Source organism: Camarhynchus parvulus, chromosome 1A (assembly GCF_901933205.1).
Source record: "Camarhynchus parvulus chromosome 1A, STF_HiC, whole genome shotgun sequence".
In the NCBI taxonomy this organism is placed as follows: Eukaryota; Metazoa; Chordata; class Aves; order Passeriformes; family Thraupidae; genus Camarhynchus; species Camarhynchus parvulus.
Window position 1 is genome coordinate 46,209,261 of NC_044586.1, and position 125,442 is coordinate 46,334,702.

General features: G+C 40.0%; 1 protein-coding gene across 1 annotated transcript; it reads left to right on the plus strand.

Annotated features, from left to right (window-relative positions):
- Positions 1 to 18,459: 18,459 nt before the first annotated feature.
- On the plus strand, positions 18,460 to 108,485 carry MET (MET proto-oncogene, receptor tyrosine kinase). Its single transcript, XM_030960651.1, has 22 exons — positions 18,460 to 18,483; positions 19,113 to 19,218; positions 38,184 to 39,398; positions 51,596 to 51,787; positions 63,639 to 63,773; positions 65,138 to 65,311; positions 70,574 to 70,734; positions 71,873 to 71,975; positions 72,183 to 72,319; positions 74,697 to 74,870; positions 75,769 to 75,868; positions 83,999 to 84,217; positions 89,988 to 90,134; positions 92,132 to 92,288; positions 93,091 to 93,231; positions 95,603 to 95,833; positions 98,235 to 98,315; positions 98,932 to 99,113; positions 100,675 to 100,784; positions 103,114 to 103,279; positions 104,171 to 104,307; positions 104,451 to 108,485. The coding sequence occupies exons 3-22, from the start codon at positions 38,199 to 38,201 to the stop codon at positions 104,659 to 104,661; spliced, it is 4,158 nt and encodes a 1,385-aa protein (XP_030816511.1). The 5' UTR covers positions 18,460 to 18,483; positions 19,113 to 19,218; positions 38,184 to 38,198; the 3' UTR covers positions 104,662 to 108,485.
- Positions 108,486 to 125,442: the final 16,957 nt, after the last annotated feature.

The following is a 125,442-nucleotide window of genomic DNA, read 5'->3' on the forward strand; positions in this document are numbered from 1 at the left end:
AGTTTGGTGTTTGTTTTTTTTTAACTCTGATCACTGATCTTTTACTGTGAAAAAAGCCATAATTTTTAATTATGCTGGGTTTTGTTATTCATGCTGGTATTTTCAAACTCTGAAAGTTAGCTTAATTGGATTAGGCTTCCTAAGGGAGGATTTGAATAATTTAACAGCAGAGTTGCAATCATGAGTCCAGTAAAGGCTCTACCATGTTAGATAGATAGGTCCCTCAGCCCAGTGCTATATCTGAGAACAAGCTAACTTCAGAGGCCTGTGAAAGGATGCTGGAACAGGCTAAGTACCTTGTAATACCCCTTCAGCCTCCAACATTTTGCAGATGCTGAGCTTCAGTTTGCATATAATAAATAAACTTTGGCAGGTCTTTTTCCTTGGGCTTTTTAGAAGAGAAAATTCATGCTAAGACTGGAAAATACGCTGAGGAAACAAGATAAATATCAAAGCTCTGCTAAAGTCAACAGATTTACATTTGAATAAAACCAGTAATAGAGAAAAAAATAAAGGTACATTTTAAAGTAGGCTACAGATAAGCAGAGGAAATCATCTTAACTGATTAAAGAAACAACAGGAATATGTCCTGGTATTGTTTTATTCATCTTCAGGTTGACTCCCAGCTTCAAAATGTAAACCCCGAGTACTCTATAATTTTTCTTCACACTGCTGAACATCTATACCCTTCCTTCATTTCAGCACATGTGGCATTGTTCTAATCATATAAATGGTAAGATCCACATCAGTACAATTTGCAGTTATATTCAGTTTGAAATCAAGCAACTACCTCTTGGATATGATGCACATCCTATTAAAAATGCTGTCATATATATATATATATATATATATATAGTATATATAGTAGGTAGAAATTATAGTAGAATAAACCAGAACATCTCAATGTATGTAATCAACTGACTTTTGCCTCCCATCTGCAGGGCTGCACCAGCAGTGTGTAACACCCCTTGCAAAGTGTTCTGGCCACTTCTGAAAAGGGGGTGTGATGGTGCTGCCATGTCCACCCTCCATTCCCTGCTCCCAGCAAGCAGGGAAGCAGTGAGTGTGCGTGGTTTGTAACTCAGTCTTGGGTGCATTGTAGGAGTTTGGAGGAGAAAGCAAGAAGCCTGGCAGCCAGGATGGGACAATCTGTGAAATGCCCTCAGAGTACTGGCAAGGTCTTTGTCAAATACTGTGCCACGGGTCTGGAGGATTCTCTGCAGTCTGTCTCCTCTTGATGATAAAATTGATTCTTTTCTTACCTTTTTTCTTGATAATTATATGAAGCAGAGCTGTAACCAGAAAAAAACAAAGGATCACATTATGATGGATATGATCCCACCAAAGTGATGGAGCCACCATTCCTGGGTCTATTTAAAAGTGTAGCAGTGGTACTTAGGCATGTGGCTCAGTCGTGTACTTGGTAGTGCCTGGTTAATGGTTGAACTCAATGATCTTAAAGATCTTTTCCAACATAAATGATTCTATGACACAGAAATGAATGTTTTAACTTTCACAATACAAGACTGAACTTTATTGTCCTCCTAAAACTCTTTGTAAATGTATTTGATCAAGCTAAAAAAGCATCCTCAGAACGAAGAATATTTGAATTCTGAATGTCTTGGGAATGCTATAATCCTAGGATTTGCCTCCACTATATTTCCTGTTTCCAGTCCTGAGAGGTGTTTCCAAGCTAGATTTGGCTTAGTTATACTGAGTACTGACAACAGAGCTAAGGAGGCGTGGACATGGACAGGTCAAAATACTTAATGTTCCTGGCAATCTTAAATTCATAATGAAGCTTGTTACAAGGGCAGTTCCTTACTGCCAAGAACACTGGTAATTAACTTGTTTGGTGGAAAACATGAAGATGTGAAGTCCTGGAACAATTCATCAACTGCTGTGTTCTGAAACCATTTCAAGAGTCTTAGCCCAGTTTCCATTGAACATGTTCAGACCAGAAACACTGTCACACCTTGTACCTTCTCATATCTCCCTTGACCGGTTCCAAGAGTCATCCTTCTGCTACAAGAAATTTCTGTCAGAGCACCTCAGTTTATTGGTGCAACAGTGTTAGGGAGAATGTAATTCTTCATTAAGATAAGTTCATACTTAGTGACATAGCTTCAGGGAGAAAAATTTAAAACAACCCCTCCCTGAATGAAGATAACAAATAACTAAAATTTCTAAACTTCTTATGCTATGACTGTCTGAAATAATTCATGTTCACATCCCATCTTTCTTGAAGTAAAAAGAAAAATGCTTCTGTAAAAAGCAAGACAGAATAGGGAATCAGAAAAAATCTTATCCACAAACTTATATTCATCATTACAGCTGAAACTTAATCAGAATTTTAGCTGTACAAAAAGCCAAGAAATAATAATGGCAGGGGTAGATTATGTACCTATATAACATAAGAGGTTTTCATGTTTAAGCCAAACTACTTAAGCAGCCATATAGCAAAATCCCTTCCCCTCATCAGGGAAAAATGTACATATATACATGTATGTGAGTGTTTGGAGAACTAAGCATAACAGTAACATCAAATAATGAAGTATTGTCTTGTTAATGTGCTGATGATAACACCCCTTGTCCCACGCTGTGCTTTCTAACACTCTCTGTGAAACAATGTTTTGTGGTAGTTTCTTCAGTTTATTTGAGTGCTGCATTAACCAGTGTATTTCTGTTTTGCAGTGCTGGCAGCAGCTAACCTTGAGATGCAAGGCCACTGTCCAAAGGAGAAGTCAGCCTCACACAGACTGTTCCCCATGCTGTGCCACCTCGCCTTCCAGCCCAGCCACGCAGCCTCTGAGTGCCCTGGACCAAACCTGCTCCTTGACAGGTAAGGTGTGCTCCTGGGGGAAGGTATTGGAAATGGTGGAACCTCTGAGGGTGCTGTTATTGGCACCTCACTCCATCCTGCCTGCCTCCCTGGGAAGTCAGCCTCACCAGAGCACAGGTCCCTGCATCCACCCACAGAGCTGCTGGGAAGCAAACACATGCCAGTTCTGAGAAATGCCAAGGGAAAGCTGAAGCTGCAAGACAACAGTGCTGTGAGCAATGTTTGATATCTGCTCTCAGAGGATTTCTGCTGAATTAATCTCTTCAATTAACACCTATGTGGGAGGTACCTTTTTTAGGACTTTGAGTAATGACTCAAAGTCATTACATCCTTCCACTCCTAGACTTAGTGCTTCGAGCAAGAAGTGCAGCCACAAGCTGATTCCAGCTGCCGTGAGAAAAATAATGGGACCAGTCAGGTTATCTGGCAGGTTTCCCCTTGGGCTCCTTATTTGCTGTTCCTTTTATATGTAAGTTTGTTTTCCATTTGAGTATCAGTCCATGTGGCTCTCAGGATGGGATTCACCTAGCAAGAATGCTAAATTTCTGCTGAGAACATGCTAAAAAGGGGAGTCTGAAGGAGGCAAAATAGTTGCTCTCCAAAAGGCCCCATCTCTCTTCATTGACTACAGAGAGGATTTGGCTAGTTTATATTACACACCAGGCTTTTGCACTCTCAGAATTAGGTGAGGTAAATTTCATTTTCATCAATTACAGGAGCTTGAGCTATATGTTTTGAATTCTGAGGTGATGAGCTCTATGAGAAGCAGCTTATCAATGAAATTTGGGAGCTTATGTCAGCTTAAAAACTCTGGTGGGTATCAACAGGAGGCAGATCCAAGTCCTTGGTTTCCTCTGAGCCCTCTGCTCTGTTCAGAGGCATTGACCAGCAGCTTCTGTCATTATTCCAGGTTTTTATCTGAGCATGTACTGGGCAATCTTCTCACTAATAACTGTTTCAGCAAATACTAAGCACATAAAGGGTCATAATAGCAGAATTTTCAGAAGGTTAATAAAATGTTTACCAGAATATCCTGTGAAACCACAGTGGTATAAACCAAAGCTCTTATTCAAATTTTAACCCTCAAGTCCACCTACACAAACCAACAAAAAAAAATTACCCTCTTTTGGAAGTACTTTGAGAGCAAGTAAATAATCCAACTGAATACTGCAGTTAGACCTGTTTTGTTTTTCTTAACCCAGTATTTTTCAGTGAGGATGCTGACTAACTCAGTCAAAATCTGATCGTCTGCTACTATTTTCCCATCATTTCCCTTGAGGGATAAACAGATTTTTTCCCAAATTGACTGGGAAAGCACAAGAGTTAGGAACTTCACAGTCAAATACCTGCAATAAATTTTAAAAACAATGAAGAAACCACTGTGCACATGTGGGTGTGCAGTTCACAACCAGCTTGAATTAATTTGTCTTCTGAGACCTGAGTGACCAACTCTCAGGCTAGCTTTGAACAAAAACAAACTCAAAAAGAAATTAGTACATTCTCAAAACATGAAATATTTTATTAGTTTTAAGAAAAATTAATTGTTTTTTAAAATATTTGTTCTTATGGACTTCTGGGACTGACATTAATATATGGTGGAACCACACAAATGTTTTGAATACACAAACAAGTATGATGTTCAAAAAAAAGACTAAACAGATTAGGATTTGCCAACTTGAAAAAGTGACAACCAGAGGAAAATGTAAGGCTTACAAAGAAATCAAGTATTACAGGGGAAAAAATGTAGGGAAAAGAATATTCATTATTTCTTAAAATACAGGAGAAGAAACCAAACTAAATGACAAGGCAGAGAGGTTAAATGTACAGGAGGAAGTGCTGAAGGGTTTTTTTCCACACAGATTTTAGTTAAATAGTGGAACTCATTGGCAGAGGACACTGGAGGCCATATGTGTGCACAAGTACAAAAGAGGACAGGAGAAGCAGATGGAAGAAATGTCCATCAAGAGCAATGAAACGAAAATCTGAGGAATCAGAAACTAGTTCAGGAAGACTTCTGGGTGCAGACAGTTGGAAATTGATTAGGAAAAGAGGGAAATTTGTCTTTGTATGTTTGCCTCATTCTTGTGCTTTTCCCCAAAACATATGTTTTGCGTGTCTCAGAAGTTTGACAGGTTTCTTGGACTTCTCTCCTGTTCCAGTGTAGCAATTTTTATACACTTATGTTGTCAGTGTCTCTCCCTCAATCTCCTTCATTCTTATGACTACAAACACTTTCTAAAATTTCCCAGTGAAACCATAGCTTGCAAGTACCTTTTGTCAAAGCTGGTGAATTTTATAATACATCCCAGGTTCATTCTTCTCAAGTTATCTATCAGGCCTTTGTCTCCACCAATTCTCCAATTTGGTCACATTGAGAACTCTGATCTATGTTTCTTGATACAAGCTTTGGATGTAAGGAGACTTTCCCTTCACAGGTGTTTTTTCTTAAACACTATCAAAACAAAATCTTTTTTTAACAAATACAGAAAATGTGTCCAGTGACATTCTTCCAATATCAAACAATCAAACTGCAGTAATGAGCATGCATTTTGTGAATAACAAGTACGGTGAAAGCAATTATTAAAATGAAACAGAAAACTCCTTTTAGCAATTTTAAAACCATATTTGATGGAATGCATTTTCTAACAAGCCAGAAGTGTGAGTATGAGAAAGGTGCAAGAGCTAAAGCCAGAACAATGAGTGAGTGTTCAGCCTTAGAGGTGAAGGAAGTATGAGTAACTTAAAAAGAAACTCAGAGCTGGTAAATAGGAAAAAATAATAAATGCAAATAAATCACAGCTGCAGAGGGAATTAAAGAAAGTTAAATGTTTGATGATGTGAAATCTAAGTAGTTTAATTCTAAGTGTTAATTATTTCAAGTACCTTTTGCAGCATGCTGAGTTTAGTGAAACAGTATGAATCACTGTCTAGCCTTAAATATGAACCATAATGGAGTTTATTTCAGTGATGGTGTCTGTTTTCTGATTTTTCTACTACAGCAATCCCCAGGCATTGTTTATTTGGGGGGTTGAAAGCCCTTTCCCTATCTTCTGTACAGCACAACAACTCATCTTTCACAAATGTTTTCATACCTGAGGTTAAATAGGCAGAAGTGCTATTTTTCATTCCCTAAGGGGAAGAGCTGCCTTGACACAAATATTGATATCACTGTTATTACAGCTGCCAACAGTTTGGTCTCAGAATGGATCCATGCTGCACATCAAGCTGCAGCAATATTTTACTGGATCTCTGTCTCAAATATTGGCTCCTACATGTATGGGATTTGAGATCCTGGTGCTGTTCTCGGTAAACTCAAAAAGCAAAGACATCTCTGAAGTTGCCATAATATGTCTGGGGGTTTTTTCTCATGCCTTGACTCATTAGAGAGTCACTGCTGATGTGCTGAAGGAATGATTCAGATCCTTCAGGAAAAAAAAGAGAGTCTTTGGCTTCTTTCACTTTTTCATTGATTCATTGGATCCAGTAGAATAGAGCACTTCAGAGCCCACATTCAGGAGAACACAAGATAAAAGATTCCACTGATGCATATACCCAGACTTTCTCAGAGGTAAATTATGAAATTCAGTTTATATCACAATGAACAATTACATATGGAGTTTTTAATTCCTTATAATAGCAGCCTTCAACAATTTAAGAAAAACTAAATTCCAGGCATAATTTGCAAGTACCGCTACATCTCAATTCAGCATTAGTTTTTGTGGATGCTATAGAGGGAAGAATTGTCAAGTTTAGACTCTGACACTGCTCATGTGAGAATGTCTCCTAACTTTCAAAGAGAAACGAAGTCTTAGGAACTTATGGAGTTGTTTACATAAATCAGAGAAAGATCATGTCTGCATCAACAGAAGTTTAAATGTTAACAAAAATTCTGTGGTAAGAAATGAGCTATTTTTTACCATGAAGTACAACACACACTTATGCCACTATGTAAATAAGGATGATAAAATATGATCTAGATATTATCTCAGAATCCACGAGGTGGCAGTGTCATAGTTTTCTTAGTATTGCATGCTAAAACATTAATATTATTGTTTAAAACATATTTTATTATATTTTAATGATATCACATATCATAATAATTATCACCTCAGATTGAAAAATTTAGAGAATTATTTGACACATCTCCTTTATTTCTAAAACCTGGCAAGGAAAAATTATTTTCCTAAGAAAGGGCAGAAACTGTTGTATGAAGACATGGAGCTGGCTTCCTGTGAGGCATCTGTCATGGCCTTGGGTGTTCACTGTTGGGGTTTCTACAGAAGCTTGTGAAGGATTCTGAACTCAGATGTGATCATATCCTACAACCAGAACATCACATCCAAAAATCAACCAGTCTTCCAAACCAACTTTCCTTTACAGTGATAAAAGTAAAGTAAAAAACAAATGGCAATTTCTCCCTATTTCAGTTTTATTAAGAAAACATTGACTTTGTTATTTAGCAAAAATATGAAACGTTAGGCTTATTTTTGCTCATATCAGATCTCTTTAACAAAAAGCTCCTTATCTGGAAAACACAAAATATGTCCCTATGTACATGTAAATATGTCTGCATTATGTTTTTTTTTTTTTAATAATAAGGCTGCAGAACTGCTAAGAATATCTAAAGGGAGAAATGTTCTTGTTCTTCTATTCTACTCTTCCCCAGGAAACACCATATCCCTATTGTAAATGAAGGAAAAGGTCATGAAGAATTTAGCAAGTGGTTTCCTTGGAATTCCCTGGCTAGCAGTGACTTTGCACCCGTAGTTTGCAGGCTGGTGTGTCAGTCCCCAGGGCTGGGGCTGTGGCCATCTCCCAGCTGCTGGCCCCGTGCCCAGTAGAGCCGGGTGGCCCGCGCGGAGCTGCCGTCGCTTTGAGGAGATTAATGTGATTGGATAGATCACATCCATCAGGATCCGTCAGATTCCCAGGAGGATGATTAATTAGTGTAATCTTATTTAAACTCAGGATGTCAATTTCAATCTTTTCTACATCCAATATGAGCTTTCCTCCCTTATTCTAGTGAGCCCTTCAATAAACACCAGGCAGTGTGGGGCCATGAATACACAGCGCTGTTATCAGCAGAGCTGGTGCTGGGATTTCCTAACTGCTGGGATTTCCTAGCTGCTGGCATTTCTAGCTGCCTCTCAGAGCAAGAGCTGCACAGTTGGCTAACTCAACCTGTCACCACTTTCCAAGACAACTGGTCAGGCTCTGTGGCAGCTATAGTGCTCTTCTTAAAAATTCATGGCTGTGACTGTACCTCTTTCTTCTCTCCTGACCACTCCTCCTTGTGATCTCCACGTCTCCTCCAACTCTCCACGTGGCTCTGACTCTTATTCCCTTTCACTGTTCTCTCTCCTGGGATAATCTTGCCCACACATAACATCTCAGCTGTGGTCCTAGCTCTTTTGCCATTCCATACTAAGCTGCATGATGAAGACAACCACCTTGAGGTACCCACTTACAGCTGTCCACATGTGAGCTGGCTACTCCGGTCACACTGTGTGGTGGTGTCATTAATACCAGCTGCCAGGTCAGGAAACAGGCAGACATCTGGAGTCCCAGCGCACATAAGACATACTTTAACTTTCTGGGTCAGTCTTTCATCTTCTCAGAACATCTTCCATCTCCAGCAGCTCAGGCCAAACCTGGTTAAGACTGGGCTTTCAGCTTTCCTCAAAGTTTTGTTGCCTGTGTCCTGCTGCAAGCCCAAGTCCTGCGGCCGCCTCAGACCTACCTGCAGATGCCCACACCTAGCCAGTCTCTAAATCACAGGTTCTGTCTGAGGGAGATGTCTGTAGCCTTTCAAACCCATCTGCAGCCATTTCAGAGCAGTGGCACTCAGCTCTAATACTGGGCAGGGGATCAGGCAGAACCAGTTCTGAATCCCCTCAAAAGGCATGGAGGCAGCTTACCATCCAGGACAAAAGCATGCAAGGTTTACACTCAAGCTGGTGAAAAATATATTATGGTTTGATTAGCCTTACCCTTAAACTTTCAGCCCCCTGCTACACACAAAGTAAATGTTTATAGGCTCTTGGAATTACCAAGATGGGAACAGTGGAAGAGAAACAAAGTGTTCAGTGATCAAAATGTCTGCAATTTCTTTGTGTCTATTTAAGAACTATCTTCAAAACTACTGTGACAGAAGTAGATCAGGGGGTCAGCTAGATCAGGTATCTCATTAGCCATATATTAAATGAAATTTTAATAAAACTGTTAATTTGCACAACTAGTAAAATTTTCCTTGTATATTTTGCTGCACTTTTAATCTTAACAAAAAGACAGAATTCTACTGTGTGGTCTAATGCTACCTTTCATAATGAGAAAAAAACCCAGAAGTCTAGAGTCAAGAAATTTAGGATAAATTTAGGAGCTTTGTAAGTGTTGGGTTTTTATGTTTCTATCTGCAGATTTTGTTTGCTTTCTTTCTCAAAAGCAAAGTGGTCTGGTCCAAAATCTCTTGGACAACACTGGAGATAACTCAGAAAGAATATTTCCATTGAGAGTTGATCTAAATTAATTAGTTTTGAAAATTCCATCTTTTGCATTTTCCTGGGTACTTCCCTCATAGCACTTCAGGCAAAAAAACAGCTGGGTTCTTCTTGTTTGACTACCTGTCTATAACTGAGACCCAGATAGGAAGATGTCCTACATTTTGAATCAAGTGTATGAACAAAAATAATCAATGCTTCATATTTTAGAAGCATTGATTTAAATTCTCAGAGGTTTTTCTCTCTGTTGCTGTTTACTATAAAAGGAGACCAGACTGAGATCCTTGGGCATCTCACAAGGCACATGAAGTGATCTGGGTCTTGCCTGGATGAGAGGATGGCTGAGAGCCCACCTCTGACACAGAGGCCACCCCACAGTGGGATGATAGGGCTGGAGATCTTCCTTTCCTTCCTAGAAAGCAGCAGCCTTTCCTTTTTATCTCCAGTCACACCTCCACCCCAGCCACTCCCCTGACATGTTTGGGTTGAGATTAAGCTTGTCTCCTGATTAATGCCAATAGGATGTGCGCAATGAGACACATCGCAGCCTTCTAAGATAATGTTAACAGTTATTACATCATAATTGTCATTAAAGAGCACTAACACATACCAGCAAAATGTTTGCAATACATTTTAGCTCTCAGAAAAGCATTAAAAGCTACTTTAAGATGTAAAAGGTCTGTCTAGCTTGCACATTCAGAGGAAATTGAAAACCCCCAACAAATGGCCATTCCCACACTGCCCTCAGTGAAACCCTTGAGAGTTTCTCAGCCCTGTTCCTGTGTTTCTCTGGGGACTGAGAGAAAAGGCTGAAGTGACCTGGATGCTTTGAGGCAGCCAGCTGACCTCACAAGCTAGCTGGACCAAGGTGACCAAGGTGACTTTCACGTGGTGACCAGGATGCTCAAGGCAGATGATCCAAATAATTCTGACTTCTTCCCTGTTTCTCATGAAATGGTTGCGGACAAAAATCACTAGATTTCACAAAAAAGCAGCTATGTGTTCAGCCAAATAAATAAGTTACTAATGTATAGATTAACAACACAACATTGGCAAAAGGAATATTTTCAGAATTAGCATCATAGCTCATGGTCCCAGTTTCAAAGCTGTGATTTTAATCTTATTTTCATATCAGGCTTATCTCTCTGACCTATTAAGGCATCAAAAAAAAACTTTCCTCTAGGATTTTTGGACATTCAGAAAGATAATTCTACATTAGACCTACTTTCATCCCTAAGCTTCTCTAGAGGTTTCCTTCCTGTCTTAACTTAGTCAAGACAGTGGTTTTCTCTGTTCCTCAGTCCCCTATCAGTAAAATGAAGCTAATAGTACTTGCTAGTAGTGACTTTTGGTGAAGACTAAGACAGCAGGAGTTTGAGATGTTCTGCAGTATGTTAGCATGGGAGACAGCAATAAGAGGGAAGAGCCTATGTAAAAATGAAGAAAAGAAGGGTAAAAATCTTTCTAGTCTCTTAGTTCAGAGTCAAACTTTAGGAGCAAACGTGGGAGTCAATCAGAGCTGGATTTGTCCTGATGGTAATTGCAGCTTTTTATACGATCATTTAAATTGTCTGTCAAATGAAAATATTTCTGTATAATGAGCATGCTATTAAAAACACCCCTGCCAAAGTGAGGGCAGACACAGTCACCACATCTATGAGGGACTGGCACAGATTCACAGCTACCATTGGGCCTGGTGAACACCAGAGCACAATGCCTGAGCCTTCTGCAGCCCTCCACAGCAGGCTGGGCAGGTATTCAGAGTGAGTACCACGATTTAATTTGAAAAAAAGCATCAACTTCCAGTCTCTCACTTCTGATGTACTCATTATCCAGCTAAATCTCCCGAACTGGACAGGTTTTGTCCTACTGGTTCCCTCTTTCCTGCTGCCCACTTCTTGGTGGGGTGCTTTTGTTCCTTCTTAGAGATAAAATTAAATCTATGAAAGTGACCAAAATCAGTAAGGTGTTCTTACAAAACCCACGTTTTAACTTTGAATTTTGCCTTTGTTAAAAATCTCTCAGCAGACAGAGGGAAGTGAAACATAAAATTACCAAGCTGAAGTAATCCTTTTTGGTTTGGCTCAGTATTTCCTCTGAATTCCTTGTTTCATTTGATTTGAAAATGTTCCCAAACTCAAAGTTAAACTTTAAGCTCACCTGAGTACTTGCTGGTATGTTTAAACATGCTTTCTCCCTGTATGTTACACAACAGTGCTATTAGCTCCCAAAGGAGTACAAACAATAAAATTGTAATAATAGTATAAGGACACTCTGATTTTTTTCCTTTTTTTTTGGGGTGAAGAAATGTACTGTTATCAGTATAGATGTTGTTAAGGACACAAATATTTCCTGGCTACATATTATGGGTGTGCTCCTGCCTAATTTAAAATTATGGGATTTTAACGTTGACTTCATTCTCCATAGTATTACATTCATAATCAGCACATGTGTCTAATTAAATAATGAAAGTTATTGAAAGTAATAATCTCCTATCAAGATCCTCATGAGCTGGGCTGTATCCTAAACCAGCCTTATGAAATAGAGCTTTTGGCAAATACCATATGCTTACATCATTAGAGAATCAACTATGTTATTCTAAAGTTAACTTTAAAATGCAGGTTCTTTAATGATAATGAACCAAATCCAAGCCTGAATTATTTGGCTCGGTAACAGAATACACCTATTTATCTTTAAAAATGTATAAGAATAGGTATTGTACATAAAATCCAACACAATCTGAACCACATCTGAGAAACATCTCATATTTAATAACATTAAGCAAAAAAAACTATGAGATTTTAGAACTGTGCTCTAATTCTTCAAGGAGATATAGAAGACAAATTTTACACACTCAAGGTAAAGTGACCAGCTTTTCCAAACTGACAAATATTTTTGTGTGTAAGCCCCTGGATGTGGGGAAAATATGATGATGAGACCTAGACACAGCTCTTCAAGACTAAGCATGTCAGGCAAATTGCCACTATAAACAACATCAGTCTGAGATTTTGCCAAAGACCTCCACTTTGATAGTTGCAGAGAGCTAGGACACAAGTTCCCAAGTCTACAAACACTTGTGTATGCAATTGATTTCATTACCAAACCATTCTGAAATGCCTCTCCTTTCTTTCCTCTTGACACATGGTTAATATTATGCCAAGAAAATATAGATCAATACAGGATCTCATTTTTTTTTCTGTATTCTCTGGCATTTTATGGAAGTTTTACAAAGATGGTTTCTGATGCTAAAATGTTTTCCTTTCTCACACCTGTTGAAAAAAATTATTGAGGAAAAAGTCTTTGAGTTAATTTGAAAACAGGCAAACTGCTATAAATACAAGTAAGAGCAGAAAGTAAAGGGGCTTTTTCTCCTCAAAATCTCTGTTCCACTCCTTGGACATAGTCCTTACAGCAGCATTACCTTAAGCAGTAGCATTCTGAGATGCTTTCAGACAAAGAAGAAATCTGAAGGTGATGGTTCTCTTTCAGTGCACAGGAGTTCACCAACAGTATTATTTGTGCAAATGGCAACTGCAGAGCTGTGTCATGACCTGCAAGGATGAGCACAACTGCAAAAGCCAGGCTACAAATGCCTGTGGCACTCAGCATCACCTAACTTAGGCAAGAGCTTAATTTTGGGCATCTGATTATCTCTACTGAAGCTTATATCCTCTAAAAGTAGTCTGAACTGTGTTTGCTCATGCATGCTCACATGCGTGTTAGCAGAGTCACACCCTTCCCCTGCTCACCAGGTGCACACATAGCTGGAGGCAGGATTTGTTCCTGTGCTTTTAAATAGGCAGATTTTCTATTTCCAATGATCTGGATGCTATGCCCTTTATAATACAAACAGCAAACTGAGGTGGGGGAAAAAAGACTGCACCTGTATTACAGGAATCAGACTTAAAAGAGATGTTAGGAAACTTTCTAGCAGCTAGTCCAAAAAATAATCCTAGAAATATAAACATCTGAGTGATTTCACTACTAAACAAAAGCAACAGTTAAAATAAAGGGGTGGTGAAATTAATTTAAAATGTACTAAAAACAACATCAAGAAACAGTGATGCATTTTAACTAAGTGTGCAATAGTGGTGAACTTATGAATATTATACATAGCGATTTCTTCACTTTGTAAATATTTTAATTCTGAGTATCATCAGATTTGTTTTCAGTTATGCAAACAAGTCTATTGTTCCAAAGTGGCACATGTATGGTACTGCGTTTAGATTTTGTCACGAAGCAGTTCATGCTGAGCTATGCTAGGAAAGTTCTCCACAGCATGTGCTGGAAAGCCTTTGCTGCTGCAGTGTGAACTCAGTGAATGCACCAAGGGCTACTGCACATCTGTCATTTTCAGGGACATGAGCATAAAGACTATTCAGCTTTCCATCCCTGAAATGATTTCTTGGGTTTGTATGTTCAGAGGTACTCATTCAGGGATTTAATGTATTTCAACACCACTAGGAAAGGAGGCAAGGTTCGGGTGGGAGCAGTGAGATCCATACCATCTCCTCCTCTGCCTTCAGGAGGCCGAGGTGCCCCCTCCAGTTAAGCTGATGTAAATCTCAGCTGCCATGAGCCCACCCTCCTCCTGAGTTTCTGACCTCGTCCTTTTGCAGCACTAGCACTCACATTACTGCATAGCAGATGGATTTGAAGAGCTAATCTATCTGTAAACTAATCTTTGTTCTTTTGAGTGATTAATTTTTGCTGGATACCTGAACTTCATGTACCAGTTTCCCATGTGATCACCAAGGCTCTGGGACTGGCACGAAAAGGACACAGAGCCATGGCAATCCAGACTTCAGATGCACTAACCCCATAAACATTTTCCTCCATTATCAAGAATTACACTTGAAGCATTCACCATTTGGATTTTAGAATGGCCCAGTTGTGGTGTTCATTTACAAGCAGAAAGACAAACAAGGAGGAAAAACTCATCAAGTTAAACAAAAGACTTCTCTTTGCTAAAAATCACCTATCATCCAGAATGCAATAGGTGGAAACACCTTCTGTTATGATCTGTGTTTCCATACAAATGGAGAACTGCCCAGAGTAGCCTAGTGGTTAGAGATTAGGACTTCTAACTGCAGACTTCTATTCCTGGCTTTGCAAGGGACTTTTGCAACCACAGGCTGAAATTTCTTCCAGTGACATTGTTGACCCTCTTACAAACAAACAGAAAGTACTTATTTAGTTTTCAGAAGCTATGGGCTTAGTTAATAAATGGCAAGATAATAAATGCCATAAAATGCAGTGATGATCAAATCTTTGAATCTAGAGATCTTAGTAGCAATTGTGATATTTAGCCTGGTTTCCAGAGAGGCAAACAACACCATGGGCATTTTTTCTCCAAAGCCCAACCCCCAGTCAGCACTGCCTCCCTGCCCACTGTGTGCTTTTTGAGCCCAGGAAAGACAGTGAAAGACAGTGAAAGTGACTTGAAGGGACAAAGTAGTCACAGGAAAATGTGCCTCAGGCACAACCCCTTCCCTGAGCTGCCCCTGGCATTTGCAGCCAGGCTGCCTTCCAGTGAATAAGGGTCTACAGGAAATACAGCTACACATTATCCCAGCAGGCTGTTGCTCTGTAATTTTCCCCTTGGATCGCTGGTCTGTCAGGCAGTTGAGCTGGGTGGGTTTACCTAAGGCTCTTTTATTTTGTTTATCAACCTCCAGAGAGACTCAGACTCAGCTATTCTGAGTCCCTGTTGCAGGGTTCTGCAACAGGAAGGTACCTGATACCCACCACAATGAAGCTCAGCTCCAGAGATCTTTGTCTTGTGTGTTCTTAAGCATTAAATTAATTCCTTTCCGCTGTCTTGCTCCTTCTGAAATCATTTACTCATGAGTAAGCTCCACTAAGTCAGAAGTCTCTGGAGCCTCACAATGACATTTGCATTTTATATTTGCTCCCAAAGGTGTGAATGACTGCAGAGGACAAAGAGTAAATCCTCTGATGGTACCATACAGCTGTGGTGCCATGAAGTAGAGTGTGGTTCTGCAGCAAGGCACAGTAGATTCGTGTTTGATTCTGCACTTTTAGAAAATGTGGTTAGATCCAGATTTGCAGAGGTATTTAAATATATATTTTCCTTATTGAAATTAAGTATAAATTGGATACATAATTCTATAAACTTCATTTTGCTACCTGTAGTTATGATAAATAATTTCTCAGGTTCTGAATGGAAGTCACAATGAAACTCATAAAACTGAAGTGGACACTTTACTGTGCTGAGATGCATTACTGCCAATGCATAGAAGTCATCCTGTGTTTTCATTCCTCATGTTTACACTTGAAACTTTAACTTCAACATAGCCTTGCAATTCATTTTTCTAACTATGTTTGTATTCTTGGAAATGTGATAGGGCTTGCTCATCAGCTTCCTATCTCAAAACACCTCAGGGCTGGAAAGCATGTGCCAATACACTCCCTGGTGTGTTCCAGTTCTCTTACTGAACAGATCACCCTCACAGACTCTCCTTCACACTTTTGAATTGTTTTTTCCAGCGCCGTCAGCTTTCTAAAATGTGTCACACCATCTTATGCCAGACTGAAGAGGATCAGCTCCTTTTGGACAGGAGAGAGATTAGGAAAACCTATAAAGAGACCAGGATGATGAGTAAGAAAGTCACAGTTTCTTTTTCACCCATAACTGCACCTTAAAGGTACTTCAAGCCTCTGAGAAGTTGTTCATGGTGCATATATATCATTGCAAGCATGATGAAAGGAGTATCAGATGATTATCAAAGCCTCAATGCAGTGTCACTGTCTCATAAAACTAACCTAAAATAACATGGCATCAGCATGGTCGAAATGGAAAGGAAACATCTGTTTCTCCTTTTTATGTTAGTGACAATCCATTTGTTAGCTTTAGAATAGCACAGGCTGTCCCACTGATAACAGCCTGGGCGCTGGCTGCTCAGCCCAGGCAGGTGCACAGCGAACTCAGGAGCAGCCTAAGAACAAATAATATGAGGGGCTGTCCTTAGGATGAACTCCGGATTTAAATCTTTTTCTTTATCACTCTCTTTCAAAACCCTTAAGGCAGATTCTCCCAAATCTGGTGTGGCTGTATGGATGCACAATGACTGACAGATCACTAACTGAAGCCCAGCAAGTAGTACAGTCTAATTGTAGCCATGCTTTTCCCTGGGAGGGGTTGGCATTGTCTTCTTTTTCTAACCATTGATGAGCATTAATTGAAATAAAGGTTATTGAAGTAAATGGACAGATTTCCAGATGCTTGAAAGAAATGAGATTACATCAGTAATGAAGTTTAAGAGACAAGTGCTGAATTCTGCACCTGGGATGGGACAACACTTATGAACAGATTGGGGAACAAGAACTTAGAGACCAGCACTGTGGAAAGGGAGCCAGGGTTCCTGGTTGATGGCAAGCTGAATTCAAGTCAGCAGTGCCCTGGCAGCCAAGAAGACCAGCCATGTCCTGGGGCCATCACTAGCTGGGCAAGGGAGGGGATTGTTCCACTCTGCTCTGCACTGGGGCAGCCTCACCTCGAGTGCTGGGGGCTGGTTTGGGCACCATAATAGAAGGAAAATCTAGAACTGCTAGAAAGCGTCCAAAGGAGGGCAATGAAGATGGTGAAGAGCCTTGAGGAGAAGCCTTATGAGGAGTGGCTGAGGTCACTTTGTCTGTTCAGCCTGGAGAAGAAGAAACTGAGGGGACACCTCATTGCAGTTACAGCTTCCTCTCAAGGGGAAGCTGGGGGCAGGCTGCTCTCAATCACACATCTGTTTTTGCACAGAATCAGCTTATAGCTAGGTTAGATGTCTTCATCACTAGTGCTGGCAAGTCCATAGAAAAGAGGAGACAGATAAATTGTGAAAGAGTAGCAGAAGACTAGCAGAAAGGTGGCTAAGTGCTTTTCTAAAATGTTTTGTTCTCTTGTACAGCTTTGTCTTTGTACATGGTGACATCCAAGGCCTAAAACAAATACATACAATATTTAATTTTCCTTACAGAATGTTTTGATGTAAGGTCTGACATTTTTCCCATGGTTAATCATGAAACTGGGCAGTGTTTCTTACAGTTCCTTGTACTTCACTCACGAAAAACATTCATCGGTTTAAATGGTATGATTAAGGGGAGCAGAGTTGGGGCCAAAAAAGGAAGCAAGCAAAGGGAAAATAGATGTCTCCAGTAACTTCTATTGGAATATGGAGCCTTTCACTTAAAATCTGGTTTAAATCAGTAGCTGCTGAAACTCGTTACCAGAAAAAAAGATGGATCCTTTGCTGCATGCCCCAGCGTTGAGACTTGCAGTCTCTCAGCAGCTCCACAAGTGTACATTGCACAGGCAGTATTGCTGAATGACTCAGTTTCTCAGCACCTCTGAAAGATGAAGTCATCATCTGCTTTGCAAACCTTGGGAGGGAGAAACCCCAACCTATGCAGTCTAGTACCCTGTCGGAAGCACATATGGGGAAAGAGAGCTACTTGATAGTCTATATAAACTGAGGTAATTTGTTTGAATTACATGTGGATAGACATTTAAAGCACAGTCAGCACTCACACCATGATAGTGCAATACGGGCTAAATTTGTTCACTATTACACAGCCTAGGGGTGTCCCGGGACAAGCTTAGGGGCGCCCACATCTTGACCTCTCAGGGTTAGGTTTTAATATTAGTCAGGCACTGACACCTGATAGTGGGTGCCCAGCGGCCGGGAGTGAGGACAGAGGGTGTGCCTGTACACCACTGGTACCCACTTGGGCTGAAAACGCCGAGGTGCAGGATAAGGTCCACCAAGGGTCCCCTCCTGTCTTTCCCCATCTGGGGAGTGACAGCCATCCCTCCTGCCCCCAGGTTGGGGGCGCATGGCCGGGAGGGACGAGGGGAAGAAAGGAGGGGAGGGGGAGCGAGAGAAGGAGGTCCCCCTCCCTCCTTCTCCCCGCCGCGCACCCGGGCTCCTGCGATGTGGTGAGTCACAGGCAGGTCAGGACCGCGCCGGAGGGGCGGAGGGAGCGCGGGGACCGGCTGATTTACCGCTGGGAGCCGCCACCAGCGCGGCGGAGGCGCCTGAGGGAAGGGCGCGGAGAGCCGCCCCGCAGCCCAGGTGCCGTGCGGGAGGGAGGGAGGGAGCCCCTGCCGCCGGGGCGCGCAGCCCCTGCCGCCCCCAGGTAGGGACAGCAGCGACAGCGGGGCTGGGCCGGGGCAGCCCGAGCCCGCGGGGCGCAGGGGAGCGGCGGAGCGGCGCGGGGCCGCAGAGGTGCGCCGGGCTGCGCCCCGCTCCGCCCCGCCCGCCCGGGCTGGGCCGGCCGCCGGGCCGGGAGCGCCGAGCCAGCCCAGCCCAGCCCGCCGGGCGCAGCGCTCGCCCCTCCGGCCGTGGTGCCGGCGCGCAGCCCGCTCCGCTCCGCTCCGGTAAGCACCGGCACCCGCGGGGGACGCGGGATGAGCCGGGAGCGGGGGAGGACGGGCAGCGGCGCGGGGCTGCCTGTGCCCCGCCCGGGAACTTCGCGGGAGCCGCCGCTGCTCCGCCGGGGCGGGCCGGGCGCCGCGGGGGCAGGTGATAGCGGTGCGGGGCAGGTGATAGCGGTGCGGAGCAGGTGATAGCGGTGGGGGCTGCGGGCCGGCCCCTGCCCCGGCCGGGCTCCGCAGGGCGCCGGGACACGGGAACGCTGCCGCGGCGGGGCAGGGCAGGGCGGGCAGCGCTCCGCGGGCAGGCGGGCAGCGCTCGCCGGGATGCTGTGGGCAGCGCCCTTGGCCGCAGCCGGAGCCGCTGCCCCTCCCGCCCCTTCCCGCTCTGCAGGAGCGCTGCGGGGCAGTGTCCGGCAGTGCAGCCTGGAACTTCCAACTCGGAGACGGTGGCTCCGCGTTTGTGGCGGCTGGTCCGACCGCCTTCCGTGAGGCGCGGGGTGAGCCTGCGGGGTTCCCCAAGTTGGGGATGTGTACTTTACGGTTGCGCGGCGTTCACAGTTTTCCTTGCGGTATGGCCTTTTTGTGTTGTTGTTGTTGGGGTTTGTTTGGGGTTTTTTCCCCCCCCATTTTTAAAAGCAGAATTTGCTTCGAACGGTAAACAAATCGCAAAGGGCTCATATAATGCATTCCACCATTGTTTCCATGTCAGCATTAAATTATGAGGTTTTAGGCTTTATGAAGCTGAATGCACTCCTTAGAAATTGGAAGTTTTGCACATACATCAATAGGGATTAGTAATCAAATAGCAGTGTTGTTTAACAAACTGTGCGTTTGTAACCTGCAGGAGGTTTATTCAAGCTGCAGTGCATGCTTTTCCCGAAGAACCTATGCCCTGTGTGATAGTTCATTTGCTTTCATCCCACAGGTGCTTTTTTCATTGTCCAGCTGCAAAATGAGGATGGTGTCTCTTTTTTGTTGTATTTTTATTTTAGATCTGAGAGGTTTGGATTCATAGTCAGGCAAAATGAAGTCTCACATGTTTCTCAGAGTGCTGGTTAAATGTTTACAGATCATACACTGTAAGAGCAAAAAGCTAGCCTTTGGCAGGAGCTGCATGTTGAAAACAAAGTAACTTGGAGAATGACTGTATCGCTTGTTCTTTGTGCCCTAATCCTTCTTCAGCACTGTATGATTCTTTTTCTGTCTTCTAATACAAACTGAATCATTTGGAAACTGGGATATTTTGTAAAACATTCATCTCGCTATTTAGAGAAGAGAGAGTCAACTTCTGTGCCTTTTTGGTGGACAGGGAATGAATTGTCTTTATTATCATGCAAGGATTTTCTCTCTTTTGCTCTTCTTTTTCCCCCTTTTTTCTTTTTTGTTCTTTTTTATTCTTTTTTTTTTTTTTTTTTCTTTTTTTTCCCCTTCTCTTCAGAGGCCAGCCACTGCATAGCAGTTCTTTATTGGTAAGCTAAAGTGCACATATTGTGGCTGGGGAGGGGTTCACAGATGTGTTATTTGCTCAAGTGTAGATGACAGTGCAGCCATAGATGGATGGGAGCTCACTGAGTCAGGGCAAGGTGGCCAGAAAGCAAAAATTTAGCAGAAGTTCAATGAAAAGCTCATGATAGCAAAACTAAGTAGCAAGTGTTGTCTTTCCAGTACTGCCTTTCCCATCCTGATTCTCCTGCATTTATGGTTTTCTGGTACCTTAGCTGATGACCTGTAACCTCGTCTTGCTTGTCCAGTGCAATCAAAGGGGGCAACCTGCCTACTCTTCTTCTTCTATGATCTGCAAATGTCTGCTCTGTATTTTTCAATTCAGAGGAGAAATTCAAAGCCTGCTGCCTCCCAAATCTGGCTTCCAGAACTCCAGAGACTAAGTGGCACAGCTGGCTGCAGTGTAAGAGCAGCAGTCTTGCCTTCACAGCCACAAAGGGAACCTGATGCCGGCAGCATGCTGTGCTGGGGTAGCCAGAGAGGCAGAGCTGCAGCAGTGGGAGTCACAGAGCACTGGGTGATCTGCTTTGTGCCACGATTGCTTCGTGGTGGGCATGTGTCTAGACTTTATTGCTTCAGGCAGAAAGCAAGGAGAGGTCCTCCATCTCCATCTGTGTTTGTGAAATATCTAGTGTAATGGAAATCCTGCTTGGGCTCCCTCAGCACTACACATAATTTCTTGACCAAGAAAGGGATAGGGTAGCTGAACAGCGTTCGCTGAAACTACAGAAACACAAAATTAAATAGGGGGTAACAAGGATCTGTTTGGTGCAAAGCAGAGGAAGGCATGCAGTGTGTGACACTTCAGACACACCTTGCTAAGATTTTGGGTGGCAACACCACTTTTGTGGTGGGCTCCTGTGGAACCCTTATATCCAGCCTTTCTACCTCCCTGTTGCTCCCTTGCTGTCTGTCCTTTGAGCTGGTGGCACAACTTCATGTTTCATTAGGCTGTTACCCTCAGATGAACCATCAACCTGTGCATCTTGTCTGCTGTGGCCACAGTTGGTGATTTTGCTTCCTATGCAGAGGTTGTATTTGGTAATTAAACCTGTGCAGTGCACCACTGGTGGTCGTGCCACACTGCCCCAAGCAGCATGCCATCACCAAGGAGGCAGGGCCGGAGCTCCATGAAGAGCTCTGAGGATGGCATCTTTCTGCTACAGCCAGGATGAGGAGGTTTCTGTTCTTCTCTTACAAAAATGATGTGTTTTTCTTGGCAGTGGCTTTAAAAATCTCTGTCTCATAATCAGCCACTGATGCAAACATGTTAGCAGAAGCCATTTTTAAATCAGTTTCCTTACCCAGGGGAAATGTAGTATAGACAGGGCCTTCAGGAAACGAATAATTAGGTGACCTTTTTCCCCCCAGAATATCAGGTCTGTTTTATGTAGAGCTGTTTGAAGTCACACAAATTCTCATTACTCTCCAAATCTCTAACCTTGCCTTGTTTAAGATACCTTTTAGGAAATCAAATCAGTGTTTCAATCTAATTTCCAAAGGCATTCAAACACATGGTATGTGTGCTAACTTGTTTCCTCTAGCATTAACAAATCTAGCAAATTGCCAAGCTATTTGCCTTGAGGAAAACTCTGATGTTGTACAAGAAGATAATGTATTTTTTTCTTTCTCCAATTTTAAACATTAGAGAAAGAAAAGAGAGGTAAAGTTATCAGACCACGTTAGTCCAGGATATAACTCCTTTGAAGCAAACAGTGTTCCCAAGTAGACTGCCATGGTTTTTGATCTGTTCTGGGACTTTTTAGTCACGCTGTGATCTTTTTCAGTCGCTTGATGTGGCTGGATGGTGGCTGAGTCCTCTTGGCTCAGATGGACTTTCATTGAATTAGTTGCAATTGAGTATACCAAATATTAGAGTGGAGATAAATAATTTGAGGGGCTTATAACCCTCAAATTTTAAGAATTTTATAATGCTTGTATTTTAAGGAGAGGCTGTGTACATAAGCCAAGCACAAGTGTGCATGTGGTGCAACAGTAGCAGTGAATGCTCTGAAACCTCCCCCTGCCACTCCTCCCAGCACACCAGTCACCAGGGAAGCAAGTGCTCCAGAACATTTAATTTTTCAAGCAGTTGTCAATAACAGAAGATTTTCTGCAGTGCTGAGGAGTTTAAAATGCTTAAAATTCTTAAATGAAATGCTGCTTTTTCTGTGCATCCTACAGCTCTGATAGTTTCTTCTGCTTGTCCCAAGAAAATTAACATTCAATTGTCCTTTTGTATGGAAGGCAGCAAAAGGTTCTTGTTTGAATTAATGATAAATTTGATTGCAAATGCATGTGGGAGGGAAATTGCCAAAGGCTTTCAGAAGATTTTCATTTTGCCCAAGTGTTCACACCATGGCCATCACCATGGTATTTGATAGCTATCCCCTTCGTTATGTATGTTGCGGTTTTAGCCTCACATTGAAGGGTCACGCTGGCATATCTTTTTTTCCTGCAGTCATACAGAAGTAACAATTTTTTATGTAAGTTGCTTTCCTTTACTGCAGTTCCTTCATTTTGATGTTTATCCAGCCAAACAGTATCAAAATCTTTTTGACATGTATGGTTATAATTTCTGTGAGGGATCAGTGACCTAGCTTGATAAATTTAAAAGTTCAGCAATAAACCTAAATATGTGACATTTATTGAAATTCATTCTTTGCCATGGAGCTACTTTCTTTCAAAAGTATTGAGAATAGTAAGGGATTGCATCTGCAATTTGATTAAATCTACAGTTGTTACCATTTGCCTTCTGAAAATTGATTCCCTCCCCTCTCTGTCCCCCAGCTTGACATACTTATTGATTAAAAATTCTGCACTGGCCTAAGCCAGCATATATTTGTTAGTGTTTGTGTGCTTCCTATGCAAGTTCAGACAGGCTTTCAACTGTGGAAGCCAACTCTATTCCTAAAGTATTGGAAATGGTAAGGTTCCTTAGTAATTGTTTTAAACTATATGATGACACATCTTTGAACCCCATTGTACGAAGGAAAAATACCTTCTGACTGGAGAGAGGTTTCCTGTTTATGTGTGTGTTTGCTGGAATTAAGCCTTCCCCTGTGTGTTGGCTGAGTATTTTTTTGTAATCCAAAATGGCAACACAGCAAGTCACCTCCAGAGTTTAGTTTTTGGACAGGATACAGGTCTTTTATTTTCAAAATAGCATGGCTCTGGAGTTGATGATGAAGCACAGGGGCCTCTCAGTTACACTTCTACAAGCAGACTCAGTTAATTGAGGAGGCACACTTATAAAGACATCTAGATTTAAGCAATGAGTAATTAATTTTTATTGACAATTTTATATTATGTAAGTTGTTCACTTCCCACACAGGAAGTTTTTTGCTTCAGCCAGATTTTCTTTCAGCATAAGGATATGAAATTTGCCAAATATATAATTTATTTTATAAAATGGCTAGAATCATAGCTTTGGTTGTGACTGAACAGTCACATAAAATGTTCTTCTTCTCTTTAGAAAGAGCAGGCCAGCAGGTGGCCTCCAGGTGGTAGCCCTGCTGCAGGAGGATGGCATGTAATACCTAGAGGGGTTTTCAGCTGTTTAGACATGGGCAGGTGACCAAAAATATAGCACATATAATACTCTTGCCTGTAGGTGTCTGGGGTGTGTAGCTCTGTGACCTTGTGGCGTGCCCTTGCCACCTACCTGCCATGGCTAAACCTCCTTCAGAGGGGAGAGGTGATGAGGCTCAGAAAGGCATTTTGCCTGCAATAGTTACAAGGCTGGACCACCATGAATTTAGGCAGTAAAGTTACAGTTATTTATGAAATACAGTGTTAAGGTTTCTGGTTTGCTTCAAATAATGCTCATTTTAAACAACTGTCTGGGACTGGGAGAAACCTGGACTAATGGACTGATTACATTGAGCATTTGTTAGGGCTGAGAGCCACACGGCCCTGGCGTGGGATGTCCACACCCAGCCCCAGCTTTGCTACCCCTGCCCACATCTGGCCAAGCTGCCCTCAGCTGAATTCCATCCCTTCATCACCCACTGCAAACGACACATGTGGGTCTTGGGAAACTGGCTTTTTTTACCTGTTTTTGTGTCTGTACCACTTTTCTGGGAAGAACCCTGAGCAAGACTGTGGCCTCGTGGCTGTCCCTGGGAGTTTTGCCACTGACTCTTCATGGACACTGGATTTAGCTCTAGTTCTGTGTGTGTCTGCACCATATTTGAAAAATGGATTTCCTCTTCTCTGACTTTAATAGAAAGCTGATGTATCTTTTTGACATAAAATTTTTCTCATTAATAGTTGCACAAGTTGTTAAGGCCTGTAGGGACTATCTATTTTCATCTAAATTTTGTGGAAACAAATCCTTTATGAGCATGTTGAATGAGATGAAAACAATTATCATCTACATTTAGAATTCCAAACTTACTTATTTAATGTTTCTTAATTAATGTTTCTTTTCTTTGTTTATTTTTAGTTTGTTTGAGCTGGATGCTGAATCTCACCTTTCTTTTACTTTGTTTTGAAACTAATCTAGCTAATGAGATTTCAAGCTTGGTAGAGGTCTATTGCCTAGAGACATACATGACTTTTTATTGTTTTGTCTTTAGCTGTATCATAAGTAAGAGTCTGTTTTGGATTGGTTGACCCAAACTAAATCACCAGAATTTTAGGATCATCAGAGATATTAATTAAGACATTGGGGTTTGCTTCTCCCCCTCTACACACCCACATCATGGATGATCCTGTGAGGATAAAAGTAGCAAGTTTCCAAGTAAGCCCAGCATTCCAAGTAGGCCCAGAGAAAAGTCCCAAATCTGTGGATTGTCCCAAAGCATGACTAGAAAAGAACAAACTGAAATAACTCCACAAGCTTTGTTTGTCTTAGATACATGCTGGGGTAACTTAGACTTGGATTGCTCTCTATCTTTGAGACTGTTCTACATTCAAAATTGTATTAGGATTTCGGTTATGGGAATTATATATCCTTTTATCTATTGCTATTATATATACTGATATCTCTTATGGGTGTTATTATATGAGTATTATTATGTATACTTTCATGCGTCTTCTCATCCAAATAGACCAGATTCTGTTCGTTCTGAGAAAGCAGGATAAAAGAGAGTGAGGCAGCTTTGCTGAAGACAATGAGAGGTGTTGGTAGTTGAATTAGTGATAAAAGTTGATTAATTGCCCTCTTCTGATGTCACTGAAAATGTTAAATAAGTTACTTTAATTATATTCAGTTTTCCTGTCTATTTCTAGACAGGGGGTACTAATTTTACATGTTATATATTGCTGTCTTTTAAAACCTTTCCTTAAACTCTTTAGGTTTATTGCTTTTGCTCTTTGGATTAGAAGCCAATATTTTTCCTTGAGGGAAAATGTTCCTTGCTAATACTCAGTATTCTATATCATTCTTAAAAATGCCCAAAGCTGAAGTAAAAAAAAATATATATAATTGCAATATTAATAATATTTTAAAAAGTAGGTAGAATGCAAACAGTAATAGGCTGCAGTAAGCAGTGAGCCAATATGGAGCTCCCTGTGTGATAAAGCACTTCTGCATCTGAGAAAATAATCCAAATTTCACCCTAAAAATGTATTTACCATCCATTTAGATGAGTGGAAAATGTTGTTCATGTTTGAAGATGCAATTTGGCTTGCAGCAGATGATTGAAAACTATCTTAACTCTTGTTTAACTCTTCTGATGAAGGAAAAGAAAACTTTGATGAAGGAAAACTGAACACTTTGCTTTTGCCTTCCTATACATGTTAAAGGATGCAGTGCTGCATGATAATGAGTTTTATCACTGTGTGTGTTTGCAGCACTTTCAAATAGTAAATGGGGGTGTTTCCCTAGCCAGGATGCTTTTAGTTACTAAGTAGGTGCCTTTAGTTAAAGTCAGGGTGTAAATTCTATCACCTGGAAAATATGCTAGAGTTGAAAACAGAGGACCAGATGTGCACTATGTTTTTATGGTCTACTTTAATTTCTTCATTTCCTAGTATTTAGGGTATATTAAGCCTATTGCAGTCAGAATCTGAAATTCCCAAGTGTCTACTTTGCCTGGTATTGCAAACATAGGCCTTACAAACAAACTACCAGAGTACATGACATGGTGGCAACATTTCACTGTGTCCTTTTCCCTTCTCAGAGGAATGAATAGCTCTTTTTCTGGGAATGTCCTCTCCTGTGACATTTTCAAGACCTTGACAGCTCTCCACCATAAATTTCCACAATGGGAAAATCCTATTGAATCTAGCAGGGGAACCTTACTATAAGTTTCTGAATTATCCTATGAAATTTAATATTCAATCTGTTTGTGCTTCAGAACTGCATGTTAAAATCTCATTACATTTTATCTACCATTAAATCCCATAGAAGTCAGTTATTATTTCTATCAGATTACATTTGATTTTTGTCCTTTTTATCCTGACCTTATGTATACAAAAGAGAGGGATTGCAAGGCATGTCCATTTGTGAGAAAGGGATGATTCTCTCCTTCTCCTGGTTATATTCAAAAAGACCTAAGCAACAATAGTCACTTTTTTTTTCTCCTGGGTGACTATGAAAGGCTACATGAGAGGAAGTGTTCTGAATGCAGAACATACTGATAGAAGTTGAGAGAGGTGAGAGCCAGACAGAAGGTAAGTAAAGTCAGCACAAGTGTACAGGAAATCACAAAAATCATCAATGACATTCTAATGGCAGAACTGAAGCCTATGATTTTCATGCAGAGCTAAAAAAAGGGGAGACATGTTGTGTGGTCATTTTCAGTTAGAAGGCCTGTTTTCCAGTTCTGTGGAGTTTTCTTTCCTTCCTTCTGAAAACACGTTCACAAAAATAAGGATGTATTTGTTTTCCTTCAGATGTAAGCTGCCCTGATAAAATCAGCTGGGGTAGAGCTCAGAGACAACTTTGCTGCTTCCTGAAGATGGCCAAGTTGCACTTTTGTTTGTTTGTTTTCAAATTGAGAAATTTTCATATAACATATTTTGAAAGAATTTCTTTTATGCAAATAATGCCACAATTCTCTTGTAGGTGAAACACAAGCTGAGCCAACCTTTGTCTGCAGGTAAGCAGGAATGGCTTAAAAATTCCTTTGACTGCAGTGGGAGAGGTCCCTGCTTATCTGAGCAGAGTCTGTGCGCCCAAAATCCCCTGCAGGGCACAAAAATAAGGTAACAACCAGTGAATTGTTTTCACAATATAAAAAGCCTTTCAGGAAGCAGCAAGGAGCAATAAGAGGTGGCTTAAAAATAAGAAAGTACCCTTTTCCCAGCTGCAAGAGGGAAATCTAAAGTTATGTTATTTACTGAGAACACCATCCCATGCTATTAACAGGGGTAAAAGCCCATCAGTCAAATATTTGACTACTCATGGTTTATAGGGATTTCAAAGACTTATGGAAAGATAATGCCTGTGTCCATTAGCTAGTTACTTAGAAATGCAGCGTTGGTTAATTCAGCCTTTCTGTAAAGAGTAATTATTATCTTCATAAAGAATATATAAGATTTTAAAGATTTACTGTTCTGCACCTATTATTCCTGTTACGTCTTCTACATCTCAGTATTTACCCTCTATCATCAATTGCTCATTTTAAATGAGGTAGTATTGAGATTCTGTCATTGCCACTGATCTGTCTTTCAGCCTGTCTTAAGCACCCTGTTCTCTAGTCCTTAGTCAGCTCAACTATCACAGGAATCAATGAGAATAATGATTGCATAGAGACTGTGGAGTCAAGTCTTGGAAAAGATGATGGCTTCACGGTGAAGGAATTTAGCTTATTCTGACCTAGCTTGGGTCCAAAACCAGGCTTTTGTGTGAAAGCAGGGTGTGTAAGAGTTGAGATCTGTCCATCCTCACCCCAAACATCTGTATCTTGTTCAAATTTAAAATGCTTAAGTGAGTAATTATTAATGATAAGAACTCCATATTTTTTGTCTGAACACAACTTACACGGTCTACTAATAAGTCATACAATATAATTTGAATATTTTTAGTAGGAGCAGAGATGTAAAAGAAAATGTTCCTGCTAAATGACAGTGACATTTGTTCAGTGCCCAAAATATTGAATTAAATATCAGCTGTTTAGTAAAACATCACGCTCAGGAGAAATTTTTTCACTATGACGTCCTAAATTAAAAACATACATTTACTGTCCAATTTCCAATTTTACCACTGCCATTTTATTTTTCTTTTGGATAAACAGACCAAGCTTAATATTATGGGGAAAATCCAGAGAGGCTGCTTTGGCATCTCAAATGGGGTTTAGAGTGAGGTCAGGGCACAAGTCCAACAAAGAGATCTAAAAAGCTAACACTCACTGGCCACAAAACTCTCAGGTGCTTTGTTTAACCAGTGTCAGCATTTTGTGCTGAATATTCCCTGGATCTCACCTGAGCTGGAGTTCTGGAAGAGAAGACAGAGCAGTAAGAGTCTCTCAGTCCTGGCTGGCTTACAGCACCCAGCCAAGCTCCTCTGCAGTGCCCAGACAGGATGGAGCCAGGCACGGGTCCTGCTGCTGACAGGCAGCCTCCAGCACCGCACGCCATCCCCTCTCCTCCTCCCAGCTGGCTTGGCTCCAGAGCATCAGGACAGCTTTGCCCAGGAGGACTCACATTCCACTCTCTGCATCTTCCCACCAGGACAGGAAGAGGAGGAGGAGAGTGAGGAATGGCCATGGGGTGGTGGATTGCTGGATCTCATGGCAAAAGGGCAGGAGAGTGCAGGCAGGGGCTGCAGAGAGAGGGCAGAGGGCAAAAGCAGCAGAGCCAGTCCCAAGTCCCATTTTAGACCTTTGGCCAGCCTGTTCATGCAGGGATGGATGAAGACCATGATTTTAAATCAGCCCCTTTGTGGCAGGCACCATCCTACAGCTCAGCCTTTCTGTGCTATGTCTGAAGTGAATTAAGCCTTTTGTGTTTTGGAGGTGTTTTGTAAGAATGGATTCATTATCCTCATTTCACCCCTATGAGAAAGGTAAATACCCTCTTGAAGTTTGGAAACAGCCTCTTTGCTTATCTCACAGACTCCTTATCTGGCTCCAGATTTCTAAAGGAAGCATTCCAGGGTCTGAACAAGTCCAAAACCTAGTTCTGGGCCCAGTATAAATGAGAACCTCTGAAGAGCAACAGTTGCACATTTAAGCTTCCCAGGTCTCTTCGAATGAGGGGAGAGGACAGGCTGAAAGAAAGTAAATGAACCAGCTGAAAAATCTTTTCAGAAACAAGCACACAAAAAAAGATCCCATTAGCATGAAAAAACTCAGACTGCTCAGCCATCCCTGAACTCCCTCTTCAAACTATTGAGCTTTTCAGCATCTTCTGAAGGTCAACACAATATTTCAAAATAAAAACTGTGGCTGACGGACCCTTGCTGAGGGACATCTGCCAAAAAAAAGGGAGCTGAGGCTGCTACAGATCAGGCACTCTCCTGATTGCAGCTGTGACACTGCTGCCTCTGGTGAGAGCCAGGATGTCAGATAGGCTGGTCCCAGGCCATTTCGGGATTTATGAAGGCCAATTCCGTAAGGTCCTTGGAAGGCGATCATGAATCACCGGTTCGCAGCGAGGCAGCGCTCATGCCAATGAGTGCCATTAGCTCCCTCTCTAAACCGAGGGAAAGTAGAGCATCAGTTAAAGTGCACTGCAATAACATAAACTTACAGTGACAAAAGTGAGGTCAGCATTAAAAAGAAAAGGTCATAACCTCCTAACCAAACACAGATGGGAAATGAACACTATCCTTGACATTGCTCCTGTTTGATCATCAAAAAACCGCTACGAAGCTAAGTAAATCATCAGGTTATTAACTTTGCTATCAGATTATGTTTGAAGCTGAGGCATAAATAAAGACCCCATTGCTTTCACTAGGAAATTTACAAACACAGCCAATTCAGTTTTGTTTGTAGCTGTTTTGAGTGTTTGCACCACATCTTCACTTGGGGCAAAGACCACCAAAGCTTTTCATAGAGGTGGTTTGTGTTTGGCAGGGCTGATTATCTCAAACACAGCATTACACAACCATGGTTATAGGTTGTGGAGCCAGCTTGAGCATGGAAGGAGTGCAGTCTGCTTTCCAGCACTAAGTATGCGTGCAGACAAAGCACAATATTAGCCCAACACAGTATCAGCCCCATGGCATGTGCCAGGCCAGGCCAGTTCCCCCCACAAAAGTTCCTAGATACAAGGAGATGACTTGGAGGCAACTTAAAGTCCTCTGTACGGTGCTGACGCAGGTCCACTAGCAGAGCTTTTTCTTGTTTTTTCCTTTCCCTGGATAAGCCACCCCCAGCAGGCTGAGTAAAGGAGAGCTGAGGGTCTCGTTCCAGCCTTTGGGCCAGTTCTCCAAATCTGTGAGCCCAGCTCAGTCACACAGATGTGCTGATCTTGCTGGCACCCTACACAGTTTGACCATGACATCTCAGCTTGACAAGCTGTGTATCAAGCAAGGCATCAGCAGCCTTTTGGAAATCCTTGACCGTGAGTTTGGTTGCTAATTTGCCTTGTGGCTCTTGGAGACACATTAAGTGAGAAGGGTGAAGTCATGGCACACAGTGGCATGCTTTATGTGTGCCCACCAAGCAGAAAGCCACTGCCTGACACTGTCCTGCCAGTTCTTTCAGAGGAAAGAGCAGAGCCAGCACAATTTCTTTGGCTTAGTATCCTAGGTATTTGTACCACACCTTGGAAGAATGCAGGGACTTCTTGGGTTTTAGTTGCTGATATTATTATATTTATTATGACATTAAAAGGAAACTTGGTAATTTGGTGGGCAAGTAGATCCATTGGTACCATTCTAATAAAACATACCTTATCATCACTATTTTGGTACAGTTGTCATATATAATATACTTTACTATCTGTATCTGTTGACACAGAGAACTTACTTTTTTTTTTAAGAGATTAATATTTGGCTGTGAAGAGTTATTATCTCAGGGACTCCTAAGAACCATTAGCAGCAAATGACAATTAAACTGCAGGAAATGTCCTGCATCAAGATCATTCATAATTGCTGTTAGAACATTTAGATCAAATCTGTATGCTATCTTGGTTACTCATGGATATCTGCCTTTTAATCTTTATCATTTTTATGACCCATGCCATTCCTTTAATTATCACAGTATGGAAGGCTGTTAGCTTTACAAGACAGGAAAGGCTTCCAAAATATGCTCTGCATTTCAATACAAGAATTCAGGTGGATAGATGTTATAACTATAAAATATAAAATAGCAGGTCCAAGTGCTGAGACTATTTGAGGGAATTAAGTTAAAACTGTGCTTGCAGCCAGGTTTGCCAACTTGGCTCTTTACAAAAGGAGGAACTACATTCCAAGGAAATCACACTGTCCCCATTCAGTACAGACAACCACAAAATGCTCAGACTCATACAAAAAAGTTGATCAAGAGGATCAACTCAGAAATGCAAGTAAGTTGCTTTCTCCTACTGTGAGGTGTTTCTGTGACACTAGAAACAAAGACTTGGATATTTATGCGAGCTTGTGTGATTTCCCCAGTCCACCAGGGTGTGTCTGCATTTATCTCAACTCACTAGAAGTTGATAAAGGCTTTTGCTTTGCATATGTGGTGAAAATAGATAAGAGATGAATTAGTCTGTTCAAACATGAAAAATTTGAAGTGACCCCCAAATATCTCCATATGCACTAACCTGACCCAGAAGACCAACATTGCATTGTGTTGTTAGTCATGACATGCACTGTATCAGGCGTAGCATGTTACTCTCCTCACACACACATAGCTCATCTGCTGGTACTGAACCTTTGCACTGAGTAAGATGTTCATATGTCAGTCATCATGCTGAGCTATTTGCTGCAGATACCAAACTTAAGTCTATGCTAGGACTGGGTTTATTTTACTTCAATTGTAGTGGTAAAGAGACACAATAACATCACAGTTATTTTCTTACTGAAGTTCCATAATTGCTGATTTGCATCTGAGATGAACAGGATGGAACAATTGTGTTGTTCAAAGTTTGCTTTCTATTTTCCGGATATTGCTAAACAATACAATAGTTTTTTTTTTTAATCCTTCCATCCTTATCATCCAGATGTGGAAAGCTGTCCTCTTCTATTTAAAGACCCAAGCATGAAGAGACAGTGAAGGTTCTACCTTATTTGGTGTAATTGTCTGGTTTGCAGTTATTCTATGTATATTCTGGACTTCTAGTCCATGTTCTTTGTGGAATTGATTCCTCAGGCCTTAAAATGAGTACTACTTCCTCACATGAGAAATTTATCTCAATTGCAAGAAATTCTACCTATTAAGTGGAAGTATTAAGTATTCCACATATTTAATTAATCTTTTTGAGCAATATATAGCTCTTGATCGGTTCCACTCATTTGTAATATACAGTGAGTGTTTGCTGGGGTTCATTACAAAAGAACCAATAGTGCCATTGTAGCCCATCACAACAAAAACTGATTAAATAAATCCAGTTGTGCTAGAGACCCATGACATGAGTTGGCTTTAGGATGTTAAGTTCTGAAGCAATTCAAATAAAATACTCTACTGCACTGCAGGACACCTCCAAAAAATGCCAAATGAATGTAAGAATAGCATTTTCTCCACTGCAAAGGCTAGATTAGTGTTCTTGTGGTTTAAAGCCTGTTAAAAATAAATGTGCTAGACAACAAAAATGCTTCTTTTGATAGCTGTTGTGATTTATAATGGTATATTAGACCCAGTAATGGACTATGTATATTAAAGAGTGTGTTTTATGCAGGGATGATTTAATTTTTTTATGTGTTTGAATATTGTAAGGAAAGGCTTACAGATCAGTTGAACCTGCTAATGAAAGCAATTTCTTCTGACACACATGACTGCACTGTGTATGTAGAGGATTTAGTTAATGGTAGATCCTCCATCTATTGCCTAGACTGTGCCCTGCCCAACAGTTCTTCCCCATCAGCCATCTGCATGGGCATACACCTCTGAGAATAAAAAGAGCAAATAGAAACCTCCCAGGTCTGCTATGAATGAATTTATAACCTAAGTCACTGATAATAAGTTCTTTGACTCTATACTCTGGAAAACTGAATTGTGCTAGAGTGCATACCATGCTGTAGGAAAAATTGTTGCCACCCTAGTCAGGATGAGTGACCTAACCTAGAGCTGACATAGCACTCAAGACAAGGGAACATGAATTTTAACTCAGATTAGCCATTTGAATTCAGCTCAGGGATAATTTGTGTGTTTGCTACTGATTTATTAATTTTCCTTTTCTCTTTGTTGTCTCAAGGTAACTAAGTTCAGATTTAGAACCTTTTTTTACCTCTGAACTTAGAAAACAGGTTACCCTCACTAAGTGTTTTAGATGTACTCAACCTTGTGTACAGATGCAATTGGTTAATTGAAAAGTCTGGTGAAGACACATCCATTGTGAGCTTTATCTGCTGAAGCTGATGCCAGTGCTGTGGCAGATTTGCAACAACTGGTTAAAGCTGGATGAATGGAGCTGTTATCACCCCCTCCCATTTTCCCTGTCCTCTTAAATGATGATGTTCTCTCCATGGCACAGCCTCTGAACCACAGGGAATCAGGTCCTGCACTGGCACAGATTTTAGTCCAAAATAGCAAAGCAAACTGAAGTCTCAGGAGGAATGGCCACTAGGGTTATTCTATATAAATTTGCCACCTCAACTCTGTCAGAGAACAAAGTAACAAGATGTACTCTCCCACTGGAAAAAGTATAAAACCAAACTATCAGCTTTAAAAAATGGAAAGGGCTACCATTTGCTGACAATAGACTTTTTGAATCATGAATTAACATGGCTCTGCTGTCACCTAACCTGAAATGACCTATCTTAGGACTAAATATGTTCTTGTACAAACGCGCTCTCTGTGGAATAGAGGACCCTGCCATTCCTTTTCTGTAATAAAGCAAGGAAAAATGAGATGCACCAAACAACGAACGAAATGCTTTCATGTCAGCATGTTGTCTGAGCTTGTGCAGATCCATGGAGTGCTTGTGATTAGAGATAAATGGGACCCAAGTTTCTGAATGAGGGAAAGGCAAACAAGCATGGCTGTGTCTTCTGGCTTCTTTGTATATGCCAGCTTGAACATATTCCACAATAAGGCCAGGCCTGACTTGTCAGTACAGTGGCAAACAGTGCCAAGGAGAGACATGATGTTCAATATTTACGAATTATCACCCAAGTCATAATTAGAGGGAATGAAACTTGTAGGAAGAAAATTGCCATTGGGATACTTAATGGTACAAAAACAAAGCACCAGCCATAGCATTCACATTAATATGACACATCATTACCAACCATTTGCAATGGTTAACCAAAATCTATATTCTTATCAGTTTTACTGGCTACTGTCTGATGAGGGATGGAAAAATGAGCACATCATGACACTGGCTTTGAAAATATCTCTTACAAAAGGAATAATCCATGACAGCTATTGCTCACTGATGGCTATCACAGGCCAAAACTTACAAGTCATCTGTAGACACGTGAAGGACATACACATGTGTCACAGGAAGGTCACAAAAGATTGAACAGCATCCATCATTCAAACCAAGCAGAGAAACAAAAGGTTTCCTTGTTTTCGTTCTGCAACTGATAGAGAGGAGCTAGTTCTTTGACCTGTAGCTATAGCACAAGTATTTTGGTTCTAATTCATCAAATCTCTGTAAGTTCAACAAATTGCATTTGAGTGTATGCTATGGAGAGCTGTTGGACCTCTGTAGAAAGACTGAATTTTTAATTCACCAAAATTTCTCTGCTTCTTCAGGATGTATTCAGGTGAAGTGTATTTGCAGTGACCTGGTCTGAAGGTTACAAAAGAGCAGCTCTTTGCTGGAACTGTGCAGGAATAGAGAAAGAACCTGGGTCAGATGCAGATGAAAAGTGGCACGAAATTTCAGGAGACTCAGAAAGAAGGAGCAGAGTTTATATGATGTGAGGACTGTGAAGTTCATAGTGCTCTTCACATGACTCCTATGTTCTCCCTAAGCTATAAATGTCTCACTGTAGGGCATGTTCCTTCTGGTGTCAGGCACCTTGAGAGAAGATTCACAGTATGCTGAAGACCTGGGCTGTGGTGAGCCATCTTCCCTAGAGAGCGGCCCATAAATCTGAGCCAAAGCTTCCCATAGGTTGGAATCAGCAGATTTCTGTCTGGGAGGATGCTTGAAACATCTCAAAAGTATACAAAGGAAAGCACTATGATGAAACTCAAATAGAAGAGAAAAGATGACTTGGTTTTCATTTATTGCTCATATTTTCCTTCCTGTAGTGCTAAAATAAAGTACCTATTATTCCTGGCATCCTTTACATCACACTGAATCCCACCTTTGTTCTTACTGTTAAATTTTCCATTCCAGCCTTGCTTGCTAAACGAGTCTAAGGTGAAATTTTTGATCTCCAGAACACAGATTGAAATCAGTGGTATCTTACTGAATGTAGGCAGAGCAGACTGTCTGAGGATACTGGCCTCACATCCCAAAATATGGTTGGAGTGAAAGAATATGTCAGATAGTACTTATGGCTCTAAATACCCCTGCAGTGCACACTGGTACTGATTGTTGGACATCTAGGAATCCTCTTTTTCAGACACTGGAAGACTAGGGAGGATTGTAAACTGAAAACTGAGGGACCCATTGGGTGGGAAATCTATTTGGAAACATTAAAAGAAGAATACAGTACAGAGTATACTGCAACAAATAAGGTGCCTGTCAAGTAACATTCCTTCGATCTTTTTTGCCTGTGTTGGTGGTGCCTCATCCTCATGCAACTCTTGTCCCACCCATTGCTTTGTCTCTCCACTGCAGGGCTGCCTCTGGTAAGTGGGTTTAAACTTATTACAGTAACAATATATCTACCTCTGGCTGGTGTCAGAAATAGAGCACTTTTGGAATTTTCTGCTTAATCTAGTATTTGTCAGAACATGTTGAGTCATCAGAAGTGAATCTGCAGGAATGCACCAGGTTCAGCAGTGTCTTGGGTGGAAGTGCTGGTTGAAAAGAGGCAGACAGTCAGACCAGGCCCCCAATTCTCCCAGTGCTGGGACCTGCACTTGACACTGGCCAGGCAGGATGTGAACATGGATCATGTGTGAATTCTGGGTGTTTTACGCAAACTTTGAAAGCTCTTGGTTTCATCCCAGCACAGAGCAGGAAAAAAGTCACGATAGCAAGATGTTACAGAGGATGAGAAGGCAGTTTCCTGCCCTATACAATATGGAAGTCAGCAGTTGTGCACTGGGACTATTTTCTAATTATAGCAATATCCTTGCTCTTTTTTCTTTTTCTTTCAAATCCAGGCTAGATTTCTTTCCAGGATTCTGTTATCACTAATTAATATCAAAAAATGTTACTGATTTGAAGGATGATCTTTATGTCTCAATACTAGAAGTGTAACTTGTTTTTACCAGCTAATACTTGCAAATAGCCTGTGTTTCTGATTTTTATTCCCAACTCTCAGTCATGATTCTTATCAGATAACAGGGAGGAAGAACAATTAGTTTCCAAAACCTATTATTTTGTGTAATTAAAGAGGTAAACCACAGTGGACGCTGAGATAAAGCACCACAAGAATTATTGATGGATTGTTTTAACCAATCTAGTGAAAACACTAGATTTATACACAGCTGAAACAGCTCTGGTCTATAGTAGTATTTTCATTTCCTAATGAAATAAAAAGTTGGTACAAATTCCTATTATTCAGTTTGTAATTTTCAAGATCATCTATTTTAAATTCTCTCAATGGTCACAAGCATTTCTTGATTAGCAACAATTGCCTAACTATAGTCAAAGTTAGAGGAATTTTCCCAAAGTATGTGATAATATTGCTGTTAGAATGCATAATTGTTTTCTTCATGAAGAAGCTAAATTTGGCTTAGCAACTGTGTCATGATGTTGACAGAAGAAATCTGGTGTGACAGGGCATAGTGTGGATACTGCGCTGAAATGCTCATAACCACAGTTCATTTCATTGATCTTTCAAGGGGGTGAAATATCACACAAGTCATCTCCCTTTGGTTTTTCAAGCCACATCAAACAACTGTGTGGAGATGTAAAAGAAAAAGAGAGAAGTGCTAGGTGGTTTGATTTCATCAGTTAATGGCTGTAGGTCACTTGATAGCCCTTTGTTTACAATACAGCGATACGCCTGTGTCTTGTAAGGCTCACCAGAGTGACTTACTGCTGTGGTACAGGGCCTAAAATAGAGCTTGCACATGCCAAGCACCACATGATGCATAAAATATTCTAATAATACACTACAAAGCCTTGTCAACACTAGGGAGAATGACTATTCCAAGAAGTAGGGCTGGCTGAAAAAAGACATTCTTTTTTCCAAACTGGGCCTTTATGAAAGAGTGATTTGAGGAGCTGGAGGGAGGGAGAGAGAGGGGTTTCTTCATTTGGTCTGGTGGAGAAGTGTATCTTCCTTGGTTAATCAAAAAAATCAACAGAATATAAGTCCATTCAGCTCAAATCTTCACATTATTTCATGTCTTTTCTATTTCTTACTTTTAGATCAGCTGTGCTAGGAATCTGTTCAACCCCTTGAGAACTTGACACATATCTTATAGCCACACACTGAAGTGCTCCAACTGCTTTGTGTGCTGTTGTGCCCTAAGTTTCCGGGGCAGTTTTGCTTTTAGCTATGTGTACACCATCCTGTTCTAAACTGTACCAATCATCTGGATTAATGGTGTTGTGGAAGTAGTCCTCTCTCTTCTGCTGCTCTACAACATGCCAAGGGGTCTTGAGAAATTCATCGTAAGAAAATCCTTCTGTGAATTGTTCTAAAGGCAGTGAAATGGGTACCTAAAGTGATTGTAGCCGTTTCTAGTACAACTACTGTGACACTAAGCGAGATTGCAACACTTCTTAAACTGAAATAGCTCAGCTACTACATGCAGCCTAGAAACAGATTTCTGTTGTCTGATAAACTGACGGTTTAGTATATGAAATATAACCAATTTTTCCATTAAATATATTTTGACAGATTAGATCTCTGACAATGAAGCCTTTTACTGCATATCCTTCTGGGTTTATTGTATTCCTGTTTGCCTTGCTGCAGAGGAGCCATGGACAATGCAAAGAAGCAGCTAAAAAATCAGAGATGAATCTTGGTGTAAAATATGATCTTCCTAACTTCATTGCAGACACACCAATTCAGAATGTAGTTTTATACAAGCATCATGTTTATATTGGAGCAGTCAATAAGATTTACGTACTAAATGAAACTCTCCAGAACATTTCTGTGTACAAGACTGGGCCTGTTTTGGAGAACCCTGACTGTGCACCATGTGAAGACTGCCGAGATAAAGCCAATTTATCTAACAGCATATGGAAGGATAACATCAACATGGCACTGCTTTTAGAAACTTATTATGATGATCAGCTCATTAGCTGTGGTAGTGTGTCCGGAGGCATCTGCCACCGTCACATCATTCACCCTGACAACCCTGCTGACATTGAAAGCGAGGTGCACTGCATGTACTCGCCCCAGGCGGATGGAGAAGCAGATAACTGTCCTGATTGTGTTGTTAGCACTTTAGGAACCAAAGTTTTGGTGACTGAAAAGGACAGGTTTGTCAACTTTTTTGTTGGAAATACTGTGACATCTGCATTTCAACCTCCCCATGTGCTGCATTCAATATCGGTTAGAAGATTAAAAGAAACGCAGGACGGTTTTGAGTTTCTCACAGATCAGTCTTATATAGATATCCTCCCTCAGTTCCGTGACTCGTATCCTATTAGGTACGTCCATGCCTTTGAAAATGATCACTTTGTCTATTTTTTGACTGTACAGAGAGAAACTCTTGACTCGCAATCTTTTCACACTAGAATTATCCGCTTCTGCACTTTAGACTCAGAGATGCGTTCCTACATGGAAATGCCTCTTGAGTGCATTTTTACTGAAAAGCGAAGGAAGAGGTCCATCCGAAAGGAGGTATTCAACATCTTGCAAGCTGCCTACGTAAGCAAGCCTGGTGCAGCTCTAGCACATGAGATGGGCCTTGGGCTCAACGATGATATCCTCTATGGTGTTTTTGCACAAAGCAAACCAGACTCTTCTGAACCAACCAACCGATCTGCTGTCTGCGCCGTCTCTGTGCGAACCATCAACGAGTTCTTCAACAAGATTGTTGACAAGCAGAACATGAAATGCCTCCAACACTTTTATGGGAAAGACAGCAAATACTGCTTAAACAGGGTAAGTGATAATTTGTTACATTTTGGGACTTTTGTTCTCTCTTTGCTCTTGCCTATTTCATTGTCAGGTATCTGTCCCTTCAGTTTCAGTCACAAAATGTGGGCCCCCGATCATTGCAGGTTGCTTAGCATGCTGTTGATTATCTCTAAAAGGATTAGTTCCTGTAAAATGAGTATAAAAATCACTGAGGTCTTTATGGGGCTAAAAAATGTAGTTTTTTGCTTGAGAAACTGATGCAGATAAATGGAACATTTAGGCAGTTATTTCTTTTAGTATTTTAAAAAAGTATTCATAAACATTCATGTGCACCGAAGAGTTCCTGAAAAACATTACATACTTAAAAGTATGTTAATACTGAATCACTGCCCTTCTCAGAAAAAAATGAAAGAGCTGGTTTGGAATATGGCATGAAGAGCCAGATTGTAATGTGGTTAGTCATGCTTGGTACAGAAACAGTTCAACTGACATCAGTTTTCTGCAAGAAGGTGTCAGTGAAATCTGTATCTGAGGGTTCAGGTGGTCTCGGGTGGGAGGGTTGCATTTCTGTACACCATGACTTCAGAAGGCTGTTGCTCTGTAACCGTATGAAATACTGTGAGCAGAGTAAGCACGGAAATTTTCCCTTTCTCTTCTGGCCAGTGTCTGTGCTGGTTTTAGGTCTTGTAAAAGAAATACAGAATCTGGGAATCAGGTACTTAGAACAGCTACTTTGGAACATGAAACATTAACACTTTTCATCACCTGCTTATGAAGCAGGCCCCTAAATATCCTACCTGGGGAATTTCCTATTCTCCAATACAAGAAATTTGGAGCTCAGAGGTGGCACACTATCTTTTACCAGAGGGCCGGAGCCTCTGTCGTGGGGCTCTGCTCAACCAGTTTGAGGCCGGTGTCAGGACAGATCAACAGCTCAATCTACATTTCAAGGTGGATGGCATGTCTCATATCCCATTTTTGGGACAGCTCAAAGTGAGAGTGGGAGCCACAGACCTTCTTCACCCCAAGTATCACCAGTGTCCTCTTCAGCACAGCTACTCAGCACAGGGCATCGGGTTAGGATGTTGACACAATGCCCTGGTTGGAGGTGGGAGTCTGTTTTGTCAAAGAGAACGGCTGCTCCCCACTGCCAGATGTGAGACAGGGCACTCTGGGAAAAATAACCCATGACAGAGACCCTGTGGCTTCTCCCCAGTAGCAGGAATCTGCTCAGAGGGGATCTGAAGCAATCTGAGCATAACCACATCAGCCTTGCCATTTGGGGCATGACTGCTTGTAGCAGGCCCCAGGTGTTCGCCTCAGATGTAGCACTGCCAGTGCCAGTGCCAGTGCCAGTGGATTCTGATACAGCAACCCCAACAGACATAGCATTTCATTCCCTTTTTTATGGGAGGGGGACAGGCAATTTTCAGGAACTAAAAACAAGTTAGCAAACATTCAGCACAGTAGCTTCTCTTTCTTCACTTTGTTATTGCTGTCCTAATTTTTCATTTCAGATAGTAATATCCTTTTTTTCCACTTTTGAGTTCATTTTTAACAAGAACCATTGTCCTTCTCTAAAAGTGTTTTATTCTATATTCCTGGGGTATATGATTTGTGAATGACTGTCTTTAAAGCTCGTGGCCTTTAACTTATCTCATTCTGCTCTTGCCTATACACACATTTCATAAGGTGATCTCTTCAAAGCAAAGTATACCATTAAAATATTGACAGAATAATTTGCAGCTTTTCACATGCTGGGAAGTACTTTTGTGTTTCAAAAGCTTTTCCAGAGTCTGCTGCTGCTTTGCATATCAGAATGAATGTCTTGTACTGCCGAAGTGTTTATTATAGTTGCCTATTTTCAAGAAATGTCATCAGAGCTCTGATTTCTGCTATATTAAGTTGATAAAGGGAAAAATGTTTCTATGATTTCTTGTGATTCTTTTTAATGGCATGAAGCCAGTCAGAAATTTTTGTCCTGATTGTTTGCTTAACACTGAAATATCAAGACTGTCAAGCTTTGCTGTACCATTTCCTTTGCCTTATTCCAGAGGACTCATTAAGGCTCCAGTAAAAAGTGCCCTTTGAGATTTTTCAGGTTTCAACTAGCCACAGAGATTGGCAAGAATTTGCCAACCATCTTTTGTACACCTGTTTTTCTCTGGTGTGTAAAGTAGACCTGAAGGGTTGGAATGTGAAGGAAGGAAAGGAGCAGGCAGAAAAAGTAAGGCACATTATTTCTTATGCTTGGCCCAAAAAATGTCAAATCTGGTCTTGCCTGATTTTGCTGGAGATTAGATAATACTTAATAAAAAAAGATTCTCAAACCCCCCAACTCTTCTTAGGCCCTACTTTGTACATTGTAAAAGTGTACGTGAGGGCATAAAACATTTTCCCCCTTTTTGTAAGTCACCTTCAATTTAAAAGAAAGCTTTTATAAAATCTGAGAGTTTGTCACAGTTTATTGTTGCAAAGTTCAAAACTTGGTTTTTGTAATGTAGCCAAGATGATCTTTCTCTTTGATGTCAAGAGAATAAAACCACAGATCACTCATGCAAGTGAAAGTCACTGACCACTGCAAAATTAAGTCATAGGACAGTGAAAACAGTCCAGCAGTGAATATGGTATACTTCAACATTAAAAAGAAAAATGAGCCTCTAGCACTCTTTGCAAGGAAATGCTCTCTGATAATTTACAGCTGGAGTCTGATTGATGAAAGCTATTTCATGTTATCAAAAATAAGTCCCATAAGACAATTGTATATAATTTTGTTTGACTTTGGGTAGTCCATCTTTTTAAGCAGCTGTCCCTCAGGACTGTTTCATATGAGGCTTCTAAAGGTAGAATTAGATCAAATTAAACCTGAATGATACATCCAAAACATTTCCTCAAATTTTTCTTCTCATATTTAAAGCAAAAATAAGAAAAACTTCCACTCATCTTGATGTAATGGGCAAAATTTGTTCTGTTTTGGCCTTGTTTTCTAAAGGAATGAAGTTTATGTGGTCATGCTGTTTTAGGTCTTTCTTTCTGTTAGTTATCCTTACAGCCTCAGCAATAAGAAATCTTAAAGATGTGAATTCAGGTGTGAATCCAGAGACAGGTCCAATATAGGCTCAGGCTATGGAAACTGATGAAATTTTAGGAGTACCTTTCTGAACATCAGAAGGAGTCACAAGGAAGGTATTGCCCACCCATGGGAGCAGTCTCCATCAGAGCTTAGTTGAAGAGCAAAGTCAACCCAACCACAAGATATAAATCCAGACAAAACTGTGCTGCACTTACTCCAGTGCTCATGGAAGACTTCGTAAAATCAAAATAAAACATTTCCAGTTGTGTTTAAGTGTAATACATATTAAGCCAAAACCTGGGCTCACTGAAATCAGGGTTAGGAAAAGTGAATCCGATGGAGCATCTGATTGATGTCAGACGTACTTCAGCAGAGCTGTGACCAGTTAGTACTGCCTAATAATTTCCTTCAGGGAAGAGCTGGCTGATACTTAAATGACAGCAAGATGGAAACAGAACTGGCTTTGAATTAAAAGAAAAATTGGGAGTAATAGTTAGGAGGTTTTATTGCTTGAGTCAGGACAAAGATATCTGAGAGGTAGCTGCTGTGGGGGGGTTGAATCACTGTTCAGGAATCTCCCACAACAAAGAGAAAACTGGATGTAGTCTTTAAGCAAAGTTTATTTGGTCAGTTAGTCATTATCAGCCCCAGTGTGGTATCCTCAAAGCAGAGGTGTGCTTAGATGAGGAGACCAATGTTGCTTACTTCATTTGCAGACATAGTCCAATAGCATGTATCTTTACCATGTATTAAATGGGATTTTTCAAGTGAGGGAGATGAGTTCATTTTAGCCTTGACAATCTCAACTATACATTTCAGTTGACATCAGATAGATCAGGATCTTACAGCCTTTTTTGGTCCTTTTTGCATCTCTTACATGATAAACACTTGTAAGCCAAATTACCTGACTTTAATCATTATGGACTTACATGATAAAACACCTCTAATGATGAAATCCAAATTCAGCTCTGTAAAGATCCTATTTCTTTGTTTTTTCTACAGGTAAGTTCAGGGGAAGGCCTAAAATACTTAGACCTTACAGGAAAAGAGAAGTCACAGACAGGCTTTTGCCACCATGTTCCCAGAAAGTGTCAAAGCAAGACAAACTGGTCACAACTCCAGTTAAATGAAAGGCACAAACAGTTGGAAAACATGGAAGGAAAACAGAAGATCACCAAAACAAAAAATAAAGGGAGGGTAAAAGTAACACATGGTGATGCTTCTTTATTACCATTACACACATGACAGATAAGTAAAATTAGGTTATGCTTATATTGTAATGGAAGAAAATAATTGCTGCCTTCTATCAGGAAACCACAAAGGCATTTATTGATCTGTCATCTTAAGGCTGTGTCTAAGAATATTTAATAAAATAAACAGAGACAAATAACTCTTTTGAGGCCCTGGAACTGTAATATCCCACACCGTTTGTCATAAAATTTTATCAGGTTTAAAAATAACACCACATATCTCTGATTAAAATGGGTTGTTGTAAATTACTCAGATAGTCTCACAGCACAGAGATGTTTTTATATTGCGAGTAGAATGCAACTGAATATTTTCCCTAAAAGTCAGATTCCAGAATCCATTAGATTTCTCCAGTCATTTATTCCTCTGGAAATGCTGTATCAGATGGCATACAGCACTCTGCCTGGGCATGAAATCTGTTCCCATTTGTATTCAAGCTCCTCTGCGGGGTTCTGACATCTCAGAACAGTAACTGAGGAGGGCAGAATGATGGGCAGAGTGCACTGGCACCCTTTAAGACATGCTTAAACCCTAGTAACAAGCAGATAGGCTGCATCCACATTCCTGTTCTGCCTCTTTGCCATGAGTACCATGGCAGTACCAGGGATCTCTGCTGTGCCTGTACCAGTGGAGGGCAGGCAGGGTGTGCTCACCAGCCTGCTCCCCTCCACCATTAGGTACATGGCCCCCCAGCCAGCTGGCCATGGAAGACCTGACTGGGACAAACAGCCAGGCATGAGGGATTGCAGGGAGAGTCTGGTCTCCAGTTAAACTGCACAGGAGGGACACAGGTATGGGTGTGTAGGAGTGAGGTATGAGCGTGGCTGTGGGTCTGGGAAGGTTATCTCAGGCTGAACCAGATTTAGCAAACACTTGGCTACAGAGGTAAGGGCTGTTCCATCTCTGGGGCTGGCCACATGGACACCCTCATGAGGGAGTTACTGAGAAAAGAGCAAGGCAAGGAAAAAGGCAGGTCAGGGAGTTTTTTAGGGAAGTGCCACACCACTCCTAGTGGTAGATGTCTTTTCAGACTCTTGGGAGCCCCAGGAGCTATGGAGCTTGGGGGCAAACCTCATAGTCACCCACAGCTGCAAAAACTACAGTTTTCCTTCTCTTGATGTCCAGTTAGGGATCTGTCTTTCCTTGCTTCCCAGTACTGCTGCTTGGCATTTTATCATCCTCTTGATGAAAGCTGGATTTCTCTGTGAAAAAGTAGTATCCATTAAACTACCATTTTCTGCAAAGGGCACAGCTTTATCAGACAGAGTTACTAATAATGTTCCATTTCCAGACTTTTTAATCAAATTCTTCCACTGAAGGCATGGTTCCCTATTGGTTATTAGTGTGGAAAAGTGACTCTGCTGCTTTTCTCTGGAATTGCACAGAAATCATTTCAGGCAGAAAGTAATTTTTATTTTGTTAAAATGAATATCTGATCATGTGGTTTTTATGTCTCAGTTTCTGAAGGCACTTATATAAGTCTAAAGACTAGAACTGAACAAAGTGTAATTTTCTTATCCTATGAAGCCTTGTAAATTAAAAAAAATTTCTAGTCCCACAAAAAGAGATATTCAAAATGTATACTAGTAGTTATAGAATACTAAGGATACTCCATGAAGATGTATAATATTCAGAATTGAGCCTCTTTTCCTGGGTTCAGACCAAATTCTAAGACTCTTTAATCCCAGATTAAGTTCATGTCAAGTCTGCTGATGAGTATTCTGCAATGGGACCATCTCAGCCCCTTCTGAAAGATCTGCTCGGATTTCTTTAAGCATAATTCCAAGTTCCAGAGAAAGAGAAGCTGATCATGCAGCACTCTGTGTGCAGATCTAAGTCCTGGATTCATCCCACCTGGCTTTGGTAGGTGGTTGACACATCTAAGCAAGCAATGAATTTTTCTCATGTTCTGCTGCCAAACAATGGAGAGACACATAAGTCCTGACAAAGCAGACATCTGCCTTTCAGCTCACTCAGCACCCACCTTACCTCAGCAGTTTTCTACTTACTCTGCTTATTCTGACTCAGGACCACATCTGGCCATGATTATTGCTCACAAAAGCAACAGTAGGTAATTACTATCCAGGAGAGAGCTGTGTTACTCAAACTTTCTAGGTGGCATGTGGGTTTCTGATCTCAGACAGCTTTTGCATCAGAGTGGAATTACTCCTCATTTCCAAACATACAAGTAAAACCAGAATCAAATCCCACAGTAAATTAAAAAAAAAATTAATAATGCTGAGGCAGAGGATCCATGGCACAAATGGTTCAGAAAGCAAGTGTAAGCCACATGAAATTATTACTTGCACTGTCTACAGGGTGTGTGAAAACAAAGAAATGCTAGAGAAATGATCTTGCAGGAAGTGATAATGACAGCTTAATTTTCTTAAGGCAGATGTCACCTGCTTTTATACACAGCCTGTGGAAATTAGGGCAGATTGCATGAATTTCTTCTAGTTTCTTGAATTCTTTCTGTCCCACACGTCTTGCACCACTGTTTTGGCTAGACATGCAGTTGTTGTGCAATGTTTTGTTGGAATAAGGGTCTCCACATTCAGCATTATCTTTGGATAGCTAGTCTAGATGGAATTCCCAGCTTTTCTATTTTACCACAGCTTCAGTGTCAGTAAGGACTTCCATGAAAAATGCACCTAATAGACACTACAAATCTACAGCAAAACTGCTTTCATCAGCACAATATCTCCAATGCATTACTTTATTTCTTAAAAATGTGTAATTAGTCAACACCTCTTCTTTGATAATCTGTATACTGAGTTAAATGCTAAATTAATATAAAGGAAATCAGCAAAACACAAAGATTACTTAGGTCCATTTTGTCTGCTGAATCAATAGGATTTACTTAGTGCTAATGCACTAACCAGATTATGAGAACTAATGCAGTACTGTTCAATGACAAAAGCAAATAACTCTTTGAATGATCTTGACAAAAGAACATGAAATCATCTTAATTTGTATTAACTAATTACATTTAACATAGATGTTTTTTTACTTATTACCTTAAGTGAAGCATCAGTACAGCAACTTCCCCCATCTCATTTTAGGAGTAGATCAAAGCAACAAGAATTAAGAGTACTGAAATGATATTGTGTAAAATTTTACACAGATGGAGTTCTTTTAAAAATTTTCTTCTCAGGAAGGGACATGTTTTCTCTGTATTCCATATAAAAATCTTTTAATTGCTTTCAAATACATGAGGAGTATCGGGAAGAGGAGGAAGGAAGAAGAGGGAAACATTTCTTTGTTTAAAACAGAAGAGGAAGAAACTCTTCTACCTTTTAGAGTAAAGCTTCATTGCCTCAGTAGAAGTTCTTAGAAACAGCGAACCCAGTCCCCTGTCCCAGACATGTTCTGTCCTGCATGAACACTGCACTGAGTTCACAGCACCCACACACCCTCAAGGTGTTGTTCACCAGTCAAGAAGAAACCAGCAGCACTGTGTCTCTGCTTCTATGGGAACTGTTTAGCACATGAATTGGCTTCCACTGGCAAAATTGTGCCCTTCAATATGATTAATTTTTCCCTTCCTTAGGATTACAAGAATCATAATTACCATGACAAAGATCAAGTCACTCTCATCCTCAGACAACTACCTGGCTTCACTGAATTATTTGGGCCAGAATTACATTCTTGTGTTTTCAACAGAGAGAAGCAGTGATCAAATGCATTCCTCACCTGAAGAGAAATAATGAAAACTACCCAGAAAATTAAGGTGTATCAAGAACAGCAAACCTACATTGGCTGAAAATACATGGAAATATTTAGAGAGGAAAATATGATAAGGTTCTTCTGTGTTCCTTATGGTTACTTTTCCTGTTCAGAGTCTGCTGTATGTGTAAATTCTTCACCATTATGTGTTTGATTCCAGTAGGACCCACTCTGAAAACTTCCACAAGAAAAGAGACAAGGAACTTATACACTCTCTTAGGTTTTAATGGTCTTGATAACCCATTTGTTATGTAGAATCACCTATTCATTCAGAAACTCTACAGCAGTTTCTTTGGAAAAAGATTTTTGCCATTTGCAGACATCTGGATCCAGGTCATTTAACAATAGCTTTCTTAGAAATGTTTCTTAGAAGCATTATTTCTCCCTACTCCATGTTATGCCACAGACCTTAAGGGTCTTTTCCAACCTATGGGATTCTTTGATTCTATGAGAGGAGAAATGCTGTTGGCTCTTGTTGGTGACCACTTCTCTTGAGGGAGGAATCCCAGAGTTCACAGTAGAAAAAAATGTTGATACTTTGAATTTTGATTCTTGACAGCCAGCAAGTTAGAAGTCATATAAGCAAACCGGCAGGAAATAAAACTCATGCATATTCCTACTTTCACTGTGCTTTACATCATGACTGCACTATTTTATGATTGGCACTAGGAAATATCACCTAGTTTCTTTCAGACCATTTCTCCAATTTGTCAAATTAAATTTTAATTTTAGTGATGCCCTCCAAGTGGCTCACAAGACAGTATGAAATGTTCTGCAGTGAGTAAGTCATTGATCTCCAGTTTATTCAAGACATTAAACATAATATCAAGACATTATACATAATATCACTTTCTATATGAGCACTGCACTTAACTAAGAGCAGGTTTTAACCAGCTCTAGAAGAATGAGCCTGGAGGAATGTTTCTCCAATTTGCAGTCGCTGCAAATTAGAGAAAAGCTCACAAAAATATATTTGGATTTTTTTTTCCTGGGCATAGTATTCAGACCAGATACTAGAATTTTGGATCATTTTTCTGACACCAAACTAACCAGGTTTTTCTGAGATTTTTCACAAGTTTTTGTAAGAATTCCTTCCCCACTCTGCACTTTTGGCTTCAACTATGCAACTCTGTCTGAAATATTTTATTTTTATGCTCACTGAATATGACATATAAACCATCAGTTAGCTGCAAAACAGTGACTGCTCCTGATAGCTCAGCTCAGCGATGTCTAGAGACATTTTTGGCATTTTTGTCTTCTGTGGACCAAATCAAGGGTAAATTCCAGAGCACCACAGCTTCCCGTATGAACAAATAAGATAGCATTAATTATCTTCTAGCCTTCTGGACACAGCTGTAAGGCAGGGCTTGCTCACACCTCACTGCATTCCAGCAGCACACCTGTGCCAGCTTAACAGTAACAAAGCCCTCTCTGTGAATCACAGGCAGAATTGGCACCTCTTGTCCTACGAGAGAAGCAATATAGCTGAACCCAGGCACTTACCCGTGCTCTAATCGTCCATTTCAATAGTTGTGTGATTTCTCAGTGGAACTTGGCATGATGTCCAGAGTGCATCATCTGACATCAGTTATTTTTCCACATTGACAGCCAAATGGATAGTTATGTGTATACTGGGAGGGAAGGAGGGAGGGAGGGAGGGAGAGAGAGAACCAGACTTAAAAGTGTTAATTTAAAGCAGCATGTTTCACAAAGTTTTCCCTGTTATCAATCTTCCTTTAGTTTTCTAAGTAGCCTTTTAATCTCTGCATTTCTACTCAAAGATCAAAGCCTTCCTATTTCTTGAACAGCCAACCCTACATTATGGTTAATCCAAAAAGTGCCAGCTTTTTTAAGAACCATATGTGTAACAGTCTACAGGTTCTTCAGCAGATAGACAAAATTATGGCATCTCTGAGGAAGGCTGAGCTGACTGTTTGGCTAGCTGGCTTTGGAGAAGCTAAGAAAGGTGTCAGGGTAAGCAGGAAAGTCTAGCCACTTTTTCCAAAGAGCTTGAGCAGGGTTTCATGAAGCAGCATGTTAGGATGTTTGAATTGTGCTGAAATGACTATGTAGGAGGAAGTACTTTAAGCTTAGCACAGAAACATCTCTCTCCAAAGTCTTTGCTTATGGAAAAAAGCAGTTACAGGACAGAGCAAAGATCCCATGTTGGGGGAGGGTAAAATCAGAAACCTGCCTTATTTCAAAAAGCATGAAAACTGAACATCTTTCTGCACTTCAACTATTCATACTCATTGTATGAGTAATCTGCACAGATGTTTCAGAAATACTTTTACACTGGGTAGGATATGAGGGCAACAGAGTACAGCTTTTCACTTGTTTGGTGGCCAAAGCAAAGAAAAGCCAAACTTGCCCATTGACGATTTAACCCAGTCAAATACTGGGTTAAAAAAAATAAAGTGTGTTCAGTGTTCCTAGTTCAAAGTATTAGTTTAGTTCCTGCTGAAGAAAATACACTGAGTATTAACAGTTAATAAGAAAACTAATACAATGAAACCTTTAGTATGTGGATAACCAAACTGTTAAGTCACTACTGTACTACATCTAATTTAGAAGCCCTTTTTCTGTATCATTAAGACACTGCACAGAGATTTCAACTGCTCATTTGGTCTGATGTAGGCTTTCACCTAAATGCTACAGTAAATTGACAGGGCACCTGCAGAAAAGCTGGCACCATTGCTGACAGCAGCTCTTAGGGACTGCAGAAAACCTCATCTGCCAGTGCTGTTGCTGGGCTCAGCTTAGAAACATCACAGTTCAACGGCAAAGGGCTGAGCTACTAGCTACTTGAATATTTCCTTGATAGTATTTTCAATGCCTTGGGTTTCAGTCCAGAATTCACCAGAGTTAGGCCCACAAGAAATTCTTCATTCATTGCTTTCTTTTTCATACTCTGAGGAAAGACATCTGAATCTAGAAGACGATAAAATTTTCTCTTTCTAAAATTTTTCTGCATGCTCTGTAAGGGCAGATCATGATACAGATCTATTTGGCTTAGTAACTAGACTCTTGACTGTCTTGAAAAGGTTTCATTCAAGCTTTTTAAAGATTTTTTAAAACATGTTTTTAAAACATGTTTTGTGATAAAAACAAAATCAATTAAAAATGGGAGAAGTTAAGCGCACACTTGATTTCAACAGAGGGAACCACTGTAAGATCCTTTATAATCTTCCTAAATATTTATTCATAAAGTATGTCACAGTGGGAACATGCTACATGACTTCGAAATTTAAACCGGTTAAAGATAATTTAAGGGATTCATGGCTATTATCTTTACACAATGTCCCTAAAATAGATGATGTAATATCAATAATGAAATTATTATTGATAATCTAATATAATTGAAATCTATTAGTAATAGATTACTATTGAATTGTTAGGAGACTATATTCTTCTTCAGAGGTAACTTAAAGTGTATTGTTCAAGACTTTTTTCAATAAAAATTAAGAACTTGCAATCTCTATTCCCAAAATGAAAGAGAAAATCCTGCAAATGCAGCTGTTATTTTAGTACACTCAAGACATCCAGAGATCAGATGAAATAGTGTATGAACCACAGATGATCAGTACAATAATCTGAGTAATTATCAAAATCTGTGTTCCCCTTAGTTTAATCAGAAACCTTTTTTTCCTAACTTATTTCCCTTTTCTTTCTCTGGCTTCTTTTCCACTTTAGTGTCTTATCTCTGAAAAAGGTGGTGAAAATAGAGGGAGAGGAATATTGGAAATTGTTATTTTAATGTAAAAAATCATGTTGTTGTTAGAGAATCTATTTTAAAGAAACTGTTTTAGAAGTACGTGTGTCACTGGGCAGGCTCTGCAGTACAAGAATTCTCAGACTTTTGGAGAAGCAGCATTAAGGAAGTCACTATGAGAAAGGATACCTTGATATATGTGCTTATACACGTACCATCTAGTTAAATAAAGACCCTATATCTTATTCCTGCAGACATGATTTTAAAAGTGAATAGAAACATTCCCATAACATTAAGAAGTTTTTGCCCTCCTCATGGAACATCATAACTGATGAAGCAATTAAGTTTGAAACATCTTAAAATACTTTTGGTCGAATGCATTTGTGCTAAATGACTTCATTCTGACAAAGATCTATTGCTACTCGTAAAGCCAGTGCTCATCTGTACTTCATTTTCAAACAGGCTTTTTCAAGAAACGCTTCATACTGCAGAGCACAGGATGATGAATACCGCTTAGAAGTCACCACTCCTCTGCAGAGGGTTGACTTGTTCATGGGCCAGTTCAACAGTGTCCTGCTGACTTCAATTTCTGTCTTCACCAAAGGGAACCTTACCATTGCTAACCTGGGAACTTCAGAGGGCCGCTTCATGCAGGTAAACATTACCATATTACCACAGTAACTTCACAATAAAAACCATACTAGTGTTTAGCAGGATGATGGAAAGGGAGGAGAATTATTACCTCAGTTTAAAAGGGCATTAGAAAATTGAAATGACCAAATAAAATACAGCTTCTGGAATATAAATTGTGTCTAATAGACCGTTCAGTATTTTAAGTGTTTACCTGGAGTTTGTGGTTTGAAACAGTGGTTGAGGAGCAAATTCTACCATGAGCTCTGGCTCTCTTAGTTCGCAGAACAATTTTGGTCCATACAAACAAGAGTTCTTTCAAAGAAGACTAAACTGAAAGCAGTGTGTTGGATAGACATGAAATATGCCTCAACACCAGTTGGGGCAGAAAGGTCTAAAACAGTAACTGATTATTCAAACAGCTTCAAAAATACACTTTGTATGTATCTACACTCTAGAGGATCAGATTATACCTATTCACTGTAAAAGGCAAAGACAGTTTATACTGTAGAAGCAGGAGCCTCAGCATTAGTTGTTTCTATATACTGATCCACTCCTCTGGGTCCAAATTCCTTGCTAGTGTACCCATAGCCTATGACTCACAGCTGTAGAATTGAGATTAGCTCCTTCTCCACCTACTTTCAAGTTTCTCTGAATGTGTATTAGATTTTCAGGCTCTTGCTCACTCCTATCTCACTCTGTTCTTTTGGATTACAATTCTTCCTGTCCTAAAACAAGTTTTTCATAAAAAAGTGATAAATCACCCTCCTGAGTGGTCTGTCTTCCTCCACTAAGTACATAACTAACCTAGACAGGTAGATTATACTACATGACTTCTTTGTAGGTGACTAATTAAATAAATATAACGAATACAAGCAGCAGTCTTTTAAATACTTGGCAGTAAAAATCAAACACCAGAAGACAAAGACAAAATACTTTGAGTTCACCCAACATATTTCAAGCAGTATCATCCTGTAGTAACTTCCTTGGAGAGCTTGGCTTCTTCAGCTGCCTGAGTCCAGCCTGGATGTGCATCTCAGTCTGGATCCTTCTTGCACCCAAGGACCTGTGTTATTTCAATTTGCCAGTACTATTTGTCTTCTAGAAAACTTCCTGAAGTATTGACAGCCTTCTGGCCTTCTGGTTCTGTAGGCTATAGAGAGTCATCAAAGTTAATGAGAAGACCATCAGCTGCTGTGCCATTCCAGTTTTCCCATTTCCCATAAGCTTCCATTAGAGAATAGTTGGGCACATGTAGCCTTTAATGGAACTAAACCTTTCCTTTCTTCTCTCCCTTCCCCTCCTTTCCTTGTCACATGCAGTGCATAGGGTTATATATTGTTCTCAGAATATGCACCCTGTCTGGATAGAGGGAATCCTATACCTCCAGTCTTTTGCTCAGACTGGACACAGAACCAGCTGCACAATGCAAATTCTGTAATGCTTCTACAGGCAAAGAGTTCAAAGTGATTTGCCACAAAGGACAGATGAGAAAGTAGAGAAAATCATGTTTCTCTTCTCCTCCCCCAAAAAAATTTAACAAAAATTTCAATGACAACTCTGCCAGTTTTACCTTAACTTCCCATGATGACCTTGAATTTGTGAAGTTTGTCTTCTGTGAAGGAGATGCAAATGCCAAGAGCTACACACTGAGCATGGGCCCAAACTGCACTCTGTTCTTGGAAGCAGATACTGATTCACACAGTGAAATGAGCCATTTGTTTAACCTTTCCGAAGTAATTTCCTTATCTACAAAATACAATTAATAACAACTACTCTCTTACTCCCAGCATTACTTCTGGGCTGTCACAAAGCTTTTAGGAAGGTTTGGTAGAAAGCACAAGGGAGCATTATTTTTATTTATAATGTTCTTTAAATTATTCATTCAAATCCTGCAGCACACACTTCATTCAGATGTTTGCCCAACTCAAGGAACAATTAAATATTTCCAGAATACATTTCCCATTCCAGGTTCAGTTACAGATCAAAAGAAAAGGCTATTGTGTAAACTGCACATGGCCATTAGCAGAAATATTCTCATCATTGAATCAGACTGGCTTCAGCTACAGGGGGAAGTCAGCATTGGGTTCATATTGTATTAAATAGGAGCTCTTTCCTTGAGCGTTGGGCGCAGCTAGCAGGAGAATAAGCATACTGACTACCTTTAATAATACTACCTCCAAATAAAAGGTTGGTATTTGTTTTGTCTTTAAATTATTTTGGAAGGGATACCAGATATGTAGGATACAGAAGACACCGATTTTTGCAGATTTTAATGTTCTCTTTTTTTTTTTTTTTTTTCTCTAATAGTGATTTAGGAGTCCTTTCAAACATGTTCATTAGGAAATGCCCAACTAAAGTAGATTTGTAGTTTTTCTATGGAAATATAGCTATTAACAGCAATGAGATTAAGATCATTAAAAATTAAGCTATTATATGACCATTACTGAAGTAAAATGGGTAAAAAAATCAGGATAATTGAACAATGGCTTAATTCATCAAAAGGATATCCCCAAAGACTTCCACACATTTTTAGCAAAGAAATGTAATGTTCTTTTTTGTTTCATTCACGAATCTGTTGGGACATATCACAAAGAATCCTCAGCTCCTCACTTCACAGTCATTTGCACAGATATTTTTAGGTCTTTGTACAAGTAAATATTGAATCTTCCTGTGCAATCTCCTTGTAACTTGTAGCTATCCAAAGCTGACTTCAGACACAGGCATGCTTTCAGAGAAAATGAGTTACAAAATTCTACCTATCAGGGAACCTGTTATAAAACTGGTTGTACTGTGTTAGTATTTTGAGAACATATTATCATGCCAACTATTTAAAAGCAAAAGAAAAAAAAATTCATGTGTAGCTTTCTATATTTAGAAAATCAGCTCTGCCCTTCAAGTGCACCCAGTTCATCTTATATCTTCTTTGAAATACCAAACCTTAATATATATTTACACAATTTGGTTTCTGACATAAATTTCAGTACTAGCAGCCATCCATGAGGTTAAAAGCATTATTAATACAGTATCTCTGTCTTTGACAACAGCACCCTGAAGTGTCCAGATATGCATCAGTTTGGTGAAAGTAATGAACATTTGAATCACATTTCTGCTGTATTAATTTAGGGTTTCTTTTAGTTGTTATGAAAGTTTAGGGGGGCGGGGGCAGGGGGGGCCTCTTGTAAACTTAGTGATCTTGTCATCTAAATTGAGTTGGAAGCCTGCTCTGTGGAAGCAAGTAGGTGCAGCAGCAAGCTATTGAGCCTGAGAGAAATTTATTTGAAAATGCATACCCCCATTATACTTGTTTGTACTTGATCAGCAGCCAGCCACTTGAGACTGTCTTTTTTTTCTTTCCTCTTTCCTGTCATCTTTCTATCTCCTTTTGCTATTCTTCTACTCATCACTTTCTACCTTCCTGCATTCCTCTTGTCTCCAACTCCACTTCTATCTCCATCTATTTTTATCTCTTTACCTCATGGCTATAGCACAGCATTACTGCAAAATTCAATAGATTTATGCACGTTTTTCCTTCTGTAGGTGATGGCTGCCAGATTCTGGGGTTTTCATGTATTTAGGGATTTATCAAAATGAATAGTTCCGAACTTTACAAGTGATTCCCACTAAGCTTATAGCACTACCAATAACCCAACTCAGAACATAGCCCACATTTTACTTATTTTAAAAAAGCTTTCTAAAGAACCAGTAATAATCAGAATGCAAAGGCATGTATGTTTTATCCAACCAAGGAATACTCACCTGTTGTTTTTGCTTTTAGTTTGATAAAATAGAATCATTCATTTGAACAGCTTTGGAAAGCTCTAACACTGGAAAGTAAATATAGCCTCCTTCACTAAATGTTTCTTTTTTTTCAGCCAAAATCTGGAACTAAAATAAAATCAATCTGGATGGTCGAAATACAGAAGAGGCATGTGTTCTTCTAACTAGGATAATTAGGGCCATGAGGTGAATTCCAGATTTCTCCTGAAAAGTACTGCAGCCCATTCACATACTGAGCATGTTTTGGCTGCCTCAGAAATGTCAGATCTGTATTTGGCCATGAATAGATTGGAGTTTGTAGTTTACTAAATATTGTGGAGTTTCTGTTACAAAACAGACGAGTAATAATTTTTCTAAGACAGCTGACATGCATGAGACAGAAAAGAAAAATGGTTTTACTTCCTTCCTAAGCTGGAGCCTGACAACAAACTTTTTTTTCCCCTTCTCTTTTTTTTTTTCTGCTGAGAAGTTGCAGCTGTTTCAGCCTTTCTTATTGTGCTTGTTTTCAGACTGTGACTGGGAACACAGACTGTAACTACAGCTGTTGGGTGCAAAGTGAATCAGGTATTTCACAGTGGTTATTTGATTAGAAAACAGCACCCAGTCACACTGCTATAGCTGAGGGAATCAGATTTTCAGCTGGTGTAAAACAGCCTTATTCTGCTCAAACCAAGCTACTCTGAGAATACAACTCATAGTTAGAAAAGACGCTTATATTACCAGCCAGTATTTTGGGAAATTATAGTTTCTGGAAAAAAAAACAACTCCATGATATATTGAGATAAAATATTGTTCTTTTTTCTTCTTGGTTTTAAGGTGTTTTGGGTTTTTTCTACCTAAAATTGGCAATATTTCAGAGAATGCTTTTAGAGTGATGATGAAATGAGTTCTTCAGGAAGGGGAAATCTTTGTGGTAGCTCTGGGAAGTGTGGGATATGGGAACATCTACCAAGATTTATTCTTGAAAGCTCACATTTGGTCTGGCTGTAGCAATGAGCAAGAGATCAGTGCCCTTGACGTAGCAGAGGCTGGATTTCAGCCTGAGAGAGTGTTTGGAAGCAGAACAGTGCATGTGCCCCCACACTTGAAGCTGGCCTCAGCAAGGTAGCACCCCAGCAAAAGCACCACACTGCTTGTTGGTGGCCTTCTTGAGGAAGAGGGGACTAGAGAAGTTTTCACTGTATGTTTTGCAGCTAAAATGGGCAACCACTCTCTATAGATGCAATTTTGGCAGCAGGCCCACCTCATCCTTCTGACTATGCCGGTGAAACTCAGTGCACAGCGGGGCAGCAGTAGTGCAGAATGAGGGACCCCACCACGGGCCCTCTCATCTTCATGGTTCAGTGGGACATCCATCCATCCTGTTGCTTCTGGAGGTGAGGAAAGGGTCTTCCCATGGGCATACATAGACTCTGAGGTGCCATCAGCCACATGCTGGCTGCAGTCCTGCACCATCTGGCTGAACATGAGCCAGCTCCAGCTGAAAAGCCAAGCATTAGCAAAACATGGTAATGCACTGTCATGTCTGAACAGATTCTGGGCAGAAAACAGCTTTGGGCACAAAAACCAAAGTGTGATGGTGCAGATAGGCCTTGCTGGAGTACTGCACACCAGGCAACAGGCCATTCATCCTCCCAGGGGGCTCTCTGCACTTGTTAGACATGCAACAGTACAGATTAATATAAACCTTATTCTAGAGAACCACTGTATCCCAGTATTTTTAACCAGACTTTTTGCTAAGAAAAGTTATATGGGGTTATAGTAAAGGTTCAAGGAGCAGACTTCTGGCAGGGCCTAAGATGGAGAAGGGAGAGGTGTGAGGCAAGTAAAAGCACACAGTCATACCTTTCTCAGTACCCTCCAGCTTCTGGCACCTAGTGACCCAGAGATACTCTGAGCTGGAAATTGCACCCATATTTGGCACTTAGTAGTCATTTATGGACTCCTTTCCCCAAAGTTTTGCTTACTGTTTTTTAAATTTATTTTTGTTTTCTCCTCTGTGGTATGCTGTGACAATGACTTTCATAATTTCATTCTGCTTTGAATGATAAAGGGCTTTTTGGGGTTTCCTTAACCTGCTGCCTTATAATTTCTTTTGTTGCCTTTGATCCTGTCTGATGAGGAACAGGGATGGGGCACTCAAAAGTCAATGGTTTGGGAAATTCTCACACACTGAGCACAAATCTGTTGTCTTTCACATCCAAGTAGACAGAACACTTGATAATCATACTCATTTCCCAGGAATACTTATGATTAAAAAAACAAACACCACAACCAAACTTTAACACACATCTCATTTCCCCAAAAAGAGAGAACTTAGCATGTGTTGTAGCTGCTTTCATAGACTACATGCCAGGGAACATAATGCGTGCTACAGAAATCAGTGAAAAAAACCCATCACATCTGCTTTTTATTTGTAACTGCATTCAAGGATTGGGAAAATTTGTCCCAGAATTCAGCAAGAGAGCCAAGTCTTCAACATTGCTCTCCTCTTGCAAACAGCAAAGCAGCAAGACCTCACCACTCCAGGAATCAAGACTCAGAGCCATGGTGCCTGTCAGCAAAATGAGTTGATACAGAGCAAAGAAATTCAGAGCTTTGCATCTTTCACTGTGCTCAGTCAAATCCAGTTTATACCATGGTGTACTAGAAGCCATAGGCACCTTTGAATTTATCAAATTCCTCTTGATCCAGTTCCTGTCCCTCTAGACAAATGTCATTGTGATAAAACCCACCCGTGCGAGTGGCAAGCCATATTGCACTTGAACCAAGTGCAAGAAGGTCAAGAAATATATGAGCATGGACTTTAAACCCTACAGAGCCTGGAGGAGGAAAGAGTGATGGGATGCCCATGGAGTCATTGCAAAAGCTGTCCTCAGTGCCCACTGTTGTCCTGTCTCAGGGGCACAGCAATTCATCTGGCTTTTCAATAATGACAGTCTGACCTATTTAAGACTACATGCAAACTGTACAAACAAGCATTTGTAGAAATGTGAGTAGCTGCAATCCTTCCATCTTTCATTTTCAAGCCAAGAGAAAACTCTGTCAAACTCTTGATAAGCAGCATTTTCATATAGGTAGCTCAACTTTTGGCATTTATGATAGCAGTTCTTTCTGTGGTAAAGAATGTATCTTGATTCTCCCAGGGGAAAAAAGGTATCAAACACTGCATAATGCAAAATCCATGTAGCCAAATTAAAATTAACACCTGGTGCTGAATAACTGGTTTGAGAGCACATATGTTTTAATATTCAGTTTGAGTAGAAAAGCTTACACTCTTCAGAAGAGATCCATTATATTCTTCATGGATTAGAATGATATACAGCATTTAGAGAGCTACATATGTGCCCTTTGCAAGGCTAGGCTGCATATCCCAGGGCATTTGAGGCATTGCAGAATATAGTTAACCCTGAGCCTATCTCTGCTGGATAATGGCATACACCTGCCAGACATCTAGGGAAAAAAATAACAACATGATACTTAGATTGGATTCCTTTTAGAAGGCCTCTCATTTTTGCAAAAGATATTTCAACATGTAGACAGTAACATTTGTAATTCAATCCTGCTGACTAGCAGAACTGAGCATCGGAATGATTTTTAAAATAAGCTGTTGCATGCTGGTTTTCAACTCAAGTTATTACAGTCTTAATTTGCCATATTACACACAGACAAACCTAGACTCAAATCTTCATATTTAACATTAATACTAGCTGATGGCAATGAAATGATACTTAAATTAATAACTTTAGTGTTCATGGACCTAAGTGATCACTGACTTCCAGTATTAAAGAATACATTAATATATTCATTCATTAATTAACTGTTGGCTGTTATCTTCATTAAAGTATTTCCTGGAAGTAATCTAAGCAATGCTGGAAGAAAATTGTGTGTTTTTCTCTAAATAGAGAGACATAAATATTGCATTTGTCGTAGTTACTGATGTTGAACATGATTCTCAAAAGACATCAGAAGAGCCACATGGATTTAAATGAAGGGTCCATATAGTTCAGTGCTCTGTCTCCAGCGGTATTGACAAGTGGATGCCTAGTGACCCAGACACACATAGCTACCTTCTGCTTCAAGTTTCCAACTATTTTCTTTTCTGGGAATTTCCTGAGCTATTGATTGTTGTCTGTTTAGCTCTTTCCATGTACCTGTGCATTTTCCCTTTGGATATGCATTCTTGCATTCTTATCCTTCGACAGGGAGTACCATAGGTCATCACATATTGCTAGAATGTCATTTTCTTTTGTTTGCTTTGAACCCAAGTATTTTCTTTTTTTTTTTTTTTTTATTTTTGTCTTTTGGTGGTGTTTAGAATTTTTATTATAATTAAATCGTGGAATAATAGAATCATTTAGGACTGAAAACACCTCTAGTATCATTGAGTCCAACTATTAACCTAACACTGCCAAGTCCACAACTAAACAATGCCCTTAAGTGTCACTTCTACATGTGAGTCACCAGAGACTCAGCCACTTCTCTGAGCAGCCTGTTCTGCTGCTTGACAGCCCTTTTAGTGAAGAAATGTTCCCTAAAATATATTCTAAACCTCCCCTGGTGCAACTTGAGGCCATTTCTTCTTTTCCTATCACTTGTTACTTGGGAGAAGAGACCAACCCCGAGCTGGCTACAGCCCCTTTTGGGTAGTTGTGTAGGGTTGAGTGAAGAGAGTGTAGGGCTGGTCTCTACAAACTCATGATTATCTATTCCTTAATGAAAGAAGTTCCACACCTACCATACTCAATCATTGTTCATTACAGCCTTTTGATCATCTCTGTTACCCTTCTCTGAGCTTTTCCCCTTTGTAACATGCTCTTTTTTGCCAGGAGGCAAGTAGAACTGCACATTTTAAGAGATTTTAAGTTTCAGGCAAGCCATGAATTTATATGATGTCATAACCATTATCATTACCCTGATATCATTATCAGGGTGCTTTCTGGTTTGTTCTCTAATCCTTTTCTAATAATTTCTATGCTTTTATGAGGTTGGTTTTGGCTGCTGCTAAGCAGTTAGATAACTATCTAACATATACTGCTTTAAATTAATTTTCATTGTTGTAGTTCATCTGCCATTTTATTGCCTTGTCTTGTAAAGTCCTTCTGCCATCCTTCATAGTCTATCCTCATCCTAACCACTTTGAATACCTTCAGATCATCACAAAACTTTATCACTGAACTGCTCAACCGCTTTTCCAACTCATTTATGGGTGTATTGAACAGTATGGACTCCAGCACAGACGGCTTGTACAACACCTCTGGTGACTTTGACCATTTACTACAAACGTCTGTTTCTTCTCCTTTGGTTAATTATCTGTGCTAGACCTTTCCTAACGCCTAATTGCTTGAGTGGAGGCATGGAAATAAGCTTTCATTTCTCTTATGCTCTGGAGAAATGCATGGTTAATAAATTAATTACTAAAATGAAAATAAAACAAAAAAAATCCAATACCCACTCTCCCCCTCCCCCCCAAAAAAAGAAAAAAAAAAGACACCCCCAAAACCCCAGGATTTTATAGTCTTTGCAGAGGGAAAATCTCCTGTAGTGCTGAACCATTTTCATGGTAGTGGTCCCTGTACGTTGGCGTGTCCATGACAGATGAAATTTATGCTGCGCACATACCAGCTCAGCTCCAAGCTATAAAAATCAGAGCTTTATGAGAACGACACTGGAGTCCTAAGTAGCCTCTTCCTCCTGCTGTAGAAGCTGTCTTCAAATTGCTTTTTTTTTTCAGGATTATGTCGGATAAGGGTAAGATAGAATTTCAAGGACTGGGCTGATGTGTGCAAAAATCACACAGTTGTATGGACCAAAAAGAACATTTTTGCATCTAGTATCTGTTATAGCAGCTCTGTAGGTTGGTAGATTAGTTCTAAGCAAAATCCAAACTTTCATTCCGTGAGCTAGGAAGTGTAACCCGAGCTCCCTGTATGTCCTGAGGTCAAAGTCTAGTCACTTGGGCTTTGAGCAGGTGATTTGACTATCAACCTCCGTAAAATAAAGGTCAGTCAATGTTTAAAGTACCGAGTAATTTTTCCAAGATTGTAGAGATGGAATCCAAATTTTCATGTATTGCTCTGAGGTTGGAATGCAGATGTGTTTAAAGAGTTAACACTGTGGCTCAATCAGAAAGAATGCTTGGCAATAAGAGGAAGCCTGGATTAATGATGGAAAAGAATTCTTAGCATTTTATAGCAGTGGGTATTCGAGATGAGACACGGCTAATGATCAACTAAAAAGGTATTTGCAGCTGTGGTGCTACCTCTCCCCATAATGCCAACATTAATCAAGGTTTTTCATGCAGCTTTCCAGTCCATTCTATTTTTCATTGTCCTGAATAGAAAAACAGAGCTCATGCTCTATTACACTGAGTCAGAGACCATACTTCTGTGTCACCAAAAATGATCATACTTTATTGATTTCTAAAATCTGTACTTTCTGTGCTGTGAAATAAATCCACAGCAAAGCCCATAACAAAGCCAGTTTCATTTTTAAAGAAAAAAAAAGCCTCTTGCAACCCCAAACTAAAAATACCTCTGGGATATGAAGCAGTTATCGGCATGAATTAACTGCTAATATATTTTATTTAAGTCTTGAATTACATCAAAACAGCAGCTATAATTACAGCATCTCTAAGTCTAGTTTTGGAGTCAGCCATCTTGTTGAAAGCCCTTGGCAGTGTGAAAAGCCAGTGAAATTGTGTAAGTCAGTGTCCTGGCTGTTCTGATTCTGCCTTCGGAGTCAGAAGAAAAGCTTCATTATAGTAAAAAATGAAACATTTGACATAAAAGTTATTTCCAGAATGGCTTCAATCTTTTTAAATAATGAGCCCCATTGAATCCTAACTTCTCAGCAAATGTTGATTATCTAAATTCCTTAAGTAAACTACACGTGATACAGCTTTTGAAACATGAACATGATCTTCCCTCATGTAAACAATCCTCTGCCTTTGTTGCCTGATGCTATCACATTTGGGCGCACATCCTTCTGCATTGCAGGCCCAAGCCTATAAAATGTTGCTATCAAATATCCACCCCGATCTGCAGATGCTTTATGCCTCTGCTTAACAGCCATGACTCATTCCGTTAAAGTCAACAAAGTTACAGTAGTAAAGTTAGGCGTGTGTTTGCAGGAATGGGCCCAGATTCTCAGAAGAATTTAGGTAACTCAAGATGTAGAGAGATGAGTAGTGAGGGAATTTCATACTGGTGTGACTAATCTCCCTAAGATCTCCTGAAATCGAGAGAGAGAGAGAGAGAGAGAGAGAGAGAGAGAGAGAGAGAGGGAGGGTTTTAGCAAAGGGGCTTCAGGATGACTAAATTAGGCTCCTGTTTTGGATCATCTTCTAAAGGAGCCTCCACCATTCCCTGTAATTTAAGAAGTGATTTGAAGGCTCAGTCCTGGTCACCCAGCTCACACAGAAACCAACAGGAGCCAGAGCTCAGGGTGCCCAGCCAAACCTTGCAAGGAGACTGTCAGAGCAGTAGCCTGGCAGCTATTGCCATCTGGGCAGCTCTGGCTGCTGAGCTCTGGGCACTCTGAGTGGCTCTGAGTGATGCCCACAGTGTGACCTGAAGTGCCTGACATAGCTTTGCAATCTCACTGCCCCACGTGCAGCAAGACCAGAGGCTGTTGACACTGGGTAAAGTTTGCTTTTCAAATTCAAGGACCAAAATGGAAATAGAAGGAAATGGTTTTGACTTCTGAAGACCTGGAGTTTTAAGATTCTTTTAAATGGGTATTGTAGATAAAATTCTTCATTCTTAAATGTATAGGACTGACTAAATGGTCAGTCTCTTCATTTTCTATGGTGACGTATAAATACCTGAAATTGAAGGACTAGGAAGCATGCAGTGACTCCTGCATATTTTAATAAGCATGGTGTATTTTGAGGATCTTCCAACAGCCATGATTTTGCTGTATTAAATAAAGTAGATTTTATAGCACTTTAATCAGATTATGATGGAACATTATGCAAAATATTATGCAATGTAATGCAAAGTAATTAATGCAAGCAGAGAACATGAGACAGCTGAGCAGCATGCATTTGGGTTATATACTGCCTGCTGATTTTCAAAATTTCTTCCTTTCTTAGATAGTGGTTTCCCGTTCCGAATCCACAACTCCACATGTCAGCTTTCAGCTGGACTCCCACCCCATCTCTCCCCAGGTTGTCGTCGAGAATTCATTAGCAGATGATGGCTATACCCTGGTAGTGACTGGGAAAAAGGTGAGTGGTTCATAATCTAATCCTCCTGTGCGCTGTGTAAACCTCTGTTCACACTGCTGCTTTCTGCACTGCATCCTCATGGCCCTGCCATTCCCTCAGAACACTGGGGGTGTAAGTTTCCTCCAAGATATATTTATTCCCCTGCTAAACAAACTGGCAGCCTAATATTGAGAAATGCTTAAATAATGTAAGAGCTGGTGATATAAACCAACAAAAGCCAGGAAATGCAAATTTTAAGGCTGAAAACCTGTCCCTAATTCAAGTGCTTGCAAAGACAAAACACACAATGGCTCAAGAAAAGAATGGTGTTCAGTTTCCTGGCTTTTCTTGGTTTGTGTCATAGCATTGTAACTTTTTAAGGACTGTTGTGTGTGCTAGAGTTACATGCGTGTCTTTAAAACTGTAAGTCAGTAAGGCTTGAAAATTACTTTAGCGTGTAGTCTACAAAGAGTTAATAAAAGATGAAGAGCCATCATAAATATGCTATTGTCATAAGTAGATATGCATTGAAGAACAGGTTTAAAACATCAGCAGATAATATTACGGATAATCCTAAACCATAATCGTAAGCAATAATTTGACCCCTTGAGTTCTATAAGGACTTACAGAAATACATCAGCCATAAAGATTGTTATTAATCATTTACTAGAAATGTATGAGTTATTTATAAGAGTGATCTTCAGAAAATGTACAAAATAAATTTAAGGAAGTTCCTGAAGTATAAAGAAATATGAGGCACTTATATAGTAATGTTATTATATACTGATTTTAATATTTTGACCAAAAATAATTCTGACATGTTTAGAGTGACTATTTCATAACTATCCTGATATTTTAAGTAATATAAATTTTAAGTTGTATTTTAGGTAAAGTATGGGGTTTTTGATGATAGGTGTTAAAAAACAAGTACGTGGGCAGTCACATTCTGTAAGTGTGCCGCAGATATTAATACAGCCTCACCAAAGCTGAAATAGTCATCATGCCGATTTTTACAAATGTATAAAGTAAGACATACTGAGATACACTGCATAAACTAAGGCACACTGAGATACAGAACTGGGAGGAGCACGCTGCTGCTTTCTTTCTCCATCAGCAAAAAATGCTGTCTTGCTGTAAACACCAGATGCTGGTAGTAACTGTATATAACATTAAGATGCCTTTAGGGTTTCTCCCAAGCGAATTTAAAATCATGTCAGTTAAATTACTTATAAGATCCTATAATTACTGAGCTAAAGAGAAGTCGAACTGTGGCTTGCACATCTGAAATCTGAGTAGCACCAGCATGCTATGCATAAATAGAGATTCTCCTTGCCACTTAGTGTATGTATTAAAAGGATGTATGCATCATGTCTCTCCATCGACAGATAACAAAGATCCCTCTGAAGGGGCCAGGCTGCCATCACTTCAGGTCCTGCAGCCAGTGCCTGCTGGCACCAGCCTTCATGGAGTGTGGCTGGTGCAGCCAGCAGTGCCTCAGGTCTTCTGAGTGCCCCAGCAACACCTGGACCCAGGACACCTGCTTGCCTAGGGTTTATGAGGTAAAGTGGTGGATTTCTCACATTTATCTCTTGAGGGAAGACCAGTCTGCACTCTGTAGACATTTTCTATTCATGTAACCATGATAAATTATCAGCTTTCCTCAACTTCCCCTCAGCCTTGATGTCCATGAATCCTCTGACTGGATGCACACAGTCTCCCTGAGCACTGTGGGCTGAGATGCTCATGGATGGACAGGTTTGTCTGATCATCCTTACCAGCCTTGGGAGATTCTTGGCCCTACAAAGCACTTCTGATGGGGAAACAAGATGGGTCTGAGCCAGCCTGGCAGGGGTCTGACAGGAAAGCCAGTCACAGAAAGGAGCATCCCTCCTCTTAGGCTTCTCTCAGAGACAAAAGTGGAGGAAAGCACTTCCTGCCCAGAGTCACCACAGCCTGATCCAGCACAGGAAGTCTCTGGCTCCCACTCTTCATCCATCCCCGTGATGGCTCCAATGTTGGAGGAAATCCTGGTGTTTCTTTGTGAGAAAAGCCCCTTCTTTCCCCGACCCAAGCTCCTGGGAAGTTTTTTTTTTCATAATGTCCTTTGCTGGCTCCTTCTTCCTGTGGGTCCACTTGGCACCAACAAGGAACAAGCCTGTAGCTGCACCCCCGGGTCAGGGTCAGCCAGAGGCTGCTGCCAGCCAGCCAGAGCTCATCAAGGCTGTGTGAGAACAAGAAGGCACAGATGAGCAGGGAGCTGCACTGGCACAGTCCAGCTTTAATTCAGCTATGCTTAATGCAGGATTTGTGCCGTACGGGGCACCAAATCTTCCCGTGTGAAGTGTGGCATGACTGTGAAGGCAGAGGTTTGTAGGGCAGTTGATGGACTAGAAATCTAAGGGAAGGACAAGCATAAAATGTTCTGGTAGCATTTACTGACACATTCACTCATGTTAGTGCATTTAAACTACATCATGTAGTTAAAAATACATTCTCCTTTATTAGAATACAACTTATAAACAGACATGAAAGTTTGATATGCCAAACTCTTAGAAAGGGAGAAAAAAGTGGGTTTTAAATAAATAATGTATTTCTTTCATCCAGGCATATGATTTCATGTACAACAATATTTTTAAGTTTTAATGTTTTAGACAAAACTGCTATTAATCTAGAAAGAAGTACAGAAACACATGTTTACAGGGTTGTTTTTTTCCATGTTCACCTTTCAGACACAAAATTTATGATTAACACAGGCAAAATTCAGTGAAAAAACAATGAAGAGTTATAGGAATCAAACCCAAAATGGATGGAAAATGGAAGGGGGAGGGGCAGTTTGCCAGCCTTCTATGGCCATTTACTTAGGGCAGAGGAGATGCACAAACCTTGCTAATGCAGAATGTGAAGAGTTTACTTTTCCTTTATTAAAAAAACACATTTTTTTTCGAAATTGTTATATTAGATAGTGAAATAATCCTTTCCAGCCTTAGTCTGTATGAGACTGAATCACCAATCCGAAGGTATGCAGTGAGAATTAGCTCTTATAGATTTTTCTGTACCTCTGCAGGCCCAAGGTGCTCACCTATCCTACACAGTTTGTTTCATCTGTTCTAGAGCTCAAGCATCCTTAATGTTTTTTAATTTGCAAACTTTCCAGCAGTGGCTGTATATTTCCATAGCTCAAAAAATATTTCCCAGGCTCTGAACTGCTTAGTTTCTGATTTTCAGAGAGGCTGAACTCATGTAGCCCTCTTTAATTTCAATGTTGAATGTGTTCACTCAGCAGTTTTAAGAACCAAGAGACTCTGCAGTCCTTGTGAAGTGCTGGGAGGGGAGCACACCTTGGATGTGGGGCAGTGGGAACGGGTGTGAGGCTGGGTAGGTGCTTCCCTTCCCTTCCCCATGTGGTTCAGCCCAGCCTGCTCAGCACTACTCTACCCCTGTAATGAATATGGATCTGTGACACTGATGGATCTTAAGGTGAATCTCGAATTACTGCGTGCCGATGTTGGTAGAAGTTGCTTCCAGAAGGCTTGTAAGAAAAAAAATGCAGCTGGATGCTTAAATCCATTGGATTGCTAGCTGTTAAGACAAATTTCATGCTCTACTGGACCATGACATTTAACATGATTACTGAAAAAAATATAAAACAGATTATTCATCATCTTCTGACCTGTCTTGAAACTCGCATGCATAAAATGTAAGAAACAAGCTAGTTTTGTTCCTAACAAACGGAGGATGACCTGCTTTGCATAGTATCTGAAATTCAGTCCAAAGTTCTCCCTAATATTTTGCAGCTTTCAGAGGGATGGATTGCTTGAGATATGTCATATGATCACTTTAACCTGAGAGGAGCAGATGGCTCCCTGAGGGTCTGCTCCAGTGGATGTTAGCTAGCTAATCTTCAGTGACGTTTTCCCAGGTTATTACACAGACTGGTGTACAATGGGAAAAAAATTTTTTTTCCTCTCAGGAGGGATGGCAGAGAAGAAGCCCAGTGTTTTTCCATGGAGTCCTGCAGATCCTTTGTCTCTTTTTCCCTGCTTTAAGCACTTTCCCTTGGAGCTGTGGGTTGGAGAGGAGCAGTCAAGTCTGCCCAGACATGGACAGCATAGTAGGGCAGATGCTAGGACACATCCCCTCCACAGCCCAGCTCCCAGTCTGCTCCCATCCACTGCCTCTGCCAGCAATGAGGATTTTCATCAGCCTGGATGAGCAGTTCTAGAGGGAAGCCAGGAGGGAGTCTCCTCGGAGATCACTTGGTGCTGGAACAAATTGCAGGCATCTGCGCGTGGCGTTCAGGTCACGCTGAAAGGTGAAGGGTGTAGAAGAAGAAATAAATTGGTCTCCCTTCTGATTCTTTGTTGTGGTTAAAAATCTGATATGGTTTGTTGTTGTTTTTAAAGTGAGTCATTTTAGCTGGCTTTTGTATCAGACGTATCAAGAACATCAGGCCTTCTGCTGCCTGTTTAGGTTGCGTGCTTTGCTGGAAATTTCACATGTGGTTGTACATGTTCTTGTCTTTGAATTAAAATGAATGTGCTAATGAAATTTTAATAAATAGGTGTTCCCTTCCAAAAATATATTAAATGTATATTAGCTATCAATATAAATAAAAAGAAAACACAAAGCTTTAAAGTTTTCCAAAACCAAAAAAAGTTAACTTTCTCCCTTAAACAAAAGTTCAGAGAGCAGCAGAATTACAGGACTTGCTCCATGTTATCAGTGGAGATAACATAATATTTTTTGAATCCTGCACTTCATAGCATTTATAACTGGTTTGATTGTTTTCTGTTACTACCAGTGCAATGTAAGTACACAGAAGAGGCCTACAAATACCTCAATTCAAAGACCAGGAGATTCACTGTCCTGTCCATTCTTGTCAACACTCCCAAGAAAAAGTCTGGAAAACCACATTTGACTTTCAGACATTTCATCATACAGGACAAATGGAACAAATATAAATTTTGAATAAAAACGAGGGAGTTTGGCAGAACTTAAAAACAAAACTTTAAGCTTTTGTTTATTTATTTTTTGCTATCTACTTAGAGGTGTTGCGTCCTACAATTGTTGACAAAATGTACTAAATACTTGCTACCCCTCAATTAAGGCACACAGGTTGCTATCAGAAGTCTCTTTTGCCATGTAAGATCACTGAAAACGTGTTCAATACCTTCAGTTTTTATTATGTATGGCTTTGTGAAGCCCTTATTTTGCTAACTTGTGGACTACATTTCAAACTCTTCAAATGCCACGTGTCAATGTATTGTACAAAACATCGGGACATCCTGTACTCCCACAGAGCAATTTCATTTTCTGCTAGGGTTTTGTTATTTCAAAAATAGATAATGTGCTGAGATACTGAGCAGAGTGGAAAACTAGAATCTGAAGTCAAATCCAGGTTTTGAAGAAGAGAAGTCCAAAGAAACAAGGAAAAGTTAAACCTGGGAATAGCACAGATTTTGTGGGCACAGAATGGCTCCTAGCTCATAGCTGCAGTTGTGGGTCAGGGGGCTGTGTGAGTATCACTCCTTTTTTACAGATTTGTACAAAAGTGCTGGTCCTGCATAGGTTGCCTCTTTGCTCCTTGAGAGCTGATTCAAAGCTCTTTATAACAGAAAAGGTTCCTCCTGGCTTCAGTGCATTTTAAGTCAGACTCTTTGTCTGGTTTCTAATGAGGGCAGTAAATTTCCCCATATATAGTATATGGTATAATTCTTTTGAAGTATTCTTCAGCTGCCTTTCTATCTACAATAGTTCATTTGTGAGAGTCTTGAAGTATAGCTACAAGAGGGTTGAAAAGAAATGTGCTGTCTTACTGGATTTCCAGATGAAATAATAGCCAAGTATCACTCAAACACTTTGCTTTCAGCTTGAAAATTAAGCCGGGGGTCCTTTGAAGGACACAGCTGTATTGCATTTTAGGGGCAAAATTAAAGCATTAAGATACTTAGGCACTATAATCACAAGTATAAATTCAGTCTCTCATTCCTTTCATTCTTTTTTGTTTGTCTAGTGGTACTGGTATGTTTGCAAAATTGTGCAGCGTTGCTGGAAGTCCTCATAATTCCTGAACTAATGTCTTTTCTTTTTGGTGGGTTTTTTGGTGAGTTTTGGGTGTTTTTTTACTGACAGTACTAACCGGTACTTTTACTGAGTTTTGTAAGACTTCTATAGTGTTCCTACGTTTTTCCCACCATTGTTATATTTTACAGGACAATTTACAATACACACACACACACACACAAAAAAAAAGTATTTCCTTTGTAGATTGTCTCTGTTTCTGAGGGGCCGTTTATTTTTAACTTGGAATTAGAGGTGACCAAATGTAAAACGTTTAAGGAAAGAATAGCAGAAGTCATGTTAACTTTATCACAGTCAACGCAATATAGGATTATGGTGTCTTTGAAGCTACTTCACTCTGAACCCAGCTTTCATCAAGCTGGCAAAAAACGGTCATTTGGGGGATCTTTTGTGTTCAGCATTCAGCTTCTAACAAAATAAGTATATTGTATGTTTAACACACCAGAAATAAGATGTGAAAGACAAGAACTGCAGGATTTAAAAGACTATTACAATGCACAGCTTGTTCAGTGCCCCTAAACACTATCTTTCAAAGCCTTCTAGTATAGGTTTTGTTATTTATTGCTACTGTCATAGAAAGCTCATAATGTGACAAATGAAAGGTGAAGAACAATTAAGATGAATGCTAGGACATAGTCTACCAAAAGAAATGCTTTTCTAAAATTATTCTTTTGCCCATTCTTTAGCTCCAAGTGAAGTTCAAGAAAATCTGATTCAACTAACACAATATTTTTTAACAGATTCTCCCAAGCAGCGCTCCCATAGAAGGCGGGACAAAATTGACACTGTGTGGATGGGACTTTGGATTCAGCAAAAATAATAGATTTGAATTAAAAAATACAGTAGTCCATATTGGAGGACAAATTTGTCCTCTGGAAGCAAAATCTAGCAACAAAAATAGGTAAGAGACCTAAATTATTAATCTCCATTTATACAGATATTCTTTGTGTGGTGTGGAATTTTTTGCAAATACAAACATTCAGCCTATAAGTATCATCTCTGATTCTGAAATTTCAAATTCGAAGAAATGCCCTGGTTTAATAAACTCACCAAGAAAAACAATGCTCAAAATGGAGATGAAATCAATCTAGTTTGTGCCAATAGCTCCTGCAGCAGTTTCTCTGATTTGTCTGTGAAGCGCTATTCAACATCTGTGAAAGCTGGCAAGAATGAATCTATTCAAAGGTTTGAAAAGGGGGCAGTTCCTTTGGCCAGGATCCTGCTGGGCTAAGTTATGTCACCTCTGTCTTCCTGATCTGTAAAGCTGCTGCTTGAGAGAAGTGTGAGAAGATGCAGGTATTTCGTCATCCAGAGGCTTATGACCCTCAACTGCACCTCTCCTCCTCAGAAATAAGTGTCTGAGGCACAGGGATAATGGGTTCAGTTTAAGACAGAGGTTACTGTGATTGTTATCTTGCAGAAATACACGTTCATTGAATATCCTCTCTCTACCACCAAAGCAAAGCACAAATCGTGGCACAGCTTTGCTGTTCACATACACAGCAGCGCAGATACTCCAGCAGAGTTTCAATGGAAACAAGATGATTTAAGGAGACTAGATTATATGTGAGACTATGTGAATGTAATATAATACATTGACATATGCTGCTGCAGAAGTTCAAGTTTAATTTTTGGTAATATTTAATTTTTTATAACAAACTCATGTATATGATTCATTTTTTCTAATGCCATTGTCTGCCAAAATTTGATATTAAAGGAAAATTTTTACAAATCCATCAGCCATTGAATAGATGTATTTGTTTTTTCTGTCATGCTTCTTTTTTCTGAAATACATATGATATACTAAAATTATATTCTGTGGCCAAGTATTATAAAGTCCACAGCATTTGTATTTATTGTTAAGGAAGAGGGCTACAGTTCTTTTAGCTATTATTTCTGAAATGTCTGTGGTGCACATAGATTGATGATCTGTTTAGTATGGATTCCCCATTATTATGAGTTTGAAATAGTTCTATTTTATTATGAAAAAATCAATCAGAAAAAAAATGTAATCCCATTTTTTTCCTTGTTTTCTAAAGGCTGGAATGCACAGTTCCTGCTGCAAAAAGTCCAGGTTTTAATATATCCAGTAGTGTTTCTGTTGGACATGGCAAAACACTATTCAATACATTTTCATACGTGGTAAGCACTAGATTAAACTTTTACAGTCAAAATTAGCTTCAATATTAACTGTCAGGGACTCCTCATGAGTCCAATCCAGCATAGTAAATTCTGTATCCATGTTGGCTTTATTGTTACTTCATGGAAATATTAACAAATGTTTTAAGTCCTCTCAACATTTTGAAAATGTGTTCATAATCCACTGGTCTTATTTCTACCTCCCCTTAGAATCCTGTAATAACAAGTATATCTCCCACCTATGGCCCCAAATCCGGAGGAACATTGCTGACTGTAGCTGGAAAATACCTAGACAGTGGGAAATCCATGAGGATTTTTGTTGGTGAGCAACCATGCACTTTGAAAAGGTAATGTACTAACTAAAACACAATGCCTTTAATACTGAAATGTCTTGATTAAAAGCCTTGGAGTTAAAAAACCAAACTCAAACATTTTCTTTCCTCTTCTTGTGTCACTTATTGGGGAATTTATAATAAGCAGTAAGTATCCTGAGTGTAGGATACTGGAAAGATTTCTAGAAGGGACTACAGTTCTCTGGAAGTCTTGTTTATTCTCTAGTGTCTTCATTAGCCTCATTAAAAGGTTGCATAGAGAAGTGTCAAATCAGCTTCTAATGGACAAGAAACTGCTTATTTCCCATCATTTTTGTCCCCCTGATTCCCACACACTCAGCCCTCTCTCTTGTACTAGCAAGAGCTGCTGTTCGTGCAGCAGCTGCTAGTGAGCAGCCAGTGGGCACAAGTTACCATTTCCTACTGCCTGCCTGGGTGGAAACCTGGCCAGGGTGACAACATCTATCCCATGCAGAGGAGCACTATTTCTGCACTGCTTTCAGAGAGCAGCCTACAAAACAGAGGCAGCATCAGTTTGGCAGCATCATACTTCTCCTGGTATTTAGAAAATTGTTTTGGAGGTTTAAGCCAGAATTTCTTGTGGCTCTGTACTGGATCCAGTAGGAGCTCAGTCACAAATCTGTGATGTGTTTGATCACCAAACACAGATTCTCCACTATGGGCAGACGAGTTCTGAATTTGGTAGCCATTCTACCATGGCACAAATCCAACTTGGTTCTCTGCTTAGGAACAGCAGGGTGATTCCAGAATTATCACTTCTTTGGACAAGGCAGAATCTGGCCCACTGTGTTCCAGAAGCAGGACATCCAGGAATTCCTCTGAAATTTGAGCATCATCTGATGATTATGGAAAATCATAGTGGTAAAACTTCACACTTGTGGAGACCATGGGGAAGCAGTAGCCTATTAGTTAACACAACACTCAGAGTCAGGAGAGATTAAATTTATTCTTTGAATAAATTTATTTTATAAATAAATAAGAATATATTTTTTAAAATATACAAATAAATTTAATTTAATATTCATTTATTCTAAATGTTTCATTGTATGTTCTTGATCAAATCAGCCAAGTCTGACTAAATCAAGAAAAAGGATTTAGATATTCAAGTCTGATCACTAAAAAGATCTTCATCATTTTTCTGTTCCTTAATAGTTAGGGTTGCATTTCTTGGTGTCTTTGTCAGCTAATGGAGAAATATATAAACCTTTTGGGAATGATTCATTTGAGACATCTACTATGGGGGTGGGACAGCAGCCAGCTCAGATGCAGATGTTGGTCAGGTGGACCTCTAGGTATTGAACAATAGCTGAGACTTTCCCAGTAAGCATCTCCAGTACCCCTCTTTCTCACTGGCCAAGTTGCCTGGAGACTTCTGTGTAATCTTAACCAATTTCTCAAGGCAGGTGTTTCTCTAGCTAAACAGACAGCTTTCCCCAGTTCTGAGGGCAACTAGAGCAAGGTTTATTTTTTTTCCTTTAAGAGGCGTTAAAAAGCTTCCAGATACAGATGAATGAATCGCTATCTTTTATGGTGAACCCCACCTTCCTGGAAAGCTTCAGAGGTTGTAGCAAATGTCCCTTTTGTCTGATTTGGAGACCATCTCTTACATTCTATGAGAGCAACCTCACTTGCATGGCCCATGGATGTGCTTGGGGCCAAATCCCTGAAACCAGCTGGTAGAGTTACATTTACTTCCCAGTCAGTTGCCACCCTTGTCTCTGATGTGCCCTGCTCCCTCTGGCCACATTTCACGTGCTTCAAACTTCAGGATCCTCCTGCTGTCCACTCACCCACTGAGCTCAGTGTAGGAGGAAGAGGCCTTCCATGGCCAGGCATGATAGCAAGGGAAAGGTGAATATCCCAGAGACTCCACTGAATTCAGCCAGCTCTTCTTGAATTTTGTCCTTCTTTCTTGTTGCCCTCTGCCTGCCCCTCAGCATCTGGTACATCCCACACGAGCACCCTAACTCGAGGCTTTTAACACAGTGTAAGTCCTGTGGATTTGAAAGAGGCATTATTTGGTTACCACAGATCAAGTCATTCTCCTTAAACCTGGAGTGTGCTCTTGTTTTCCAGGCTGGACGCTGCCTTTGCAGGGTTCAGGGGCTCACGGGATTGTCACCAGTACCAGGGCAACACCTTCCATCAGGAAGGTGCAAGTCAACTGAATTAAGATTAATCTTGAGCTTAAGCCATGCTGTTGCAATTTCTACCTTATGTCATGCTTACTTGTTGCAATCTGATTATCCAGCAGGAAAATCAATGGCTTTTTTTTTACAAACAGATCCTTAGGCAAGGTTGGGGCTCAGAAAAGGACAGTATTTTAAGCCAAGTACATGTTTTATAATGGTGACAAGCAATCTGTTTTCAGTCCTCCCAGCATATCGGCAAGCACTGTGGAGTGCTACACTCCAGCACAGCAAATTCCCCAGGAATATCGTGTGAGAATGGAAATCGATGAAGCTATTCGAAACACAAGCAGCCATTTCACATACAGAGAAGACCCAGTTGTTTTAAAAATTCATCCAGCCAAATCTTTTCTTAGGTGAGTAAAATTTTCTTATAGAAATAAGAAAAGCAACAAATGAAGGAAGAACGGCTATGCTGCTCAGCAATCTATCAAAAGAAATTGCATTTTTATCTCTATCTTCCGTGCCAATTGTTTCTATTATGGAGCAGTTGCAGAGGGCAAATCATTTCCTTTCAGAGGTGAAGGAGAAGGGGGAAGGGTGCCTCTTTTCTCTTTGTGATTTCACTCCTAGCTGCTGCTGAGCCTACCTGTGATGTCCCACTGAGATACCCACTGCGCTGCTAAGTGTGTCTCCTATGCTGTGTCTGGACATTACACTGATTGCTGAGGAAAATCATTTAATGTGACAAGTCAGCGGACTCAGGAGAGCAAATGGATTTTAAAATGGTCTAAATCCAGTGCTATATAAACATTATGAATATATATGTATACTAGTATGTGTGTGTTTTCAAGTGATGTATTTATGGTCCCAGTAGCTCTAATCCGAGCCATCTGCCTTTGCCAAAAAAATGTCAGCAGTAAAAGAGACACCTTTTTCAGCACCACTGAACGCAATAGGTGAAATAAGTAAGTTAGCAAATACAAAGTACAAAAAAAGTGACCTCTTTTAAAATTTTCACATTTGTTTTATACCCTGGCCTATCACAGTTTTAAAAATTATTTTTCTTTTCTCTGTTTGATTAGTTGTTATAGTAAATGTAAAATCTGTTTCCCAGAAAAATTATCTCACTGCTCAAAGCTATGTATTTGCATTTACCCAATGCATATCCCTAATTATGGTTTTATGTTATCATTTACTCTAAAATGTAATTTGTAATTAACATTACATTATCACAGCACTTACTTATTCTACTTATCTTCTCTTTTTCTTTTCCTTCCTTTTTTTTTTTCTTCTTTTGGTAAATTTTCCTAGTGGTGGAAGTACAATCACAGCTCAGGGAATCAACTTGAACTCAGTGTGCTTTCCTCAGATGGTGATTACTGTACCTAAGCTAGGAATGAACTTCTCTGTGGTGAGTCAATCTTAGAGAACACAATCTGTTATCTTTTCATCTTGGTGTAGTGAATGGTTGTGAATTTTCAGCCAAATACTTTGACTTTTGCCTTGAAACTTTGGGGCTTCTACTGATATTTTGGTGTTTTCTGAAAAGACTGTTTTCACTGTAGAGGAAAAAATTCAAAACAAATTTGAAATTAAGGTGAGGATAAAACAACTGTTTCCAATAAACCTTTTCTAAAGAAATAAGGCTACTACAGTATCTGATAAGAAGATTTCTATATTTCAATTTAACAATACAAATTGAATGACTAAACATGCAGCAGTGCAATATAGATATATCGGATTACATGACAAATTCACGCACTACTGTGACACTCAAGTGGTGACTGTGGATATATATCAAAGGAAGAGGAGGAATAAATATATAAAATCAAAATTAAGTATTATTTTTAAGAATTTCTGATTGCCAAAATCCCTGTTGGAGAAATCTGTCCTAACTTTGATAAGTTCATCAAGTTTTAAGATGGCTTTGGGATCTTGCAATTGGGTACCTCTGCTTATACGTAGGTGTCAATCAGAGATGTCTTTTTTTTCTTTTTGTTTCTGAGTTGACACTACACAGTGTCCAAACCTAAACACAGATATGACTATGTGGTCTGCTTTAGTTCTTATAGGGCAAAGATGGCATTTGTCATCTAGTTTTACTGAAACTGCCTTCTGTAAGCTTTTGTCTACACGTTTGTGTTCTACCTCCAACATTTTCTTATCCTGTAAGGTTTGTTTAGTCTAACTGAAGCTAAATTGCTAAATTGACTTACACTCTTTATGACATGCTACTTACTGTTCATATTCTCAGCTTATTTCTAATGATCATCATACACTGTTTCCTGAATTGAATTCTAACTATTAGACCTAGGTTTGCTCAATGCATTTTAAATGTTATGTCTGCAAATTTGCAGTCTTTCATAGCTTCAAGGTCATCATATTCTTCATGATCCTAATTTGTATAATATTATGAGTGTCAGGACCTGAATTTCCGCAGCATGTAGTCGTGGCTTGTAATTTAATGGGTTCAGATTTTAATCTAAAAATCAGTTCCTTTCCAATGTAACACAGTGTTAAGTGTTATCAAAAAGTCACTTTATCCATCAGTCAGAAAATAAAATCTTTCAGTAAAATCTACCAAACTCAAAATTTATTAGATTTTGAGTAATGTGAGCATAATTATTTCTAAGCACAAAGGATTTTGAAGGAAAAGATTGTTGCTGAAATCAAGTCTTGAGATTTTGCTTTGTGTAAAGATAATTTGTTTGTTTTTTCTATTCCCCTGTGGGAATATGCAATATTGCTTCTCTTCAGGCCCTGATACTGTACACCCTGTCAAATATTTAGGACTTCTTAGAATCGGAACAGATTTGAAAGATCTGAAGTTTTAAAGAAAATACACTGTCCAAAAGTGACTGGCAACTCCAGGCAATAAACACCATAGAATTTGCTCTTTCCCCCAAATATTGGGGAGCAACCTTGAGCAGTGTTTTGCTTTCATTCTGCCTCTAAGTTGCTGTTGAAAAAAATCATGGACTTAGTCAGTCAGAATTATCTCCTTTATTCTTTTTCTTTTCGTATTGTGCAGCGTGTTTGACATTTGCCAACAAACAAATCTCCTGCCACTGCTGATCTCTAAGAAATTGCCCCAGTGTACGAACAGCTGTATACAAGTTCATTCTCCCTGCACAAAAGGTGAAATATAACCTCAAATGGATTATAATCCAGAGTGTTTTATACTTTGACATTGCCCAAGCAATATATTTTTGCTCTATTGAAATTAAAGGCTTCTGGCACTCAGTTACATTCTCTGCCTCTGTGGCAGCCATTTGTTCTGCCACTATTCTCTACCTCAAGCACATTTCTAAAGGAAGAGTATTAATTCTCAGGTAGAAAGGGAAGATTTATAAGTGGTGAAACAAGATTGTACTGTGTAATTGAGGAAATTTCTGGTGGAGGATGCCTATGGCTGTAGCCTTACCCATCCTGCACTGGAAGTTCTGGGCTCTCTGCATGGGAGATATACCAAAAAATCCCAATTTCATCCAGTCATTATTAAAATAAACAACAATGAGGAACTATTTCCAGCAGAGATCCAGACCAACTAACCTTTTTATAAAGGAGAAAACAGGTTGTTTTCCTGAACAGACCAAAGAAGTGCTCAAGAAGTGCTATAGCTGAGGTTATGAGTATTTTTGCTTCCTTAGTTTGGGAGAAGATAGCTAAATGAATCATGTTTAAAATTGTTATTTAAGCCCTTTTTCTTTGCAGTTTTCTCTCACTAGCCTCCTCCAAGAAGCTGCTTTTGTCAGCATACAGAAACTCTGGCTCTTGGGAAAACCAAAGCCAGCACTGAGACACATCCCAAAGCATCAAAGGAAAGTACAGCTGGGAGGGACCACAGCAGCCAAGCGTGGCCCACTTTCCTGTGCCAGGAGCAAATGTGCCCAGACCACTGCCTACCAGATACTTGTTTAGGCTGTTATTAAAGCTCCTTGTGAAAGAAATTTCACAATCTTGCTTAAACAAGCTTTAGAGAGAGCTGCTCTACCTGCTTACCTAGTGGTTTGGAAAGACTTCTTTCTAATAATTAACCCAAATCCTGTGGCTAATTACCTATCTTCTTGTTTAACCCTCTGTGGATGCAAGCAACAGATTATCAGTCCCTCCTGCTAATTTTATATATTTGCACTAAATTATGATTCAACCTTTCTCTTTTCCAGTTAAAACAACCAAACCACTCCAAAGTCTCCTGATAAATGCTGTTTCCTAGAGCTCTTCTCATTCTTTCAGCCGCCTCTCAGACCCTAAAACTGGCAGTTCCCAATTTAAAACGGGTCTCACCTTTTCCTGTCAGCTCTCTGTCCTCAGGTTTAATTGTGACCTAGAGTCCTGATGGAGTCACAGTGTAGGTGGAGAGTCATTTCTGTAAACAGCAGGAGCTGTTGGGGATGCTCTGCATCCCAAAGTCTCAGGGAGCAGAGCCAGCAGACATGCCCTGGGGCATTTGCTTTTCTCTGCCTCTTTCCATCCCAGTGGTAGAGGTGAGTGGTACAACTGATACAAAAGTTTTTCTGGAAGAACTTCCTGTAAGAAGTGCAGTTTCACTGAGACTGAAAAGTTTTGGGCACAGTATGCCAGCCCTCTGTAGAAGAAACATTTAAGTTGAGCTTTTCAGCTTTCATGTTTGTAGTTTAGTATCTCTGAAAATTTTTCTTCTATAGAGCAAAAAAATGCCTTGTTTCTGTTTTACTGTATTCTTTTCATATTTATTTAAATTTCCTTAAAATTGTTCAGTACTATGTTCACACTTGTTGTGTTTATATTACATTTTATGTTAATACTGTCAAAATAATACATTTTGCCTTCTTTGAATGTATTTCAATGAGTGAAAAAACTGTATTGAACCATATGTTTCAATAATTGCAATGTGTTTTTTTTTAATTTCTATTTCATGCGTTCTTTTGATCATTTGTTCCAACTAGGGAAAAAATTTGGAATTTAGGCAGTGCTGCATAAATTCCCAAAAGCTCTAGAGAATGCATAAGAATACAGAAACCTTCTCACTTCTGTTCACCAGTTCCTGTGTGAGGTACACAAGCAGGGAAGCAGCTCGTTCCCTCCTTTCATTGTGCCTGTAAAAATACCCAAGGCACAGTTTGGAATAGTGTTTGATCAGGAACCTGTGCTGTAAGTCATGCTAGATGACTCTTCTGCTTCTGTAGTACTTGGGAGTAATGTTTTTTTCTTTGAAAGCCTGTAGTTTGCATTGATTCCCCCAAAGTGAACAAGTGGTCATTTGGGGATCCTTTCTCATAGCATTTTTAATATACCCTCTAGTAAATAATTTTGATATATATTCCCACTGCCTAATCTCTTCTAACAATGAATGTCCCAAGATATGCAAGACTGTAAAACTAAGAAGCATTTTTTAATACATGACCTTCAACCACTGATTCTGTAGCTATGCAAGATCTTCTCTTTCCACAGACTTTTAATTATCTCTTCAGTAAGTAGTCTTTTGAATGTTCCTCAGCATTTTTAAATTTTTCCCTGCCAGGTGCCATTTCCTGCTATTTTTCAGGACAATTTTAAAATACTCTTAAGTTTGTTTAATGTTTACAAGTATGTAAGCAATCCATACTCATATTCATCAAGATACCTAGAATTCAGCAGTGAGTGTCTACCTTAGATGTATTAAACAATGATAAAACAAATTCCCTGTAAAGTGTGGGTAGTGAGTGTGTTATTATTGAAGATATTCATGATTCCCTACCCAAAGACACCTAGGCTTGCATCCTCTATCTCTCTTGACTCCATAGCACACAGTTGCCACAGAATCCCAGTGAAGAGTTCCCCCACAAAAGGGAAAATTCATCTTTCTTTCTGTGCCAAATCTGTAGCTCACACACATCTCCTGCCAAGAAAAGGGGACAGCAGGGGATGTCAGGGGAAAGCCACTGTGTGAAATCACCAGGGTGCCAGGGATGCAGTGCTACAAGGTGCATTGACCATCCCAAGCACAGGGAGGAATTTGGACTCCCAGTCAGTATTGATCATGTTGTGCAAAGGGCTGGCTCTCAGACCCAAGAGCAAGAGACATTTTACTCTACCTTCTGCTCTCATGATCTGAGAGACTAGAAGCATTATCTCTCATGCCAAGAAGAAAACTAAAATAAAAAGGCTACCAATCCATCAGGATCATTCATTGTGCCACCCAAAATGGCAGCAAAAGGCAATGAATTAGCTGAAAAACCCTCAGGATATGCAGAGAAGTCTTCTGAATGGTTTTCTCTTCACATTGGATCTGTATTTTCTTCTCTTTCTATTGAGAAATCATCCTTTGGCAAGGATGGTTGGAGAGTCTCCAGGTCTGTCTTTAACTTCATTCATCTTTCATTCTTCACTGGTGCTCCAAAAGTTTACTTTTTATGAAGGAGCAAATTGGCCCTTTTCTCCATTCTGACAGCTGCAGATCCTGTAATACACACCCAACTGCCCCTCTCTAATCTGGGTCAGCTGCTGGGAGACCTCTGGAACTCAGAGATCCTCCCTCATACTTTTCCTGTTGTTCTATCAGATGAAAAAGAATTGAATTGGGCACTGAAGTTCAGGTTCTGTAGGTCAGGTTTGAATTAATTGCCTCAGGGGTCATATTTTACAAATGGAACAAGAATACATACCTTAAGTGATGAGTCATATGGATTGTGCAATGGATTATTATTCCCTTTGGGGTATAGCATTTACTTATGCTTGTGAAATGCTCCATAATTTTTATTTTTTTTCTTCCTCTTTGTCTTCAGATGTAGATTATTGTCACAAGAAAAATGTAGGCTTAGCTTTTAAAGTGAATCTACTTTAAAGTTTAATTAAATAAAAGTTAAAGGTGCTGGGTGATAGGCAGTATCTTAATTGAGAAGGCAATAGATTGAATTAGGGGGGTTTTCTTGGAGATCCTCAATCCAATATTTCTTGAAAACTAAACCATCATATTCTTCAATTGCTAAAACCAATTTCAAGGTAAAAATGTCATGTCAAATCATGTACCAATAAGGGCATTGCAAATAAGATTTTTCTTGACCTTACCAATCAGTCACGTTGCATCCCCTCCAAAGAGTATTATTAGATTTTTATCATCTTCTGAAAGCTTCTGCTTCAGAGACCACCCTGATAAAGTAAAGTATCTGATTCTAATAGATAGCCACAAACAAAGTTATGAATACCACTGCTATTCATTTAATGGACATCACTACTCTACAGTAGATAAAGAGTCTAATGAATTTACATTAATCAAATAAATATAATAATTACTTGGGACGTACTTGGGTGCATAATTATATATATTCTAGTAATCCTTTTTAAGAATCGACACAATATCATAGATAACAAATATTCATACATCATGGAAAAGTATGGCTTGATCATCCATTATACTAATGATGCATCTTATCATTTCCATACTAATTGAAATTAATTTGTAGATCTATGTGATAGAACAAAGCCTGAGATATGGTCAGTGGTGTATAACAAGGTATTCAAAAGAACAATCTGATACTGTAAGCAAATGGAGCAAAAATCTGCCTTGTCTTGTGTCCCACAGTTTACCTTGTTGACATGGGGGTTACAAAAATACTTCTGAATTTCTGCTAGGAATATAAATGGGCTGTTAGATACACAGGTGCAAGTACCATTAGCATCACAGAGAGCTCCACCAAGTTATTTAACTGAGTGCCGAACTCACAGCTCACAGGCATGTAGGAGCTCTAAAACTAATACTCAGAATGTTGAAAATGTTTACCTTGGCAGATTCAAGATTTCACAATATTATTCACAGAAACATGAATTGCTGTGGTGATAACAAAACCCCCTGATTTGCAGCTGGTTTGCAACTAATTTAAACCCGCTTTTCCAGCTAAAGTGGGTATATAGCTGATACAGCCTGAGTGATTTGAAACAGCAAAATTACATTGCATTAATTTAAACTAATTTCAAAGCTCCTTCAGGCAGCATTTGATAATGAGAACAAATTTATTTTGAAAAACAAACCAGAAAAATATGTATTTTGGCCTTCTCTGGATGCACAAAGGTATTCAAGAGCATTGTTGATCTTCCGAGGAAATCTCTTGTAAAACAAATGTAAGCTTTATGATGACAAGGAGCTTAACCCCATTCTTTCTGGGACACATGTCAGATATGCTCCTTTATATTTTGTAAAAAAAGAAAAATTTTGTTCTTCTCTCAGGGCACAGTGCAAAAGGGACTGTTTACAGAAAGTTTGTAGAGTTGGAAAAGAAATGCTTCTGTGGAGTTGGAGCAACTCTGTCTGTGCCAGAAGTCCTTCAGCCGTATCGTTGGTAGGCAGCAGGAGGGGCAGGCCAGGGAGGGGAGTACACAGTACCATAACAAACAGCCCCTGTGCAGTTGGTGTGGTGCAGTCAGCACGCACCGTGCCTCCCTCCCACTGGGGTTGTTGATGTGCTGCTGACATTATAAGCAAAGTACTCCTGGAGAAATCTTCACAGTCCAGACAAAGCTGACTCTTCTAGAGCACCTTTAATCTAATTAAAGATTAGATTGTTGTGTAAGGGGGATCAGATGGAACCCACTCTAGATGAGCTGTTGTCACTGTCAACTGCAAAGGCAGTTCAGACGAGTCCTGCATTTTGTACTGGATCACATCACCATAGCAGAAAGCATGCTCTGGAAGGTCTTCTGATCATGGGGTGCAGCTTTCCCCCATTGCAGGCTGCCATGAGGAGTAGTGGCAGAGTTAGGGGCAGGTGTGGCTTCATGCCTCTTGTCAGGCTGCTCCTGCACTACAGTGAGGGAAACATCTTATCCCTGCTGGTCCAAGATTCAGTGCAAAGCGTGTCCCACAGGCATGTCCCACTCTCAGCAGGAACTTACATGACTGTGTACCTCAGCACCAAGTGCTACACATCTGGGGCCTTAAATACACATTTTTAGAAAGAAGATACACTTTGCTGAGCTTTTGTGGCCCAGAATCCACAGTGGGTTTGGCTCTAAAGCCCTTTCTCAGAGTCCGCAGTGCCTTTCTGGAAACATAGCGACTTAGCTGCACTGTGGGTAAACAGTGCTTTACTTCTGTTTTCCACTGTTCCAGTTAGTATTGTTGGCTTTTACCTTGTCCTCTGGTCCCTTACTATTGCTTTGGTAGTGAAAAAGAGAGAGAAATCCATGTTGCAGTCACCGTGACAGGCTGGGTAACCTGAACTATAGCTGCTCAGTACACCAGGCTAGCCTCCTGATGGTCCTTGGCTTTGGAAATAATTTTCCATTAATTATCTGCAAAATATTTACTTTAAAAGTGCTGTGAACAATCAGGCCAGGAAGCTTGTTTACTTGAACATTTCCTCAACAAGAGTGCAAACACCATTGACGAGAAGTTTTTATACTTTTCTCCCTGCTCTACATAAACGCTGTGTAGCACTGATCAGGATTTTGCTTTGGTTAAAGGAGAACAAGACCCTTGGTGTTTATTTTTTCGATATATGTGTATTGTTAAAGAAAGCTGCATTAATCAGTGACTTCCTCTCCATGTAGATAACTGCAACTACCTCTTTTTTTTTTCTTATAGGCATGTAGCCACCGCTCTAGCTCAGAGATAATCTGCTGTACAACACCTTCACTGAAAGATTTCAATCTCCAACCACCCTTTGTGACCAAAGTGTTCTTTATTTTTGATGGTGTCAGCTCCCTGTACTTTGATTTTGATTACGTAAATAATCCTGTATTTAAGCATTTTGAAAAGACAGTGTTCATCTCAAGAGGCAACCAAAATGTTCTGGAAATTAAGGTAAGAAATGCTGAAATAAGTTTTTCAATTATTCGCAAGTGCACATCAGCAGCACAGCGTGGAAGAGACGTTTTGATGAAATAAAGGAAGCCCCGAGGAAGCGAGGGCAGAGAGAGCACTGTGTTCAGTACTGCATTCACCCCAGCCCACTTGTCACCATTTAAAAGATTCAGAGCTGAAAACAAAGATATGTGTGTGTACCAGGGTGGTTGTTGTCATCAGGTGAAGTGGGAGAGGGGCTTTCCTTGTCCTCGTGGAGGACCACGCCGCATCAGCTTCTGAGTGCAATAGGCTGCACCACCAGTTCAGGATTAAACATGGCCAGGAGCCCAGAACATGAAGTATGTGGTCTGTGTGTAAGCCCTGGCTCTTACTGTCACATGGTTATATGTCCTTCCTCACAAAAGATGTGGTCTGGCTTCTTCTGTTCTCTGGAGCTGAGGGAAACTCTGGCCTGTGCACAAAGTCACTCATGAGGATCAGTCACTGCTGTAGCCTAAATATTTATGGATCCATGAAAAATGCAAAGTTGATACTGAATGCCTATTCAAAGTGCACTGAGAATAGCCTACATAGCACTGAGAAGCATCTCATAGGAATTTGGGGTCCTCAGTAGCACAGGTCTCTCTCTACTACAGTGCTGTGGAGAAAATTAAATCCATTTTGCAAGAGTCCAATTTCTTGAAGTCTAGTTTTTTCTGAGTATTAAATAGAAAAGGTATAAATATGGGTATTTCTACTTTACAGTGAATTCTTATGAAAAATTTTGGTATTTATATGTTATATACATAGATATCTATAATTTATATAAAATATAATTGATAAAAATGTTTTATGGAAGATAATCAGTCTTAATGCTTAGGTCATTTCTTTGTGTCACTGCTGCATAGCTCTGTAAGCCAAAACTTTTCCCCCATCACAATGAAGAAAGCTTGAAGCCCTGAGGTCTTTGAATCCAACACGGTCCAGTGGGCCAACTTCTGGGCTGCAGGACATCAGAAGGATTACTTCAGAGTTCCTGTCAGCCATGCTGAGTTCCAGTCAAACTCTGCATATTAATCCATCTCTGCAAAGTGTTTTAGGCAAATACCAAAGAATAATTGGTCTGATCATTACTTTTTACATTGTTTTTTTCTACTTTGAGCTCTTAGCCACACAATCACTTCTTCCTCAATGCAGAGCAAATCTCTTGCTCAGTTATGGAGAAACGCTAGAAAGAGTTCTGATGTGTGGGTCAACAGATCTGGGAATATACAGCTGCTGCATGGCTCAGTGCCTCTGTGCAATGACAGCAGTGTTTTCCAGTATTTTCCAAGTCATGCATATCAACCAGTTGGAAAGAGGACTAATTTGGGAAAAATTTCAGAATAATGTAGATTGGAAGGAACCTCTGGAGGTCTTCATAGTCTAACCCCATTGCTCAAAACAGGGCTAAAATAAAAATTAGGTCAGGCTGCCTATGGCTTTGTGTAAATGAGTTTTGAAAATCTCCAAGAATGGAGATTCTACAGCTTTAAAACACTCAGCTCCACTTGCCTTGACTGATGTATCTTATGCTTGAGCTCCTCTCCTAGCTCAGTGACCCTCTTCTGTACTTCATCCAGTTTGTCAGTACCTCTCTTTTTCTGTGGGGTTCAAAGCTTGACACAATTCTCAAGATGTGGCTCCACAAGTGCTGACCAGAGCAGAACAATCACCTTCAATCTACTGCTTTGCTGCTAAAATGTGTGCTGAGCCTTCATCACTAAAGTGGCATACTGCTGTCTAATTTCACATTATGATCCAGCATATCCGTCATTTTATTAAGTTTGATATCATCTGAAAGCTCAAGGACAGTGCATCCTCTCCCTTTGTCCAAGCTGTCAAAAGATCTTAAGCAGTATTGTTTCCACTATCAGCCATTGACAAATAAAGATTTGATCTCTGTCCAATCTGGTTTTCACTCATTTTATATACCATCCATCCAGTCCATACCATCCTAAGTTTTTTTCATTGCTAGAAGAGATTCTGTTGCAAAACTTGCTGAAACCAAGGCCTGCTTGTCCAATGCTCTCCTTTCTTCTTGAGAGCCAGTCCTGTACTCCTAGAAGGTTGGGCAGGCAAAATACACTCTTGGGAAACCTGGGCTGGCTGCTCCCAGTCGTATTCTTGTCCTTCCTCTGCCTGGAAGTGCATCCATGAGGACTTGCTCTATAATCTTCAGAGATGCCAAGGGTCAAAAATTAGTTGGTTTTTAAACTCTCTACTTTGCTTACTCTTTTATTCTCCCTGAAGAAGTCTCTAGTGCTGTTTATTGCTGGGAAAAAAACCAAAAAAACGTTTAGATAAGAAAGGCTGACTGAACATTGTCATAGTGACAATTGACCAAAGTCACAATTTTGTAGTATTGGCCTGTAGTGATGGCACCCAAGGCAGATGTCTCCCAAAGCCTAATGTCCTGGTTATTTCCTGACAACCAGCTGAAGGACAGCATTAGTGAAAGGTGGTCTGCTAGAACAAAGCATGAACAGGCACCAATTTAACATCTTCCTCTAAACAGAATTAGTTATAGTGGGGTGCTTCTATCAAAACTGAGACAACTTTCAAAAATTATAGTCAGGAGCCAAAAGAGCATTACAAGCCATATTGGCAACACTTTCCCCTCGCCCTGTACCCACATTCAAAAATACCCACACAGAACTTTACATGCCTCATGATCATATTTTGTGGAGTAATTAAGCAAGCTCAGCATGAAATTAAATGGCAGCTTGCTTGAGTGAACAGTCTGTTCTACCAAACCAAAGTTCTTTTATCTCTTTCTTAATTAGTTTCAGAGGGGAGGAGGGAACTTTTATCACAAGTTTTTCAATCTAACTAATCTAGTGTGACATATTTGGCTTTCATCAAATGACAGTGGGTACCGATTGAAATGTTCTGTTTGGTTTCCCCTGATGACCACAAGATGTTTTTGTAAGAAAATGTTATACACAAGAAAACATTAGGTTTTCTATTTAAAACACAGTCAGGGCACTGTGTGCCACAAATGCCAGTCCTCCTTGTCTTCAGTGCCAGCCTCTCAACATCCCACATCATCACTGTCTTCCCGTGCCAAGTATGTGGCTCTTTCAAGTCTCTTGGTGCCCACCATGCCTCCATCAGAGGGGTCATGACAGACAACTCTCTGCTTCAACACCATGAAGACACCACTTCAGAAGGACTCCCATCTCCTGCCAACGTGGAAAGCTGTCAGGGCAGGAGAAATTCTGGTGTTTCACTCCTGAGTCTGCTGAAAAGGACAGGGTCCACTTGCTGCCTTCCCCAAAAGCCAGTGATCCAGACCTGCAAGCTGGGCTGCTGACAGCCAAGAGCATCCTAGCTGAGGGGAGGAAAAAAAAAACAACCACAAAAAAAACACAAAAAACTAAGCAACAAATAAATAAGAAAAGCATCTTTCTTCAGTTAGCCCAGAGGCCTGGTCTGTTCTGGGGTTGTGCTTGTGCACTAAGATAGTGCAGGGACTCTGTGCATTGTTCCAGAGGAGGCCTAGGCATGGGCCACCAGAAACTAAAGTATCTTTACAAATAGAAATCTTCCACTAGAGAAATACATAGCACAGTTGAAATTAAATGTGCAACAACTGGCATGCTATACAGCACATCTGAGATCTTCGCTGCATTCTGGCACTTTGGCACTTCTGGCTTAAAACTCAGAGTAGGACAAGACTTACTAATTTGCCTACTCTATTCTTAAGCCAGTGCAACACTTTCTTTATGAGACAGTCGTAAGGAAATCTTCTTGCCTCTTTATAGGTCACTCTATTGTCAATCTTTTTCACATGACATAGGAAATTGTGATTCTCAAAACCTGGTCCAAAAGACAGCAATATGGAAACTGTGGTATTTTTAAGCAAGCTGAGAGGCACCTCTGCTGCAGTAATTCCTCATTCTTCCCAAGCCAACCTGCTCACTCTGCTTAGGAGCCTCAAAAATGCTTCTGACACCAGTCTCAGAATTTCCACACCTTAGTTTACTGTTCTGCTACTGCTTTTAGCTGTTTTTAACTTTTACTCAAGTTATTCCCATCTCTCTAAAAGTTGTGAGGTGGCTGTGCTATCAGGTTGGATTGCAACAGCTACCCAGTACAGCTTGAAGATTAACTGGGCATTGCTTGCATTCAAGGGCATTGCTCACCAAGCAGGGGGTAATACACATTTGAAAAGACGAAATATTTTTTCTCAGTTCTCACAGCAGCCAGTTTCCTCCTTTTCCTAAAATTGTAGGCAAATTCTGTTGTCCGAAGAAGAGCAAAACCACTGCTGAAAGCGTTTTGAAACTCTTAATATATTTAGATATCATGGTGAATATATTTGAAACTATAATATATTAATGATAACATAATGGTCATAGTAGTAAATAAGGGCTACCATCTTTATAACTGAGTAAAGACTACCTTAGGAAATATCAGTATTTTTTTTCCCATTTTTCATCAGTTTTGGTGGAGAAAAAATTCTCGGCTTTGGTGTAGAAGAAGAGACCAATCAACCACACTCTCCAGGATGATATATTTATCCTGAAGATGGAATAATTAAATTCAAATCTTTTGAGGTACATCATTCAGAGGAAAGACATGGCTCTTGATCTGCCACAAGTCTCCAAAAGAATAAGCAATAAGCCTTCATATGCTCCCCAGCCCAGGAATATTTCATTATTATAACCAAACAGAATGGCTTCAACTAGACAGAGTGGAAAATGGACTTTTATGGCTAGCAATTAAAAAGCATTTACCTGGGGTATGGCTTTGCCATCAAAATAGGACATTAAGCTGGCTCTCCTATGCATTTATTACAGTTTTCCCAGGGTTCAGTCTCATTCTGAAGCAGATCTAAAACATATGCCAAAGTAAGATTATTTTTTGCCCCTCAGAATGGGATTCTTGTTTTCTTTCCAATATACAAGGCTTCACAGTGGTGTCAGGTGTGATGCCTTCCTCCCTTCTCATGGAAAACTCCCAGATCCAGCCCATATAAATAGCCTGTATTAGTCCCTCCCTTCTCCCTTGTTTCCTTCAATCCCACTTAATACATCTCTTCTTTCATCTTGAGCTGGGCTGTACATGGGCTAGGGCAGCTCTTAAATAGAGATGCACTCCTAAGCACAAAAGATCCTAAACTTGGCCTTTGGATTCTACTGTCACAATATCAGAAGCAATAATTTCTCACCCAAGTCTGGGATGTGAGGGCAGGTTTTCTGGGTAAGAAGTGTACTTTTCATGCCTCATCTTTACCAAGATGAGGAACATGGTCTGTGAAACATGATTTTAACAGACTTGTGTATTATTTTAATTAATTACTTCTTTTTGAAAGCTTCATTTCTGCTACCATAACCACTTGCACAACAAAATGTTTGAGATGCCTTTAGCTTGTGGTTAATATAATGCCAGTTTAGTGTAAACAACGGCATTATATAATGTGTCCTTTCTTAAACAAATTATGCAAAAATCTAAACAGGACCAACAGGATTAATCCCTCAGACATTTAAAATTTCAGAAGTCTCTATGAGCTGTATGAGAGACAGCAGATTTTATCTGTAAAGTTTACCATCCTACACTGGCCCCCCTGTCAAAGTCACATTTACATGAAATAAGCCTATACATGCATATTGACAGGACAGTGTAAATTCTCATTAGTCTTTTATTTCACAATTTATTCTTCATTAAAAATATCTTCCAAGGTTGTAACTACTTAACTTTTATGAGATGGTTATGTAATATGAAATTGATTTTTTTTTCCAAGGGAAATTATATTGATTCAGAAGCTGTTAAAGGTGAGGTGCTAAAAGTTGGAAACAAAAGCTGCGAAAACCTTCTCCTGCAGTCGGAATCCATTCTGTGCACAGTTCCCAGCGATCTCCTGAAATCCAACAGTGAGCTAAATATAGAGGTGAGGCAACTACACCACACGTGAGATATTAATGCCATTTTTATTATTACTCACAGTGTCACTATTGAACCAATAAACTTTAAGCCTAAATAAAATTTAAGCCTAAGCCTTTGCTTACAGAGATATCTCTATCCATGTTTGTTTGGGATGGAAATTCAAATAATATCAGCTATTTTAAAATAAATATGATCGTCATTGTTGTTATTACCTGTTTGTACAGAGACTCTATGGAGCCTTAGGCACAAAGTAGGACCTGAACTAAGCACAGAAATAAAATTATAGTTATTAATCCAAACACAAGAGGAAACATGTGGGGAAGAATGAGAAGCTATAATGGAGCAGTTTTAGTTTGGAACTCACAAGCCCTTTTTTCAACAAAACATTCTGCTGCAGTCAAGAGGATCAAATCTTTCCTGAAGGATTTTTTTTTTGGTCTGCATTTTATAATTTCATTTCAATTCTTTTTATAAGAAGAAGACACTTGGACAAATGATTGAGTCATTGCTTTAAAGGTGGTCTCATTAGAGTCATTCAGTGTGCTACTGCAAATTTGAATTGTAGACATACTGATTTATAGAATAAGACATAAATCTTTCAATACATTTGTATTTTTTTAAGATATAGAAAAATGAAATTGGAATGGGATTACCTTTAAACTATGAACCTGTACTCTGATTCACTGAAAACAGTGGAGACTGCTGGTCATGTAAGTGTGATTAGGATCAAAGTCTATGTAAGCTCTTTGAAGCAGGGACATCTATTTTTTCAATGTCTTTATGACATTCATCTCACAGGATCCTGGGCTGTATGATATTCCTATGTGCTACTGCAATCTAAGTAAATAGTAATAACTAATTTGACTTATTAATACGGTAACTAGTAATTTATTTTAATATCAATTTCTTTGTAAAGTAAGTATTAATTTTCTTGGATATATCAGGCAAACTATAAAATCAGATGCAGCTCTCCTTTTGATGTAGGTCTCCCAGATTTCTAAGTGCCTAGTTTCATATAATAATACTTGTGCACAGGTTGCACTCAGTTAATATGTTGTATTTTTACATATCAGACCAGGACTAACATTGCCTTCAATTAGTTCTACTCTGTGATATTTTCTTAACTTCTAAGAAACAGATGTGTGTGACATGTTTCATGCACAGAAAAGAACAAAACATAAAGGGGTTAAACAAGGTTTCTACTTGTTTACTGGCAAGGAGACTCAGAAATTGTAGTCTGCCCAGCGAAGAAGAAAATTTGCTCTTTTGACGGGCAAATCCATCATTACAGTACCCAGAGGGATGAATTCCACAGGAGGAAGAGAAAAGATGGCCAAATGCATTCCAACTGACTGAGCTAGTGCTGTGTGACCTAAAACAGTTTTTCCCTGTTAGCTGGTTGGTGCTTGTTTGGTTGTTAGTTTTTGGGGTTAGTTTTTTCTTTAGTTTTGTTTCTTTAAACTGTCAGCAAGCTAGAAGCTGGCAAGGGACAGGCTCACATGACCTTGGGAACTAAAATGCAAGCGTGCTGTCAACAAGAGAGTGAGTTTGATGTTACAGCATATTTGTGCCATAAGGACACACATTAAAGACAGTTGGGCTATTTTTTTAAATGTACATGTCAGCCCATATAGCCATAGGCCCATTCCCTGCAGCATATGAGTAAAAGCAGGAATTTAACATTTTGAATTAGCATCTGGTAACAGTGGAACACTGTTATCCAGAGTGCATGTGAGTGCATGCTGTGTGTGTGGTGTATCAAATACAGAGCTGTGTCACTACCAGAGCTCTTGAAGGTGAGAAATGAGTCATAAACATGTAGCTCTGTTTTCATGTACACCAATATAACAATTTCTCCACTCACAGTGTCTTATCACAGTACAGCATCACAAAATCAAGATTTAATACATATGAGACATATCAGCTCATACTTTAGTACTAATAATCTAGTTCTTACTTGTCTTTGGAAATCATTACACTATTTTTTCTTTGTTATTTCAGTGGAAGCAAGAAGTTTTGTCAACAGTTATCGGAAAAGTGCTGATCCGGCAAGATCAGAATTTCACGGGACTAATTGCTGGAATTCTTTCAACATCAATCTTAATTTTTATCTTTTTGGTGGTTTTCTTCTGGAGAAGGAAGAAGAAACAAATTAAAGGTACATAATAGTCAATCCCATCAAATAATTCCATTATTATCTTAGATTTTAAAAACTGACATAATTTTATGCTTTGCTGAACCGCCGTGCATTGCCCTGTTGTAACCTGTCAGCAGAGGTTTCACAATCAAGTCCTAATGTTTAGTTGCATTTCAGGGCTTGGCAAGAGCCTGAGCTGGGTGAAGGGCCATATTATGCCTTAAGCAGAAGGATTTCTGAGGACTCTGAGCTATTAGGAAAACTTAGTAACTTCTTTTCCCTAATCAGCTTTGGAAGTGGGGATGAGTAAATGACATGCATGGAATCACAAGTACTTCAGCTTCATCCAGGCTGTGCATGAGTTGTGCAAGACACAGCGTGCTGCAGTCTCCTGGTCTTTTTTTACCCCAAATCAGGAACTTGGTCAGACTCCTGTTCTTCTCTGGCCCCTGTGTCTGGGTTTCTGGGTTTCCTTCCAGTGGGAGCAGCCACACTATGTAAGGTGGGAGGAGGAGGGGAGCTAGAGCATAACCAAGTTTTGTCCTGATGCACTATCACAGTCAGACCATGAAGCTCGCCCTAGAGTCTTCAAAGCAGTCTTTGATCTTCCAGAATAGCTAAGAGTTGGGTCTTCAACACAAGATTTTTTTTCCAGAAAATCTTGCACTGTAAAAATAACTCAAATCCTGCACATCTGCCACAGCAAGAACCTAACCCTCTTCCCAGCAGAACAGAAAATCTAAATTTAAATAAATAGATAAATCAATATTGGCATACTGAAAACATGAGGGTTTTCTAATATTGCTTTCTTCTCCCCCTCCAGATCTGGGAAGTGACCTAGTTCGTTATGATGGCAGAGTGCACACTCCTCACCTGGACAGGCTGGTGAGTGCAAGGAGTGTAAGTCCAACAACAGAAATGGTTTCAAGCGAATCTGTAGACTACAGATCAACTTTTCTAGAAGGTATGACTCTAATTAGGAATCAGTATGGAGGATATTTTACACATCTTGATTTTCGTATGTCTTCAGATGATAGCTATTTTGATCAATATCCTAATTTCAGTTTCTCATCTGATTTGTCTGTGTCTGCTTTTTTGGGACTCTCATGTATTCACAGGCTTGCTATTTTAACTGAGCTTCTCAGGTGCTTCCCAAGATCAAAGTGCATAGGATTTTTACTTTTACTCAGGTGGAAGGAATAAATAAAATACAATTAGTAAAAACTCTCTATAAGTATGCTCCACAAGTTATTAGGAGCTAGTGTGTATAGTGATTCTGTGTTGTCATAAGATCCATCACACCATGCACAAATCCCCTCAGAAAAGGCTGATTTTAATGATAACATCAAGTGGCTGTAGGTTTAGTGTGTCCCAGTGACTTCCTACAGTTATGATAAAGCAGTTCTGTTGGCTCAACATGGGACATGGAGTTCTGTAAACTGATATTCTTTCATCTGTTAATGCCCCTCCTGTAAAATGGGACATTGTATAATGCAGAAATGTTAACTTTAAAAGTTAAGCTAAAAGGATATGAAGCCTGTGACAAATTGAGTGGAGGTCCATATGCCATGTGCCATTATGCCAGTGTCAGGGAAGAATAATCCTACACCAAATATATTTTTGTGCTGTATAATGTGACTTTAAAGTGAGTACTCTTCAGAAGAGCAGTCTGCTACACTTCTCACACCATGCTAAGCTCCTTTAACACGTGTGGAGACCATGTTCTGTGATTACCATTAAAGAGCCTTTATCTATTAGGAGTTTCCACATTATGGTGTGTGAGATATCACAGATAATTGTTAGTCTTGCTATCGGCATAGTCTTGTACTATTTCAGGTGCTGCTGTATACAACTCAACAGAAATAACTCCAAATCTTTGTTCCACCTTTGCAAGCCCCAATCACAACTATCTGAGACAGAGGCCTGCTCCCAGCTTCCCCTATTATTCTTTAATTGCTGCCACCAGCTTGTACAGGAAGTTTCTTGATTGAAAAATTTACAAAGGGAAAGAAAAGCCTGTGCTACTGGTTAGAAGGGGAAGTGGCACATGAGACAAAACTATGCAAAGATCCTTGGTGGAAGGTAAATCCGCATTGGTCCTGCAGCCACTGTGTACTGGCAAAGCACAGTGGAGAGTGCATCCAAGAAGGGTGTCTGTTCATCTAATGTTCCTGTAGCAATGTTGATGTCAATGTTATCAAAGAATGAAATAAAAGAAATATTAGAAAACATGCAGGTTTACATTTCACAGCTGTAAATACTATTTTGCAGCTGTGGCTAGATTATTTTACTGTGTTTATTAAATAGATATTTGCCTTTAGTTACAAATAAACTCATTTGTAAGTTGTAAGAGCTGGTATTTTTGCTCCTAGATAAAATAACAGTGTTTCTCAGTCCCCTAAGGGATAAAAGCAATTTATAAAAATTTCACAAGTTTTATGCAGAAATAAATAATGTCTGTAAAATATTTTTTACTTTTTGTAATAAGATATCTGATAATTTCTGTTAGTAAATTTACTGTCCTTTTTTTGATTTTGACCCTGAACTAAATTCAGCTCATCAACTCCACTGAAATCGCTCCAGACTCAAATTGATGTAAACTAAACATAGTTCTTTCATTCAGCCACACAAAATGCTAGGGAAAAGGTTTTAAATAAAACCAATTTGAAATACCTGAACAACATGCTGTTGATAAAAACTCAAAATAGATACTCCTGGATTTACTGAAATATTTTAGTTTCTGCTATATCAGATGGCTCATGTTATTTTCATGAGTAGCACCAACTGTAATATCTTCAGCAGTTACAGGAAATGAATCACCTCTAGGCATTTCCCTGGTTTAATATTTACCATTGGATAAATACAGCTACTCACCAGCACTTTGGAAACCTTCGTGAAGTGTAAAGTTCCCTACCAAATTAGAACATGACAAGAATAAAAAGCTTCATGTTTTCAATTGTTCACTACCTCCTCCTCCCATATTGCTGTCATTTTTCTGTTTTAATCTTGTTACTCCCAATTGCTAGAAATGCCGTAACCTCTCTTTGGCAAGAAGTGACAAGGCTTCATTCCATCCCCTCAGAAAAGTGGAAGTTTTGCCATTTAGTTTCTTAAAAGTAGAGCTGAGACAAGCATAAGTTTCTAGTGACATGGTTTTCCTGGAGGCTGGCAGATTACCAAGGCATATTTTCATTTTCCCTTTGTGACCAAAACTTCCATAAAGCCAAGCTACTTCCAAACTGATAAAATCAAACCTTTCTTACCAATGCAATAAAACTCTTCACTTTTCAAGGAGAAGTTTGAAAGGATTATAACAGTTTCTGTTCATTTTCCAGATCAGTTTCCAAGCATGTCTCAGAATGGATCGTGCAGGCCTGCCCAGTATCCTCACTCTGACCTCTCCCCGATTCTGTCTAGTGGAGACTCAGATTTAGCCAGTCCACTTCTCCAGACCAATGTCCACATAGACATCAGTGCCTTAAATCCTGACCTGGTCAAAGAAGTGCAGCACGTGGTTATTGGTGCTGACAGTCTGATTGTGCACTTCAGTGAAGTCATAGGAAGAGGTGGGTACTGCAACTCTTACATTGCAAACTGCTCCTCTTTTTGCACACCCATTCGTTATAAACCATTCTGAATAAGGTGCCCATACAGAGATTTTTTTCAAGCTTTTCAGCTCTTCTAGCATTGCATACCATGTACTGAATAAAGGGGGGAGTGAAGGGGCTCTCCTTTGAAGTCAGTGCATCTGATCAGTTGAGAAGACACCATCAGGAGGAAGGAGCCTGCCAACTAATGAGGATCTTTTAAACTCATGGACTTGCTGGTCCCCCTCCAACTCCCTCACTCTCACCCTTTTCCAGGCTACAGAAAGCTCAGCCAGGGCTTCTGATCCATCAGGCTGTGGTATGGGAGTGAATCTGCCGCAGGATATTATGCGAAACCTAAGGCACACACCTAAATGGCAGGGGATGCTGAGGCAGGAACACAAGTGACCTCAACCTTGGAGCCTATTGTCTGTCAGGATTGCTGCATGACACAGGAGACTCCTGCAGTCATTAGTGTATACAGTAAAAACCCCACAGCCCAGGTGAAATGCCCACACCCCTTTTCCCTCCTCAAGTTTCCACCAGCTCTGAGGAATTTGCTGCTTGTTTCCTCCCAGCAAATGCTCTTCATATCACCTCATTCCTCTCATGCCAGTTGCAGAAATATGTAGTAGTTGATTCACTTCCACTTAGTTTTGTCCCTGATTTAGCAAGTCTCCTATTTTTCTAAATTTCTCTCATCACTCCTATTCCTCTACACCTTCATAAGCAAGTTCCCTTTACCTTTCATAGCCCAAGCCAGTATTTCTGTTTGGGACATTTTTAAACTCTGTATGACTGAGTACCTATTAGTAACCAAAGTACAAACTGTGTTTTGGTATTTCTACAGATCATGCATGAGAGGTCTCTTGTTGAGTATCAGAATACTGATAAAAAATTGGCTATAAATTATATTCCTAATGTCTCTTCTGCAGGGCAAGAGCCACAAATCAAACAAACAGTCAGTGTGTTTCACTTCTATGTATTACACTTCATCATCCCCAAAGCAAGGGTGCGCCTTTTTCTTTTCTTCTTTGTTTTGGAAAACTCCAAGTAATTTCCCACTTTTTAAATGTTGAAAAATATCTGGAATGACACTGAGATAATTAACCGTTTTAAATTTTCTTCCTTCTAACCAGAAATGGGCCAAACCCCAAAATATTTTAGACACACCCAATCCAAGCTTTAGGATTTGTGCCCAGGCTCCAAGCAATCTGTGGTCTGATGGGATTTGAGTTGCTTTTATAAAACAAACTTTGGATTAATTTTACTTCAAGCCAAAAGCAAAGCAAACTGAGCTCTGACCAGAGCTTATGACTGGAACGTAGTAAAATTAATCAGATAGTCTTTTTCTCTGTAGAGCTCACACTTAAGGAAAAAAAATTATGCTTTCTAACTGCAAATATTAGTATTTTAAAAGTTTCCAGTAAATGTTCATCTGTGAAGGAAGCCACAACTGTACATACATAATTTGATTTGGAGAAATTAATGTGTGAACCTGGACCTCAAACTTCACTGTTTCCCAAACTGGTAAACCTGACTTCTCATAGTAAGTTTTGGTAGATAACATCATTTGCTTGGCAGGAAAGCACAGGATTTCTGTGTCCCTGGCAGTTCATTTCACTGCTCACACCATGAGAAAGAAGGCAAATTTTGTTCATCATCTTTTAGTGATATTTTATACTTGGAACTAGGCCACAGAAAAAAACTGCCAAGTGGTGTCATCAGTCTGTGATCAGTAGAGCAACTCCCAAACCATCCACAGCCAGCACATCACTTTTAACATTCAACATTTTCCATGGAATTGCAAGACTTGAGCCACTGTAATCCCAGAGTGACTGTCCTTTCCATGCATCAAGTTTGTACAGTCCAGTGGACCACTTAGCATGGGCTTGCAGATCACTGGGAACCACCAATCCAGTGGTCATGTCAGCTCCGAACTGCTCCCTGTGCCTTCCAGGTGTCCTCCTTTGACACCCATGTCACAGAAGAAGACGATGGGAATGGGCTGACGTGGGTTTCGTGTGCTTGGTCATTACAAGAACACGAAATATTTATGGCGCCAGCCTTGCCATTAGTTATACTCTCCATTTAGGTCAAGAAACACCAATTATGCTGCAAGTAGAGTTTTCATTTTATGTAGTGGTGATATTATGTAGTGGTGGTTTTATGTAATGGTGATTTTATGAATGGTGGTTTTATGTAATGGTCCGATTCCATTAATTTTAATATGTTAGTTAGGAAGTGTATATTACAAATGCTGGGAATTGGATAGAAATGGAGTGTGATCACTTTCTTACAGTATAATGGCTACCCAGTGGAAAATACCAGAAAGCTAATTTTGCTTCTTAAAGCTAATACTGCTCATTTTCTTATACAGGACATTTTGGCTGTGTGTACCATGGGACATTGCTGGATAACGATAGCAGGAAAATTCATTGCGCTGTGAAGTCACTGAATAGTGAGTTACATGTTAAATAGTGAGATATTACTATTAATTCCAAAGATAACTGGGGTGAACCAATAAATTCCAGTGAAGTATACATTCACAAACAAAGATTCTTAGTTGCAGCTGAATCAGATTTGTCTTTGGAGCAATTCCAATTACTCCAAATTACCACAACACATTGGCATATAGTTTTACATCAAAGGAAATGTCCATATATTTCCTCTACAAAGAAAAAGACTCTGGAAAATGAGGGAAAGGTAGTGTCATTTTTTCATTCTACCGAGTTCTGAAGATTTTGGTTTGGAAGTTAAACTGCTGAAGAGTGGGCAAAGCTGCAGAAAAAACAGGAAGATAGTATAACATTTATAAGAACTTTACTCAAGTGTTGTTATTTAATTTATAATCATTCAAAATAAGAAATGAAGAAACAAAATTAAAATTACCAACAGCCTTTATTTGGTCATTGTAGGAAAACCAATGCATATAACCTCATTGTAATGTGGGAGGTGGAGAGCGTGTTTGTAGTCTCTCATTATCACTTTGTTGTGCAATGACATGCTGTAGAGAAATGAACCCTAGTTTTTTTCTGTTTCTTTTAATTAACTCATTTTATGACTGGATTTCTCAGGGATTACAGACCTGGAAGAAGTAGCTCAGTTTCTGAAAGAAGGAATAATCATGAAAGATTTCACTCATCCGAATGTTCTGTCACTCCTGGGAATATGTTTGCCCAACGAAGGATCCCCATTAGTTGTTCTTCCATATATGAAACATGGAGATCTTCGAAACTTCATTAGGAATGAGACTCATGTAAGTACCTGGTGAGGTGTAGAGGGTAATGCAAGTCTGGCCACGCCCTGCTCCAACACTTACAGGCTCTCATAATTACATTACGTCTGCAACTTGCTGCTGTTCCTACACCTTAACCTTTAGCACTTGCTTAGTCTGGCATCAAGCCCAGCCACAGCAGTGCCACTCCTTCCCCTCCCCCTCAAATTCCTCTCTAGAACGTTTCCCAGAAATTATCAGCAATAAGTATTTCTCATTTCCCATCCATAAGCCTCTTTATAAACAAATGTGTTACTGAGATCTACATCCAGGGGCCCAATCTTCTGCTGGTTAAACTGGCACATCTCTGTTGACTTTAGCACAGCAGTGCCAGCCATCAGCATCTGCTTTTCCAATTCCTAGGTAAGGGAGCTCCATGTGCAGCTAGTGTCACAGTACGTTTATTATCAATATTTTTTCTTCTTATCTTAAGAAAGAAAAACAGGAGCTGTTATACAAACTATGCATACTCTTTTATGAGCAACCTTCCCCATTTCCATTGAAAGACTGTAGATTCCACAAATGTGCCTCACTGCTTTCTGTCAAGTAGGAGATCACAGATCTTACCTCAGGCAATGTAAGCCCATTTAACACTGTAGTATTTCACCTATTTCACAGTGTTAGAACAATATAAAGTTACTTCTGAGCCAATAGGATTTTGTACTTGCTTTTACAGCAATCAGCAATAGCCAGTACAATTAAAAAAAAAAATCCGTTTCAACAAATTTTTGGAGGAGTTAAGCTTTCTGAGGCTGGAACCTGCTCCCATTTGAGCTTCTTTCATTCTACAAGCACCAGGACCCTTGTCTGTAAATAGTGCCATGGTCCTTCCTGAAATAAATAGAATAATGACCACAGTTGAATCAGATTGTTCCACAGAAGAAAATTATAAGGAGCAATGTCAAAACCACAAAAATCTGTAGGATCCTTACTATTACAAGTCATATGATTGCCATAAAAGATTTACAGGTCTATGTGTGTACTTATTTTGATATTTAACATTTTGAGTATCATCTCATCATGTTGGCAAGAAGAAAGAGTTAACAATCATTGCCAAAAATCTTCCTCTGGTAACTGCTAAGGTCTCATTTGCCTTTTTCATGAAATCATACAGATGCAGCTATTTTGTGCCAAATAGGACTTTCTCTTCTCTTGGTCATCTCCAGCTGATGAGCTCCAAGTTCGCAGTTAGTGCCTTCTACTGAGTTACATGCTATCACCTTAAGTCCACATATGTGAATTTTGTGTATCATCTGTGATGCTGCAGTTTCAGCATACTGTTCCACTTCTCAGGGCAGGTTATGCTGCTTATGCTGAAAACTCTACTCTTCTGGGCACTGCCAGCTCTTTGGTTTCCTTATAGTGTGCTTTCTCACTGGGAGTAAGAAGCTGAACTAAACTTTAACCAGTTTCACTACAAGCACCAACGTTTCTTGATCATTCTGGTGACAGGAGAAGTGCATAAAACCTAGAGTCACAGCATAAAGCAGTCCGATCCTTAAGCTCCTGCATTCATTTTATCATAAATGTTTGTATTTTACAGAATCCAACAGTAAAAGATTTAATTGGATTTGGCCTTCAGGTTGCAAAAGGAATGAAATACCTTGCAAGTAAAAAGTTTGTCCATAGAGATTTGGCAGCAAGAAACTGTATGTAAGTACAAACATCTACTTTCAGCCACATTACCACACTCTTCTGTGTAAAATAGTGGGGTGAGGTGAGATGAGATAGACTGAAGTTTCCAGGATTCTGCTACTTTTTAGTAAAAAGATGGCGGTTTTCTCATTGCTCTGCAATTATACTGATGTTTGTCTTGCATACTGATGAGCTACTCATCTTGCTAAGGGCTCATTTCTAACACATAAGCTTTTTTTGAGTGTGAGAAATAAGAAAGCTGAGGTGAAAGCGTAGCCTCTCAAAATCATTGGTTAGAGTTTAAAAGGCATCTCCTAAGGGAAGTTAAACTGCTGTTGCCTCAACTTGCTGTGCTTACACCCAGCCTCTTCAGAAGCAGCATGTCTCTGCTGCCACACCTAACCAGGAGGGAGAGGAACACAGGGGAACTTGGTGAGAAAAACAGGAACACAAAGAAACACCAGTGAGACCTCTTGACAATAGTCTTTCATTACATGAGTATGAGCTTACTTTGGCACAACCAGGCACACAAATTAACATTCAAAGAATCTTACTAGTGTCTGGGAAGCCAGACAGTTCCATTCCCACAAAGACAAACTGATACAGGATTTGCCAATATGATTATGCTGATTTATCACTGGTGTTATGAATTAATGAGGCACAGCCTTAAAGTTTATTTTTAGCACATCATAAACTGGAACTCTGGCTGCAAAAAGGTCATTAACCTGGGACATCAGATGTTTTACTCTTTTTCAAGGGTGCACACCTGTGCAGCTGAACAGCCTCTGAAAAAGAACATTTTGTTACAGGTATTGGTGTTTTTAAGGGATGAAAAAAAGCCACAAGCAGATTTTCATATTTCCTAAGAAGAAATGCATTGGGTTACTGAACAGAAGACCTAGTTCAGCTAATCAAAGTCCAAATGGTGGCAACAGGACATTCCCCTTGGCCTACTGTCTCTTCCTTGGGTGAGGAAGGAACAGCTCTCAGGGTGTCTCACATGACCACTGAATGTACTTCTATAGGCATCAGCACTTCAGAGCCTGGAGAGCTGCAGCCACAAGACCCAGTTTTCCCAGTGGCCATGTGCAATCCAACACTCAGTACAGGCCCTACTGCACTGGGCCTCCATCAGATTAAGTTACAGCATCAGTAAATACAGCAAATAGTTCTGTCCTATGCACTGACTTCAACAGACCAGAGTTCTCCAGACAGAAACCTCATAAATTCAAGACATGAATATCATGTGCAGACACTGAGAGAGACAGGATCATTTAGCCTAGGGAAGGTTTAAGGGGATCTTATCCATATGTATAACTGATATGGTGGATTAAAGAAGAGGAAGCCAGATTCTTCTAAGAGGTGCCCAAGGATGGGCCAAAAGGCAGTGGGCACAAACTGAACTAGAGAAAATTGTATTTAAACATAGTAATGCTTTTATTGTATGGATGACCGAACACTGGCTCAGGTTGCCAGAGAGGCAGTGGAGTCCTTATCCTTGCAAATATTCAAAACCCACCTGGTCATGGTTCTGAGCAACCTGTAGTAGCAGATCCTGCTTTGAGCAGGGGAGATAGTGGTGAGCTAAATGGTCTTCAGGGGCCTCTTCCAACCACCATTCTGTGACTGTGTGATGCTGTAAGGAAGCCCAAAAGGAAGTGCTTGCTGTGACTAGGTCTGCACCTGTAAAGAAGGATAGGCCTGAAAATGCCCACACCCACACTCTGTAGCGATGATACTACTTATCAGGAAAAATACCAGGCTTAGGAGAAGCAAAGCTAAGGAGGTCTTCTGGTATGGCTGAGCTGTAACCCCAACAGAACTTTTGTTACACCATAATTTTCCCTAGAATACACACCAAACTCATCCTTAGTTACAGGACTACATTATTACATAAAGGCAGTCACTGAGATAATGATGGATCCCTCCTTATCAAAACTGAGAGTAAGTAGGAAAGGTGATGCATTAACTTGGAAATAAAAATGAGCAGGTTTTAAGGATACAGAAGAAAAAACAGCTGTGGAAGAAATGATGTAGAACTCAATCAGGATGTATAGGCTATTAGCAAAAATCTTTTTATACATAGCAATTGTTTTAAAATAGCTGTAATTCAAATTGTATTATCAAAACAATATCAGTAATTTCCTGAGTTCATTCACTGTGTTAAATGGGTGTCAAATATACATTGCTGCACTTTTGTTTCACTGTTACATTAGTTCATAGATGCCAAATAAAGTACTGCCATCCAAAGTCACAGTCTCAAAAACACAAGTCAGTCATTATAATCCACCAACAAGGTGAATCTTGCCCGCTCAGTTGCAAATAATACCTCTTGTCATTTCTCTAGGTTGGATGAAAAATTCACTGTCAAGGTTGCTGATTTTGGTCTTGCTAGAGATGTCTATGATAAAGAATACTACAGTGTGCACAATAAAACAGGAGCTAAACTGCCAGTGAAATGGATGGCTTTAGAAAGTTTACAAACTCAGAAGTTCACAACAAAGTCAGATGTGGTAATGTACAAACATATTTATATCACCTATTTATTTCTTTTATATTGCCTGAAGCATCTTTCTAGTATTTAATTAATGGAACAGCTCCAAATGAAAACTGATATTTGAATCTAGCTTTTGTTCACATAAGAACAAAAGAGTCTTTCTACATCCAGAAAGTGTATTTGTCCCAATCACTAAGCAAGAAGTTGTTGACCTGATTATATGTTATTGCTCAGGAAAAAATTAGGAGTTAAACCCTGTTCCAAGGGAAACTAAGAACATTCCAAGAAGCCAAGAACTCTGCTATAGGAGGGGCTCTGGAAATCTTGACAGAACAGGTTAACTTGGAGACTCGTAAAAGTTAATAGTTCTCCAAAATACTTTATTTGCTTTATAAATACTTACTGGCTGCCTACAGCAATCTCAAGTATTACCTGGCCATGTACGAAGAAAAAATTGTTACAATGAAGTCATTGGCTGGATTGCTTTGTATTTTAGCTCTCTGTTCAATCCAGATTTAGATTGACCTGTGATGCATGGAATTTTCACCATGTATATTGTCTTCAGTATGTATTTACACAGTTAGTCAGATCATCAGTTCATGTAAACTGGCAGAGCTCCATTAACCTCAAAAGAAGTCTGCCAATTTATACCAGCAAAGTACCAGGCCTATAGGCTTTTATTTTCTTTCATTTACTTAGTTGAGATTCTCTGGCTCGTATTTAAGTGGCTCCTCAAGTCCCTACAGCATTTATTAGCCCACTTAAAAGAAAGCTGAATGCAGTAAAACAACTTTTCAAAGGGAAAATCCATGCAGTTGAATGCTTAAATCTGTCAAACCATCTTCTAAAACAGGAATGTAAAGCTTTCCAATCCTTTAACTTTTTATTTATTTCTTTGTTTTCTTAGTGGTCCTTTGGTGTATTGTTATGGGAACTTATGACACGAGGGGCACCACCTTATCCTGATGTAAATTCTTTTGATATAACTGTTTACTTACTACAAGGAAGAAGGCTGCTGCAACCTGAATATTGCCCTGATCCACTGTAAGTAAATAGTTTGCAAAGGCTTCTGCAAATGCTGCTGATTCTTCTGCTATAGTAATTGAGGCTGTGGGAGGAAAGAGAGAGTTGCATTTTTTCTTTTTATGTGATTTCATAATTGAACACTTTTTCTATTTGAATGGCAGGTATGAAGTCATGCTGAAGTGCTGGCATCCAAAACCTGAGATGCGTCCAGCATTTTCTGAACTTGTTTCAAAAATATCAACAATCTTCTCCACTTTTATTGGGGAACACTATGTTCATGTCAATGCTACTTATGTCAATGTCAAGTCCATTGCTCCCTATCCTTCTCTTCTATCATCACAAGACAACACAGATGTGGATGTTGACACATGACGGGTATGTCTGAAATTAAGGAAAATCCATTCTTCGTTGTATGAACAAAAAGCAAAACATTTTGTCCACTAGTTTTTACTGCCCAGTCTTTGTGAGAACACTGTTGCACATGTTTATGTTGTTGCCCAAGTTGCACTAGTACAAGGACACAATATCATATTGTTTAAGGATACAGGATTCCATAAACCATCACAGTAATTTCCAAGTATTTAGAGAACGCCATCAATTTACTAAATGGAAATGTGGTGTGCTACCCTCCGGAGTTAGTTCCCACAAACTGTCATTAATGTGTGCTCAGACCCAAGAACAAATGCCATGGAAGTAGAATGCCAATCAGTATGGCTGGAAGGACTGTTACTGTGCATGTACTTTAGGATAACGAACAGTGCAGAAGTGGTTTTCACACAAAAGGCCAAGAAATGCAGTGAGAATTACAGGAGTTTAAAATGTATCTCAATCCCACATGGGGAAAACTTTGGATTTTTGAGCTACATCAACAAGGTTTCTAAGAACCTAGGCAGCCGAGACAGCCAGCCTCATGGTGTCTTAAGAGAAATCAAAATCAAGAAATGGTGTGCAGTAAAATAATTATAGAAAAGTATAACTGAGTAAGAAATGAGTGAGGCAGACCAAGACAAAACTGGAACTGAACATGGCAAAGGATGCAAAGAATAAGAGAACGGGCTTCTACAGGTATGTTAATCAGAAAAGTAAGGCCAAAGAAGGTGTTCCCTCTCTGTTAAACAGTGCTGGTGGACAAGGAGAAGTCTGAATCCTCAGACTTCCCTCAGTCCTCAGACTTTCCTCAGTCTTCAACGGCAACATTTCTTCCCACACTTCTTGAAAGGATGGACAACAGGATGAGGACTGAGAGAGCAAAGCCCTTCCCACTGTAAGTGAAGACCAGGTTCATGACCACCCAGGGAACCTGAATGTGCACAAGTCTATGGGACCTGATGAAAGGTATCCCAGAGTTCCAAAGGAATTGGCTGATGCACTTGCCAAGCTGCTCTCCATGATATTCAAAAAGTCATGGCAGCCAGGGAAAGTCCCAGGTGACTGGAAAAAGGGAACAGTGTACCTATCTTTAAGAAGAGAACAAAGAACAACCCTGGGACCTACCAACCTGTCAGCCTCACCTCTGTGCTTGGGAAGGTCATGGAACAGATCCTCCTAGAAGGCACATGAAGGACAGGGCAGTCCTTCACCAGGATTCAAGACACCAGCACAGCTTCTCCAAGGGCAAGTCCTCCCTGACCTGCCTAGTGGCCTTCTATGATGGAGTGACTACACCAGTGGACAAGGGGAGGTGTACAGATGTCATCTATCTGGGCTTCTCTAAGGTTTTTGTCACAGCCCCCCACAATGTCCTCTCTCAACTGGAGAGAGATGGATTTGATGGGTGGATTGTTAGATGGACAATAAGTTTTTTGGACAGTCACATCCAGAGGGTAATGGTCAATGGCTCAGAGTCCCGATGGCCATCAGTGACAAGTGGTGTCCCTCAGGGGTCAGCATTGGGACCAGTGTTATTTAATATCTTCATTAATGACACAGACAAAATGTGCACACTTGGCACATTTGCAGATGACACCAAGCTGAGAGGGGCAGTTGACACACCTGAAGGATGGGATGCCATCCAGAGGGACCTGGACAAGCTCAAGAAGTGAGCTGGTGAGAATGCCATGAGTTTTAACAGGACCAAGGGCAAGATGCTGCAGCTGGGTCAGGGCAACCCCTCTATCACCACAGGCTGGGGAGGAGCAGATCCAGAGCAGCCCAGCCAAGAAGGATTTGGGGTGCATGAGAGGCTGCACATGAGCAGGCAAAGTGCCCTCCCAGCCCAGAAAGCCAATTGCATCCTGGGCTGCATCAAGAGCAGCGTGGCCGGCTGGTCAAGGGAGGGGATTCTGCCCCTTCTCCACTCTGGTGAGACCCACCTGGAGTGCTGCATCCAGCTCTGGGGCCCCATCACAGGAAGGGCATCAATCATTAACCACGATGATTAGAGAGTTGGAGTACCTCTTCAGTGGGGAAAGGCTGGGAGAATTAGAATTGTTTAGCCTGGAAGAGAGAAGGCTTTGGCATGACCTAATTGCAGCCTTCCAGTACCTGAAGGGAGCCTGCAGGAAAGATGGAACAAGACTATTTCCAAAGGCATGTAGTGACAGAACAAAGGGGAATGAGTTTAAACTGAAAGACAATAGGTTTAAATTAGATATTGGGGAAAAATTCTTTACTGTGAAGGTGGTGATGCACTGGAACAGGTTGTCCAGGGAAGTTGTGGATGTCCCATCCCTGGAATTTTCAACATTAATCAATATACCCACAGCAGAGGGGCTGGAACTATATGATCTTCAAGGTCCCTTCCAACCTGGGCCATTCTACGATTCTCTGATTCTATGTCTTACCAGTTCTCTAGTATAGTCAGATGGTACAAAAAACAAAGGGAAAATCATCTAGCTTAAAGCATTCCTAGTGTCAACATTATTCCAACATTCAGTCATTTATTTGAGTCAAACAGTCTACAGCAACAGATCTCTTGCTGAAAAATGAAAAGCCTCCATTTCTTTCAATAAACAGTGAATCACTCTGGGAATTAAAACTTGAAGGCTGCTGTCTGGTGAGTCACTTGGTGAGCAGCTGAAGCTCTGCTACCTCCCTTGGGTAGAGCTACCAACAAAGGTGAGCAAGGAGCAGAGGTGTTGCAGGCTGCCCTGACCTAAAAAGACCCCACCATTGCAGGCATATCAGTAACTTCTTCATACCAGCCCCGAAGAGCAGAGAAGACTGATCAAAAGAAGAAATGGCTTCAGGCCCTCTTTACTCTTTTCTTGGATCACACAACCCAGCGAATTATCTACTTTTAATGCTAAGTTATAACCAGAGAAACAATTTTGAAAAGAGGTAGTAAATAAAACTTCTATTCATTAGGGAAGAGTACTATAACTTTAGGGCAAACATCACATGTCATTTCTGTTCCTGTGGAATTCTGTGCATACTACTGTATAGTTTGTTTAGAATAGGATAGAACTGGGTTTGCTGGTGTAAACACATAAAGTATTATATTTTTATATTAAAAAAAAAGTTTATTTTTAATGACATTTACAAAGTTTGGTTAGGCCACAAAATACTGCACTGTGAACATTTCAGAAAATGTATGTCAATGTACATGGTTCATAAACTGTAGCAACCTTAAGAAATACTGTGTAAATATTAAAAAAGGAAAAGAACTGACTGTAAACACACTCCACCCTAAGTATAATATCTGCATTGCTGCAGGCCAACCATTTTAAGATCTTCAAAGAGAGGTAATGCAGATAAAGAACTGATATTAGGGAGATATATTGTTCTTAGGAGACTGTGTTATAACTGAAAGATTTATAATGAGGGCAGAGTGTGTAGGCAAGCTATGAGCAGATAATATTGTATTGTGTTTCATCACCACTTTCATTTCAGAAATGAACTTTCATGTCTGCTGAGAGTGATACTAATTGTAGATTGCCCAAGGACAAAAGGCTTTGTTGCAGGCAAAAAGAAATCATCTCTATGGTTGTTAAAACAGCTAAGGAAGTTTATGACACAAAGATTTGGAGAAGTTACTCCAAACTTGTACATACACGCTTAAGGAACGCTGCAATGTGAAACAGAGGACATTTTTACTATTTATGAACTTTTGCTTAATAAAGTTAATGTTGTGTCTGGGACACCTGTAAGAATATGTGATTCTGGTAAGATTTGATGTTAGTAAGTTCATATATCAGCAAAGAGCTGAATGGTACTTATGTTTATAGTTGTTGTCATGACCGAATAAACATGTTATTAAAATGAATTATTGTAATATGTTAAACTCTTTGTGCCAGAATTACTGCTCACATTGACTGTTATACTGACAAGTCTGTCCATATGCTTCTTCTGATGAACATGGGAAGAGCAACCTGTGGAACTGTGGGAGAAAGGGGAAAAAAACTCTGAAATCTAAAAATAGAGAGTGCAGCAATAAATCAAACACACAGTTAATCAGCCTCCTAGTCATAAATACGTCAGAGAAAGATACCAAATATTTGTTGTCAACAAGTTTGGCATAGTTTGTTTGAATAGGAAGCCTCTTGCCTAATCACAGGCTCTACCTATGCAGAGCTTTACAATTCTTGAGTTGGGGTGGCATTTGAAGTCTAGAATTTTGCTATCATAAAGAGTACCTGCGTGACCCAACAAGGATGCCAGCACTTGTGTTTGGTATCCAAGTCCCTCATTAGTCACAATCCGCAAGAAATTTCAATTACCTGAATCTGTGTCCCTCAGGGTCATCCTCCCATATCTGTGAGGTGTTTCGTATCTGTGAGAAAAATCCATGGGGCTCTTGGTTCTTCTGGAGCAAGAGGAGCCTGCCCCACACATTTCCTCCCAGTTAAATGAGATGTCTCCCACTGAATTCACAAGTTCTCTTTCATGAAGTGTATTTTAAGTGGGTACCCCATAAACACTGCAATACACACCATCCTGTGCCTCTCTAAGTCAGACCCTTCAAGCTTATTTCTCCAGTGTCTTATCTCAGGGGAACATTTTGAACATTATCTCAGGCCGAACATGAGCCAATGTGTGCCCAGGTGGCCAAGAAGGCCAGTGGCATCCTGGCCTGGATCAGCAATGGTGTGGCCAGCAGGAGCAGGGTGGTGATTCCTTTCCTGCACTCAGCACTGGTGAAGCCACACCTTGAGTGCTGTGTCCAGCTCTGGGCCCCCCAATTGAGGAAGGATGCTGAGATGCTGCAGCATGTTCAGAGAAGGGCAACAAGGCTGGTGAAGGGTCTGGAACACAAGTCCTGTGAGGGGCAGCTGAGGGAGCTGGGGTTGTTTAGCCTGGAGAAGATAAGGCTCAGGGGAGACCTTATCACTCTACAACCACCTGAAAGCAGGCTGAGCCAGGTGGGAGTTGGACTCTTCTCCCAGGGAACCAGAGACAGGACAAGAGGACCCAGTCTTAAGCTGGGCCAGGGGAGATTTAGGTTGGAAGAAGTTCTTCACAGAGAGTGATTGGGCATTGGAGTGGGCTGCTCAGGAAGGTGGTGGAGTCACTGTCCCTGGAGGTGTTTTAGAAAAGACTGGATGAGGCCCTCAGTGCCATGGTCTAGTTGACAAAGTGGTGTTAGGTCATAGGTTAGACTCAATGATCTGGAAGATCTCCAACCTAGTTAATTCTGTGATTTCAACTGATTAAAAACAGTGTTTATATGTCCTTGTCATTTCAAAATACCATGAAAACCCAACATCAAAACACATTTTCTCCAGACACACTTACTTCTTAACAAAAAAAATATATACTCAGTTTTACCTCCAAGTATATTTCAGGGAAAAGTTCAGACTTGATGATCTCTAGAGGTCCCTTCTAACCCTAAATATTTTTTTTATTCTGTTAAAAATGCATTGAAAATAGTAGCTAAGAATTGAAACATTCTGCTATGTCACAAGACTGATCCATTTTTATTCTAATTATTTACATTTAATTTACTTTCCAATAAATGTTCAGGATTTCCCTGGTTTAAAACCTCGGAATCTCCGAGGTTGTAAAACAGTCTGCTGTTAATACCAGCATCTTCAATCTAAACCAGCGTAACACACAGTCAAATGATGGTCTGAACTTAAATACCAGATTTGTAACACATTCCTCTGATTACTTCTCATGATTTCTCAGGGATGCTATATATTGCATTTATGAAAGGGTCAACAGAATCACAAGCTTCCCATGCTCAGTTTTTCGTCCTAGTAATTTTGATTATACCAGGTACACACTGCAGCAGATCTGCAGCTGACTTACACTGGCAGGCTTCCCACCACAGGAATATCAACAGTGGATGGGGCCCATGGCCAAAACATTGCATAACAGATACCCTACACAAAAGCCAAGAGACTGAAAAATAGGCAAGGATATCCTCACCCCACAGAAATTTTCCTGTTGATTTTACACCAACTTTTTGAGTGCGCTATTAACACAACCGTTGATAGTCATTTGCCTCTGTTTAGGAAGACTTTTATTCCATTGAGAGTAACTTGCCTCTGTTAAGGAAGATTTTTAATACATCCACCAATATTAAAGGTTTCCAAAACAAAGGAAAATGGTACACAGTACCACTGGGTTGCTAAGGCTTAGCGTATTGCTAATTTTCTGTCTCTGATGTTAAAATCAGTCATGAAGAAGAGACTTACATGCCTTATGTAAATAAATTATGAAGCTGCACTGGCAAAAACAGTACACATGAGAAGCTGCAAAAGGGCCTCAAAATAATTTTATACCTAAAGATGAAACTCATCCTTCAGAAATTTGATTTCTGGGATTCAGCCCTAATACTATATCAGAGGAAAAGGTCATAGCAGATAAATGAAATAGAAATCATAATAGGTTTTTTACTCACTAAGCAAAACATCTATTCCTGAAAATTCCAATTTCCATTCTTTTTAACAAGCAGGTCATGAACTGAGTATTCCGAGCATGAAAGAAAGACACAGGAAATCTTAGGATTGTGCCAAACTGATTAGTAAAAACATTTACAAGAAATTGTGATCTCACAGACAGCAGGGAGATCTCAGAACAACTTTATTGACTGAACAGACACCAGCCCAGTGGAAATCAGTCTCTCACTCCAGAACTGTGCTCTGACACTAAACCTGAATTTTCCTTTTGCAATCCCCATCCACCTGCTAACACTACAAGTGCATTTACTTCCAGTGAGGATACCAAAAGAGTCTTTCTGATTAAGGCTAAGCATTTGTAGCCACTCCATAACCTCTTGGGGGACAGAAGAGAAAAGGTTTTTGTTTTGTAAGAGATCTGCTTCTCTGGCTGCTGTTACTATTAATTTTGGTGCTTTCCTTTCAAGAGCCAGCAGCCTCCTCACTACACACAATGCCTGGGGAGGGAGCAGAAGGTAAATCCTTGCCATGTTCAGCCCAGGGTGACCCTCTGGTTTGCATGTGCTTTTCTGTTTCAGCAGGAAGTACTTCGGTGCAGCTTGGTGCTGTTGGGAGGTTCATCCCTTTCTTACATGCACTACAATTTAACAGGGAATTCATCCTTGCTCGGGCCTCTGAGGCTCTGCACATTCCTACAAACACCATGCATTAACACTTGCCAGGTTCTAATTATCAAGCACACAGTGAGACCCTCTCTGGCACAAATGACAGTTGAATATCCTCCTTTAGGATGTGAAAAATGTTGTTGCCAAAAACTTTAGGGTGCATGACCAAACATGGATACCTCAGCTGCCAGGAGGCTGCAGCTCACTGGGGCAGTTGGCATGCTTTGCAAGTGTGACAAAACTGAATGCAAATGCTAAAAATAGAGTTTGAAATTTAATTAGGAAGGAAAAAAAGTCCTCCAGACAACAGTGGTATATTCTCTATCTTGTATGGCTCAATATAAAATAAAGGGAGTTTAAGAAAGGCCTGTTGGAGCTCATGGTGGGGAATTGATGGCAAACCTGTGGGAAGATGTGTCAATACATACACCCTCATCAGCAAGTGGAGCATAAAAAGGAGTCACTCACATCCAAGTCCAATTGCATGTTATCATTTTCTTTAAGCAAACCTTAGAAGACTACAGGAATGACAACCACCATCAGAAGTTAAAAACACTTTCACCATGTGACTTTTGCATTTTGTAGAGAAATGTAATTAAATGAATAGCTTCTTCATTCATTGTCAGTCACTGGAAATGTACCTACTGAAATTACCAGGTCTATTAAATCACTAGCCATGCCTATGTGATATATCTGCCAGCTGGCCACAAGAACTTCAGCAGCATTGAAACATTTCCCTCAAAGGTCAACAGCTTAATAACTGTAAAAATGTTCCAGCACTGCTGTGTCCTTCATATAGCTTTGAGCACCAATATGTTGCAGCTACTGTCAGAATTTTCAAACAGTAGCTCTGAATGAGATGGGAAGAGGGTAAAAAATTGTCAGGCCCATGCAATTCCCATGAATTATGTCACTGAAGTGATGAAAACAAACTCACCTCATGGAAAGGTGAGTTTGGTTCATATAAACATTTCATACAGCTGATCTGCTGTATGAAATGCAGGTAAACAAAAGGCAGACAACAAAAGGTAAACAAATGTCAGAACTATTTCTACTTCTTTTTATGAATATTAAGTTTACTCAAAAATATCCTGAAAAAATATCCTGAAAAAGTACATCTGCAATAAGAGTGATAAAACATATTTTCTAGGAATCTTATTATTAATTTCTATCAGCAGGATTTTCTTAAAACCGTAACAAAAATACAAAGTAAATTATTTTAAAATATGTTTAAATCTATGTCATATATCTAGGAGCTTCAAAATGTATTTGTCAATTCATTTGAATAATTGAAGGGAATTCTTTTCTATTGGCCATTCTGGGCACTTTGAAATAGCTTTTGTGTCTTTGCCTCTAGTATCTTCACACTACCTAGAAGGCATCATCACTGGACGTTCTGTGCACAAATAGCCACCTGATATTATTCTCTGTAGATAATTCTAAATAGGAAGATAAGACCTGGATGGGGATGAACAATATGTTTCTATTATTACTACTGTGATGAACAAATCATTATTGACACAGCACTTCTCTCAAGATTCCCTTCCAAAGTCCTAGTACTTACCATAAAATTAATGTAGTTATATATTTTGCTGCATAAGATAGTGAATGGTGTTAAAATAGTAACTTCATTGCAGGGAAAGTAGCGTCCATGAAGGTTAATGGCCCATACTGAAAAGCCAATAACAAATGTCTTTGCTTAATGAAATGCTTGGTTTAGATCCTATTTTTCATATTGTGCTTCTGCACTAGTCTGCCAAGCAGATAGTATAAAACAGACTCATGACTCATTCATAAAGTACAACATACAGGATCAACACTCTGGTATTTTCAACCTGAATTTAAATCAACAAGGCCTCATTTCAGTGAAAAAAAAACCAACAGAAACCAACTCACCAAATTTCCTTTATCACCTGAATGAGAATATAGAAACTTTGTCCATCATTTCTACATTCAGCCACAATCAGGAAATTAGAGACTGCAAGAAGATCAAAGGATTTTACTGCTCAAGGTATCCAAGAGTATTTTCTGCAAGTTTAATGCCACTCCTCCCCACCACTCTTACTAATACCCCTAAATAGCTTGGTCAAATTTTATGAGGAGTAATTTTAAAAGCTGGAAGAGCTCTCTCTGGAAAAAAGCCATCTGTTTGAAGTGCTCAAATGCAAGATCTGAAATGCTTCCCAGCATTTTTTCACTTCCCAGATGTACTTACAGCAAGTTCCAAATATCTGAGCATAAAGTGACAGATTTGCACAGTTGCAAGGGAACTTCTGTTCAGTCGTAAAGCAGAACTGAGCAGTAAGCTGTCAGATACAGAGGATCTGGACAAGGAGGGCTGCTGCTTGACTTATCTATGTTTTGCAATGCCAGTGTTGTGCTCTTCATGTGTGTGAAAGGTATCCACAAATGCAGACACTTAGGTTGTGCAGTGGGTTTTCTTCAGGTATAGATTGCATATATATCACATCTTCCCACAGAGCCAAGCTACACTTAGAGAACATGAGAGATATTCCTCAGCCTAAAATAATTTTTAACAAAAGACAAGGGAAAACTGATAAAAGTTGTTGAAAAAGCATCAAATCCATCCTACCACTGTGATCAGCTAACATCAGTACACTGTTCAACATGAAGGTACTAACCAGTAATGCAGACCACAGCATACAGCTCAAAAATCAATCACTCTTATGAAGACTTGTTAAGGAAATTATTAGCAAAATTATTTGTGTTTAGGAAATACTGAAAATCGTATAAGTGTCTTCATAAAAGCCTCCTTGTTTCCTTTGATGATGCTTCTAATCAAATACTCCTCTGATTAAACAGCTAATGAAAATTGCAGCCTGCTATGATACTGCCTAGTGCCAAGGCCTGAGGAGGAAAGCTGACCAGAGAGTTCACAGAAAGAACCAATTTTGGAGATACAAGTTTTCCTTCATGATAATGGATACTACTACCTAGTTTGGAGAGAGTGCTTTGCATAAATACATTTCAAAGTACCTGCACAGAAATACAGGGCTGGAAGATGTGTCAGGAGATTATTTGGTCCAACCCATGTCACTAAGGGTGGACACACTTATTGTTTGCCTTGGCAAATATTTGTCTAATGTTTTCTTTTAAAAACCACTTGTACAAGCTACAAGGATTTCAAGGTTTCATTATTTTCATAGTGAAAGAAGTTCTCTTGAATTTCTTTTCTAAATCTTTCTCACTTGGTATGAGACCCATATCCTTCTTTTCGCCCCAACACTGGCTACATAGTCAACAAACAACTGTCAGGTTATCTATAGAAAAAAAATTAAGCAAAGATGCCCCATCTTAATCTCTTTTTTTCTCAGATTAAAAAGCTCTTTTCATCCCTTAGTCATAGCCTTTATTTTCTTAACATATTAAGTTTCTTCTTGCTGGTTCTTCCCAGTCTGTTTCTTTCCCTCTAAAGTGTAGTGCAAAGATAAACTTGGTACTCTCAGAATGTACCACTTTACAGAGTGATTAGGTCAGCAGCTGTGTTGCTCATGGCTAAACTAAGTCACCAATAATATAACCCAGGTTGCCTGGACAAACAACATACTGCAGCACATTACGTGCTGGGAGGCTTTTTCCCACAAACAGATTGAGAAATGTGGCTCTAGGTGTGAACAAGGCAAATAAGTAACTTTCCTGACGATCTTTCTGGTCATACAAGTTAGATGGGTCTGCAATATACTGAGTTCTCTTTTTTATAAGTCTATATCCTACTTTTGTCTTGAGATGACATCCCTCCCCTAACTCATTCTTTTGTGATTACCTTAGTTGAACCACTGCACTCAGGAAAGCTGCCCCAAGAGGACAACTTTTAACCAAGGAGCTGCAGCAAAGCCAGGAGCTGGAGCTCAAGTTAGTTGGAACCCTAATCCTTCATACCTTAGCCTGCATTAAAAGAATATTACATTCATTTTACATAACACATATTTTTAAATACATATGTATTTAGTGGTTTCACACTTCCTTTGTCTCTATTTTAACTAATTGTGATCCATTAACTTTGAATGACTTGAATAATCCAGCCAGGCAATACCAACAAATGAGACACCTCTGGCTTCTAAAAAGGGAGCTGTACAGAAAGGAATTTCTTGAGCACTTATTCATGGATGTGTCAGGCAGAAAACAGGCCAGATTCAGGAAGCAGAGCAAAGCTAAGAGCACAATAGAGACATTGTTCACAGTGTAATAGGGAGTTATGATATTTGGAAAGATGGAAACATTAGAGTTGTGTAGGTGAGGGAGGAGGTGCACTGAGGCTCCACATTTGCAATGTTATACCAGCCCTCCTGCCACTCTCTCCCTCATGCCAAACCTGATGCATGCGAAAAATGCCCAAGGACCCCAGGAGGTGTCTCCTTCTGACAAGGGCTCTCTGAGGCCACTGACCCTGACAGAGAGCTCTGTGAGACTGCAGCCAGTGGGCAAGGGATGAAGTCCTCTCAAACTCCTGAGAAGCTGATTCTTCAGCAGTGCTTACACACATATTGGTAATGGCATGTTCTGTACAAAGACTGGCACAGCAGTTAAAACTCACAGGCAAGTGCATTGAACATCAGCTCCCTCTACTGTAAATACATTGGGATGTGTTCTTAGGCCACCCCAGAGCTCCCCAAAATGCTCAGGTTTGACAAAAGTACTGCTCTGAAGCACTGGAAAAATGGATCCTGCAGAACCGGCAGACAGGAAGACAGCACAGATTTTTCTTTTCAGTTCTTGTGGTTATGATAATTGAGTTTTCAGTCTTGTATATCCATCTTATGTATCCATCTCTAGTTTGTCTCAAAACTAGAATAAATTTCATGATCTTAATCTAATATCTTACAAACAACTGTAGGCTACAGTCTACAGAACAGTCTGCTGCAGTAACTGCAGTCCTGCCTTTATTACTCACAATATTAATTTCTGACAGAAAATGTAATGGCGTGGACCCTAACCTCTGCTGATCATTTTCCTAATTATGATGTTTTGTCTTCCTGAAAAGGTTAAAATTCTGACAAGTCTCAATATCTGATGGCTGTGTCCATCTATACTGAGGGCTATTCTTGGTTCCAGCAGAAATCAGAGACATTTCCAGCACAGCTCAGTAACATAGCTCCATTAATTGATAAGATTTACTCAAAAGTATTACTTGAAAGGACAGAAATATTTGCTCAGGCCAGACTGAATTAAATTAATAGTTTAAACATAAAAATACAAGAGGCTGGCTTTTTAAAGAGAAACGGAAATATTTTTTGTTTTGAAATTGACCTTATTTTTTAATGTTAGACTAAACAAAAGTTTAATTTCAGATTAAACCAGTGCTTATGCTTTTACTCAGCATGAAATCCAATTAAATGATCAAAGTATCAAAAGTCAGCCAAGAGATCAACAAAGATGAGGACAGCAGAGAGGCTATCCAAGAGCGGATAGTCAGAGCCTGTAGTAAAATCTTTGTGTAATAGAAAGCAAAGACACAAGATCAGAAAGAATCCAAACATCCAGAGAAGGGATCAATAGCCTATCCATGAAAATGGCTCATTTATTGATTACAAAAAGGAGAAGGAATGTGTTAAAGTTATAAGACAGGGATAGAGAGCTGAGTGCTGAGATTCCAGTTTGCTTGGATGTTGAAGAACAGAGACAAAGAAGAAGATGAAAGAGTGAACAGATGAAAATATGATCAAGGAAGGTTAGCTCAGAGGAAAAGGACACATCAAGGGGATGGGCTGAAAGCACTGAAAGCCAGCAAGTATCTCCAAGTAAGGAACCTGAGAGACACACAGAGCTGCCCTAGACAGTAGAAGAAAGGGACAGGAGGCCAGGACACCAGCATGTCTGACAAGCATGGATTGGAGAGATTTCTAAAAATCTCTCAAAAATTCTCATGCCATCCTTCCAATATGCTGTAGTGCAGATGGTCACATCTCATCCTTAGCCATGGGCCTCTAGAGTCCCCAAAGACAGATAATGAGAGAACAGGGATAAAAAGCAGAAAGTCAGTTTGATCAGCTTAATGCTTACTTTGTACCATTCCTTTGATAGGAACGGAATAGTCAAAGCAGATAAAGCTGCTTTGAAATAGGAATTGACAAAATATAGCAAGTGCATGTGTGGAACTTCATCAGAATTATGCCAGAACTCATTAATCTGTATCACAGTAATGGTGTTACTTTAAAGTTAACACCAGTATTTCAAAGCAAAAGGTCTTCTGGATCTCTAGCAACTCACTGAAAACCCTTTACAGCTAATCAGTATCATTGCTTCAAAGGAAATTAAACTGTCTCCACCCAGTAACTCCAGCGGCATTTGATCTACAATTGGCTTGAAGTTAAAAATTAATTACCCTTCCAACATATTGATTACATGACTATAAATATAAAAGCAGCAGCCCAGAACAATGTACACTGACCCTCTGTTGAAACAGCATGTTTGTTTTCAAAAGGAGCTAATTAAAGACAAGCTCCAGAGAAGAGGAGCAGTAAAACTAAAACCAACATTGCCATCTAGTGCATTGCTGGGGTCAGAGCACCACACAGAACCGCCTCATTCTTTATTTCACTATTTCCTCATGCTAATGGAAAAGGACTTGTAAATTAATGCCACACTCTATTTGCCTGAGGTCCCGAGGTGGGGAATATATAACTTTCAGGCAAAGACAGTCTTACATCATATTTACATTTGTATTATTAGTAAAACCTCACAGTTAAATCTACTTAGTAGATTTAACTACTGACTAGGAATTAACTGAAAGAAATAAAGGTCTACATTGACATTAATTTTCAGGTTCTAAATAATTTTGCTTCAAAAAAGCTACACTAAAACATTTTTGTTATTTTTAGATGTTATCTAGGCTGAGAGAGGAGTTGTTCAGCCTGGAGAAGACCCCAAGGAGAGCTTACAACATCCTTCCAGTCTCTGAACGGGCCTACAAGAATGATGGAGAGGGACTTTTTATAAGGCTATGCAGTGACAGGAAAAGGGAGGATGGCTTTAAACTGAAAGAGGGTAGGTTTAGGTTAGATATCAGGAAGAAATTATTTATTGTGAGAGTGGTGAGACAATGGAACGGTTTACCCAGAGAAGCTGTGGATGCCCCATCCCTACAAGTGCTGAAGGCCAGGCTGGATGGTGCTTTGAACAGCCTGCTCTGGTGGAAAGTAGCCCTGACCACTGCAGGGGCAGGCAAAGCAGGGGGAGAGGGTGCAACTAGGTGATCTTTAAGGTCTTTTCCAACCCAAGTTATAATCTTTAATATGCACTGAAATAGATAGAACTTTCTGCATATGTTTCAAAGCTTTTTATTAGAATCATAGAATATGCTGAGTTGGAAGGGACCCACAAGGATCATCAAAATCAATCTCCTGGCCCTGCACAGGACAACCCCAAGAATCACACCATGTGTCTGAGAGCATTGTCCAAATGCTTCTTGAGCTCTGTCAGGCTTGTACTGTGGCCACTTCCCTGGGGATCCTGTTCCAGTGCCCAAACACCTTCTGGGTGAACAATCTTTTCCGAATATACAACCTAAACCTTCCCTGACTCAGTTTCATGCTGTTTCCTCAGGTCTTGTCATCGGTCACAAGAGAAAAGAGATCAGTGCCTGCCCCTCCTCTTCCCCTCATGAGGAAGTTGTAACTGCAATGAGGTCTCCCCTCAGTCTTCTCCAGGCTGAACAGAACAAGTGACCTCAGCCACTCCTCACATCACTTCTCCTCAAGGCCCTTCACCTTCCTTGTGGCCCTTCTTTGGATGCTCTCTCAGAGCTTTATATCTTTCTTATACTGTGGCACACAGAACTGCCCAGAATATTCAAGGTGAGGCTACAGGAGTGCAGAGCAGTGCAGGACAATCCCCTCCCTTGTCTGGCTGGTGACGCTGTGCCTGATGCACCCCAGGACAGGGCTGGCCCTCCTGGCTGCCAGGGCACTGCTGACTCAAATTAAACTGGCCTTTGACCAGGGCTCCCGGGCCCCTTTCTGCAGCACTGCTTTCCAGTATCTTATTCCCCAGTCTGTACCTACATCCAGGGCTCCCTTTCAGGCAGAAAGAATACAGATTCAGCTCCCTTTTCCCAAAATCCTACATGGTCCTCCCACTGTATCTAGCATCACACTTGGCCCTCTACACTATATTAAAGTGCATTCATTGTCAGCTTTTAATATAGACTGCCTTAAACTACAAAGGAGACCCTAAAATTAAGGCTGTATATCCTGCAGCAGGAAAAGAAAGATTACAATCTCTATGCCAATTGCCTCAGATTCCCTTCTACCCTAAGGACTCATATTTCACAGGGGTTTTTCGTACCTATAGCCTGGTATCACTAATCTTTAATCCATAAAATAGAGTGTCAGGCACGTCTCAGTTGACATTGGGCACACAGATGTGTGCAGCATGCACAGAAGTCAAGCACACATCCTTCAGACTTTGCAGCTTGATTCATCAGCTTCTCCCTGACATCAGGGGAGCTAGTCCATTGACATTCACTGAAAACACTTCACTGTTTGTTTTGGTTTCCCTTTTGTTTTGTTTTGGTTGGCCAAGAGAAACTCCTGTAAATGTTAAAACATAAAATCTTTGGTATGACATGGACCTGGCTCATTTTAGTCCATTCCTCCCCTCCTTGTACCATGGGCAGGATCAGACCCTCACCACTGTCCTTCCCAGCCTCTGCCATGAGCAGGGCTGGTCACCAGCATGTGACCCCGCCAGGCTGTTCACCATACACACAACTAAACCCCAGTTTTGCCAGGTTTAGAGAGCTGCAACAGACTTCTGTGACTCAATCAGGATTCATTAACAGACCATTTGAAAAATCCTTCCCTGGAACACAGCCCACAAGAAGAGACAGGCTATATTGCATGGAAATGTGAAGGGCAATGTGCTGTAAGAAAATAACATGAGATCTGCTTCCCTTTTCTCCCCACCTTCCCATTTCCTCACTCCTTTCCTAGGTTTTCTCTTTCTTCCCTGGCTCCCAGGAGAATCCCCAGCAGACAAGGCAGCGAGCAATGGTGGAATCAGCAGCCTGATGTGGCTCAGAGCAAAGACTGTGACTAAAAGGAATGTAGAGCCAAATCCAGAAACAAGTGGCAATGAAGAGCTAAAACCACCAGAAATTAACACATACAGCTCCAACCATCATGTACTGCACAAGGGGATGACCAGAAAACCATGTGTGATGACACAAGTTGTATGAGGAAGCTGGACTCAGTTACAGCAGTTCTGTATGTGAGCTCAACCAGGTTTAGAAACTGCTCTTCATGTCATCATGCCAGCAAGCAGCACAGGAAAGCAGTTGTCCACCTGTGTCTTAGACCTCCACCATCTTTCCTTCTAGGTCTTTCATGGGTTATCCAACCCTTCTGCTACCATTAAATTCCAAGAAAACTCTCTCTTGTCCTGTGTGTTGCACCTGAAACATCTATAAAGGCGCCTTGCTGCTCTTCTTCCCCCTTTCCCTAAAAATTACTTTTGAGGGCCACAAAAGTTTAAAAAACAAACAATAGGGAGACTAGAGAATCCTCTTCATCACACTTACGTACCTAGATATCCCACTTCTGCTTGTAGCTCTTCATCACTTCATCCTTCACATCACAACAGAAACATGAGAATTCTTTTTTTGCTGCATTCCCTGATCTGACATGAGAAACTAAAACCAGAACTTCAAAATCTCACTGTGAGGAAGGAAGGAAGTGGAGCACAGTATTGCACTAACTTTCCACAGATTGCAAAAGCCTGAGCTTACCATTTGGGAAGCATGCGCACCAGGCTTTTTCTCAGACTAACACTGATCCATATCAGTCAGGGATACCATTATAGCACAGCAACAGGAATTAAAACAGACACAGGTATGTAGCAAATGCAGTTCTCTAAAGATTGGAAAACTGGTTAAAGTGCATGTGAAATAAAACTTTGTTCCCTTTCAGGATCAAAAGCATTTTCTTTGGTTTGTAATAATTCATCTAGATATTAAAAATTTTTAGTGAGTTATTATTTACTACCAAAATACAGTTACAGTTCTGAGGTTTTTCATTCCCAGTTAGTCCATACAAAATGCTTCCTAAAGTGCCACAAAGAGGGAAATGATAGCTTTTTTTGAAGCATAATGATTTATTCCTCTGTGCATTTCTTGAGCTCGGGGAAATGAAACTAGTAAAATCAGACCTTCGATCTTTGTGTTATTTTTTTTTCTGAGTTGCTCTTCTTAACCAAAAAATTACTTCTTGGTGGGTCGTTGAGGACATTGTGGTGGGATGTATTTTCTCTGGGTTTGCATTAGATGTTTGTCAATTGTCTTCATGACAGCTGAGGGAGAACAATCCCTACAATGTAATTTACTGCAACAACAAAAAGTATTTTCCCTTTTTACAAACTTCTCCAGAATAAACAGAATTGTTAATCTAATCAAAAACTTATTCCCATTGAGATAATCAACAGTGGAAATACTGGGACAGGGAGTGCAAATTCTTCCTTTTAAACAATTGAATAAGGGCTTGTCCATATGAAGCTGGTCACAGCTGAATTTCAAAACAAGCATTTGTTGATTAATAATGCTTGTTTTGAACTTATTAAATTAATAATACAATGGATAATTCCTGCACTAACTTTGTTACACCTCTGATATTAATCTTGCTCTTTGCAACAGACCTCTGTACCATTATAAACCAAATTAAGTGTAAAATTGAGGCTTTAGAATAAGAAAATGTAGAAATAAGAAAAAAACAAGTTGAATGCTATCTTGGGACAATGTATAGTGATATAAAACTTAGCATTCCCTCAGACACACTGCACATTTATCTGTAACCTTCCTTGATTCCTGCTCATTTAATTTACCTGACCTAATCCACAGTCATCATCAACTTCAGAATCCATGTGGGTAAAATCTTGGCTCTCTTGCAGTCTCAAATTTTCTATGACAACAGAAAATTGAGAACAATGCAATTACTACAGTCATATAAAGGACTACTTTTGCTAAAGTCAAATTGCAAGACAAATTCTCCGGTATCTTTTACATCTAATGGGATTTCACTGTGTTCCAGTGCAGTGTTAGGAAATTACAGACCTCCCAAGGAAGCAGGTCTTGGGTTCTAAGGCCATGGGTGAGCCCTGACTGCTGCAGGCAAATTGCACCACTGTCTCAACCAGTCTTCGATTCAACAGAACACTGCAGAACAACAACAACAAAAAAAAAGGGGAAACAAAACAAACAACAAGCAAACAAAATAAAGCACACAAACAAAAGAAACATGTTTTAATAGATCAGTGTGATTTTACCAAGACACAACATGACAACTGTTTCAAAAGTGGATAACAGAAATAATCTTCCTACACGAACATTTGGACACTGTCCTGGCTTTCACAAGTATTCAGGACTTTTAATGAGGTCAGAAGCAAGTGTGCTCAAGTGCTTATGCTGTTTATCATTCAGATGCCCAACATTCAAAAATAAAATTATTTTATTTCAAAATCCAACCTTCTCCTCCTACTATTTCTTCCAATATGTTCAAAAGATCAAAAATTAAGGCCCCACACCACTGTTAAGCAGCATGAAGTACCACTGACTCTGTGAGGCATTTTTCTCTACACTAGCCCAGAAATTCTCAGCTCTTTACTCACATCTGCTTGAATGGTTTATCTTTATTGAGATTTTATCTACATAAGACATTCAGTTCTACAGAAAATAAAACAAAAAAGGAATTTGGACTCCTACAGTGAATCTCAACTTCATTAAACAAATCAGCACATTTACCATTTCCTGTTGAAAAATAAAATTGCCAAACAATGTCTCCTTTAAAACGAAAGTAAATAAATCCAGCTAGAAGATTACACTTCCTTTTTTTTTTTTTTTTTTTTAGAAAGGAATAACTAAAAATATAAGCAAGAACCAGGCTCAATGAGAGGGAAGGAAAGGAATTTTCATGTTTTCTCATGGAGCTTTTTAAAATCAGGTGGCTGCTCAAATCCTGTGAGCTGCTGTTCTATTCCTGTCACAATTTGATGGCTGGGGCATGCAGTGCTCCAAGCTCCTTTGCTCTCCTCAGTTTTGCTTTCTCCTGCTGCTTTCTCAATCTAATCTGGTACAGAGCAAAGGCAAACAAACAGGTACACCAAAAGAGAGCGAGACTGGTTGAGGCTGGAGAAGTTTTGGATTTGCTGTAAGGCACACTGCTAATTTAAGGGCCCTCTTTATGGGGTGCAGAACCCCTACACTTTGATTCTGGTCTGTTTCCTAATTCCCAGCCTGTCCTCTTCTTTGTTAATCCTAATCCTGCCCTATCTCCATATTATCAATAGCTACTGATGCAGCATTCCTGATGTCTGAGTTGGAGCTGCAATAAAGGCAGTACAGAAGTACAGCCCTCTTGGGACAAAGTCCTTTGTGCATAAATATGTGATTTACCACTTGGAGTTCAGCTTCCCTAGGGAACACAGAGCAGTGCTGAACTACAAGTGCAGCCCTCTCTCCTTCCCTTAGCTTTTTAACTTCAGCTGCCCCTTGTGTCTTCCCTTAGCCCTTGTGCCTCCTCTGGTCCATCACCTTCTTTCCTTTTGATCTTTTAACAGTGAAAGGGGATTTGGATGTCATAATTCAGGTACCTAATATTAGACAGTTGGGTCTGAACTCATATAGACAATAAGGCAGGTGTCTTAACTAGGTCAGACGAATCTCACCTTTGGAGCACTTATTTCTCCCTGTTGATGGAAGCTGAGGGTCATAAGCTGAGACTCAGGTGTTTATCAGCTAAGTATCAAAAATACTGCCCAATAACCAATTTTAAATGCTCAATAAAATCTTTTTACAGATGATTCATTTGACCATTTCACTGATTCTGTAGCCTGTATTCTTCAGACATAGGGGATCTGATTGTAGGTTTCTCCAAATATGTTAGTTATCTTTGCTGTCTTAGTATGTCAGCTTTTTAAAAGCCACAGTGTTAGATATTAAAATGTTGTCTACGGTGGCCAACTTATTTTCTTTACCTGTCCTTTGATTCCTTGAATGTATTGTTTGATAAGATTGGCAGACCAGACTTGCAAAAGGGCTTATTCAAAATTCTCTGAAGAAAGAATCCTGATTTCCTGCTGAAATGTAAAAGGAAGTAGTCAAGCAAAGAAGATTAGTGACTTCTTATAAAACATCTTTCATTACGGAAAATCTACAGAATGTAGTACATCCTCCAGGTTAAACAAGTAGGTCCCAAATGCATCTCTCATGAGATTGTCCTTGGAGCAGAAGCAATAGATAAAATGTCAATCACTTGCCTTCATGAAGAAGAATGAAAACGTAATTTATTTTTCTCTGCATTGTTGATCTCAATGTTCAGGGCCAGTGCAGAAGGCCAGAGGTATGCTGTGCTAACCACTATTACCTCACTGCCAACTTCAGGATGGCTTTAGCACAGAAACTGCACTTCTCTCAAGCCACACTGGTAGCCCTGCAGGGAGACCTTGCAGTGAGGAGCTCTGTGCTCTCCCTCCAATGTAACTCAAGGACCAGGGGTCTGGCTCTACAGAGTCAATACAGAAAAAATGACAGAAGCAGTTCATCAAAATAGCAAGGTACTTGACTGGTAGCTCTACTATGTCTGATCAGATTAAGTAAAACTCAAAAGCTGTTGTTTGGGGAGTGGGTGGGCTCTTTTTATAATTAATTCATTTTTCTCCCACTACATCACTAAACCACATGCTGCTCATCAGACAGTTCT

What these genes read in the sequence shown, in the direction of transcription:
- MET (XM_030960651.1), top strand. Translation starts at nt 38,199, where the DNA reads ATGAAGCCTTTTACTGCATATCCTTCTGGGTTTATTGTATTCCTGTTT. An exon ending in GAAGAAGAAACAAATTAAAG is followed by an intron (nt 92,289 to 93,090) that starts GTACATAATAGT and finishes CTCCCCCTCCAG; the next exon opens with ATCTGGGAAGTGACCTAGTT. An exon ending in CAGATCAACTTTTCTAGAAG is followed by an intron (nt 93,232 to 95,602) that starts GTATGACTCTAA and finishes TTCATTTTCCAG; the next exon opens with ATCAGTTTCCAAGCATGTCT.